The sequence below is a fragment of the Eublepharis macularius genome, chromosome 12 (assembly GCF_028583425.1).
Source record: "Eublepharis macularius isolate TG4126 chromosome 12, MPM_Emac_v1.0, whole genome shotgun sequence".
Classification (NCBI taxonomy): Eukaryota; Metazoa; Chordata; class Lepidosauria; order Squamata; family Eublepharidae; genus Eublepharis; species Eublepharis macularius.
Genome location: NC_072801.1, coordinates 3,430,914 through 3,560,676, shown reverse-complemented (window position 1 = coordinate 3,560,676; position 129,763 = coordinate 3,430,914). Strand labels below are relative to the sequence as shown.

At 46.6% G+C, this 129,763-nt stretch overlaps 5 protein-coding genes and 1 non-coding gene across 8 annotated transcripts; 2 read left to right on the top strand and 4 right to left on the bottom strand.

Moving 5' to 3' along the window:
• The first annotated feature begins 26,991 nt into the window (after positions 1–26,991).
• Positions 26,992–43,867, top strand: CARHSP1 (calcium regulated heat stable protein 1). Its single transcript, XM_054995435.1, has 4 exons — positions 26,992–27,093; positions 37,345–37,521; positions 41,185–41,307; positions 42,722–43,867. The coding sequence occupies exons 2-4, from the start codon at positions 37,364–37,366 to the stop codon at positions 42,882–42,884; spliced, it is 444 nt and encodes a 147-aa protein (XP_054851410.1). The 5' UTR covers positions 26,992–27,093; positions 37,345–37,363; the 3' UTR covers positions 42,885–43,867.
• Positions 43,868–46,739: 2,872 nt separating this feature from the next.
• LOC129338476 (uncharacterized) lies at positions 46,740–60,472 on the bottom strand. The gene is made up of 6 exons (XM_054992750.1): positions 60,467–60,472; positions 58,479–59,145; positions 50,647–50,752; positions 50,135–50,219; positions 48,655–48,728; positions 46,740–48,334 (listed from the first exon to the last, which is right to left on the bottom strand). Exons 1-4 carry the CDS (start codon positions 60,470–60,472, stop codon positions 50,159–50,161), a joined length of 840 nt encoding a protein of 279 aa, XP_054848725.1. The 3' UTR covers positions 46,740–48,334; positions 48,655–48,728; positions 50,135–50,158.
• On the bottom strand, positions 48,852–48,938 carry LOC129340758 (small nucleolar RNA SNORD60). Its single transcript, XR_008598061.1, has one exon. It is a non-coding gene; the product is annotated as a small nucleolar RNA SNORD60 (small nucleolar RNA).
• A 446-nt stretch (positions 60,473–60,918) lies between the features above and the next one.
• Positions 60,919–74,296, bottom strand: LOC129338332 (hydroxyacylglutathione hydrolase, mitochondrial). 3 transcript variants are annotated; one of them, XM_054992462.1, is made up of 9 exons: positions 74,187–74,296; positions 69,760–69,941; positions 68,996–69,060; positions 67,902–68,019; positions 66,155–66,263; positions 65,912–66,015; positions 65,255–65,356; positions 64,166–64,245; positions 60,919–62,659 (listed from the first exon to the last, which is right to left on the bottom strand). In XM_054992462.1, the coding sequence occupies exons 1-9, from the start codon at positions 74,245–74,247 to the stop codon at positions 62,560–62,562; spliced, it is 921 nt and encodes a 306-aa protein (XP_054848437.1). In that variant the 5' UTR covers positions 74,248–74,296; the 3' UTR covers positions 60,919–62,559. The 3 variants fall into 3 exon arrangements, with proteins under 3 accessions (XP_054848437.1, XP_054848438.1, XP_054848439.1); XM_054992463.1 differs by having other exon boundaries at positions 73,766–74,279; XM_054992464.1 differs by lacking the exon at positions 74,187–74,296 and adding an exon at positions 71,890–71,990.
• Positions 74,297–74,409: 113 nt separating this feature from the next.
• FAHD1 (fumarylacetoacetate hydrolase domain containing 1) lies at positions 74,410–76,722 on the top strand. The gene is made up of 2 exons (XM_054995433.1): positions 74,410–74,477; positions 75,406–76,722. The coding sequence occupies exon 2, from the start codon at positions 75,560–75,562 to the stop codon at positions 76,220–76,222; it is 663 nt and encodes a 220-aa protein (XP_054851408.1). The 5' UTR covers positions 74,410–74,477; positions 75,406–75,559; the 3' UTR covers positions 76,223–76,722.
• A 352-nt stretch (positions 76,723–77,074) lies between these two features.
• Positions 77,075–91,654, bottom strand: MEIOB (meiosis specific with OB-fold). The gene is made up of 13 exons (XM_054992749.1): positions 91,445–91,654; positions 88,432–88,489; positions 86,837–86,968; positions 85,187–85,259; positions 84,123–84,318; positions 82,617–82,717; positions 81,659–81,711; positions 81,464–81,559; positions 80,909–81,010; positions 80,110–80,263; positions 78,372–78,558; positions 77,770–77,856; positions 77,075–77,467 (listed from the first exon to the last, which is right to left on the bottom strand). Exons 1-13 carry the CDS (start codon positions 91,652–91,654, stop codon positions 77,330–77,332), a joined length of 1,587 nt encoding a protein of 528 aa, XP_054848724.1. The 3' UTR covers positions 77,075–77,329.
• Positions 91,655–129,763: the final 38,109 nt, after the last annotated feature.

The window sequence follows — 129,763 nt, the reverse complement described above, 5'->3', positions numbered from 1 at the left end:
AGTTTTCACTTCACAGCCGAGGTGAGATGGGTGGCAAACAGGCACAGGCGGTGCTTTTTTTCTGGGAAAAGAGGTGGTGGAACTCAGGGGGTTGCCTTAGAAGAAAATGGTCACATGGCCGGTGGCCCCGCCCCCTGATCTCCAGACAGAGGGGAGTTGAGATTGCCCTCTGCGCCGCTCAGCAGCTCGGAGGGCCATCTCAACTCCCCTCTGCCTGGAGATCGGGGGCGGGGCCACCAGCCATGTGACCATTTTCAAGAGGTTCCGGAACCCAGTTCCCCCGCGTTCCCCCAGAAAAAAAAGCCCTGGCCACAGGGCTTTTCCGGTTGTGTCACCTTGCCATTGGAATGCCCTCTCCCTTGAAGCTAACCTGGTGCCTATTTTGCTTTCCTTTAGGCAGCAGACCACAACGTTCCTTTTTAACCAGGTTTTAAACCCGATGTTCCATCTTTTTCACCTGTTTTATGGTCTGTTCCTAGTTTGAGGACAATTTTGGACTGCTCCGTTTGTTTTATGCTGCATTTTTATGCTCTGGTTTGTTTTTACTGACATGTTATTATGGAGATGCTTTTATTATGAACTTCCTTTTATTTTATTTTTTTCACCTGGTTTGTTTTATTGGCGTAGTTTGTTTTTATTGAAGAGCTTTTTTATCATCTTGATATTTCAGTTTATTGTTTTAGCTGTGAGCTGCCTCAAACAGGGCCGATTCCAGACGGCCCCCTGCCTCGCGAAACGTCGCGTGTCGTCGCGCAGAAAACGCGAAATATCGCGTTTTCTCGCGCGAGTTTTGCGCGACGTCGCGCAAAACTCGCGCGAGAAAACGCGATATTTCGCGTTTTCTGCGCAACGACGCGCGACGTTTCGCGAGGCAGGGGGCCGTCTGGAATCGGCCCAGGTCTGGAGAGGCAGTGTATATATTTTCTCAATAAATAAATTAGAAGAAAGACAGATCTTTTTTTTTTTGAAGAATGCTTTTTATTTTATTGATAAGATTAAAAGCCCAATAAAAAGGGCAGAGAAAAGAGAAAGAAAAGAAGATGGAATTAAAAGAGAGAAAAAGAGAAAAAGGTAAGAACAAAAGTTAAAGAAAAAACAAAGAAAAAATACATATTTCATTTTCCATTTTTCTCTACACCTATCATATCTTTACAAACAGTTTTGATACCTCCAAAATTTACCTTTTCAATACTGCCCCCTTCTATTTCTTTTCCCAAAATTTATCTTCTTAGAAATCAAACCCACAAATCATCATTTCATTTTTTCTTGTCTTACGCAGAAAATCAATAAGAGGTTTCCAATTAACCATGAAAGTAGACAGTGTTATATCTCTAAATCAGAGCTGTAAGTTTAGCCATCTCCGCTAGCTCCATCATTTTCACAATCCAGTCGTCCATTGAAGGCAATACTGTACTTTTCCATTTTTGCACATATAAAAGCCTAGCTACCATTTTCATATATAGAAATAGGACACTATGTTTATTTTCCAAGTGTTTGTTCATTAGTCCCAACAAAAAGGTTTCTGGTTTAAACTGTATATTGATCTTCAAAATTCTCTGTATTATGAGTTTGTGACCAATTTTTTTTCTTGCTTTAGGACAAGTTCCTTCATGTTACTCACATTTCCTACATTTGTTTGATACTCATTTACTCATTTTTGCAAATTTATCAGGAGACGTACACCACCGATACATCATTTTATAAAAGTTTTCTTTAAGCATGGAATTCGAAGTGAATTTGATCCCCTTTATTTTCCCACTAGTCCATTTGTATATTATATCCAAAAATTTTAGCCCATTTTACCATACAGTCTTTCACACATTCTTCATCCATTTCAAATTTCAACAAAAGTTTATACATTTTGGAAATAACATGTTCATCATTTGTACAAAGCTCTTTTTCAAATGTTGTCTTTCCATAGTCAGTCCCATAATTTTTTATCTGATTTAAACTTTTCTAGTAATTGTGCATAGAAAAAACCATCAACCTTTAGCTATTGTCAGTCAGTCAAGCAAGCCTTTATTGGCATATATAAAATATAAATTTTTTAAATACAGAGACTCCATACAAAATGAGATCAAAATACAGATAGGAGCAGGGCAACAGGGCAGCAAAACCAGTACAGAATATTACTTGTCAGGGCGTATAGCCATGGCACTGTAGAGAAATTTAGCTACGATTTCAGTTATTTCCCCATCTGGGTTGTCAAGCAGGAACTGAACCTTAAAATCATCAGAAAACTCTGAAAGTTGGGCTAATATAGGATGTAGAAGATCCCGGCGTGGCGTCAGATAAAAAGAGCACTGGAGAAGAACATGGGAGACAGTTTCAACGCAGTCCATCAAACAAGGACAACACCTGCTATGATAAGGAATCCCATGAAATCTACCAGACAAAATGGCTGAAGGAAGAACATTAAATCTGGCCAGAGAAAAGGCTCTACGTAAATTGGGAGCCAGAAGTTGGTAAAGGTATACGGCTGGGAAGCTCACATTAGGGACAATCCCCAAGTTTAGGGGAGAACAAGTTCTATTAGCAGAACTATAGAGAGTTTGTAACTCTAATCCCAAAAGACTGGATTTTATTTTTGAGAAGGCCTCAGACTCAGACAGCAGGGATAAAGAGTCTATAGACAAGTTCAAGGAACTTAGTTTACCTTCAATACAGGCTGACCAACTAGAGTTGGCAAATTCCGATAATAAATGGTACGTATAACTGGGGAGATCAGAATTAAAATGGAGTTTCAACCAATATTTAATAGTGTGAAGCCATGCCTTGGTGGTCAACAAATTTTGACCGCACTCTAAGCATAAGGCAGCATCTGGAACACACATAGGAACCCCCATGATCTTACGCAGAAAGTTAGATTGAACACGTTCAACTGAATTGTCAATAGCATCAATCCAGAGCGGGGCCTCGTATAATAACTGAGCTCCAATTTTAGCATTGAAGGCTTTAAGAGCAGCAGGCACATATTGGTTACCTCGATCAGAAAAATAAAAGCGAGATATTGCTGCAGCATTAACTTTGGCTGTATTGATAGCCATCCTACGGTGGAAGGTCCACGTAGCATTAGATTGGAAATAGACACCCAGGTATTTAAAGTGCTTAACTTGTTCAAGTCTATTACCATTGACAATCCAGTTATGCAGTTTCCGGGAATTGGGGAGAACCAACACCTTAGATTTTTCATAGTTTAACTCCAGTCTGTTGGTCACACAGTATTCAAGGCAACGGTTCAATAAACGATTCAATCCAACACGGGAAGAAGATAGAAGAACCGCGTCATCCGCATATAATAACAAAGGGATAGAAACGGAGCCAAGTCTAGGACTGTGACCGTCAACCAGTGACAAAAAAGGGGCAAGATCATTTAAAAAAAGATTAAACAAATGGGGGGGGGATAAAATGCACCCCTGCTTAACCCCCTTCTTAATAAGAATCCTGGGTGAGAGTCTCCCAAAGGAAGAACATCTGACCTGGCAAGACGTTGCTGAGTAAAGTCTTTTGATAAGAGATAATAACCTCTTACCTAGTGACATCCCCTCGAGCTTTGCCCAGAGAAGTTCTCTTGAGACAGAGTCAAAGGCTCCCTTAAGGTCCAGAAAGGCAACATACAGTTTAGATCTTTTCCTGCTCATGTATTTATTAATCAAATGAGCGAGGACTAAACAATTATCCAAATCTGACTTCCCCTGGCAAAACCCCACCTGTTCTGGGCCTAATATTTTGCTAGATGACATCCAAGTGCTGAGCTTAATTTGCAAGAATTTAGTGTATAGTTTCCCAATAATGGGTAGAAGGCTGATTGGTCTGAAGTCAGAGGGGTTAAGATGACAACCCTTCTTATAAATGGGAACAATAATCGCATTGGTCCAGGCGCTGGCATCTGGCCAGTCTTATTTACCATAGTGAAGAGAGAAGCAAGCAGAGGGGCCCACCATTCTGGATCAGCTTTCAGCACCTTTAGCTATTAGATCTTCCCTTGTCTTCAATTTACAATCTCCTGGGGAGAACTCTAATAATTCTTTGTAAGTCAACCATCCCTGTTTATTTGTCATTTCATTTCTATAAAATATTTCATGTGTTAAAATCCAAAGCAGTGTCTTCTGTGACAGTATGTATTTGTTCCAAATTCTCAAGATGATTTCCCTAATATAATGATTTTTGAAGTCCACGTTGACTTTTACTTTATCATACCACAAATAAGCATGCCATCCAATGACCTTCCAATGTCAAAAGCATCTCATTTCTCAAAAGCATCCATTCCTTCATCCATATTAGACATGAAGCAGCGAGAGACAACTTCAAATCCAGTAAACCTAGGTCACCTTGAAGAAAGACAGAGATCTTAAAGCAGTGAATCACGGAAGGGGGCAGTCCCAGGTGTGAATGACAAACCAATTTGTGATTGCTGGTGGGCCAAATTTGACCCAGTAAGTGACCATGGGGTGAGAGCCCCAAGGGTGGGTTGCAGGTGGCTGAAGGGCCAGCCCTGTAATTTTCCTCACCATCCTGTAGGATACACAGCCCAGTTGTCTCCCCCCCCCACACACACACACAGACACACACAGTGTTGCAAATCCCAGTGACTCAGCCTACATCAGAGGAGCAGGAAAGGATATTGCAAAGCGTGCTCTGCCTGGCTTTTCATACAAATGCCAACAGACAGGTTTGGTGAGCATCTCTGGTGAAATGACACCGCCTTCCCTGTCCTCGGAGGAAATGACTTCCTCTCTCCCAGTGGTGAGTTCTGGCCCAAATGGAGCCTCATTACAGAAGAAGCTAGCTTATCAGCTGAGGATCACCTGCCCAGCCAGTCATCGGATGCTGAAAGAGGTCATTTCTGTCAGCTAAGCTAGAGAGTGTGTTTGCACAGCAGAATTGCCTTGTTGCTTAGGCATCACGTTCACATGAGCCTGGCTGCTTCAGAATAAAAACAGGAGTCCCTTATTAGAGGGACACCAGAGAGTAAAGCACATATGTGATGTGCTTCCAACTATCTGCCCCACCTCCTCTCCTGGCAGCACATATCTTCAGCCCCCTTTGCCTTCTATCATTCTCAGATCAAAGCATCCCTTCTCCTAACCAGTTCTGCTTCCACTTGCCCCTTTGCACAGTTAGGCGGCCACAACATATCATTCACTGACAGCTATCTGGCCTAGATCTTTACATCAATATTTGGAGGCATCCGCCAAATTAGCTGCATCATCCAGGCCACAGATTGACATGTTCCACATGTGGTGGTGCAGGCCAGTAGGTATGCCAAGGAAGTGAGGACAATTTGGTACCTACAGTGCAAGGTGCATTCTTGCTAGGAATATCCCTGCCCGCTTATTGCACTCATGACAGAAGGACCCCATTTGTTAGGACCCTTAGAGCCTTTTCTGTTGTGGCTCCCACTCTTCAGGATTATCTGTCTGAAGAGATGCAGAAAGTTTTGTTACTTTTTAACCTCCATACTGGAAACTGAATTCACTGCTTATGAACTTTAACACATGGGGATGACTTGATTGTGAGAACAGGCCTTTGCTGATCAAACACCACAGAGGGATGTTCCTGTTTAGAGATGGGCACGAACTGGGAAAATGGTGGTTTGTTGCAGTTCGTGGTTCGTCACGTTTCACGAACCACGAACTGGCATGAAATTGCCCAGTTCGCAAACCGGTTTGCTTGGTTCGTGAAAATGTCACTTCTGGGGCAGCCAGGGCCGGATCGACAGGGGGGCAGGGGGGGTAGTCTGCTCCCAGCGCCACCAAAGAGGGGGCGCCGGGTGCAGTTGCCAGCCCCAGGAGCGTGCTGCCAGCCCCGGGAGTGCGCCTGGGGAAAGGGGAATGGCGTGGGCGGCCTTCCAGCCACCCGCGCTGCCTTTTGCCTTTCCCGCAGGACAAGGGGTGGCTGGCTTGCGGGAAAGGCAAAAGGCAGCGCGGGTGGCTAGGAGGCCGCCCGCGCCGTTTGCCTTTCCCCAGGACAAGGGGGGTGCGGCAAGCCGGCCGCCCCTTGTCCTGCGGGGCAGGTGAACGGCGTGGGCAGCCTCCAAGCCACTCGTGCTGCCATGAGCTCCATGGCGCGCCGGGACAGCTGGCTTCCTGCGGGGGCGGGGGCACCCCAGCCTGATGAAGTCACGGGAGTGACGTCATCACGCAGCGCCAGGAGCACGCACACATTATGCGTGCGCACGTAGAGCCTGACTACGGTTGCCCTGGGTGCTGGCAACCGTAGATCCAGCCCTGAGGGAAGCAGAAGGTCTGCAGAAAGCCCATTCCCACCCACCCACCATTGCCTAGGAAACTAATTGATGGGTGTCAGGCTGTCTGCAGTGACGAATGGAAAAACGAACCAGGCTAAAAATCATAGCAGTTTGTCGTGGGTCGTCAGAAATGCCCTCCGACGAACTGCTGGTTTGTGAACCAAAAACCGGACCGGTTCATGATGAACTTTGGTTCGTATTTCAGTTCATGCCCATCTCTATTCCTGTTGTCTTGGTGTTCAGGTGGAGTTGGTTCATATGTTTGGATGCTGGTTATCCAAGTGCAGGGGTCTTGAACAGTGTGTGAACTGGCCCATGGCCTCAGCTGTGGTCAAGGGAAGCAGAGCCACAATCACCTTATTGCTTGTTTCACCTGGTGCTATTCACACCTCCATAGCTGCAAACTCCTTGTGATTTTATTAAGGAAGACTGAGCTGTACAAATTGTCTCAGCTCTGGGTGTGTCGTGTTGACAGTTGGCACGGGCCTCAGGACTTTGAGTGGCAATGAGGTTTTAAGCACAGGCCCTCTAAAAGATTCAAAAATCACCCTTGTGCGAACCTGCATTTCCTTCCTGTGGGTTTCAGCTCATATTTGTGCTCCGTGGCAGGTGATACTGCTGAGTCACTTCTTTGTCATGGAAGAAGGAGCTGCTGTGGCTGAGGGATGGAGCGCCTGCTTTACGTGCCACAGGTCCCCCTTTCAGTTCCCAGCATCTCCAGTGAAAGGGTCTCATGTTTGAGGAAAGGTCTTTCTCTGCTTGAGACTCTGGAGAGTTGTGCACACGCACTCGTACACATGCTTAAGTCTTGGAGATAGTTCAGTGGATGGGCAAGAAACATCCCAGGTTCTGTCCCGGATGTCTCCAGGTTAAACATCTCAGGAAGCAGCATCTGGGAAAGATCTTGCTCCTGCCAACTTTCCTGGAGAGACCTGAACAAAGCAAGGGAGGGGCTACCCCTGTTACAACGTAATCAACAAAGAGGCACAATTGCCCAGGGGTAAGGAGACTATATGCACAATTATTATCAATGTAATATATATTCACTCTTGTGGTGCAAAAGTGTTCAGTGTAAAGTGCAAATGTCAGGATGTCTCCTGTCATACGCTGCGAGGCCTGTTTTGATTCTGTGTGACTCTGTTGCCAGAAGCTGTTCGCTGGGCTGTGACTGCCTGCTCTTATCTCTTCCTCAGCCAGTGGTTTCTATTTTGCCCGGGAAGGCCTTGGATTTCTCACATCTCATCTCTGCTGTGTTCTGCTGTCCATCAATTAAAGTTAGCTAACTGTTCTCAGAAGGGGGGGGTGAGGCTGGGGCTGGGCTTAGACTCCTATATGCTTTATAGATCCAGAGGACTTAGCCATGTTAGTCTGTAGTAGCAAAATCAAAAAGAGTCCAGTAGCACCTTTAAGACTAACCAATTTTATTATAGCATAAGCTTTCGAGAATCAAGTTCTCTTCATCAGATGCCTGATCAAAACAGTTTTGATCAGGCATCTGATGAAGAGAACTTGATTCTCGAAAGCTTATGCTATAATAAAATTGGTTAGTCTTAAAGGTGCTACTGTATATGCTTTATGTGCTTGCAGAGAAACGCCATTCCTAGCAAAGAATGTAGTAGTGAATGCACTAGTAGCTTATCAAATAAAATGCTTTAGCTCATGCAGTTCCTGGACTCATGCAGTGAAGTTTTTGAGAGTTACGTGGCAGAACCTCACAGCAAACTACAAATATATATGCAGGAACTGCAGAGAGAGAGAGAGAGAGAGAGAGAGAGAGATTCCAATCTAATACTATTTATTTATTTATTTTATTCATTTTATTTATGTCATTTATAGTCTGCCTTTCTCACTGAGACTCAAGGCGGATAACATAGTGTGAGATTAGTACAATCAGTATCAAGGATATTTCCATAAACAATGTCATAGGATTTTACAAAAACATAGCATTAGCAAGGATCCAATACAGAGTTGAAGAACTGCTGAAACAGAATATAATCAATTCTAGGGCTGACATTAGATAAAATGAAGCACAGGTAGTATATAGGTGTACATATGCAAAGCAACAGATAATAGGCAACATAGTGGTGAAGTCTATGGTCCCTAACTCATTAGCGAAGCATCTGAGAGTCCCTCCCTACAATACTGCCCTCCTTTCTGAGTAAAAAAGCCTTTTAGAATAAGTCAGTTCTGCATTGTTTGCAGAAAGTCAAGAGTGTGGGAGCTCTCCTCCTGACCTCCTCAGGCAGGCTGTTCTATAGGGTAGGGGCCACCACAGAGAAGGCCCGTGTACGGGATGCAGTTGATTTTGCCCATGTGCAGGCTGGCACCTGCAAGAGACCCTGTTTGGATGAGCAAAGCTGCCGTGGAGGGACATAGGGAGGGAGGCAGTCCCGTAGGTATGTCAGGCCAAGGCCGTGAAGAGCTTTGTACGTAATAACCAGTACCTTGAATTGAGGACGGTAGCTGATGGGTAGCCAATGGAGTGACTGCAGGATGGGAGTGAGGTTCATGCTTCTGCTCGCTCCAGATAACAGTTGCGCTGCAGCGTTTTGCACCAATTGGAGCCTCCTAGTTAACAAAAGCAGTCATATAGTCCTATATCCTCTATACATCAGAGATACATTTCATTACTATATCTATTGTTGTAAACAATAGGAAATAAATAAATAAACATATCCAACCAGTCCTGAAAGACTTTTCTTCTCAGGCGGTTTGAATGTCCAGCTGGAGAAGACAAACCAGGTAAGTATCAAGTAGGTATCAAAGGCTGAATTGCTGGTGCTTCAATAAAGTTAGTAGTTCTGTTTTGCAGATGATAGACAGACCTCCTCCTGGAACCAGCACAGAGGAATGGAACAGGGAAACCAACATCCAGCCCAACGGGGTTTGCCGGCGTATAAACAAGAGCGGGTATCATATTCCCTCTTTATTTAGCCATCATTGTCACATCCATATCGCCTATGGAGCCTGACTCATTTTTGTGTACTCGCCACCTCGCTCTCCCCTCCCCCAGACAAAGATTGCCTCTGGCCCCCTGGCTGTGACTTCCAGACCCAACTCCATCGTCATATGAAAGCAAGTTCCATAGTGGGCCTACCAGGGCGTCTCTCTTGAAGGTATCCCCCACCTCTCTCACACACCAACACACAGAGTTGTTTTTAACCTGATCGGTTCTACTTTTTTATTTCTGCTTCGTTGTTGTTGGTTTTCAAGGCAGCACTGCTGTGTTTATGCTCTCTGCTCTTGTAGATGGTGATAGAAGGATCACGTTTAATTGAAGGATTATGTTTCTCCGGCTGGGCTGGGATCTATTGTGCTGGCTCTTATTATGACATCATGATCCTGTTTTGTTTTTATGGTTAGTAGTCTCAGAAGCCTTTGGCTGCAAGCAAAGACAAAAAGAACAAAAAACCTTTTCAGTAAACCTGTGCTGTCCGAAGGTGAGATGGAGTGATACCAAGAGATGAGAATCCTTACCTGGTTTAGATCCACTGCACCTGGCGTGGGCTTTCGAGGACCACGGTTCTCTTTGTCAGATGCATCTGGCGGGGAGGACTGTGGTTATCGAGGGCTTGTGCTGCAGTGCTGCTGAACTCTTTTTGATTTTGCGACTACAGACTAACACGGCAAACTCCTTTGAATCTTTACACAAGCAAACTGATCCCCACACCAAAAGGAGCTGTCTGCATCTCCATATCAAAGGAGTTGTTTACATCCCCCCTCTCCTCCTTCCCCCCTCCCCCCCCTCCCCCCTCTATATTTGGCCAGTTTCCTTCTGCCCTCCATGCATCTGACGAAGAGAACGTGATCCTCGAAAGCTTATGCTACAATAAAATTGGTTAGTCTTAAAGGTGCTACTGGACTCTTTTTGATTTTGCTTACCTGGTTTAGGAATCACAGTCTTCCTTGGTTTGGTCCTGTGGATCCAAATGGCATTCAAGAGTTGTGTTTGGAATTGTTTGGGTCCATCACTATCTGGCTGGGAGGTCTCCCAGGGTTTGAGATCCATGCTGGAAAAAAAGTGGGATATAAATATTTGTGTGTAAAATTCCTGGACACGATGCTTACAGTGGTTTAGAGAGATCAAAGACTCATCAAATGGCAGTATAAGACATAGGGATTTTTAGAAAATACTATTTTTCCACAGTTTAATTTGGTGAAACAAAAATGCAGAGTAATGCAGGCCGCCGCCTTCACACTCTCTGTGGCTGTCTGCTGCATAAGACTCCCACTGACCGTTGGGCTCTGCCCCTTTACAGAATGTCTATGATCATTCCACCTGCTGAAGTTAAAATGGCTGGCATGCAAGGCCCAGGGGCGGGGGGACTGTTGACAGGAAAAGCTGGAGCAAAGATGAGAGAATAAGTCAACTGTGTGTATGCAAAGGCTAAATGTACACAGGAGTGGCACGTGAACAGGGTGTGTGAGAGTGAAGGGCAATGGGAAGAGAGAAATTGGTGCTCACGTGAGCATCCACAGCTATGCGTGGAACTTTTTTGTTGTTGCATGAATTGACTGGCTTTGGCAACTGGTGAAGGCAAAAGGGTTCAATTAAGCTCGTGTGAAGCTACTGTGCTCAAGGCTTATCCCTCTGGTTTCGCATCCTCTGGAGGTGCCATCAGGAGTTCCTCCACCCACAGGGCCTGACAATGAAATGACAACCATCTTATTTCATTTTTGTATGTGTAAGTACTAAGCATGTTGTAAGAAGCATATAAAGATCCTTTGGAGTGAATCCAGCTTTGGCCGGGGCACTTTGGTGTAACACTAGCCTAGATTGCACAACCAAACCGCAGAGTGGAAGGTGGCTTGGCTGTAAGTTTCGTTTGCATCCTGCTAGAAATATTTGCAATGCACAGTCAGCGGAAGAGGGCTCTCAAGATCATACGTTCTCAAGAATGTGAGATAATTCCATCCTTGTTAATCCACCAGATGTTTGTTTGCTGCTATGAGTAGGGCAGGGGAGTCCAAAAACCTCTCCAGTTAGAAACAACAGAGTGCAAGGTGCTGTACAGAAGTTATGCAGTCCATGTCCTGCTTTGTCCCTCTTGCACTGGTTTTCTTCTTTCAGAGTCTTCTTTTTTAAAGTTGGGAAACATTCAAAGCAGTATAGGGCATGTTCAACCCAAATTCTTGTGAGACACAAAAATGTGGGAAGCCCTACTGGGCAGGCACAACTCTGCCATGCCGTGTTTAAAAAATGCCAGGAGAACAAAGAAAGAGTATTGGTTGCTCCAATGCCTGAAGGGAGCCTCTGCCTCTGCCTGCAACTATAGACTAACACGGCTAACTCCTCTGGATCTACGGCTTCATTAAACCCTAACGCTTCTCCCCTGCCCCTCTAGCCTCGGCACTGCTTTGCAGCTTCAACAGGACTTCAAACCAGTGGCAACCTTGGAGGTATGCGGAGTTCTCAAGGTGGCGGAGGAGGCTTAAGTATTTAGGGCAGCTTAAATATTTTGTGAGCGCAGTGAGAAAGGAGCTCTTGTGAGAGGATTTAATGGTGCTTAAACTCTTAAGCCTGCCTTGTGTTCAGTGGCACCGACTCGGAAGGCATGCCTGTAATAGACTTCAGGTGAGCTAGTTTCTGGCTGCACTTGCGTTCATCCAGCCGCTTCCTCCAGAAAGAGGCACTGGGGCTCGGCCCAGACAGGAGAAAAGGCATGTTTGTAAAGGATACTTCTTACCTCCTATAAAATGTGAACAGCTTCAAATACTGAAACTAAGCGGTGGTTGAAGGGTTAACCTTGATCTCCCTTCCGTGCACAGCTCCAGGTAAACTGACACTACTTGAGCTGATAGTTTGTACTTTAGGGGCAGATCAAAAAGGTGATCTTTGTCTATTCTATTTGAGCCTTTAGAATCGCAGTTGGCTGTGTGTGCATGAGAGAGAGGCTAACTGATTGACCTATGTGCCTGCATTCATGTGTGTGCAAAGGGAAGAAAGAGGAGCGAGGTGCATATGTGAATCTGGCAAGAAGCTGGCCTTGTGCATAGTTTTCCTTCAGCAGGTTTAAGTGTGAAGTTGCCCATGGCAAACTTAAAAAACTCAACCCTTCCCCCATCCACCTGCTGTCTATGTCAAAGCCGTCCATGACTGTTTTCATGACGTTGGAGTGTCGTGATAGAACATTTGCATGCATCTAGCTAATTTGGCTGTTTTAAGTTGTTGCCTGGATCTGCGCACTGCCCGTTGACAAACACAGGATTGTTTACGAACAGAGATCCTAATTGTGTGTGAAAGAACCGGTTCCAAGCCCTGATGACAAAGCTTTCCAGGTACCGTGGGATGAGTCAGCCCCAGGCAACTGCACCAGGCAAGGAGAGATGCATTCTTTGGAGAATACTCAGGTAGCAAGTTCATGAGGAGTGCATGACTCAGGTTCCCAAGAGAAGTCCATAGACTAGTAGTATTGTTTCGGGAGTGCTGTAATTTCATGTGACTCAGCAAAAAACCCAATGAAAGGCCCTGCGTCCCCCCCCCCGACCCTCCCCCCATCATACAATCCAGAGATCAAACAGCAGATCGGGCCAGTTTGGGTTCTTTCAGAGTCCACCTGTTCCTGTGGCTGTTGGTTCCAGTCTGCGTCAATTCAGTAACACTCAGCGATCCTTTTGAGAGGTTTTTTTTTTGGGGAAAATTATTTTTATTTCAATTATTAACAAAATTGTTTACAATATGAAATACAACATGGGTAAATTGTTGAAAACTACATAACAGAGAAAGGTAAAGCACGGAAAGACAAATTCAAGTTGAATGATCTGATATATTTTGGATTATAGATTCAGGATTGTTTGGTATATTTTATTGGGAGGATATATATTTTCTTTAGAAATGTACTCAAAAAAGGGGAACCATTTTTCCATAAAATGTGTTGTTTGGGGGAAATTTTCAGCTCGATAGATTCTACCGTTCATTTTTTCAAATAAAAAATGGTCCCATATTTTAGAGTACCAACTGGTAATTGTCGGTACAGTACATGATTTCCATTTTAGAGCAACTGAAAGTGTGGGTGCCAGCATCTGTAGAGGCACCTTTTGAGAGTTTTAAAAACATGATAAAAGCAAAAGTAATATTGAAAAATAATGTAAATAGGAAATGCAACATGAGAAAACTGGTGTGAAAAGAGGTTCCTGACTTAGTTTCTCACAAAAGAGACAAAATTAAAAATGGGAGATTTGAAGAGGACCAGGCCGAAATTTGGTCTCCTTCCAAACTGTGGGGGTGACAGGAGAGGATCAGTAAGAATTGGCATCTGTTCTTCCTCTTTGTATATCAGTGAAGTCGGTTTATGACAGTTGTGAGGCTAAAAGAAGTCTGTGTGGAGTATTAGTTAGAGTATCTAAGATTGGGGTGATGGGAGTTCAAACCCTGCTGTGAAGTGTGTTGGGACAGCCACCCTCTCCCAGCCCAACCTACCTGATAGGGCTGTTGTGAGGAGAAAATGAGGAAGTCGAATCCTGCATGTAGCAAGGCAAGGCAGGATAAAAATGGAACTGGAGAACAAATGTATAAATGCTGCTGTTTCTCTGAACACACTCAAAGGAGAGAGCAGAGCTGCCACCAGCCCCTCCTCACGAGGTGGGGCTGACATCTTCAAAGAGGGGTGCCATGCATGCCTCCCGCATATCTGCCATGAATGTAGGTTGTCTCTGACTCTGGTCTCTGAGAGTATGGGAAGTTCTTTATTGCTGCAATGCCAGCAGGTTATCTTGCAAACGTTTACTTCTTTTTCGCGCTCCACTGAGCCAGTGTCCTTGACTGCCAGCTGAAACTGGCTCAAAATGTATCCTTCTTGAGAACCAAAGATAAGTTCATCTTTCTCACTGTCTACTGTAAAACAATGTCCCACTCCACCCACCCACCCCCTTGTTAACGGTCCCTTTCCCAAAGGCGGGAATATTCCCTATAACTAACATTGCTAGCCCCACATACGTCACTTCTGCCAATTCCACTGTCTGAGCACCTTGTACTGAATGGATCTCTAATAAAGTTACTTCAACTGGAACACCTGTGTGTTAACTGTGGGGAACTTGGGGGATCTAACTGCCAGGGACTGACAACTGGAACACCTGTGTGTTAACTGTGGGGAACTTGGGGGATCTAACTGCCAGGGACTGACAAGGTGTCTGGCAAATTTGTAGTTTGGGAGGGAGGAGGGAGTGTGAGGGGAGCAGTGGGGTGAAACCATGTCCTAGGTGGGGAGATGCACTAGTCTCCCCCACCCCCGCACTGTCCAGCAGAGTATGTGTTCAGCTATGGGGTAGCATGAGATTGGATGTTGGGGTTTTTTTCCCCAAGCCTCCCATCCAAATTCTGCCCAGGGCCAACCAACCCTGCTTAGGTTAGGAGATTTGATGGTGATCCTAGGTGTGGACCATCCCAGTCTGCCCATTAACCTATCATTTGCTGCCACCTAGAGATGTGGTTAATTATAGCACCTTAATTCTTTGTTTTCAGCACATTGTTGCATCTCTTTCTCTTTTTAAAAGAAATGCTGCCCTTCCTAAAAGGAGATCTGAGCAGCATAACAACTCCTACAAGGTAGGACAAGCTCAAGATGACTAGCCTAAAGGAGGGATTTGAACCCAATTTGAGCCAAGAAGGGATCTGAACCCGGGTTTCCTCAGTCCCAGTCAGATGCTCTAACCACCATACAACACTGCCTCACCTCCAAACTGTTTTAATCCTCTTAAGTGAGAGGTAGCGGGTTGCCCCCCCACATCTACAACTTGGCAGAAGGGCCAGACAGCATTGCTATGGACTGACTGCGACTCACCCAGAGCTTCAGAGCAGATCTCCGTTCTGCCACATGTTCTCCATGGTAGATGTCTGCCCTGGGCGCAGGGTGAGACCTTCCTTACTGCTTGGCAGGATGGTGAAGGCAGCCAAGGTCCCCTGCAGCCAGACGGCTTTTCACCCTTAGCCTTTCTAGACGGTCTGTGCGGAGCGACCACTTGGGCTTTATGTTTTCCATGTCAGGCTACTTAAAAGGTAGTCCAACAGCCCGTTTCGTGCCATGGGGAACCGTCGGCCAGGACAGCCTATGAGCAGGGCTCAGAGGTCTGTTGTTTCCCCGCCAGGGCCAGCGTGCAAAGGCCTTGGAACAGGAGTCCCATTTTTCACAGGATGTTCCATGTTCAGCCTCTAGGGCCTCCAGTTGCTGCCTGAGTTTCTTTTTTTCCTATTTTTGTAGGCCGCCTTTCCCACTGAGGCTCAAGGTGGATTATGCAGGAATCTGAACAGAAGCATAACTCCAATACAGAAATGAAACACAGCAGAAACAAAACATAACCAAATTGACACGGCACATTAAATGACATGGAAACCCCCAGTCGGAGCATATTTGCACCAACAGTACACAATAGTATATTCTACAGTCCTTGTCCTTCCTCCAAAACATCTGAGCCATTTTTTACAGTATTGTCCTATTACCTGCATAATAATACTGAATACATTAGTTTTGTTTAGTCTGCAGAAAGCCAAGAGAGTAGCAGCCTTCCTAACCTCCTCAGGCAGGCCACTCCACAAAGTGGGTTGCAAAGTGTTCGCTCAGGCATCACAAGCAGGCAAGGTGCAACCTGGCTTCCTAATAAAGAAGTACTCCTTCTAATGCTGTGTCTGCCTCGGGACTTATTGCAGGACCCAGGTACTTAATACTTTGCAAAAAGATTTTCTTTAATAGAGCTTTTGATTTACTGGTGGCTGTAGCAATATGGTGGCAGGTGGATTACCATTGGGTTTAAATGGGCTGTCTCAAACATGTTGTAATTCTCTGTTGGGTTCTCTTGAGCAAAGGAAGTCATTATGGAAATACTGTAGCTAATAGCCACTGATGCATTTATCCTCCATGGATTGGTCTAATCCCCTTTTAACAAGTGACCATTGGAACATCCTGTGGCAGGGAGTTCCACAAGTGGATTCCTCTTTGAGTGATAAACCGACTTCTTTCTCACTGTCCTAGCTTCACTACCCTTGGGCAGAAGGTACAATCGAATATGGCTGCCTGATGCAGGCACAGGTCTGGCAAGCTGAGTGCGGGACCCCTTCGTTCTTACATAAAAGCAGGATGAGAAACAGCCATATGTTATTATGATCAGGCCCCTGTTGTCAAGCGCAGGGCTTGTGGAGGGCTCTGGGCCGCTGTCAGCAAAACGTGTGCAATGTGGGCTCAATAGCAGAAACAACAATATGGAACGCACCAGACAACCCGTCCATCAAAATGCAAGCCAAGCAGTCCCTCCAGGAAAGGCCTTAACACGCCACCTCCGCCGCATGAGGCTTGTGCGGAGAAGGGGGCTTGCAGACATGGAGGACACGTTCAGCAGCCAATCTGAGAAGCACCGGCCTATGCTAGAGCATAGGGCCATTGCAGGGAGGACAAGCTAGGACTGACAGAGCATTTGGCACACTGAATTGCATTTATGCTGCAGTCAGCCATGCTAGTAGAATAGATCTTCCTTGTTCAGTAGCAGCATACATGTAGACATCATACGTAGGGCACTGGCAACGAAGGAGAGGTTTCCCCTTTAGTGTTGTGCTTGTGGATTATCCTGGAGGCATCTGGCAATCTGCTGTCGAAACAAGAACTGGCAGCTGTATTTAATTGGATTAGTATAATTCTCCGGCGATCGGCAACATTTCTCGCTTTCCGCCAGGGGTTTCTTGTCCTGCATGGCTAGGCAAACCAAGTCGTCGATATTTTGAGCAAACCTGATTTCCTGAGGCCAGCTCAACGGCGCACACACATGCGTGCCTGCGTGAGTCTCTCTACCCCTCCCCTTCCTTTCTCTAATCAAGAGAAGCAGGAAATGCATCCTGCAGACCGGCTGAGGACTTACGGAAGAGATTTAACTGGAGAAAAATAGGAAGCCGGCCCTGATATGGTGCCAGGAGCTCTTCCACGACTGGAACTGGGGGCTCTTTGTGTTATGGCGAAGGGACTGGAACCGCATGTGAATTTGACCAGGAGCCCCTTGTGGGAGGGGAGAAGAGATCAAGGCCCAGGTTTGGCTCTCACCTCTGCTGTGGCAAAACCGTATAATCAGAGACCCTCCACTCCCAGGGGAAGGCATCACACCTGGAAGGAATCTTAAAACAGGCCAGCACCATGATTCCTAAGGGCAGGCCCTTGAGTCCTTCCTGCAATGTGGTGGTGGTTAGAGACCCGGATCAGGGCCTCAGGAGGGCTCAAAAGTCCACTCAGCCATGAGGATTTCTGGGGAGGCTGGCCGGTCATTCTCTCCCACTCAGCCTCACATACCTCACGGGGGAATGTTTGTCTCTCTGAGTTCCTCGACTTGGAGGAGGGAAGGGCAGGATGAAAACTGACCAGATAGATAAATTCGCAGAACTCTCTCTTTTGGCGAGCATGGGCTGCTCTGGAGACGCTTCCGTGCTGGCCAAGAGGGAGCTGCTTCCACATTCAGCCTTTTGAGAGATTTTGTTTGTGTCAGTCCTCAACAGAGGCCATGATCCAGACGCCAACCCCTTTGGAATCAAGGAGAGTTGCCAGGAAGAGATGGGCCTCTTCTGCTGAGGCACCATTGCGAAGGAATACCACCCCCCCCCACACACACACATCCCTCCACCCAGGGCTTTTTTTCTGGGGAAAGAGGTGGTGGAACGCAGTGGGTTGCCCTCGGAGAAAATGGTCACATGGCTGGTGGCCCCGCCCCCTGATCTCCAGACAGAGGGGAGTTGAGATTGCCCTCCGCGCCGCTTTAGTCTGGAGATCAGGGGGCAGGGCCACCAGCCATGTGACCATTTTCAAGAGGTTCCGGAACTCCGTTCCACCGTGTTCCAGCTGAAAAAAAGCCCTGCCTCCTCAAACTCCTGCTCTGTTGATTTAAGACTTGGCTGTTTTCTCAGAGCCCCCATGCCTGTCCACGATTTTCTTATTTATACACAATTGTTTGCTGTTCTATTATCCCAGCAACTTGCTTATTTGTGCTGCTGGCTATTTGATACTTAGATAATCACCTTTCATAATCATTTTATTGCTCTGGGATTTGATCTGTTTTTGTAATCTTATGTTGCTATCCCCCCATTTTTATTGAACTGTTTGGTTTTGAAGCTTGTGGGAACCTATGCAGAAATATGGAGGGAGCTTTTGACTGGCAAAAGCTCACACCCTGGAAATCTAGTTGGACCTGAATCCATTTCTTCCACTACAGGCCAGCATGGCCAGCTGCCTGAAACGATCCAGAGGCTGTTTATCTTTGAAAACCAGTTGTTAGTGAGCAGCAACAAGGAGGAGAATTTGGCTGTCCGGCGTGCTGTTGAGTAGGATGGAGCCAGCATTGTATTGTTCAGTAGGGACTGAATATTCTGGGTCTGGTCCTCTCTGCTGCAAAAGCAGCATCATGCGATTAAGAAACAGAGTGCAATAAATGAATTACCATAAGGAGTTATGGGGTGGAGCCCATCACTGGCTGACAGCACCACATGTAAGGGCAGAGAGAGCGCAGAACGGCCCTTCGGAGGTCGAAGGCGCAACTGGAAGCGCTCTGCCTTTGGGTAAGGGCTTCTCCCCCCACCCCCAGGCTTGCCTCAGAAGATCTTTGCTGAAGAAGTGAGAGCGGTGCCCAATCTCCAATTTGTGCTACTTCGCCTTTTTTCTATGGTGGGCCAAGTAACTCCAGTAGTTTACATTACTGCACCTCAGAGAAGGTATTAGGGTGAGACTCCACCTAAACATTCTCACTCCCATAATTTTGCCCCGGTTCCCTCTCATGCTTGTTAATTTTACAGAAGGAACGGTCTCATACAGCCTCGCTTTATTCCACTTTTGCAGATTTTGCCCTGCCAGAGATCTGTCTATTAGTGCTTTCTGGCTCTTTCTGAAATGAAAAGGCCGTTGTTTCCATTGGCATGCTGTGTATGCTTCCCAGAACATGGACTCTGGAGGACAAACTTATCTCTATCTACAAGCAAGGATGTGCTGCCTGCTTCCCAGGAGACCTGAGGCTCTGCAGTCACCGGAACCCCCCCCCCCCCACGCTCCTTCTGGACTTCAAAGACTCCCAACCTTTTCCCACTCCATGTGTCTGACAAAGGCAGGTTTGACTTTTGAAAGCTCACGTTCTGGAAATTTCTAAGGTGCTACTGGACCTGAATCTTGCTCTTTTACTACAGACCAGCACCACTACCCAACAGAAATCTACCAGAACGGGTCAGTTTCCCTGTAGAACCAAAATCTGTATAAAAACATCCAGTTACTGTTGAGAGTGGAACCAACTCCCTCCCTCTCTGTACTACAGTTACACAGGGCTTTTTTTTCCAGCTGGAACGCAGTGGAACGGAGTTCTGGCACCTCTTGAAAATGGTCACATGGCCGGTGGCCCCGCCCCCTGATCTCCAGACAGAGGGGAGTTTAGATTGCCCTCCACGCCGCGGCATGGAGGGTGATCTAAACTCCCCTCTGTCCGGAGATCAGGGGGCGGGGCTACCGGCCATGTGATCATTTTCACTGAGGGCGATTTAAATTTTAAACCCCTCCTTGTTCCAGCTAACCCAAAGTGACATCATTGCACGGTCCTGGAAGCATGTGCTCACTTTGCGCGTGCACACATGGTACCGGGGCACCACTTCCCGCCAGGAGTTGCCCCCTGTGCTGGCAACCCACTGAGTTCCACCACCTCTTTTCCCAGAAAACAAGCCCTGCTGTTACACCTCAGTGTTATTGAACTGATTATTAACATTTGAGTCCAGTAGCACCTTAAATGCTAACATTTGAGTCCAGGGCGCAGGACTTTCATGAGTCAAAGCTCATCCCCTGGGAAACTGTGTTGGTCTTTAAGGCACTGTGCGTATGTGTTATGTGGCATCAAGTTGAATTCGACTTATGGCAATCCTATGAATTAATGACACCAGGCTCTGAATTGTGTTCTGCTGCTACAGGCTAATAGGGCTACCCACTTGAAACTGTTTGTTTACCCTAAAACGTTTTCTTCACACCAGATACGTAGTTTAAAAGAGTAAAGAATTATGCATATGTGCATACTTAGGATGCTAATCTGCATTTTGAGTACGAAATCTTTGGATATAACATCTACACTGGCTATCTACCTGGTTGGGAGCACAATTAAAAGTCCTGGTTCTTGCAAACAAAAGCCTAAATGGCTTGGGGCCAGGGCGTCCAGAAGGACGGCCGCCTTCCATATCGCCCACTTGCCAGGTAAGATCTGCCTCACAAGCTCTGCTCTCTGTGCCCTGCCTTCTGAGGTGAGGCAGGTGGTGACCTGAGACACAGCCTGTTCCATGGTGGCACCTTGCTCGTGGTACGCTGTCCATCTTGAGGCTCCTTTGGTGCCCACCTTATTCTCCATTAGGTGCCAGGCGAAAACATTATCCAAGAGATTATCAAAGGGACTGCATCTTTTGGAGCTGTTTTATGGTCAGTTCCTAGGCTGGAGATTGTTCTCTCCATATCATTTTAGACTGTTCTGTTTGTACTGTGAGCTTTTTGCCTTGGCTTTTTAAAATTTTATTTAATTCACCTTAATTAAACCTCATTCCAATTAACTCTGTCCACGCTCAGTTTAATAAGGGAAGGTGAAGAGTACATGGACAGAACGCATGAAGCACTTTTCAGAGGGCAACAGGAGGAGGAGGAGGGAAAGGTATCTCAGGGTCTGGAGGAGCACCCAATACAAGAGGCGGGCACATGGAAGGAAGTAGCCCACAGGAGCAGGATAACGAGGAGACATTCTGAGCCTCTGATGCTAAGCAATCGGTTCCAGGATCTCCCCATAGATATTGATTCTGGACCACCGGATCAAGAGTCCTAAAACTCCCCAGACTCCTTGAAACTTGAAAGAAATTTCTCAGGCCCCTGCGGATGAAAGGACTCGACCTTCCATTCCTCAAAAGGCGTGCACTGGTAATTGGGGATTCCCTACCGAGAGTGGTAGAGGGCTGACTGGACTTGTTGTCTGGGGAGGCATGCCAGGTGCATGCATCCAGGATGGGACAGAAAGGGTAGGAAGACTCATCAAGCCCACAGATTATTATCCCTTCTTGCTGATCCACGTGGGAACAAATGGTATTGCCCAGCACAGTCCAGAACGCATTAAAAGAGACTATGTGGCTCTGGGGGGAAAGGCTAAGGTCCTGGGAGCACAGGTGGTGTCTTTGTCAGTTCTTCCTGTCATAGGCCGTGGTTTAGGAAGGGAAAGAAGAATGCTACAAATAAATGACTGGCTACGTAGATGATGTCATCAAGAAAGATTTGGATTTTTGGACCCTGGCTTACACTTCCGAGATGAAGCTCTTCTATCGAGAGATGGTTTGCGCCTCACAAGGGTAGGAAAAAATGTGTTTGGTAAGAGCCTTGCAAACCTGATCAGGAGAGCTTTAAGCTAAATCCTATGGGGGAGAGAGACAAAAATTCAAAGCCTATAACTGGAGAAGGGAACACAGAAGACCTGCAGGGAATGGAACATATGCTAGGAAACATGAACTTGCAGGTAAGCACAGAAACAAAAACCTCAGGGCATATAACTCATGGCTTCCAATGTCTCTACACTAATGCACAGAGTATGGGAAACAAGCTGGAGGAACTTGAAGTCCTAATACAGGAAGGGGACTATGACATAATCGGCATTACTGAAACTTGGTGGAATGACACTCACAACTGGAATACTAGGATTGAGGGATACAACTTGTTCAAGAGATAAACAAGTAAGGAAGGGAGGAGGAGTAGCATTATATGTAAAGGACGTATATATTTGTGAGGATATACATGTATCTGAGCATGGAAATTCAGTTGAGAGTCTCTGGGTAAAAATAAAAGGAATAAGAAATAATAGTGGTACTATGGTAGAGGTCTGCTATAGACCACCGAGCCAAGCAGAGGACTTGGATGAGAAACTCCTAGAAAAAATTACAAAGTTCACAAAGGAATGGGATACAGTGGTCATGGGAGATTTCAACTACCGGGATATCTCTTGGAAGTCTAACTCTGCTAAAGAAGAAAGGTCAAATAAATTCCTGACTTGTCTTGCTGACAACTTCATTTCCCAGAAAGTAGAGAGGGGAACAAGGGGTTCTGCTATCTTGGACCTGATTTTCACCAACAAGGAAGAACTGGTGGACAAGGTGAAAGTAGCGGGCACCCTGGGTAGTGGTGGTGACCATGTAACTTTGGAATTTATAGTCGTGGGGAAGAGAAAAGCTGTACGTAGTCAGACATATAGGTTGGACTTCAGGAAAGCAAATTTTAACAAACAATGCATTACGATGAGATAAATCTTAGTAAGCTTGGAAAATTACACTATTATGAGAAAGGGTTTGTTTCCTTTCTGTATCCTCTACAAAAAGTGAAATCTTTCGCTGCATTAGATTTATACTTCGTTTAAAATGGCATTTTTTGTTGCTTCCCAACTCTACCTTACCAATGGCTAAGCTGTTGTGACATTGTGAAATGCTCATAAATATTCCAATGTTCCACACAAACAATATTAATAAAAACTTCCTTAACACCCATATGTCCACTGCAATTTCAGTGTGTTAATCAGCTGAGGGTGGGGAGAACCATTTTAGTTACAGCTATTAAGACATAAGAACACCTATATGCTGATGAAAGCCTTCTGTGACTTGGACACAGCTATCCATTCCTATGGAATAACCATAACTGATATTTTAACTAATACAAATAACCATAACTGATATATTTAACTAACACAGAACCAATCTGCATTCAAAAACCTTGGGAACCATAACAATGTCAACTTCAGTCAACAAAAGAATGAAAACAACACACACACACACGCACAGCCCCACCCACCCCCGAATGAAAATAACACAGAATGAACTCAAAGCAGCTTAACCTCCTCTGCAGAGCCAGCACTGGGCCCCAGTTCTCTCTCACAGAATAACACAGAATGAACACATACACAGAAACCACTGAACGAAATGAAAGCAGAATGAACTCAAATCAGCTTAGCCTCCTCTGGAGAGCTGGCCCCAGCAGCTCTGCTTGCTCTCTCTCTCTCTCTCTCTCTCAAAGAGGAATGAAAAGAAAGCAGAATGAACTCAAAGCAGTTTAACCTTCTCTGCAGAGCCTGCACCAGGCCCCAGCTCTCTCTATCTCTCTCTATCTCACTCACAGAGGAATGAAAAGAAAGCAGAATGAACTCAAAGCAGCTTAACCTCCTCTGCAGAGCCAGCACTGGGCCCCAGTTCTCTCTCTCTCTGTCACTTACAGAGGAATGAAAAGAAAGCAGAATGAACTCAAAGCTGCTTAGCCTCCTCTGCAGAGCCTGTGCCAGGCCCAAGCAGCATCTGCTTGCACTCTCTCTCTCTCTTTCACTCACTCACTCTAGAAAGCAGAATAAACTCAAAGCTGCTTAGCCTCCTCTGCAGAGCCTGCGGGGCCAAAGGAGGAAGGAATCGCATGGTCAGATTCTAGAGCTGCCGGAATGCCGTTCCAGAGCATTCCCCCTCAAAAAAAGCCCTGACTAAAACAAATAAAATGAATTTCAACAGAGATAAATGCAAAGTTCTGCATTTAAGAAGGAAAAGTTAAATGCCTAATTATAGGATCGGGGAGACTTATCTTGGCAGTAACATGTGCAAAAAGGATCTAGGGGTCTTAGTAGAACATACACTGAACATGAGTCAGCAGTGTGACATGTTAGCTAAAAAGGCAAATGTGTTTTTGGGCTGTATCAACAGAAGCATAGTGTCCAGATCACGAGAAGTGATGGTATCGCTCCGCTCTGCTCTGGTTAGACCTCACCTAGAGTATTGTGTTCAGTTTTGGGTACCACAGTTTCAGAAGGATATAGACAAGCTGGAACGTGTCCAGAGGAGGACAACAAAGATGGTGAGGGGTCTGGAGACCAAGTCCTATGAGGAAAGGTTGAAGGAGCTCGGTATGTTTAGCCTGGAGAGGAGACGACTGAGAGGTGATATGATAACCATCTTCAAGTACTTGAAGGGCTGCGATATAGAGGATGGCGTGTAGTTGTTTTCCACTGCCCCAGAAGCTCAGACCAGAACCAATGGCTTGAAATTAAATCAAAAGAGTTTTCAGCTAAACATCAGGAAGAACTTCCTGACAGTTAGAGTGGTCCCCCAGTGGAACAGGCTTCCTCGGGAGGTGGCGGGCTCTCCTTCTTTGGAGGTTTTTAAGCAGAGGCTAGATGGCCATTTGACAGCAGTGCTGATTCTGTGAGTCTGGGCGGGTCATGAGGGGGAGGGCAGAATGGATTACATCAGTGCTTAGTTCTTGTGGCCCTTCTTACATGCTCAGGGCAAGGACAATCATCACCTTGGGATCAGGTAGCAATTTTCCACAGGCCAGTTTGGCTAGGGATCCTGGAGGTGTTTTGCCATTTTCTGGGCATGGAGCAGGGCTCACTGGGGCAGTTGGGGGAGGGGGTAGTTGTGAATTTCCTGCATTGTGCAGAGGGTTGGACTAGATGACCCTAGAGGTCCCTCCCAACCCTATGATTTGTTTTTATTGATTTGCTTTTATTGTCTGGGTCTTCAGTTTATTGTTTTAGGTGTGAACCACCTCAAACAAATCTAGAGAGGAGGCATACATGTTTTCTAAATAAATGAATATGAATCCAGCCAAAAAAATAGGGATTCTTCCATTTATGTCACCCCCTCCACTGGACAATGTTACTTAATTTGGTTTTCATTTACTTTGTACTTAAGGCATCATCTAAAATTAATCTCTAGGTCTGTTAATAGACTCACTACCATGCCCCCCTCCCCAGTCTTCTGCCTTTTAAGGGGATCCCTGTGTTCTGTTTGACGTTACAACTCCTGGTGTTTTATTTTTCCAGCAGGAGGCTGCCATTTGCCCTACTTCTTCCTGGAAAGTTTCACCCGGCCCCACTTTATCTGTTCAGATCTCTTCAAATGCTACACAAAATGCAGGAAAGAGGCCTGAAGGTCAGCAGCTTGACCCTGCTTTTCTCCCCTTCCTCAGCCCTTTTAAATTTTGTTGGCATCTAGCCTGATGAAGAGTTCTGTAGAACCTGAAAGCCTGCATACCACATTCCATTTATTTGGGTTGATCGCAACCAAAATAGCATTGTTGAAAGTTCTGTGGTGTGGTCTGTCCTGCTGTATACCCAAGGCCTTGGGGACAGTCATTCTTTAGGCTGGGGGTATTCTCCAAAGACACAGTGATCGTATGCCAAACTGGTCATTCTCCTAAAGAGCCACTCATTGTCTAATGGCTCATTATCTTTTGAAGAAGCACCAGCTGCTGTGCTCCGGCAATCGCACTTCTAGAAATCCTGGGGAGGGATTTGAATCCTGAGTAATGCCAAGCCAGGCAACTCCCACAAAATCCTTGCAAGGCCTTCTCAGAGCTGGGACTTACCAGGGACCAGAAAATAAGCTCAGAGGAATGGCTTGGGTGGTGTGGTGAGCGTGTGTGTGCAAATCCCTGAAATCGGCCCTTCCTCCAAGGAGCTCAGATAAGTCTCATGAGGTGACTTGGTGGGGCAGGCCAGGCCAGGCCAGGCCAGGGAGGCCAGCCAAGTTGTAGGAAGTAATCTGAGCAGGCGCCTGTGAGCATTATGCAGCAGTTGTGGTCCAAGGGGTGCAGAGCTTCATCCTGGGCAATGCTGCAAAGGATCCTGCTGGTGTGCGATGTCTGAGTTATCACAAGAGCCTTCTTTGGCATCCCTTGTGAAATTGCCAACAGCGGCAAAATGTCCTGGTGCAGAATGCTGCGGCTCGTGTACTCTCAGGAGCTAGACGGAGCAGGCCCGTCACTCCCATTCTGCAGTCACCCCACTGGCTTCCCATCAGCTGCTGGGCTCAACTCAATTCAATTAACTGTTCACCGCCCAGAGCCCCTGGGGATGGGCGGTATATAAATTGAAATATAAATAAAAATAAAGGTCGTGATTATTACATCCAAAGCCCTTCATGGCCTCGGCCCCTCATCTCTGGGAAATCGCCTCGCCCTCTATGTTTTGCCAAGGCAGCTTCGCTCACCTGAACAGGGCTTGCGCAGGCACCACCCTGCAGTCGGGCTAAACCAACCGTTATCCGTGCGTGACTGTCCCTGTGGCAGCCCCCGCCTTGTGGAATGGCCTGTCCGAGGAGGCCAGGAAAGCTGTCTGCAAACTCTGCGAGACTGAATGATCCACGAGGGCTTTCTTGTCAGATGATAGGGCTGTGTCATAAGAAATAGCTCGGATAGAAAACTTGGTAAGGGATGGGGACTATAGGCAAGGCTACTGGGTACTGTCTGCTGATGTAGACATGCTCCTATGGAGCAGCTGGATGTCACCCAAGATGTCATGGTAATTACTTATGCTTTTAATTCAGGAAGGTCCCATCTATGTGTTTGGCTTTCTGCTAGTTTTCAAATTTGCGGCTACCATTCCTTACTGTATCTGTTTTCACTGAATGCCCCAACTGTTGATCATGTTGTGTTTGTGCTCTGTGAATGTTCTAGCTATCGATTACATTGTATTCATTTGCAGTATGTAATCTGCCTCGGATCTCAGTGAGAAAAGCACACCATAAATAAACGAGGACGATTCAGAGGACGGCGCAGAGTTGTTTGCCGCTGCCCCAGAAGGTCGGGCCAGAAGCAACGGGGTGAAATGAATTTCCCGGCGCCTCTTGGCTCGCTTAGCCTTTGATCCCGACGGGCGCGCGTTTCGCAAGGCTGGACGGCGACGCGCCGCCCTCCCGCGCCGGCCTCTTCCCCCGGCCGGGCCCTCCCGCTCGCCTGCGCTCTCCGCTGGAGGCGGGGCTCTCCGGGCGGGCGGGCCCGCGGGCGGGGCGGGGGCCGGGCTGCGCGGCGCCCTTTTGCCGTTGCCGCGGCCGGGAGGAGAGCTTGGCGGCGGGCGCGCAGGCGGTGAGTGGCTCCGGCTCCGGGGCGGCCGTCCGGGGCGCTCCTCCGCGCGTGGCTCCGAGGGGCGCCCCACTTTGCTGCCCGGCGGGGACTCGCGAGGAAGGGCTCGGGCGGGGCGCAGCCGGATCCTGCGGGCGAAGTTTGCAGACCGACGGGAGGGGAGGGGGCGCGCCCGGGGGGGCACGGGGGACGAGGGCGGCGGTCGCCGGGGGGACGGAGGTCCCGGCGGGGGAGTCGGAGGGGAGCCGCCCGGACGCGGGTTGGCTGGGACGGCGCCCCGCAGCGTTGGCCGGGGCTGGCTGGCAGGGCGGCGGCGGCGGCGGCGCTGGGCGTGGACGGGACGGCGCCGCTTCGCCGGTTGCCCTTTGGAAAGGCGCAAACGCGGCGGGCTGGGCTTGGCCCCTCGCCTTGCCCCGGCCCCGGCCCTGAGCCGCGCAGGCGAGGGAGGAGCGCCTCCCGGCCCCGAGGGCGCCCCCGCGGACATCCGGCCGGGGCTGGGGAGCGATTTGGCCGGCTGCCTACGCGAGGCACAGGAAGGGCGGGCGGGCGCGCCGTTGCCTCCGAGGGCGGCTCCCCGGAGGGTCACAGGCTGGGAGCCCCGCCCCGCCCTCCTTGGTCGTTGGCGACAGGCAGACGCGCTTCCCCCAGTACCTCGTGGCTGTTCCAGTTTTATCCTCACAACAGCCCTGCGAGGTAGGTCAAGCGCAGAGCGATCGGCCCAAGGGGATCTGCTGACTGACAGGAGGTTTGAGCCCCGCCCTTCCAGGTCGGCAGTTTAGCCCCTCACGCCCTCCCTCATCCTCGGTCTGCTTTGGGAAACAGGATTCATGTAGATCCGGAGGAGTTAGCCATGTTAGTCTGTAATTGCAGAATAGTAGAGAGTCCCGTAGCGCCTTTAAGACTAACCAACTTTATTGTAGCATCAGCTTTCAAGAAGCACAGCTCTCTTCTTCAGGTGCATACAGCTAATTTCTAATCTTAACAATCCCAGCCGTGTGCTTAGCTCCGCGTGTGGGAACTGCAGATTGCCCAGAATGACAACCGATTTCCAGAGGACGGAGCTCAGTTCCCCTGGAGAAAACGGCTGCTTTGAGTGTTGGTCTCCGTGGCCTCATAGTCTGCTGAAGTCCCTCACTAGGCTCCACCCCCAAATGTCCAGGAATTTCCCTTGCTGGAGTTGGCAACCCTAGCCTTCCTCTGTCCTCTGGCTTTTATTTGCTGCTTTTCTGAAGTGTTTTAATTATCCTGGTTTTCTGCTGGTCCCTGTTTTTTAGGTTTATGTGATAATTATAGTTGTACTACTTTGTTGACTGCTGTCTGGAGAGTCACAGGGGAGAGAGCAGGAGACACAAATTTATTTTGTAAAAACTTGCAATAAGACTTACAAAACACTCATGTAAAGTAGGCTGGTATTTTGTTCCCATATTGCAGCGGAGACTGCTGAGGCCAAGAAAATGAGTTGTTGGCTGAGGCCAGTTTGGGGGTGGAGATTTCAAAATTCAGTATCTCCATGATCATGGGGCAGACCTGGAGGGGTTTAGGGTCTTGTCTCAGCAATCAGATCCCTGCCCCTAGGGAGGCCAGCCTGGCGTTGTCGACCAGGGCCAGGGCTTTTTCGGTCCTGGCCCCAGCCTGGTGGATCGCTCTGTCTTATGAGACCAGGGCCCGGCAAGATTTGTTAGCATTTCCCCAGGCCTGCAAGACGGAGCTGTTCTGCCAGGCGTGTTGTGGTTGATGCTGGGCTGTGCCCCCCCCTCCCTAGTTGGGGGGTTAAACTATCGGCCCTCCCGTCCAATATCACCTTCCATCTCTCACATATTTTCCTGGTAAAAATGCTTTATAGATGGTGGAAGGTGAGCGTCTAAATTACGTGCTGTTATGTTTCCTGTTTTTTATATTTATATAGATGTAGTATTTTTTAAATGATGGTATGCAGTATTTTATGTTTTTTAATGGTAATAATGGTTAATTGTGCAATGTGTTTTTAAGCCTGGTTGTGATCTGCCCTGAGCCCGCTGGTGTGGGGAGGGCGGACTATAAATTGAATAAATTAAATTAAATATCAGAAGGGAAAATCTGTCTAAATGTTGGGTAAGACTGAGGTTTTCTTCCTGCACAAGGTTAATTCCGGAGACAGGAAAAACACGGATGATTGCAGCTCCTCCGTTTTGGCCTCGTTCACACATGCATTGATTCCTCCAGACAGCAGCTGCCTAGAAGGCCCGTTCAGGCGCCTTGATCTTGCAGGCCACCAGTAGACAAACTCCTGCATGGGGAACAGGTGCTCTTGGACAAAGAGGGGGCATGCATTTCCAGAAACGGGAGAAGGGGCATGCAACAAAACAGAGCCCTAATGGCATTTTAATCCCCAGTCTCCCTCCAAGCAGCTCAGGTCAACATGTGTGCTCCCCCCCGATTTTTTCCTCACAGCAACCCTGTGAGGTAGTTTTTGCTGAGAGAGGGCAACTGGCCAAGCAGTACCCACTGATTTTCACAGCTGAGTAGGAATTGGAGGGGCTTATTCCGATGCTTTAACCATTACAACAGAGAGACATGACGGATTTGGAGCACGAATACCTGGGGGGGGGGACAGGAGATGGTTTGGGGGTTCTTTCGTTTTTTTAAATAGCGGAAAAGGCTCCCGTGGGTAGGAAAGAGTGTTTGGTGGAGGCAGCTTCTTTGTCACCAATAATTTTCCTGTTCCGAGGAGGGCCGACTGCCCCTTTGCACCCTTTGCGTGTACAAGTTCATGGCTTTAGACCCTGAAGTTTCCTCAGAGGGCTAAAGGAGAGCCCTGCAGGACGAAAAGTTGCCTGCCTTAATTTAGGTCTGCAGTGAGGCTCACGCTCCTGTCCTTCGATCATGTTACTTGTTAATGAGAGAGGTATGGGCAGTTCACACAGTCAACCATTGGATATGGGTTGTACCATTTCAGACAGCTGGTAGGAGGAGATTGCACATCTGAATACTGTCTGTCCCCCAGTGGGGGCAAAAAAAATCACCCCCTGCACGTAGGCAGGTATCGTGGAGCCCATCCAACCCTAAGGACTAAGGGCATTTTCTTCAGCTTCCACGGCTAAAACCTTGTGCTGCCAGAGGGTCCTGTTGTGGGATGGTCAATCAAAATCGGAATTTGGACCAAGTTTTAGTCCTCTGCTCTGCCACAGACTTCATCTCGTGTCCCTGGCAAGTTCTCCTCCTCGACTCTTGTTCCTTGCCTGTGGGATGGAAGAGTGACTTGCAGAATTGCTGTGAGGAGGGGTAGGGTCAAGGATTGATGTCGGGCTTTGCAGATTTCAATTAATCCGATTTCAATGAACTGAAAATATCTGGGGAGCGTTTTGTGGCTTTCTTGCAGCTGCAGAGGCTCTGCTGGCCTGCTAATTCTGCGTGCCTGAGCAGGTGCTTCGTGTGGAGATTGCTTCACTTATAATGTTGGGTTGTGTAGTTGCACTACAAGATTTGTGGGTTTTGCTGTCGCCTCCTATAAATCTATGGAGCAGCCCTTGAGGCTTGTTAGCAATCCTGCTTGCCCCAAAAAGGGAGTTGTCAGGGTATTTGGACAGTGGGGTGCAAGGAGGCATTCCTTTTCTCATCCCTAAGCTACAGTTTGAATTGCGGCTGCCACTGAAAATGGCATTCTTGTGCTTGCCACTAAAATTGGCGTCTCTGTGTTTTCTGTCTCATAATGTATTCTTGGGGAGGGAAGGCAGCACGGTATAGCCGAGTCTTGTCCGGTCTCAGAAATTAAGCATAGTCGGTGCTTGGATCTCAGAATCCCAGAGTTGGAAGGGGCCATACAGACCTTCTAGTCCAACCCTCTGCCCAATGCAGGATGAGCCTAAAGCATCCCTGACAATATCCAGCCGGTACCTTTCTGCGTGTAACTTAAGCCCGTTGCTTCAGGTCCTGTCCTCTGCTGCCAACTGGAACAGCTCCCTGCCCTCCTCCAAATGACAGCCTTTCAAATATTTAAAGAGAGCAATCCTGTCCCCCCTCAATCTCCTCTTCTCCAAACTAAACATTCCCAAGGCCCTCAGCCTTTCCTCGTAGGGCTCAGTCTCCAGACCCCTGATCATCCTCATCGCTCTCCTCTGCACCCTCTCGATTTTGTCCACATCCTTTTCGAAGTGAGGCCTCCAGAACTGCACACAGTACTTCAGGTGCGGCCTGACCAAGGCAGTATAGAGAGGGACTATGACCCCCCTGTGATTTCGATGCAATGGCCCTTTTGATACAGCCCAAGACTGAGTTTGCCAACCTTTTTTGCCACCGCATCACACTGACTGCTCATATTTAGTTTACAGTCCACTCTTACTCCAAGATCTCTTCCGCATACACTGCTACCCAGAAGTGTATCCCCCATCCTGTATTTGTGCTTCACTTTTTTGTGGCCCAGATGTAATACTGTGCACTTACCTATGTTGAATTGCATCCTGTTCACAACCACCCACTTCCCCAGAGTATTCAGGTCTTGTTGAATTTTAACTCCTGGGTGTTTGCCACTCCTCCCAATTTGGTATCATCAGCAAATTTAATGAGTAGCCCGTTTACCCCTTCATTCAGATCATTGATAAAGATATTGAGAAAAACTCTGCAGAGGAAGGCAATGGCAAACCACCTCTGCTTCTTACTTGCCTTGAAAGCTCCCTGCTGGGGTTGCCGTAAGTCAGTTGTGACTTGACAGCACATATACACACACAATGTGGTCTTCTTGATCTATATGACTGGCCACCACTGGTGAAGGATGAGCAACATTTCATGAAATGGGGGAGGGACAGGATCTAAAAAACCCCATGCTTTTTTGCCCTGTTTGATGACCTTCAGAGCTCCCTGAAGCAGAGTTCAAAAAACCACTTGTGGTAAGAAAGCTGCAGTTAAATGATTCCCTTGGGATTATCTGATGAATAAGGGATGAGTTTCTGTAGAGACATTTGCCTCTGGTTTACCTCCCAGAGTGAGAAAATGAGGATCTGGCTGCTTTCAGGAGGTCCCGAGGGAGACAATTCTTTTGTGCTTGACTCTCCCCTTTCTGGAACAATCCCATGCTGTGTAAAAAAAAAAAAATGGAGTGTCTTTCATGGAATGAACATTTCTGCAACATGGTGGAAGGCTTTACCTATTGGACTAGGAGTGGAGGGACTCAGGTTCAAATCCTTTCTCAGCCACAACGATGCCCAGGTAACCTTGCTTGGTAATGCCATAGTTTTGGATTTCCTGCACTGAGCTGGGGTCTGGAAGGCCTTAAACACCCTTCTTGAGTCTATGGCCTAATTTTATTTAAAAATAAAATAAAACAAACCTCATACACAGTAGAAATAAACATGCAGCATCAATAGTGAGAAATCTACACATAAGCATCCACAAAAGGTTTCCAAATTGCAGTTTTCGTCTATATGCCATACATTCAAATACAGGTAAAGTTGCAAGGTACTCCGCCCATTGAATTATGGGAGATGGGCATTTGTCTCTCCGGTGTTGTAATATAAGTATTTTAGTCACAGTAATGACATATAGGGTCTGTTTTCATTGAACATTGGTTACGTTCCAGTTTACAGATAGGTAGTTTTAAAGTACTTAAACATCCTCAAAAATCAATGGATAGTCTAATACAAAATTAATGTAATAATTTCCTCCCTGAAAGATCAAATAACTAGACATGCACGAAGCACATGCCTGAGAGACTTGTCCTGTGCCCTACAATGCCAGCAATTAGACCCTGGAGCTCACTGTCCAGTATACCCTAAACATAATTATTTGCTGAACATGTCACAGCTTGAAGGCCGTAGAAGTTACAGGCACAGCATTTAAAGCCCATTTCTTTGCAAACCTGGGCAATCTGACTCCTTGTTCGGTTTGTTCCTGGGACTCTGCATATGATATTTAACTGACATCAAACAAGAATAGATTTTTAAAAAGAAAATGGTATTTCCTTGTCTCTATTTCAAGAGCCCACAGAAGACTGTTGTGGGATCGAAACTGGCATGACTGTCAATAGGGTTCCCAAGTCCTTACACCCTCCAGGCAGGGAGGGCAGACCCAGTACCTGCTAGAATCCTCTCCTTGCACAGACACTGTCAGTCTGTGGAAAGCAGGATACTCTGATTTCGTCTCCCACCCCTTGCAGCAAGAAATCCAAGGTCTCTTGAGTCAAAGGTTCTTTATTGAGAGATTATATATTCAGAAAGTACAAGTGTCCATAGGTTATCCAAAGGCCAAAGCAAGCTTCTGGTTGTACATAGATCTCTTATTGAGAATGGCATAGTATGGGCTTGCTACAGTATATCAAACCCTCTAAACCATCCCCCACCCTCGGTGTCTACCCAGCTGGTCCAGAAGGTGGGGAAGTGAATGGAGCTGTCCCAAGGCCGCTGTGGTGAGCCATCTCAGATAAGGCTGTCTCGGGAACCAGGCTGCTCCTGCTAACACACACACAGGAAATATTACTGGAAAAGTACAGCAAGCAAAAACAACATGGAAGGACTGTGGGCAGCAGACCTGACACACACTGCTGGCACCAACACAATGTTGTCCCTTCTGGAAGTGACATTGCCACGCTGGACACGGGAGCACTCCTGCGGCCTGGCGCAACAACGTCCTTTCCGGAAGTGACATCGTCTCCTCTGCCAGGAGCGCATGCGCTGCTCATGTTCTGTGGGTACCAGCTGGTGGCAGGCAGTCTCTAGGCGGCCAGAAACCTCTCCAGCGGTTGGCGGGCAGGCAGGTAAACCGCCAGGAGATTGCCTGCTGCTGCCACTGGTGGGCAGCTCGGATCCCTCACAGTCAGAGGGGCCAGGAATAATGTCCCCCACAAACTGGACTTGAGGGCACAGGGCCTGCTCCAAAGGCTGCTCCTTCTGGGCAGGTGAGACGGGGGCACAGGCTGCCCCAAAATTCTCCAGAAATTTCTCAAGCCAGAGTTGGCATCCTTAATCAGGACTGTACCATTCTGTAGTTTGTATAAGCCGGGCCTTTGTTTAGTTTAGGGTTGCCAGCCTCCAGGTAGTGGCTGGAGATCTCCCGGAATTACAACTGGTCTCCAGGCCACAGAGATCAGTTTACCTGGAGAAGATGGCTACTTTGGGGGTGAACTCTATGGAATTATGCCATGCCAAGGTCCTTTCCCTCCCCAAACCCCTCTTTCTCCAGATTTCTCCAGGTTTCACCCCCCAGATCTCCAGGAATTTCCTAACTTGGAGCTGGCAAACCTAGTTTAGTTACATAAGGTTTTTTCCCTCATAGAGATAGTTTCAGGCGAGTAGCCATGTTGGTCGGTAGTAAAAGAGCACGCTTCACCTCCAGTAGCGCTTTAAAGACCAACCAGTTTTCCAGGGGTTGAGTTTTCAAGAGTCGGAGCTCCCTTTGCCAGGTACGAGGAGTGGGAAGAGGGATCGAAGGAGGGATGTGAGCTCACTGGGGTACAGTGCCATAAAGTTCACCTTCCGAAGGAATGGTTTTTTTCCAGGGAAACTGATCTTTGTTCTCCGGAGATTAGTTGTTATTCCAGGAGCTTTTCAGGTTGGCGACCCTCATCCTGGTATGGTAGAAAGTGTCTCACTTCAGAATGCAAAGGGAGGCCTATGGTTCTGAATGCTGCCCCAGATTTTCAAAAGATGGCCCTGCAAGAAGAAAAATAGCACACCAGGGAGCAGGCTGAATGAAAATTCCTCCCCTCCTTGAGGAGCTAGTTTTCTACTAGCTGATGTGTGTTTTTTAACATGGGGAAGAATTCAAAAATGGGACATCCCTTCTGCAGTCAGAAGCTGTACCATTCTGCCACGTTAGGGCTCTACCATTTCATTCCCACCAAATTGTGTATGTGTGTGTGTGTGTAGATCTTTTACCTGAAAGAAGTAAGTGGGCCAACTTTTCCTGGATGGGTGGGTCCATTACTTGTGGGTTTAAAAGCAGCTTGCCATGCAAAAAATAATCAACTGGAGTTTTTCTTGGCAGGCGAAGCTTTTCTTGAGGAGGGAAGTCATTTTTCAGTTGAAGCATTCTTTGGCAGCAGAAACTGAATTTGCAAGTATAAAGGGCTTCAACTAGCTTTGCCATTTTTGGTCGTCTTTTAACCCCCCACGTGACTGTTCCTTCAGTGTGGCAAGAGGTTTCTGTGCAGTGTAGCCGGCCCCCTGCGCCCTTCTTTTCCTGTGGGGGCAGAGAGAAATCCATGCTTTTATTTCTGGCCTCGGGGACTGGGCTGAAGGGAACAAAGGCTTTCCTTTCCACCTAAGTGTTGGCTGTGTTGAGTTTCACGTTAGCAGGGCAGAGGGCAAGGGAATTGGAGAAGCCGGGGCCAATTGTGTGAGTCAGTGCAGTGTTCACGGTGTTTGCCAAAGCGACCTTGGTGTGCAAACAGCTCCGTGGGCTGTAGCAGTTAAGGAGGTAGAAAAGTCAATGTTTGTCCCCTGGCATGTGTCTCTTCAGGCTCAGACACACTGATCAGATGGCTGTAAACAAACACAATGAGCTGTGGCTTGTTTTGTGCACTGGGGCTGCTTTTGGTTTGCATGAGCCATAAGAGGAGGATGCCAACCACCTGTTGAGAGACAGGTCTTTTCTCACAGTGGGTATCTGTAGCTTTGAGAAATGCTGGTTTGGACTTTGAAACCCTCCAGAAGTTTGAGTGTTCACGGACAGATTTCTCTTACGATGCATGCAGGGGAAGAGGTCTGCATACTTTTCAGTGTGGGCATCTCCACAGCGTTGTGCTCTGTCATCATGCACTCGTCTTTTGAAAGGCAAAGAGCTTTTCTTCAGTGGGAAAATCTGCATCAGTAGCCTGTATGCGCCAATGCAAATTAAACAATCTGCATAATTTTTTGTCTTAATTTATGGTGTTTTGTTTGGCAGCTATATTTCAAGAAGGTTCACACACACCTGAACTCAGTCCAGGCCTTTGGAACTGAAGGGCTGTTTCAATGGAAGGGGTGGCCTCATTCAGGAATCTGTTTGAATATCATACTACTATGATTTTTTTAAACTACTAGCGACTTTTTAAAAAAACGAACAGTGACCTTTTTCTTAACACGAAGTGGGAGAATTCCTAATGTCAAAGAGAAACGCATCTTCGTCTTCTGGGAGGGGACATGGTGAGAGAAATGCACATTCTTCCTTAAGGGGTGTTGGTTCTCTCTCTGTTGATTTTTCAGCCCTTAACATCATGATTCACTAAATTGGGGGGGGGGAGAAGGGACGGGGTGATTCAACTGTCTTTATTGTAAAAAGTTTGCTTTTACTAATGCAAGGAGGAGGGAAATTGCTGCACTTGACAGGTGACACTTCATTACTTGCCAAAATGTCCTACAGAAAGCCCCTGCATAATTCATCAACTGCTCCGTGTGGGAGTTTGATGGGAGGGTTTTTTTAATGTCTTAACCTCAAATCTCCTAAAATCAGATTGTGTTCTGGGGCGGGGGTGGGGGGTTGCATATTCCATGACAAATCAGCACAGAATTGCTAATCGGTCTGTCACTGGTTGACAGTTTCTGGTTCTTACATGTGAGAGGTGCTGAACTGCTGGCAATGGGTGTCAAAAACTAGCAGGAATCAACCAATTCAATCTACAAATCAAACAAAGCTGATCTTGACAAATTGTAGGAGCTCGTTTTAACTAGGGGGGCACATTTTGATAGGCTGTGCTGACTGGCAACAAAGGGTCTCTAATGAAAGTAATTAAATTCCTTGAGCACTGAGTTTGAATTTTTGTGGATTTGGAAGATCTAACGGTGACAATGGATTTCATTCTACGTTAATGAGCATAGAAAAATGGACCTAGTTTCCCAGAGAAGCATAATTTTATCACTAGTTCACACTTTCCCTTGTCAATTGTTTTATTGTGATGCTTGAAGTGTGGCAGAGGGAAGTGGGCATTGTTTAGCCTGGAGAAGAGGTGGCAAACCCACCTGGTTCAAACCCCGGAAGGGCTGCCCCATGGAAGAGGGCCAAGGCTTGCTTGTCAGTGTCTCCAGGGGCAGGGCTAGATGTCCAAGGCTCATGTTCTAGGAGGGGGGGAGTTTAATTGAACATTGGGAGAAACTACCAATCAGCAAGAGCAGTTTGACCATGAACTAATTTCTGAGGAAGGCGGGGGGACTTCTGGACTGGGGACTGTCAGGCAGAGGTTGAAGAACTGCTGAGGATGTTCTAGCCCCGGATAGCCTTGAGGAGGGGCTGGACAACGTGGCCTCTGTAGAACCCCTTCCAGTGTAAAGATTCCAAATTTGTTAAAACACATTGGCCGTCTCTCCTTAGGTTTTCCTTGGGACCGGGAATGTCTTCCGAGCCAGCTTCCCCTTTGGAGCGATCTCCATCACCAAGTGCTCTTAGACTCCCCGAAGGCCGACGGGTGAGGGACCGTTCTCCTTCTCCAATGCGAGGCTATCTCATCCCCAGTCCGCTTCCAACCCGGAGGACTAGGACATATTCCGCGTGAGTATAGAAGGGCTGGTGGCGGCGGCGGCATGTGTCACTCCCCCCCCCCCCCACTTCAAAATTCCGTTTATGTCTTGCAACATCATCTGCCTCGGAGCACACTTTTACAACCTGCTGTAGCCTGATAGTGTGCCACGAGGGAAAGTGGTTGTGGTCCTTGGCCTTGGCGTAGTGAATGTTGACGTGCATGGCTACAAACCTCTCTGCCCGCTGCATGACCTCTTCCATCTATGGTGTCTTGCCATTGTAGGAGAAGCTGCTGCCTGTGCTGACCCTCCGACAGTCAGGCATAGGACAAATTCTCTAGGGTGGGGCCAGCACTTCTCACCGTGACCCCAGTCTCCTCTCCTCCCCTCCTTCTTCCAACACTGGGCATCCATTATCTTGACCCACAAGCTGATGCTGAACTTGTTGAGTGATTTAACTGAGAATCATCTTGAGTGTGTGTATGTTACTGGAAGGCAGGTAGCTCTGTTTGTGGGATACAGCACTGTGAGAGGAGGATCATCAGTGATTGACCACCAGACCAGCTATCGAGAGGGTACAGAGGAGAGCGACAAGGATGATCAGGGGTCTGGAGACTGAGCCCTACAAGGAGAGGCTGAGGGCCTTGGGAATGTTTAGTTTGGAGAAGAGGAGATTGAGGGGAAGGGACGAGGTTGCTCTCTTTAAATATTTGAAAGGCTGTCATTTGGAGGAGGGCAAGGAGCTGTCCCAGTTGGCAGCACAGGATAGAACTTGAAGCAACGGGCTTAAGTTACACGCAGAAAGGTACCATCTGGATATTAGGAAAAACTTTTTCACGGTCAGAGTAGTTCAAAGGTGGAATCAGCTGCCTAGGGAGGTGGTGAGCTCCCTTTCACTGGCAGTTTTCGAGAAGAGGCTGGAGGAATCTTTGTCAGGGATGCTTTAGGCTCATCCTGCATTGGGCAGGGGGTTGGACTAGAAGGCCTGTATGGCCCCTTCCAACTCTGGGATTCTGTGAATTCTGTGAACAGCATCCAGGCAAGAAAGTCAAAAGTTCGTTGGGTGGGAGAGAGGATGGTGGGTGGGTGGGCAGGAAGATGAGAAGACATGGAAGAGAACCAGTGATTGCCTGCAGCGTGGCCTGCAGTAAGGTGTGCCTCCCTTTACTCCACACTGGGCTGGCTCCCTCATGGCATCCGAAGCTCTTTGGACCACAGCAAGATTTGGGTCTGGTAGCATCTTAAAGACTAACTAGATTTCCAGGGTATGAACTTTCAAAAGTCAAAGCTGCCTTCATCAGAAACAAGGAGTGGAAAAAGGAAGGAGTCTTTATAATCCAGGCAGAGGGTGGGAGGGGTATTGAAAATTAGAATGTCAGGATGCTGGCTATGAGATACGTCATAATTAGCTTGATAGAGCAAGGGTCCAAAGTGCAGCATTTGTAGTGTGAGAAAAATCCAATATCCCAGTTCAGCTTGGGCGGGGAGGGTGGTGTCCATTGTTCTGAATTCAAATAAACTCAGTGTCAGCAATTGCATGTTGTAATTTCCCTTAAAGGTTTCTCGGCTTGAGAACTGCTAGTCTTAGGTCAGCGATGGAATGTCCTGGCAGATCGAAACATTCTCCGACTGGTTTTTGAATGTTGTGATCTTTGATACCAGATTTATGTCCATTCACCCTTTCACAAAAGTCTGACTTGTTTGGCCAATGCAGAGAGTTGAAGGGCATTGCGGACACTTGATGGCATCTATAATGCTGGAAGATGAGCAAGCGAATGAGCCCGAGACGCGATCGCCGGTGCTGTCAGGCCCAGTGATTGTGGAGTGAATATGGAGGCCGAGCTGGCATCTTGGTTCCTTGCAGGCCTCGATCTCAGAGCTGGTGTATAGATTTGTTTGGCAATCTGTAATTTTTGAGCAGAAGGTGGTTTTCATGCTTCCATCAGGTCCGTGCAATGGTGTCTAGAAAATGCAGTTCTTGTATGGAGTGATTCATGGTCAGGTTGATGGTGGGGTGGAAGTTGCTGAAAACCTGATGAAATTTCTCCTGTGTTTCTTTCCCTTGTATCTACATGATAAAAATGTCATGGGTGAATCTCAGGTACAGGAGAGGTGTTCGTGGGTGGCAGTTGAGGAAGCGCTGCTCTTAAGTCAGCCATAAAAATGCTGGCAGATTGTGGTGCCCATGGGTGTGCCATTGATCTGAGGAAATATATCATCGCAAAATCTGAAGTAGTGGTAGGTGAGGACAAACTGGCAGAGCGTGGTAGCGTGGTTAGCTGTGGTGTTGTCCGAGATGGTGTGCCCAGTGGCTCGGAGACCATCTGTCTTTGTGTGTGACATTGGTGAATAGAGATTTAACATCCATGGTGGCCAGGGCTTTTTTTCTGGGAAAAGAGGTGGGGGAATGCAGTGGGTTGCCCTTGGAGAAAATGGTCACATGGCTGGTGGCCCCGCCCCCTGATCTCCAGACAGAGGGGAGTTGAGATTGCCCTCCGCGCTGCTCAGCGGTGCATAGGGCAATCTCAACTCCCCTCTGTCTGGAGATCAGGGGGCGGGGCCACCAGCCATGTGACCATTTTCAAGAGGTTCCGGAACTCCGTTCCACCGCGTTTCAGCTGAAAAAAAGCCCTGATGGTGGCTAAAATAGTGTTATCTGGAAGATTGTCAATAGATTGTATTTTTCTGTGGTGTTGTGCACATAACTGAGGATATCGACAGCAGAGGCCTGAGAATGGAGTCCATGTATCCAGACACCTCCACGCTGATGGTGCCTGTGCCCAACACAGTAGGACTGCCTGGGTTGCCAGGCTCGAGTATTTGGGGTAGAAGACAGAAAGTGCCCGGCCGAAGTTCCTGTGGTGTGTCTGTCCATATAGATTTGTTCTTGCAGGGCTGAGGGCAATGTCTTTATAATCCTATTTAGTTCTTTTCAGTATTCCTGAGTGGAGTCTGAGGAGAGTTGTTTATAGAGAGTGATTTTCTTTGGGCCTCCTGAACGTAGTCTGGTTTCTCCATGATGACAACTGCTCCCCCTTTGTCAGCTTCTTTAATTAAGATGTTGGGACTGTTTCTTTTTATTGCACTTCTTTCAGGCTGGGTGAGGTTGTATTGTGAGAGATTGTTTCTTGAACACGGTCAGTTTGGCCTTGGCTGTGAAAACATTCTGTATAGAGATCTAGAGTAGTATTGCAACCATCAGGTGGGGTCCACAGAGTCTTTTTTTCTGTAGTGTTGGATGGGAAGGAGAGATAGAAGTTGTTCAGCAGAAGATCGCACATCATTGCCTTGTGAAGATGCTCTCTGTGATCTGAGGCGTTATGAAAATACTCCTTGAAATGCAGACGGCGTATCTAACCAAGGGAACCTTCACTCTCAAAAGCTCATACCCTGGGAATCTTGTTGGTCTTTAAGATGCAAATGGACCCAAATCTACTGCAGACCAACGTGGCTACCCACCTGAAACTGTCTTCTCTGGAAGACCAGTATATCAGGGTGAGGAAGGCAGGACTGGTCTGAGATGAGCAAGACCAGAACATCTCTTGAAGCTGCATGGAAGAGAACATCTCAGTCTCTTTCTGCAGTGTGATTTTCCCTTTCTTGACTGTGTATCACAACTTGGGTGGCACGCAGCATCCGGCTGTGTGCCAAATCCCCTTTTTGGACATCCTGAACTTTCTTTCCTTCCTTTTAGGACGGCGAGAGCTTCTGAAGGGCCCTCCTTCAAGGGCACGTGCAAATGCTTCTGCCGCTCCAAGGGCCATGGCTTCATCACCCCTGCGGACAGCGGCCCAGACATTTTTGTGCACATTTCTGAGTGAGTCTTCTTCATGGGAGAGAATCAAGTTCAGATCCTGAACAGATGGGGCTGAATGCAAAATACCAGGGGAGGTGTGGACTTTAGTGGCCAATGTTATTTCCATTTGAAAAATCCCAGTCCCTGGCATACATTCTGCCTTCTTGGGACGAAATAGTGCTCTCAGCTGTGTTTCCAAAGCACGCTTATGAAATTCAATAGAATAGAATAGAAACAGGCACCTGTTTTGGTGTCATAAAAATGCAACATTGTGTAAAAAGGTGTTAAAATACCCTAATCCCCCCCACCCCAAATGCCAGCAATGGAAATGAATGGAGAGGCTCACTTTGGAAAACGCGTATTCATGCATCCCTACAAAATATACAAATTGATAAACTCCTTCATTGGCAGGGATCACTTTTCTTTGGTGGGCTTCACTTCCCCCGCCACCCGACCGCCCGATACCCTGTTTATCTATAGGGCGTCCTGTGTGTGTTTCAATGGGGAAGCGTTCAAAGTCGCCCCCCCCCCCCCAGTGCAACTTGAAGTAGGTACAGTCCAGGAGGACAAACGATTAGCACTGGAGTATGCTTCAGGCCCAGGGCCTGCTCCGTCTGGTGAGGAACTGTGGAGTCCACAGGCTCTGCGAAGGACACAGCTGTCAGATTGCCGAGAACCTCAGCTTTGTTTTTTGAAATAAATCATTTTTCTAGTTTGCGGGGGAGATGACAGCAACACTTCCAGAGTCTAGGCCACCCATTCGTTAACCGTGAGGCAGGGGATTAACTAGCCCCCAGCCCATTTTTTTGCCCTGAGTTGAGGTGGGAGAACAAGTGGCTGCCTCTTAATGACTCTCTAGAAACTTCTTATCATACATACCAAGGGAGGCAGCCTAGATTGTCACCTGGAAGAAACATCACATCCTCCCCAGATGCTGCCCCCCCAAATCTCCTGGCATTTGCCAAGGCAGTGTTGTGATTCAACTGGGACCCAGTTTGGTGTAGTGGTTAAGAGTGCGGGACTCTAATCTGGAGAGCCGGGTTTGATTCCCCACTTCTCCACTCGAAGCCAGCTGGGGGACCTTGGGCGAGTCACAGTTCTTGAGCTCTCTCAGCCCCACCCACCTCACAGGGTGTTTTGTTGTGGGGATAATAATGGCATACTTTGTAAACCGCTTTGAGTGGGCATTAAGTTGTCCTGAAGGGCGGTATATAAATTGAATGTTATTATTATTATCATTATCATTATTATTATTATTAAAATGGAAACCCAGCCTTCCACTTTGAAATGCATGTATGCCTCGAACAATAGTGCTTGGTAGCTGATGATCCTAACAGTTTGCAGCCTTAATATAGTGTTTCAGAATCTGTCGTGCAGCCCACATTTGTCCTTCATTCACTGTAGAAATCTTGGGTTTCTCCCTTCTCCCCCGCAGCATTGAAGGGGAATATGTCCCAGTGTCGGGTGACGAGGTCACGTACAAGGTGTGCCCTATCCCACCCAAGAAGGAGAAGCTGCAAGCTGTCGAGGTGGTCATCACTCACCTGGCTCCTGGAACGAAGCATGAGACTTGGTCGGGGCGTGTGATCAGCTCCTAGAGGGTGTCTCCATCAGCTTGATGAAGGTGCTGGTCAACGACAGAGATTGACTTGAGTCTGACCCATGAGATTTCTGTATATTGAGTGAGGTGGAACTTTGTAACAGGGGTCAATGGAGTCCAGATAAATCTTTTTGTTTTTATTTTTACATTAGAACAATGGTATTAGAAAGACGTGACACTAAGATGGCTGTAAGGGTGGAAGAAATGTGTCTTGTCTACCAATAGATGCTGGTGGCCTCTATTTTCACCTAGATAATGGGGCAGAGAAGAAAATGTCTTTAAGCAGTCAACCCATCAGTGTTTTCTGTTTAACGACTCTGCCAGAGAGTGGCTATTAACTGGGTGTGTCATTCCGTGGATAATTTGTTGAGTTTGCCCCCTGCAAGCATAAGCTGCGATAAGAGTTTGTAGAATTTTCCAGTGGCTTGTTAGTCCCAGTAGCGATCTGGCAGAAGGAAGACAGGATTCTTGCTCCAAAGGCTTGTTTGCCAGAAACGGTTTTGCAAAAAAAAAATTCTTGGTGGTTTGTGTGTTCCTGGGCCCTAGCAGCACTTGTGATGCCGAGGAATTTCCTGAGTGGTGCGAACGTTTCACTGCTCTGTTTTGTGCCTGAAACTTTTTGCAAAAGCTCAAACTGCCTACCTTGACTTATCGTATGTAAACATTTTGTAAAAGAGCTTAATGCCTAACATGGTTGGTTGGTTGATGTGAGCTGATGAAATAGCGTTCGGATTGCTTTCTAAAAAGCAGATTTGAGGTCTGTATATAACACAACCATGATTGTCTTCCCCAGTTGGATGGGGCTTTGCATCTTTACTTTCAGCGGACAGAATATACCACCACAGCTAGCATTTCTGTGTGTGTGCTTGCTTCACTTAAATTCCTGCTTCCGAGAACCTTGGTAGAGAAACCCAGTTTACTTTCAATTCAGTGCTGATTTTTGTTGACTTCTTTGGTCCAATAGATACTTTTTAAAGAGTATTTATTCCTGTCTGCCTAAGTTGGACACTTGTGGGGGTGGGCGGGGGGGGGGGGGAGCTAGAAGTTTGGAATCGGTCTCCTCTCTTGGAATTATGTGGAAGTGCCCCTAAACTGTCTTATGTGGATTTTCATATAAAAACGGAGCTTGCCATTTCACATCCTGCTTAGTAAATTGCAATGATGTGATACTGCAAATCGAGCCTCACCGGTTCACTGTGTTTGTGTTCTTTTGAGTCAAGCGCCCTGTACTTTTGAATGGATATGTTTGCAGTGTCTATGACCAGGATTTCAGACAGCTTTGAGTATCTGCAGTGGATGGGCAAGGAATGAGGGTGGCAACACACACTGCATTTTTCCAGACATTTGGCATTTTCACTCATTACACCTGTGGGGTGCCTTCTTGCCTTCCAATCAAAAGGAGCAAACCCGAAACGCAAGGAGGCTCTTCCACCAGAAACCAAACAAAAAGGGGCAAAGCAAACTGCAAGCGGAAGAAAGAAGTATACAAATCAGTCAAAATACCAAAGTCAATGCTGTAATATGTTCAATGAAAATCAATACTACAATATATCCAATAAAACATTAAAGTGCAAGCAAGAAATATTCAGGCAAATGTGAATTAAGCAAACAACCATGCGCAGGCAAGCTGCTCAAAAACACTGAAGTCCAACAGGTAAAGTCCACTGATTTGTATACTTTCTTCTTCCACTTGCAGTTTGCTTTGCCCCTCGTTCAAATCAAAAGGAGCACCTGCAGCAGTTGCCCCAGGAAAGGGCTCGTGTGCTGCTCTGAAACCTTCTTATGCTTGTTCACACAGGTAGCAGCAGCTGGTGGTAGGAGGTGCTGTGCCACTTTGGACTGGAGCTAGAGGATTCCAGCTGACAGAAGCAGAAGGTGGGAGGGGGGCCCTAACCCTCCCCCTTTCCTTGGTGTGCTAGTTTTCTTTGTTCAGAGAGAAATCCCAAAATGCTCTTCCTCTACCTGCAGCCTAGCCTTGACCCACTCATTCTCCGGGACAGGTGAACCCAGGCCTTACTCTGATCAGTAAACCTTTGTGGATGTCTGGGTGACATCAGCCCCCAGTGTGACTCCTGAAGGAAGTGTGCCTCGGCTAGTGATGCTTTGGAGATAACACTGGAGCAGAAAGCCTCTAATGCAAGCTCTCCCGAACAAGAATTGTTTACCCAGAGATTGTTCTCTTCTTGCCTGTTTGTTTCTGCCATAACAGGTGATAAAACGCTGTAGCCCAGGCCAGCTGGGGCTAAGAAAGGAAATTAAATTCTATCCCAGGCCATGGTTACCGCCACAAACACCAAGAGGAGGTCACACATTATCTCTGCAGCTTTTTTCAAATTTTCTTCCCTTGGCTGCTCTGAAATGGCAAATGGTTTTTCTGGAATGGTTTAGATAAATGGTTTTACTCGCGTGGGAGCTGCACTGTCCGGGGCTTTAAGCAGCTGTATTGCTGACACGCAGATCCTTCCTGTTAATCGTTTACCTGAAATCCGGGGGATTGTCCAAACCTCAGTTCAGCTTCACAGGAGGATCTCCTACAGGTCCTAAATAAGGGGCGAGGGAGGCTGCCAGGAGGCCCCGGGGCACACTGTTTGGGGGGCTCGTGCCTGCAGAAACATCACAACTCATCTCCAGTCCCACACTGCTGCAACGTAGAGACTCCTTGCAAGGCTGCAATCCTGTGCTGGCTTGCTTCTGAGGAACTGCGTAGAGCAGCGGTCTGCAGGCTGTGGCTCCAGAGCCAAATGTGGACCCCAGTAAGTCTTTTAAAAAAGAAAATGAAATAAGATCTATAGGAAGAGTAGGTGGGAGGCGAGAATAACCAGGATGTGAAGGGAACGGCAGGCAAAAAATTTGGTATGTCTGAAGGGCTTCTCATAGGTCCTTTCAGAAAGTGAAGTTCACAGCTTCCAGGAATGCAAATGCAAACTGCAGATTCATGCCAGTGCATTAAAACAAAAGTGCGTATTTATCAACAACTTGCCACAAACAGTGTTTGGGCTGCAAAAAACTGTGGATTATGTATCCACATGCAAGCCATGAGTAATGTTAAGCTGTATTTTTAGTTAGGCAACTGGCTGGGTGCTTTATGGCTCTCTTGCTCTTTATAAAAGGTTGCTGGCCCATGGTATGCAGGACTGGCCTGTGGCTCGGTGGAAGAACATCTGCTTGGCTTGCAAGCTCCAGGTTCAAATCCTCCGCAGCATCACCAGTTAAAAGGTTCAGGTCCTAGGTGAGGAGAGAGGCCTCAGCCGGAGACCTGGCACAGCCGCTGCAAGTCTGAGCGGACAGTCCTGACCCTGCTGGACAAAGGATCCGACTCTGGTAAAGGCCGCTTCCTGTGCTCACGTCTGCATAGGATCGCAGTGAAAGCCGTGTTTTATTTACTTTGCATTTCTATTCCGCCCTCCCCACGAAGGGCTCAGGGTGGATTACTTGCTACAACCTCATTTGTAAAATGGCAATTTTTAGGCGATTGACCCCCCCAGTCCTGGCGGTGGAGTCTCGGATGTAAGCAGACTACCTAAGTGTGGGTGTGGCTAAGAGCGGTTCATCATCCTATGCCCCCGCCCCCCCCAGTTAAAATCAAGGCCTTCTGTGTTCAGCCCAGGCAGTGCAGCTCTCTCTAGCAGATGCAGGTAGCTGAGGACGCTTTCCTCCTGTACGTGGGCTGGGATCCGGTTTTCAAGGTGTGCAGTTATACTTTTCCACTAAAGAAACAACACCACATGCATTTTTCTTTCTATTACAACTCAAACTCACAGACAAGATTTGCTGCCATTTTGTTATGCACAAACTTGTGCCTTAGGTGTCCCTCTCGCCAATCACAATAAGAGACACACACCACGGAGTCCTGTAGAATGAAGCAATATATGATTGTTTAATTTAAACAATGGAGGAGCCTATTTTCACAGGAGTAGGTGGTCTCCTTGTGTCCTGAGCTCATCAAAATTGCAATAGAAACACAGGCAATTAATACTTTCAGATAATCATAACAATATTACAGTATTCTAATATTTGATATCTTACTGGCTCGTAACATATCTAGGGTCAGTTCTGATTTGAAGATGCACAATTCTGGGCTGGCCCCTCTATTTGGGGGAATTCCAGTCTTCACAGTTTTTTTTCTCTCTGTCCTCATTTTGGAAGGACACTGTCTAACCTTTTACCTACTTTCTTCTGGGCATAATACTTTCAAGGGCGCCAATGAGTCTCAATCTGGTGGATAGGAAGGGATGTTTTCCTATTCGTGCCCTTTCCCCCCAGTTTCTTATCAGCTTTAAGGAAGATAATACCACAGGTGGCCAAAACCAGCTTGCTGCGTCAAATCAGTTTTCTACAAAAGGCTCTCTGGTACTGATTTCTATTGGAATCTATAGAATAGTATAACATATAATGTAAGTGCAGCCCTAAAAGCAGTATATCAGTTCTTACAGAGTTTCAAGTCTTCTTGTTTCAAGTGTCAAATTCTTACAGGTTACATTACAAGTACTACTTTGGCTCCTAAGCATAGAAAAAGTGCAAAGGATGTAATACTGAAAAAGCATAGGTTTAGTATATAAAAATAAGTATATAAAAACCCTCCAAATCTATATCCATCAATGTTGAGTCCTGTGATGCAAGCGCAGTCTCACCCCTCTCATATCTTGAGTTTCATTTGTCCCAGTCTTCTAATACCATTTCTTGCTGCTGAAGGAAGTGGGTGATGTGAAAAGATGAAAAAATGTTTCAAATGCACACGATCAGGCATGCATACTTCTCTCTCCCGGGAGACAGTCGTCAGATTGTCCTCCTGAAGTTGGAAATCACATCTGCACGTCCAGCTTTCCGAGGGCTCGTGCTTGTTTCATAGCACATACCAGCATTCGCTTCCCTGTATGCTCAGGACACCTGGAGACAGAGTGGCTTGTTAGGTTCTTTCTGGACAAGCTGATCACCATTTTGTCTCAGCACATGTCCACAATCTGACTAGGTTTTATTTCACAGCTCTTATAATCACTACATCAAGACCTTTTGGGAAAAAACCACCCCATTTCTGACAAATAAGCGGCCACTGTTTCTCTTGGATAAACAGATCTCCTTCCAACAGTTGTACAATGCCAAACACTTTAGAAACAGGCCGCCGCACGGTTCGTAAGCTCCCTCTCTTCACACATCCTGAAGTCATGTCTTAACCCCAGTGCACCCATCCTCTCTTTTTCGTTACCCTGGATTCATGGGAAATCACAGTGATGATTCCTCCCTCTGCAGTGCAGGTAGATATTTACTGGCATTATTGTCTACTGGTGCACTCCTAACCAGCATGTCGCCCTTCTAAGTCCATTAGTCCCTTTATATTCTGTTGACAAGGGTAATGTATACCAGCCTCTGCCCTACATCAAAAAAGAACAGCCTTGCCTTACAAGGAGAGAAGGGAAAGTAACGCTTCTGTTGCCAATTCTTGTTTGCCACCTGCAAAGAAGTAAAAACGGCTTCCAGAGTCAGGGTCCTTGTTTCTCTGAGCACATTTGGTGCTCGCCATCAGCACCCTCTACTCTTGACTGGCAGCGGCTCTCCAGGGTCACAGGCAACAAGCATTCACCATCCCACACTACCAGACCACTATAACCCCGAGGCGCTGGGGACTGAACCCAGGACCTCCTGCATGCCAAGCATACACTCTGCTATCGCGCCCGGGTTGACAGGCACATTATTCTACTGCAAAAGGCCCGTCTTTCTGCCATGATAGCTGTGCAACCCCAGCATCGAAACGTTAACATAAAGTAACTTACCATGCCTCCTCAAGGTATCCCAGATTCCTTCCTCTTGGAAGAACACTGTTACTGCTGTTCTGGGTGGCCATTTCCTGGAAGGATAAAAGGAGAGACTCCTGAACACCTAGCTGAGTTTCTTTAGGAGGCGGGCTCTAAGAGTGCAGGTCATCTTGTCCCAGGTTGCCTGGAAGCCAGCGCCTCTTAGGCTCACCCCTGAGCCTCAGCTCACATCAGGAAATCAGCAACTGCAAGCGCAGTTCTCATACGAGGTGTCAGAAATGTTAAAGAGCTCATCATTGGCTGGAGATGGGGATCATATGAGACCAGGAAAGCTCTTGCCCTCGATGAACAAAGTCCCACCTGAGACTCACCTCTTAGCTGAGCTCGTCCTGCCTAGTGGAAGAGCCACCTGGAAGGGACAGGAATGGTTTGCTCAGAGAAAGCACGAGGGCAGGAGGGAGGGAGGGAAACAGGCACTCCAGCACCTGGCTGCGAAAGGCAGTTCTCTGCTGTTTGGGGCTGCTAACCTCCGGGGGGGGGGCCTGGAGACCTCCCAGAATTGCAGCCGATTACCAGACTATGGCAATGAGTTCCCCTGGAGAACAAACTGGTAAGCTGTGGATTATAGGGAAAATCTCCAGGAATTTCCCAGAATGGAGGTGGTAACCTTATTCCAGTTCTTTTCCCCAACTTCTGTTTAGCTTCAACAGACAGCTGACAGACCCCCCTTCCTTGTCACAAAAAGACTTGCCAGTCATCGGTCCTCGCCCCTCAGTGGGCCAGGACCCCCCCCCCCCGGCATGAAGCACAAGTGTCCCTCCTCCTGGACTCTGCCATAATCCCCCCACCAAGAACAACCTTGTTGCCTTACCATGCAGTGTCTGCAAAGGGGTGGCCCCTTTTAGAACTCTGCCCTTTTTATGATTAATAAAGTGTCCTGCCATTCATTACCTGTTCCAGCCAATCACCTCACACAGTGCCCTAGACTTCCTTCCTATTGGTCATCAGATCAGGGCTGCTAGCAGGGTACGTTCTCCCCCAATGGCGGAGGGTCCTACCAGATCTGGCCTTGCTGGTAGCTGAAGGGTGGCACGGCATGGAAGAGGAATGGGGGTGGCCCTGCGCCCTTGGTCATCTGGGGCCAGTCCCCACGGAGCCTTCCTTCTCCTGGCTTCTTTCCAGGCCTGAAGAAGGGCAAGGGGGAGGGAGTCAGGGGAGGAGTCTCCTGAGGCAAGGCAGAGCTCCTCTTCCCATAACGCTGAGGACAGAAGCCCCAGTTGTGCAGAGAAGGGCTGGGGCAGCTGCCTTTGCTTTTTTCTTACAAAAAGCTGCCTAGAACATTGCTTTGCACTCCTTGCTGGAACAACGTTCATACATACAGTCAAGCCCCATGGGAAAGCCTTGAGATTGACTCTGTCCCAAGTTCACAGTGGACAAATCTGGTCAAGGCCACTGTCACAACACGGCCCCATTTCTGCCCTGGAAATGAAATGCATACCTGCCTTTCTCAGGTGGTGTTGCCCTATGGGCCAGAAATCGTCTCATATCTGCAGGGTTGGCCACTCCAGGAAACAGCAGGGGCTCTAAAAAAGAGAACGCATAACTAGAATGAACGCATTATGGCAGACAACACATCACAAGAGAGCCACAACTTCCCATAAACTGCTAACTACTGCACTAAGAAACAGGAAATGGATCAACGAAACACAGATCAGTCACATTTTTGAGGGAGGGTTTTCGCACACATTGCTTCTTGACGCATGCAATCTATTAGCTAACCCATTGCTCTCAGACATGCCCTCCACAGCAGTTTCCACACAGGAGTTGCTACCACAAACTGCACAAAGAAAGATCAAATCCCAAGACAGACACAAGAACAAGAGGTCCTATGGTGAGTTATCTCCAAAGACTAAGGGAGCAGTTGCCATGGTGTCCTTCCCCTGATAGGGACGCGGTCCCTTGTCCAAGTCCAAACCCCATGCCCATCATGGCTCTCCCACTGACACTCACCTGATTTCTCTGGTCAGGGCTACTTTGGAAGTCGAGAGCTTAAGTAACCTCCCTTCTGCCACTGAGACATCCGAGTTGGGGTATGAGGACAACCACACTGGAGAGTCTACATGAGAGAGAGAAAACCAGATGCAATGGAGGAATCCATTTGCCTTTGTCTTCAGTGCTTTCCAGGTATCTGCTCAAGCTGGAACTGCCTGCTGGGCTGGGCCTCTATGCTGACCTCTTGGGAACTCTGCAACTTCAGCTTCCCCTCAGACCGCAGGAAGAGGTCACTTGTCCCAATTCCACCACTGCATGAAACCCACTGGTGGCAGGCCAGGCTACAGGCTGATAAGCTTTTCCTGTCTGATTTTGTTTCTAGCACAACTCCCTCCCTGGCTCCCAGGTCCCCAAAACACTACTTGGATCGCAAATCATTGAAAGTTGTTTCCCACTGACAGCATTACAAAAGCTAAGAACTCGACGCACGGTGCTTCCTTCCAGAGTGAATTCACCAGCTCAGCTGTGCCGGATCTTGCCACTGGACTGCTTAAGACAGAGCAGACTGATAGTAGGACCCCTCTACGTCCGCCAGTTGGAGGAATTCACTGTAACCAGGCCTCCTGACAAGGCCCATCCACACCACATTTGTGAGACTGGCAGGGTTGGTAGGAACACATGGCCCCTTTCTGCGCCAACAAACCTCAGGGATCCCTGAGGCTATCATCTACCATGTGCATGTGCCATTTGACCCACAAAACATACACCCTCTGCAACTGGCCCTACAAAGCCAGATGGGAACAGGTGCAAGCATGCCACCCGACCTGCAGCTGCAAGTGACTGCTGGCTGGTGAAGTGGGAGCCGATGCACACATTAAAAAGGGTGATATATGCATAGGTGCTTGTCCTGCAACTGGGATAAAAAAAAAATTGTTCCTGGTTGCGGGACTGCACTGCATGCAGCAATATACTTTCTGTGGGCAAGCCCTGCCCAGTATATGCAAGCTGTAAAGAAAAAGCAGAAAATTAATAATCTTCCCCACCCCACCCCTAGTCTATGGTGTTTTACACTAGGTCTCTACATTGTATATCAAAGACCTCGTCATTCGGTGCTCCACACTCAGGTGCCTGGTCATATTTGCCTACACTCCTTTGGGTGACTTCCAAGAAAATGAGGAAGAGGTATCTGTGCCCTTCGCGTCAAGGTGACAGGAAAGGGAGCAGCCACATACAACAGGAGGCCATCAGCACCGTGTACAGACTGGTCACGGCGGTATATAAATTGAATAAATAAATAAATAAAATATCACTTCGTCAAACGTATGAAGCAGTCATCCGGATACAGCCAGACTCCAACTTGCAAACATCAGACATGCCAGGGTGGGGGTGTATTCCAGAGAGAGGCCCATTTAGCAGCACTAGGTTTAAACGGGCTTAACAGATTAACAGCAGATTAGGTCCAATTTAGGCAACTGCACACACACAAGTGCAAGTGGCAAACTATAAAGGAATAGCTGAACAACGAACATTTGTAAGGAGTAGGCCACGCTAACTAATGACTCTCTTCAGTGGGTGAGAAAAGGCAGGACAGCCTCACGACCTGCTCCATTTACTTTCTAGATGAATCCTGATGTGGCAAGTAGCTGCCAACACAAATGTCAACCCTCAATCTCTGCCAGGTTTCTCACCTTCTACAAAGCTCACCCCTCAGAGATGCTCATCAGTTCAGCCATCCATCTCCATGTTTCAAGGTATATCTGATTATATTAGACCCATTTTTTTATTAATTCTTTGCTAGGGACGACCCTCACTCACTGAGGGGACCAACATTTCTTTTGACAGCATCCAGTTATAAATGGGCCTCTCTCAAATTATTCTGACAAATAATTTGTGTCCCTTTCAATGTGATGAGAACCAATTGTGGGACCCGTTTGGAACGAACCTGGAGAACTTCATCAGGAGAGCTTTAAACTGATGCTGCAAGGGGAAGGGGACGATCGACATGGTGATTTCAATGACGAAGTGAAAACAGTGGGGGCCCACCTGGGAAGGAAAGGTCAAACAAAGGTACAAGGCTACAAGTGTCTATATACCAATGCCCAAAGTATGGGCGATAAGAAAGAAGAGCTTGAGCTTCTATTGCAAACAGAGGGCTACAATATTGTAGGAAAGGAATTACTGAGACTTGGTGGGATGATTCCCATGACTGGAATGTGCTAGTGGATGGGTATGAGTTGTTCAAAAAAACCCAGAAGGGTAGAAGAAGAGGTGGAGTGGCGTTGTATGTGAGGAGAGGGCTTGATTGTCAAGAAGTTATGGAGAATGGGGCGGACAGCCCGGTGGAAAGCATATGGGTAGAAACAAGGAGAGGAAGGACAAAGGGTATTATTGTTGGAGTCTGCCAGGGTGGATTTGATTTAAATCAAACTGATTTAAATCACGATTTAAATCACTAGTCAGTAAGGCTTGATTTAAATCATAGTTTTCTACATAAAGACTAATTCTTGCTGGTATAACTTTAATTTGCAAGTAGATGCCTGCCTTACCAATAAGTAAAGGAACTTCATTAAAGTATTCCCAAACTGGGTCTCTTTTACGGCCTGCTGCCATTATAGGTTTTTTCCTCCAAGGAAAGAATGTGATAGACCTCAGGTCATACACACAAAAGATCCAAAGACTTGTGCAGTATTGTGCTCAAAAAGTTTCACTTTCATCTTGTACTGCTTGCCCCTCCCTCCTCACACTTAATTTCTTCTTGTGCAGATCTATTCCACTCCAAACAATCAAATATTGTTTCTATTCACTGAACTTCTTGAAACTTAGCACTGAAGGGGTTGATTCTGTCTTCATAGGTTTGTAGAACAATAGGATTAAGGTCTTTTTCTCAACTCTGTTCATGTTATAACATTTTTGCTGTGAAGAAGAGGCATGTGATCTCTGCTGAGCTGACACAAATTCAGTTTTGAGAACTGCAAAACCAAGCATCTGTGATAATGTCTTGTAGGCAGAGAAACTGCCCAATAATCTTACAAAAACCTCTGGAAGAGCATGACATTGTGAATGGATTAATGGAATTTATTTACCAAAAAAATTAAAACATATACAGCCTTATTCTACATAATTAAAAACTAATCTTTATTTCATGATGGAATAACCTTTGGATGGTAATATATTTTCCTCAAAAAGCATTTTATTTAAAAAAATCCAATTTAAATTTAAAAAATACGATTTAAATAAAAAAAATCCGATTTTTATGATTTTTTTAAAAAAATCATTGATTTTTATCCACCCTGGAGTCTGCTACAGACCACCTGACCAGCAAGAAGAAACGGATGCTGCCCTCTTTGAACAGATTGGTAGAGTATCCAGACATCAGAACCTTGTAATTATGGGTGACTTCAACTTCCCTGATGTGCGCTGGGAGACAGGCTCAGCAAAGCGTCATGAATCATGCAATTTCCTGACCTGCCTGGCCAATAACTTCCTTTTTCAAAAGGTGGAGGAAGCTACAAGGGGCTCGGCCATACTAGACTTGATATTAACCAACAGGGAAGAATTGGTGGACGAGATGAAGGTGGTGGGGACCTTAGGGGGAAATGACCATGTCCTCCTTGAATTCCAGTTGCTGTGGGGAGCCAAGGAAGCCAGACTTGTAGGTTAGATTTTTGTAGGGCCAACTTCGATGAACTCAGAGGCTTGATGAGAGTCATTCCGTGGGGGAGTGTGCTGGAAGGGAAAGGAGCGAGTGAAGGGTGGGCCCTTCTCAAACATGAGCTTTTGCAAGCTCAAGCCCTCACTATCCCAGCAAGACGGAAACATGGTAAGGGCTCCAAGAAACCCATGTGGATGTACAGAGAGCTCCAGAATAAGCTAAGGAGAAAAAGGAAATGTTAAGGAAATGGAGAGAAGGACAGACCTCTAAAGAGGAGTATATGAGGGTTACTAGGTACTGCAGATCAGCCATCAGAGAAGCCAAAGCTCAGTATGAGCTGGGTCTGGCCAGGGGGGCTCGCTACAATAAGAAAAACTTCTACAGATATGCGAGAAGCAAACGCAAGGTAAAAGAGGCAATTGGACCACTGTTGGGAGTAAATAGAGAAACTCTGATGCAGGACAGAGAAAAAGCAAATAGGCTTAATGACTTTTTTGCCTCTGTTTTCTCCCTGAAGAACTCAGGCACATCTAGAGATAGTAGAAAATGTGGCAGGACACCTGAGTGACTAATTGACATTGACAGAGAGGTAGTGGAGAGGCACCTGGCTGCACTGGATGAATACAAATCCCCTGGCCCGGATGGGGTGCACCCAAGAGTGCTGAAAGAACTTTCTAGAGAACTTGCAGAACCCCTGTCCATCATCTTCAAGGCCTCCTGGAGGACTGGGGATGTGCCACAAGATTGGAGAAGAGCGAATGTTACCCCAATATTTAAGAAAGGGAAGAAGGATGACCCGGGAAACTACAGGCCGGTCAGTCTGACTTCTGTTGCTGGGAAGATATTAGAACAGATTTTAAAGGGCTCAATCTGTAAGCATCTGAAGGACCGCTCAGTGATCCGGGGAAGTCAGCATGGTTTTGTTCCTAACAGATCTTGCCAGACCAACCTGGTTTCCTTCTTTGATCGAGTGACCAGCTTACTGGATCGGGGGAACTCTGTTGATGTTATTTGGATTTCAGTAAAGCTTTTGATAAGGTTCCCCATGACATTCTGATGGGCAAACTGGAAGACTGTGGACCGGACTATAGGACAGTTCGGTGGATAGGGAACTGGTTAGAGGACCGCACCCAAAGAGTGGTGGTCAACTGCATTTCATCAGATTGGAGGGAGGTTCCAGTGGGGTGCCGCAGGGCTCGGTTTTGGGCCTGGTACTTTTCAATATTTTTATCAAAGATCTGGATGAAGGAGTGGAAGGGCTGCTCATTAAATTTGCTGATGATACCAAACTGGGAGGAGTGGCAAACACCCAAGAAGATAGAATTAAAATTCAACAAGACCTGAATACTCTGTGAATACTCAGTGGGCAGCTGTGAATAGGATGCAATTCAACAAAGACAAGTGCACAGTATTACATCTGGGCCACACAAATGGGAAGCACAAATACTGGATGGGGGATACACTTCTGGGCAGCAATATATGTGAAAGGGATCTTGGGGTAAGAGTGGACTGTAAACTAAATATGAGCAGTCAGTGTGATGCGGTGGCAAAAAAGGCTAATTCAATCTTGGGTTGTATCAAAGGGGCCATTGCGTCGAAATCTCAGGAGGTCATAGCCCCTCTCTATACTGCCTCGGTCAGGCCACACCTGGAGTATTGTGTGCAGTTCTGGAGGCCTCACTTCAAAAAGGATGTGGCCAAAATCGAGAGGGTGCAGAGGAGAGTGACAAGAATGATCAGGGGTCTGGAGACTGAGCCCTATGAGGAAAGGCTGAGGGCCTTGGGAATGTTTAGTTTGGAGAAGAGGAGGTTGAGGGGGGACATTTTTGCTCTCTTTAAGTATTTGAAAGGCTGTCATTTGGAGGAGGGCAAGGAGCTGTTCCAGTTGGCAGCAGAGGGTAGGACCTGAAGCAATGGGCTTTAATTACATGCACAAAGGTACCGGCTGGATATTAGGAAAAACTTTTTCATGGTCAGAGTAGTTCAAAAGTGGAATCAGCTGCCTAGGGAGGTGGTGAGCTCCCCCTCACTGGCAGTTTTCAAGAAGAGGCTGGATGAATACTTGTCAGAGATGCTTTAGGCTGATCCTGCACTGGGCAGGGGGTTGGACTAGATGGTCTGTATGGCCCCTTCCAACTCTATGATTCTATGATTCTACCCACAAAAGATTACCCCCTCACAAAATAGTGTCAGGTTTTATACAAACAGGAAGCCTGAATCAGGTGACAGCTTTCAACACTGAGCAGGGGGGAAAGGAAAAAACTAACCTTTTGAAGTACAATGGGCAACATTTCCATTTTGTAAGCTTGCAGCACTTTATTTAGCTTGGTGTGCTGTCTGCTTCTTCAGGTGCATTAGCAGAAAAAAGCTGGTTCCTGTGAACCAAGCAAATTAAAGAATTCTTAATGAGGCCTGAGAAAACCTGTGCTTAGATTGGCTGTAGTAAGTTGATGGGGATTGCAGATCACACCACAGAGTACAGCTCAATAAAGCCCCCAAAGAACCACTTTGTTAGGTGATGAGCAACTCCTTGTAGGAAAGGCTAAGAGGCACAAATGGCAGTCAGATGAATGCTGTGAGAGCAATGTATCCTCTCAGGGGATCCTGAGAGATGGATAGATTCCTAAACTGCACTGCTGCTGTGACAGATGAAAGAGAACCATGCGGGAGGAGAGGTGTTCACACCTACAGGTCAGCGGCCAAAGTTTCCTGACGGTTGCTGTGCCTGGTCACAAAGCCCATCTATGTGACTTCCTTCCTGTGGGTCATAAAGTGTTCTCTTTTGGACTTCCCTCCTCAGACAAGAATCCTTTTCTACTTTACTTTAAATATGCCATCTTGACAACACACACAGCAGAAACTCAGACCAAGGATCTTCAAGGAGAAGGGCCAGCGCAATATAATGGTTACAATGTTGGACTAGACTCAGAGAGACTCTGGCTGGAATCCCTGCTCTGCCGCAGAACCTTGAGCCGCCACGTGCACTCCCCCCCCCAGCTCACAGGGTGTGGTGAGGGTAAAGTGGAAAGGAGGAGCCATTTGGGGTCCCTATTTGGGTGAGAAGGGAGTATAAGTGAAATAACTTGATCATTTGAACTCGTGTGTACAGGCTCTGTGCTATTGTCATTATCATGGCAGAAACATGCTAGCCAAGATCCAGAAATCTTACACTAGTAATTTTACACTAGTAATATCTCATATTTGTTTCAAGAACAAAAGGGATTGGGGCAGGAATACTATAATGGGGATCCAGACGAGGGGACAGAGAAACTGAGCAAGACAGTCTGCCATTCTGAATCTCAGCCGCCTCTCAACACTTGAGACAAAAAGCAGATGCTGCCAGCTGCAACCAAGATGAAAGGAGCCCGCACAGGCTCAACCAACCAACATGGGGCAGTGCTGAACACAGCTCAGCCCTTCCGAACGCTCAATAACCCCGTATGTCACTAACTGGCCAGGAACGATTCCCCAGTATGATCTCACAGGATTGTGGAAAGGATAAAATGGATAAGGGGAGATGGCTTTGAGCCACCGTGGGACCCGCTGGGCTGAAAAGTAGCTATGCAGAACTTAAAACAAGCTCACCTGTACAGGTGCTGCGCTATCACTTTAGCCCTGGCAGACATGTGCCAGCTGAGCTCTCCCGAACAACGCGAAAGGCAGGGAGAACGGGTGGGCTCCTGCCTAGATTATGAACAGCCAACAGACTTCAAAGGGCCCGTCTGCTTCCGTCTTGCACAAAAGGCAGAGCACTCCCAGGCGGAAGCCGGTCCCCCACAATGTATCCCTCTCTTTCCTCTCAAAGGAGCTGCAGGCAGCAAAGACAGCTCCTCCCTTTCAGTCCCCCCTTTATCCTCCTGACGATGCTGTGAGGCGCATTCAGTTGAGAAATGTGACCACCCAAAGGTGTCTGAGGACCTTCACAGATCAGAACCCAGGTCGGGGTCTGGGGCTCTGCCCACCCATGCAGGCTCTGGCCAACCACACTCACCTCCTCTAGCGACTGCCGTGTCCAGGGTGAGTCCTCAGACTCCCAGTCCATCTAGTCAGGGTTCAGGGATTCTCCAGGGTTATACTTAAGCTGATCCTGGGACACCAACCGATGAGCATTTTCAAGATTTACAGAGAGGCAAAAGCAGCAGTCGGCAATAATCACATTTCTTAGCTCACTTGTAGTGTCACTTCGTTTGCGGCTCACCAGGCGCGCAGCTGACTCGGGCCCCCCTGGGGGAGACTGGCTGGGAGAGGCGAGGCCGCTGCTTTCCCCTCCGGGCCTCGGACTGCGGGCCACCACGCTCGCCTCCTCTGGGGCCGCGGCGTCCTCGGGCTCCCGCCCCACCCGGCCGGGCTTCGAGGCTTCTCCGGGCCACCCTCAAGCCGACCCCGCCGCCGCCGGGGCACCAACCGGCCAGCCACGTTCGAGGCACGCGACAGAAGCGACGCCCAAAGCCCGCCTTCCTTCGCTCCTCCGCGGCTGCCGTGCCTGTGGAGAGCGGCCTGGCTGCGGCCCCGGCGTGGGTGGGAGGGAAGGCGGGCCCGCGGGAGCCCCGCCCGGCTCTGGGAACAGGGAGAGGCCGGCGCCACGGCGGCCCCGCCGCGTTTCCCGCCTCAGGAACAAGCTCGCCCTCGCGAACGGCCCGGGCAGAAACGCGACTGCCTCGCCGACCGTTCCGCCGGAAGGCCGCTGCCTGGCAGGCTCCGCGGTGCGCCTTCCTAAGCGGCCCGTGCAGAAACGATGGACGATGACATCTTGCCAACCTCCAGGTGGTGGCTGGAGACCTCCCGGTACACAGACCAGTTCCCCTAGAGAAAATCGCTGCTTTGGAGAGCGCGTCTATAGAGTTATACCCCCCCTCCAAACCTTCCTTAGGATCCAACCCCCCCCCCCTCAATCTCCAGGAATTTTCCAACTTGGGAGCTGGCAACCCAGACTGCTGCACATGGTGCCAAAGCACGAGGAAGATTCTTTTAGGAGATACACACCTGTGGAGGAAAGACCTGTTCAGCGAGGCTAGGAGAGACGACGCGTCACAAGGTAAAACACACAACAGGCAGTTCCAAACTTTTCCTTGAGTAATGCACAGAAACTCTTCTTGAATATGAGGCTCGAGGCCTTCATCTTGGTATTAAAAACAATGGGGGGGAGGAGAAACATCCCCCCTATCTGGAGATGTTCCACCAGGCGTTTGGCTGAGTGCCAGCCAGTGTCCCCCCCCCCTTCTTCCATCAAAGACCACCACCTTTTCTGGGGCAGCCCTCGGCCATCTACTATGCCCATCTACGGACTCCGAAATATTTATTTAAATAGCCTGCACCTGGACTATTTTAAGGACTTTTAAAATATTATTGATTTTATGGTTTTGTGATTAATTCACTGTTTTATGTAGCCAACTATATCAGGTTTTTGTATATATATAATTTTAATTGCTGAATTTTATTGTAGAATCTGCTACATAATTGTATTTTGTGACTGCTGTACCCCGTCCTGAGCCCACTTGTGGGGAGGGCGGGTTAAACACCGAATAAACTAAACTAAACTTTATGAATGTTGTTAGCCACCCTGAGCCCATTTGTGGGGAGGACAGGGTATAAATCAAATCAATCAATCCTCCTCCTCTGCCAGGCTTAAACTTCCCCAAACAGCACCCTACTACTTTTAAACATCCGTTTCAATCCAATGCGCAGCCACTTCTCGCCTGCAGAGCAGCAAGAAGGCTACACTGCCCCTTCTGACAACTGGCACAGGATCTCTTGCAAAAGGTGCAGAACATTATTATTATTATTTTGTTACACTTCTAGACCGCCCTCCCTGTCAGACAGGCTCAGGGCGGTGTAACAACATATGATTTTTACATAAAGATTAAAACCAATAAAAACATATTATTCCATATACAATTAAAATTGGCAGATATAAATATTAAAATACAGCATTTTAGACACAGGGCTTGGCTCTTGCATCATCCCCTGCGTCACACTTATGAGCTCTTGCATGGGTGGTGGATGGTCTTCAGTGGTATGGCCGGCGAGAGGACAGCCTAGCCCCCACCAAATGCCTGGCGGAACATCTCTGTCTTGCAGGCCCGGCGGAAAGATAACAAATCCCGCCAGGCCCTAATCTCAGACAGAGTTCCACCAGGTCAGAGCCAGGACCAAAAAGGCTCTGGCTCTGGTAGAGACCAGACGGACCTCCATGGGGCCAGGGACCATCAGCAGCTGCTGATTAGCTGATCGAAGCGACCTCCAGGGAACATATGGGGAGAGGCTGTCCTGAAGGTATGCTGGGTCTAGTCCGCATAGGGACTAGGCCCAGGTCAGCACCAGAACCTTGAACTGGACCCGGTACTCAACCAGTAACCAGTGCAGCTGATGGAGGATGGGTGTTATATGTGCCATGATTTGCACATATGGGGGAGGACATGGGGGCACACATGAGGCGGGCATGGGGGCACATATGGGGGAGGATAGCAGAGGAGGGACCTGTTGGCACACACAACCTCTTTTCTACACTCGTGTACAGTCCCAGGATACACACTGGGCATACAGCTAAACGGACTGTGGCCATGGTTCTTTGTGGTGATTGGCCCATCTTTTTCTGGTGGAAATCTTGCCTCAAGAGTTAAATGACAAAATCAGACCACTCAAGTGCAAGAGACATTTATTGAGAACAAAGGTCTTGTCCAAAAGGCCCCGGCTATCTCCCAACACAGAATTCAGGGAGCCACCGCAGCCACACTCGAGGGCAGCCCTTTCACTAAACAGTCCACAGACGGGGGTTTCTCCTCTTGCTTTGGCCAGGCTTACAGATCTACCTGTGGACACACCAAAGAGGCACCCTCCCGCCCCCAAGACAAAACTACTACTTTGTACTCAATTGGTATTTGCACGTAACTCTTCACATGCACGTGTCCAAGGTATAAGCTTCAGCTATTTCCTGGAGCCTTCCTGGCTTCCTTGAGGGAAGCTGCCAATTTTAAAACCTGTCCCAAGTGGGTTCTGGGGACAAAATCCTCCTGCTGCTACACCTGAGCTCTCCTTTATAGCAATTATATATAACATTTTAAGTGCATCTACATGGAACAACAGACAATTCATCTGTGTAGGCTGTTTCTACAGAATAAACTGAGAAACATTAAGTCTAGTCAGCAAAGAATAAGGGGTAATTTTAAAAAAGTGCTCCAGGGTTCCACCAAATGCCAGTGGCCGTTTTGCTAGCAGGTTCTGTTCATTTCTGAGGACAGGAGCTCCCACCATTCCTTGTCTGGAAGCCATGACAGAAAAAATAGGGTTGAAACAAAACAATTTGAATTGGAACCATTTGGCTTCAGCTGCATTCAGACCAATGCTCTTCATTCCAAGAAAACCAACCCGTTGCCTCTGTCTTTCCACACAGTTTACTCCGTGTCGACCAGATGCCATGTACTTTATCAGCTGGAGCAAAACCAAAGCTGGGCTTCGCACCTTTGCACTTGACTTTGCACTTTGCTAGAAGCCTGCTTCTCACTTGCGTGCCAGATCCTCGAGGAAACTGATGTGTGCTGCTCACCATGTGGCTGAATCACAAGCTCCAGTAGAGCTGGTAGGGTCTGCACAGCTGAGCAATCTTTACAGCCCCAACGAAAGATACGCCATTTCTGGGTGTTTCCCAGCGGAGCCAACACACTTGCATGCTCAAGAAGTCGTGGGGGGGGGGGGCTGACCCAAGAGCTTCCAGCACAAAGCCACAAAGATTGTTTTTTCTGAAACCCTTCTGAGTTGCTGCAGAAGGAACACACACACACACACACACACACACACACACACACGGCTATACAGCTGAGAGTTGTACCACAAGGTACCAAATCAGAAGGGTTTGTTCCAGTCCCCACAGGTGGTTTTCTTGCCAAGAAAGAAATAAACAAGAGAAGAAAGCTCAGATAATCCCCCATGCCCAACTTAATCCACATTTTGCCCCGTTACAGAACATCAGTTGCTGGTCTCCCTGTCCAGAATTCATCCATGCTTTTAAAGGGGGGGGGAGGCACAAAGTATTGCTATACACAGGTTAAAATCCCAGAGATAGACAAATAGATAGATTGTAACATCTTTTAAATAGCATATAGAACATCTCCAACCACCACAAAGTGCCTTGAGGGTTTTTTCTTTTTTTTTCTTCCTTTTAACACAAAATTAAAATATTTTCTATACATGAATGATTGCAAATGGAACAGAGCAATTGAACTTCCATAACTAAATTAATATGTATTATTCTTCAGGAGCAGCAGAGCATCAGGGTTGAGATTTCACTCTTTGGGCACTCGGAAACTGTCTTTCTCTTTCCGGATACTTCCCATTGTCCGGATGGGGTCTGTTTCCCGGGCGTGTCGTTGCACGGTTGCCTCTCTGGCAGGAGCGGGGGGGGGGAAATCAAAGACAGATTCACATGTTACTAACAGAGCAATCCTAAGAAAAGTTAAACCAGCCTAAGCCCATTGAAATCAATAGAGTTAGACCGGATTAACTTTTCTTAGGATTGCACTGTAAAATTCAAATACTTCAGTTGAATGCCTTATAATTTGCGCACTCACCCACGCCCCAAAATTCACACAAACACATCATTAAGGCTATTGTATGCTGCAAAGAAGCCCACTGAGGCAGATGATCAATCAACATACGGAATTCAGCCCCATAAAATTATGACTTCTAGTCCTGATGCTTTTAAAAAGCCAAAGCCACACAGAAGGGGAGATGTTAGACAATGGCTGTTTGCCATGACAGTCTCTGTCCAGAGGCTGGGGTGGGGACTGACACTTCCTTGGCCTGCTTGTGAGTTTGCCAGAAGCATTTGACTGGACACCACGGGAAACGGAGACGCGGGACCTTGTTGGTTCAGCAAGACTCTTCTTTCCGCTGTTAAGATGCTTGCAGACTCATGGTAAGCATGAAATTGTGGGCTCCAGGCAATATTGGATGCAGTGATAAAAGAATGCCCGAGCATGTGCAGAGTTCCTTTGCTTCATCCACACAACTACGATGAGGGCCAAGGACCTCCAAGCTCAGGACAGTAAAGAAGCGAAGAACTTGGTTTTTCAAAAAACTGCAATTGATAGTGATTTTGTCGAAGGCTTTCACGGCCGGAGAACGATGGCTGTTGTGGGTTTTCCGGGCTGTATTGCCGTGGTCTTGGCATTGTAGTTCCTGACGTTTCGCCAGCAGCTGTGGCTGGCATCTTCAGAGGTGTAGCACCAAAAGTGCTACACCTCTGCTACACCTCTGAAGTGCTACACCTCTGAAGATGCCAGCCACAGCTGCTGGCGAAACGTTAGGAACTACAATGCCAAGACCACGGCAATACAGCCCGGAAAACCCACAACAACCATCAATAGTGATTTTGGTTATCCATTCAGGTCCAATAGCACCCTAAAGACCAACCTGATTTCCAGTGTATGAGCTTTTGAGAGTCAAAGCTCCCTTCTTTAGTTGGTCTTTAAGGTGCTACTGGACTTGAATCTTGCTCTTCTATTACACCTGAAACAATCTTCAGTTATGTATGTTTCTTTAATTTTTAAACATAAGAGTTCTTAAAATTGGGAGCTAGATTCTAGTTAACACATTTCATCCTGCCTTCTCTCCAGGGAACTCGGAGAAACAAACTTGGTTCTCCTTTCACATTTTATCCTCCTGACCACCCTGTGAGGTAGGTGACACTCATACCACCAAGAGGGGATTTGCAAGAGTCTCGCCTGTCAACCTAACCACTCTACTACACTGGCTATAAAGGGCCCAGGGTCCTCTGGGGTATCGCAAATCCCTTCTCTCTTTCAGACAACTGATCCCCCATTCAGCCCTCCAATAGGCACACCCCTCTCACCATCTGGGGCTCCCTGCTAGAAAGAACACACACATTACCTCACTCTCATGAACGGGTTGTAGGTGAACTCCTCCCCAATGGTCGACGGGATGGTAGGCTCTCCGCTGTCGTATTTGGCCTATGGAAGCAGGAAATGAGGGCTCCAAAAAGTGCTTTGGATGCTGAAAGAGGTCCCAAGGTTTTCTGGAGAGATCCCAGACACCCCCCCACCCCCCTAACATAAGGAAAGGCACCCCTGGCAGCAGTCACCCAAATGCTCTGCTAGGAATCATTCTGCTGCCAACTTCCAGCCAAAGGCATTGGGATGCACATTCTTAAATGATCTTGAAAGTATGTGTTATCTTTCATTTAAACTAAACGATGGCTGTGTAATTTAGTTACATCTCGTATTTAGGATTCTGCTGTGCAATGCCTCCACTCCGGTGGACGAAGAGTACCCCCCATGCAAAAGCCTCGGACCCCTTTCAAGGGAGAAATGCAAAATGTAACTATTTGAATACAAACCTGGGCTCCAGAGGCAAGAACGAATGCCCACTAGAGGAGGGCTTGCTCAGGTGCAGAAATGCTCAGAGACAAGCCCTGCCAAACAGAGCATCACCCCGATGGTTGTTGTGGGTTTTCCGGGCTGTATTGCCGTGGTCTTGGCATTGTAGTTCCTGACGTTTCGCCAGCAGCTGTGGCTGGCATCTTCAGAGGTGTAGCACCAAAAGACAGAGATCTCTCAGTGTCACAGTGTGGAAAAGATGTAGGTCATTTATATCTACTCAGGAGGGGTGGAGTTGAGCTGAGTCATCCTGTAAGAGTCTCCCAGGGTGTGGAGTACTAATGGCGGGAGGCTTCACTGTATCCTGAGGAGGTTCTTTTGCATATGGATTGGTGCTTGATGTGCTAACCTACATCTTTTCCACACTGTGACACTGAGAGATCTCTGTCTTTTGGTGCTACACCTCTGAAGATGCCAGCCACAGCTGCTGGCGAAACGTCAGGAACTACAATGCCAAGACCACGGCAATACAGCCCGGAAAACCCACAACAACCATCGTTCTCCGGCCGTGAAAGCCTTCGACAATACATAGAGCATCACCCCCTTCAGTCCTCCCAAGGAAGGAGGACGACGACCCACTTGCCTTTGCCCAGAAGAGCTTCTGCTGGATGGCAGCGTTGCTGGGCTCCACGTGCCTGGCAAATTTTAAGTTGTTGATCGTATATTCATGACCACAGTAGACTTTCTAGGAGGAATTGGGAGTCAGGTGAGAGAGAGAGAATGAGAATTACAGACCCCTGAAGTTACAAGGCAGCTGTTCCAGCTTCGTTCAGAGAGGCTGCCTGACCCTTTTAGCTGGAGATGCCAGGGACGGAACCAGGGACCTTCTGCCTGCTGAGCAGATGCTCTACCACTGAGCCACAGCGCCTCCTATTTTACTATAGGTAGGCTCGGGGCTTTTTTTCAGCTGGAACGCGGTGGAATAGAGTTCCGGCACCTCTTAAAAATGGTCACATGGCCGGTTGCCCCGCCCCCTGATCTCCAGACAGAGGGGAGTTGAGGTTGCCCTCCATGGCAATCTAAACTCCCTTCTGTCTGGAGATCAGGGGGTGGGGCCACCGGCCATGTGACCATTTTTACGGAGGGCGATTTAAACTTTACAAAACTCCCCCCCTCCCCTGTTCCAGCTGACCCAGATTGACATGATTGTGCGATCTTGAGTTCCACCACCTCTTTTCCCAGAAAAAAAGCCCTGGGTAGGCCCGCCCACCCATAAAAAGAGAAAGCGCCAGCATGGTACCGTTTCCGGTGGGAGGCGTCCCAAAATGTCGAGGAGGGCTCTGTACATTTCCTCAGGGGTTCCTTCAAAGAACTTCCCACAGCCAGCCACAAACAGGGTGTCCCCTGGAGCAGAGAGAGAGAAAGAGAGAGAGGGCTCACACAACCAGGGAGGGCAAGGCTGGAGAAGGGGCCCGAGCCAAGCCACTGCGAGCTGGTCTGAGGGCAGCAGTCAGAGCACGCACAGTCCTACCCAACTCCTCACCTGTGAAAACGGCAGGGGGCTCAGAGCTGCCAGGCGTGGTCACGAAATAACAGATGTGTCCAGATGTATGGCAGGGGGTGGAGAGGCATTTCACACTGAGGGAGCCCACCTTGGAAAGAGAGAAACGCCCCGGTCACTAGCAGCAAGTCAAGCCAGAGCAAGCTAGCAATTCTCAGCTCCAAACACCCTCCAAGGCAGAGAGAAGCAAAGCGAAAGCAGGCACCCCGGAAGCGGCTGAGGAGCAGGCAAACTTCCACTTAGCACAGAACTCTTCCGTAGGCCAAATGGCTGGCAAGATGATCTTTTTTTATACACCCCCCCCCCAAAACAAGGCTTGGATAGCTAATACATACAATTTAACCACACACACACACCCCGAAAAATGTTAAATGGGTGGAAAAGGCTGGATCTACACCCATTCTGAACAGAAAGAACACTTCCAAAGCATGCTCAGGTTTGTACTGCGGCAAGCCTCTCAGTTGCGGGAATCCTTGTCGCAGCACCTTTTGTGTGGCTGTTCTAACGTGGCACAGGGCAAAAATTAAAAAGGAATTGGAAGGAATGGGTTTTGTTTTTTGCAAATGGCCCAGTACATTTTAAGCTTTGTCTTCTTTTTCAAGGGTATTATGATACAACCACCATGCCCAACATACACATTAAGATACAATTGTAGTTTCTTTTACCATTACATACAATACATGCAGCAATACTAAATCTTCTTTTAAGTGTAAAAGTCACCTGTTCACATTGTCCTAAGTTGGCACATACATGAAACATTAAAAGTGCTAGCAGTTGACCTCAGAGAGCACACGTGCTCCCCAATCAAGCAACACACAGGAGACAATTTCTTGGGGATTTGGAAATTTGAGGTCCCGAAGTTTTGCCACCATCTGACACACAATCCTTGCCACGCCAAAGTGTAGATGGAGGACAATAAGCATCCATTCTACTATCTGAAGAGATCTGTAGAAACTCAAAAACTTGCATCCAGCATCATCAAAAAAGAAGAAAAGATACATCTCGCTCATGGTATTATCCTGTGCATGCTGTGCCAGCTGCATGTGTGTGGGTCAGTTAACATGACAGCCTGTCGTCAAGGCCCTACAAGTACAAGAGCCCCCCTCTCTGCTCCTCCTCCCAGAATAGGCACAAGGGCACAATTCTGGAAGAAAGTACTCACCGCATCCTCAGACAGCTGGATGTGGAGGGGTCTCAGGTCAAGAGGGGAAAGCACGAATGAACGAATGCACTTTCATTCGCAGTAAAAGGCTTTGCAGGCAGAAAGAAGTCTTGAAACGTTTGTGCTCTCAAGAATCCTTTTACTGAATTTGGCGGGTGACAGACTTCCTACAGTAGGTGCCTGCAGCCATCTTCAGAAGGGGAACAGGACACGGGACTGCTGCCCTGCTTGGGACAAAAGCCTTTGCCCCCCCCCCCCACCATTTCCCCACAGAAGCTCCACATTTGCAACAAACAGGCCAGCCGATTCATTTGATTCGAGGAGCCACTGTGCCTGCCACTTCACATCAACGAATCTGTCCCTCTTCACTTCAATAAACAAACCACAAAGTCAGTCCAAGCCAACCGGCCCATTCTCTACAAGCCAAACAGGACCGTAAGCAAAGGGAAAAAATACACACCGAGTTGCCATGGTTGGGGCACTCATCATGCACATCAGCGCTCGAGTAGAACATCTGTTTCAAAAGGTGTCTGGCCACACATGGTTTCCCCCTTTAAAAATTGTTACCTGAAATGACATTAGATGAGAGACCTTCTCGGTGAGGGCTCCAACCCTGCTATCTCCCCCGTACACTTGTAACCCCGGTGCCATCTTGACCAGTTTCTCATTGCCACCGGCATGGTCCCTAGAAGGTCAAAATGGCAGACTTTAGAGATGAAGAAAACACAGTAAGTGGTAGTTCTCCAATAATGCGCACATCCGTCCACTTGATTCCTTTCTTTGGACTTAGACATTGCTTGTTTTAGTTATTTTTAAATGTATCTTATAGCCTGATCCAGCAGTTTCTTCTATGAGGCAAGAAGTACCACTCAGAAGGTGAAATCACTTTGTGAACCAAGTACAGCAGCTGATCAGATCTTGGAAGTTCACATCCTCCCTCCTAGAGATGGGCACGAACCGAAATATGAACCAAAATTCGTAACAAACCAGGCCAGTTTATGATTCATGAACCAGAGGTTTGTCAGATCCCATTTCTGGCACCGATCAATCAGTTTCCTAGGCAACAGGGGATGGACTTCCTGAAGACCTTCTGCTGACCCGGAAGTGACCTTCTGCTGACCTGGAAGTGGTGATTTGCTGGCCCTGGAAGTGATATTTTCACGTACCAAAATGAACCGATTTGTGAACCGGGGCAGGGTCGTGAAAGTTTGTGGTTCGTGAAACGTGATGAACCACAAACCGCATGGTTTGGGTTTTTTCTGGTTCCTGCCCATCTCTACTCCCACCACCAAGTTTAAGCTACTTTTAAATCAAATTAAATCTGGCTAACAGCCACAGCCATTCCCAAACAACTTGGGGGGGGGGATTCCGTCTTGCCAAAGGCACAGGCAGTGTTTCCATTGAACTTCCTTTTCCTGCATGGAACTCCCATTTCCAAAGTTCCTTAGATGGACTTGCACTGCAGATATGCCCCAAGTCATCCCAAAAGAAAATTTCATACACTTGACCTCTGTTTCTAGTTGTGCTAAATTATGGCACATCAGAAGACCCAGGGGAGATGAAAGGAAAAATGAGCTGTCAACTTGAACCAAAACATCATGAACATATTGCAGGCTCAAAGCCTTTTTCTTTAAAAAATATCATATAACAAACAAGGTTACCAGTGATGATGGGTGGTTAGAACAGTGGTGAGCTTCACCCCGTGTTTTCTGACTGCATCTACAACCTGTAGACACAGAATGAAAAGGAACTTATTAATGCTCTTACACGTAACCTCCTTCACTTGCAATTAAAGTCCCCTTAGCTTTTCTCTGGGGAAACAAGAGTAGATCATAGACAGGCGCGTACAACTGCACAAGGGACCCAACTGGTTACTTTGCTCAAGTGTGACCCTAGATTCTTTGCTCTGAGAAACATGCCTTAGATTGTGCAATGCCTCTGTGGACGACATTTATCGGATAAGCAAGCACAGCAATCCACATCTTGCACGGAAATGGAAGTCCAGTTAATGGCCCGTCCTCATGATCTTTATCTCCCACTGTCTCGGAAAATTTAGAGGTTATTTTCACCAAAGGAAGTGACCTCACTTTGTAACTTAGAACTGGTCACATCACTATCGACTTAATCTTTGGCAGCATCCAAAAGAACAACACAGAGAGGCAAATACACATGACATGAGTCTACCAAATACTGGTAACTGAATTCCATACTATATTTATAAATATTTCTTATAATACCGCATGTGAACTTATTTTGTATTTTTTAGGGCTGCTTTGGAGTTATTAATCTAAGAAACCATTCCCAATGGATCTTTCATTATCATGGATTCCAAGATCTCCAAAGGTGAATCTGATCAACCCGAAGTGCTCCTGCTGTAGTCCCAAGACTGGAAATGCAGGATGGAGGAGAGCGGCCATGAAGATACCTTCTGGGGTTGCACTGGATCAACAATGGCAGCTTGCTTGGTTTCCTCATCAATGATGAGGTACATGTAGTTGTCCGTGAGGGCTGGGAGGATCTCCACTTTCATTTTGACCTGCGAGACCACCTTGGATGGTCTCTCCTTGAATTCTGTATGTAGGAAGCTGCCCCGAAAGTGTGGCAGACCTTTGGAAGACAAATGAAAAACACCAATATTTAGCCCATGGAAAGCCCTCAGTTGAGTACCAAGAGCCAAACTAGGACCGTGTTTGCCACTATACCCTAGGCTGCGTCTGTGACAGAATGCTCCTTAGAACTAGTGAAGGAGAGAATTTTGGGACGAGACCGTTCAACTGTCAAAACACAGGCAAGATGGCTTTCAAGGGAGCCAAAAGAGTTAAAAGCCAACTGACTGGGAATTCTGATAAATCAGAAAACGGCAGAATAGGTATACTTTCATAAACAAAGCAAACACATGTTTCGTTATCACTCATACAGTCACCACATCTTATTTTGCCAGGTTAATACATCAGCAAACCAAAGATTGGCAACACCCAAGAACAAGCTCCAAACAATACTGCAGGCTCCATTTTGCAAGCTCCCTCTGAACTCAGTTTTGAAATGCTTTGTGAATAAGCTTGTAGATGGTTTCAAGTGGGAAGCCATGCTGGTCTGCAGTTGAAGAGTAAGATCTGGATTCAATAGTACCTTAAAGACCAACTAGATTTCCAAGATATGAGCTTTCAAGCATCAAAGCTTCCTCAGTAAGATATGAGCAGAGGAAAAAGGAAGGAGTTTTTATAATCCAGGCAGAGGGTCGGAGGGGTATTGCAAATCAGAGTGACAGGAAGCTAGCTAGAATACATGCTATCATTAGCTTGATAGCGCAAGGGTGCAAAGTGCATAAAATTAGCAGCTGTAACATCAATAATTGGGATATAGAACTTTTCTTGTACTACAGGTACTAATTTTCTGCACTTTGCATCCCTGCTCAGTCAAGCTAATTAATTCTGCTCAGAAGACAGAAATCTGACCAGGAAAATGGTAGGTGTCATTTCAGGAGTTTTGGTGTCTTTCAGAAGACTTTTCCTTCACATTTGCAATGGACCCAGAAGCATTTCACCTCCAGGGCATATTTCTACATGTGGAACTTACTTTTCAACAGATGGGTAAATTTGGGGATGTGTCAATCTGCACTTGTGTCATTCCATTTCCCATAAGTAGGTTAATTAACAGACGATCTAAAGTTACAAGCTACTGATTCACCATAAAATATTTGGCCTGACACTTCTACAGGTATACAAACAAAGGAAGAGACCCTTCCAAAGAACAAAACCAACAGCCCACTTTTATGTCAGAATGGAGAGAGTTTACTCATTAATTTGTCACTGGCAAGCACACCACTGAATCTGTGCCCTGATGTGCACAGTAAGCTTATTCTCACTCGTAAAAACCCTCTCTCACAAGCTTCATTAATTTAGTTGAAAGACAGCATGTTGGGAAGACAAAAATACTGACATTTTCATCATGCTATACAGAGAGGATATTATGCAAGACCATCTATTTTACCAACGTGCTTCTCTGAAACAGCATTCAAACTTCTCACAAACTTTAAGGAATTCTGGTCACAGCTGTCACAGCATGATAACAGGGTAACACGGCCCGCCTGCTGGCATTTAAATGCCAGCCATGTGGCCGGAACTCCTGTCACCAGTTCCAAGAAGTTACATACATTCTTTTTTCCTATGACGACACACCGAGAGACAATTGATCAAACAGTGTCAAATCCTGCCGTGTGAAGGGTCATTTACTCCCATTTTGTTCTTTCTAGAAAAGAGATCTCCCTCCAAGCCTTCCAGTCAGTCTTGTTCTAAGGGGCGCATCAAACTCCTGTAATGCACCACTCCCGCCAGCAAGTAAAGACTGCCAGTTGCAGGAAAAATCAGATTGCTTCTTCTCTGACCCCTTCCCAACCCTGCATGCCCCTATCACACTCTAAAAGCAAGCAAGTCACTCCATTCCCACTCCAAGGAGCCAGTATTGTGGCATTACACAACACTACTCCAATGCCAGTTAACCCAACAAGATCGCGATTGTGGCACCCCCTCCCCTGCCCCCGGTCATTTTCCATCACCTGTTTGGCAGGTCCCCCTCTAAAGGGCCAGAGCAGAACGAGGCAGTAGCCAGGCAGCAGAAAATGCAAGAATCAGGGGAGCTTCAAAAGATGAGCACTTCCTAGCATAAAGCAGAAGAAAAGGCTGTTTTCAGCCTGTGTGCTAAGCCATCCGGAGTCCCTGCAACCAGCCAAGACTTCTCCGCGCTGCAGTCCAAAATGTGCTGAGTCAGAGAGACGCAACCTCCGTAATGACACTCTGCTGACAGAGGTGGCTCTCCAAACTGAAAAACCTGTTTCGCACCCAAGATGTGTATGGGCGCTCCCTCCCTCCCTCCCCACCCCCAGGGTTGCTCCTCTCCTTACGCCTAATGTGCCCAAGGGACTCTTCCCCATCTCACAGACATTTGGGGAGTGAAACATCACAGGAGGGGCATACTGAGCACCTACCAAGTGCATTTCTCAAAGCACACCACACATATGCTCTCAGTAATATATGCAACACTCCTGAAGGGCACAGCAGCGTTGTAGCCCCCTTAAAGCACACATCTAGGCAGTTTGCAGTGAAGGCAAACATTTGGAAGCAAGGACTTCCTGGATCCGGACAACAGAGGTTCAATTCCTGCCCCCGCTGAGTGAACTTGGGAAGGCGACTCCCCTTTCTCAGCCTCAGGCCCCAATTTGTGTAAGAGGAAAGAGAGCAATCAAGGACGCAGGATCGTGTAACGTGCAACAATACCTTGCAAAACTAAAAATCCTGCGTTAATGGGAAGCTAGAACCCTTTGCCAAGAATCCCAAAAGAATTTTGGCCCATAACTGCATCTAAGGGACCGTGCTGTGCAAGCACTCCCACCTGTGGCCGGGAACCTCCGCTGCCTGGGCTGCCCCACATGCCAGTCAAAAGGGCCGTCTGAAGTTTCTTTTGAACACCATGAAGCTCAAGGGGCAGGACTTCCTTGCGCCATGTAGGCAGCAGAGAGGCCCAGGCAGCAACGCCAGGCCCCCTTGCTGGCAAATGATGTCAGTTTTAGTTACACTTCAAGCACCTGCCGGTCAGGAGCTGGGGAAACTGTTTTGATGCCTGCGATCTCCACGATCCAGCCAGGCCGGGTTGCATCTCCACCCTCTCACGTGCCTCCAGGGTGCCACCAGCGAACCCAGAGTGGCGAACTCCTGGACACTTTGTGGGTGCAGCCTGGGGAGGGGTGGGGAGGGGTCTAATGTCATAGAGCCCACTCTCCAAAGCTGCTGTTTTCTCCGGGGAAACTGATCTCTGGAGATCAGAAAAATTTCAGGAGATCTCCAGGCCCTACCTGGAGGCTGCCAAATCTAGGCCTATCATAAATTGCGGGAGTGGGGGTGGGTGGGCGGGCGGGGAGTCGCTTGCTTCCCCTGGGATTCCCCACCCCCCTGTACAGGCAGAAAGAGGCAGGGGACCTGCTCAGCTAGCTGCATGCCTGGCACTCACAGAGTTGTCTAACACCAGGAAGCTGCAGGATTCGCCCCAAGCAAATCAGCTACTAAATATGAAAGGGAAGGATTCCAGAATACAAAAGACATGGAAGGATTCATATGTTGCAGCTGCACTGGCCATAGGGGGAAGGGAATAAAGAGCGGGGAGGAGAAAATAATACAAATTAGACATTCTTTACAATTAGAAGCAACGCAAGTCCCTCATGTATATATTCGTACTTTCAAAAGAACAAGGAAAAGAAAGAAACACAAGGCCGGGGGGGGGGGGAATGAAAGTTGGCATAAGTCTGTCCACACACTGCACATTCTAAGGTTGCCAACTCCAACCCGGGAAATTCTTGGAGATCTTGCGGGGGGGGGGGGCAGTGCACGTGGAAAGGAGAATTGGGGGGGGGGAGATTTCCCCTAGAATCCATGGCATACCGTCGAGTTTGCCCTCTGAAGCCGCCATTTTCTCCAGGGGACCCCATCTCCGCAGCCTGGAGATCAGCTGTAATTCCGGGAGATCTCCAGGCCCCACCGGGAGGTTGGAAACCCTAATTCACCAGGGCTCTCTCCTCGCTGCAAGTCCCTCCGCAGGCGCTGCGTGGATGTCTCCCGCTAAAAGAGCGAGCCGCCCCGACCCACAGCCGTGCTCCAAGCGCGCTTAAGGGCGCCGGAGATGGGGGGGGGGGTGTTCTCCTGCTTGCTCCGCCCTCGCCTCGCCCCTGCCCGGCAGGAGCGCCGGGAGACCGGGGCCAAGGCTCCCCCGCCCACCCCGGCGGGAGCTAGGAAGCGGAGGGGCCCCCGCGGGAGGCCCCGCCGAGCCGATGCGCACGCCAGGCGGTGCCCGCCGCCCACTCACCCGAGCGGAGCCCCAGGAGCAGCAGCGCGGCGCCCAGCCTCCCGCCTCCCCCGCAGACCATGGTCCGGGCGGCGGCCACCGTGCGCCCCGCGCCGCCCGCCTCGCCTCGCCTCGCCTGACGCAGGCGCCCGCCGGCCCTTCGCCTCTCCTCCCTGACCCGCCCGCGGAGCCAATCGCTTTCGCGGCCCGCGGCACCACCCCGCGCGGCTGGCGGAGGCGGGTCCGCGCCGGGACCGCCGCCTCCTTCGGACGGGCGCCGCAGGGCCGCCGCTCGCTTGCCGCTCCGCCAAGGTAGGCCCGGCTCGCCAACCGGGAGCTTTCCAACGCGAGGGCGGGGCCGCATTTGGACCAGAGTCCCCGGCAGCCTCTCCCCAAAAGAAAGGGAATGCCCTTGGAGCCTTTTGCGCAGAATTAGGCCCCAGCAGCTGCAGAGGGCCCGAAGCAGACAGCCGTGTCCGCCCGCCCGCCCGCCTCCAGCGGATTCCAGGCAGACCTAATCAAAATCCGGCTAAGAACATGTGCAGAGCGCCTCCCTTTAGGAATGCTCTGCAGAGCCTGAGGCTGGCCCCAGTAGCGGGTTTGTTTTTCATAGTGTCTGGAATCGGCCGGGAATTGTTTGTAATTTTTTTTAATAAAAAGTGTCTTTTTGAGCATAGGGAAGCCCCGAGGGGACATCCCCCCGGTTCCTTCTCTCAAAGGCACTGCCACAGAACCTGTAGAGCCTCTTGATGGGGCACTTCCCCTTTTACGGAACAGTTTTGCTATCTGGCATCGACGGCCTTGTGGTGGGAAACAAAAATCCATCACAGCGCTGACCTGCCTTACAGAACTATTGTACGATCTGCAAGAAAAAGTTTCTGCAACCTCAGAACACTTATAAAATGTTAAGAATTATTAGGGCGTTCTCAAATGTGCAACAGCTTCACCAATGGGGGCTCAAGAGTCGGGGTGGGGTGGGGTGGGGATCACCATCTGTTTTGCATGAGAACTTTTCTGTAGCCAGACGCTGAAGCTGTGTGGAGCTTTACACAGAAGCAGACAGCTAAGATCTCGCCCACATTTATGCATCTGCAAACGGATTATGTTTCTGGAAAGGGAAAGGGGGAGGAAGGATGGGCTGGTATAGAATTTCAGGTTGTAAAAGAAATTGGAGGAAGGGTATGGTTGCGTTACAGTGCTCCTCACAGGTCTGCCACTGTTTATTTTTTTCATCAAACAGACTGGTTTATTTTTCATCAGCTGAGAAACAAAGGAACTGGAGAAATTGGCCTGGAGAAATTGTGTCCTTGCTGACTAGCCGTATCTGTCATAAAGTCCTGCTGCTCGGCCCAGACTTCATCCTTTTGTAGAGGGGTGACTGCAGAAGGAGAAAGATGGCTTCTTCTAAACCTCTGGCCAGATTCTGGGAGTGGGGCAAAAATATTGTCTGTGTGGGGCGGAATTACGCAGAGCATGCCCAAGAGATGAAGACAGCTGTCCCCTCTGAGCCCGTCTTCTTCCTCAAGCCCTCCTCCGCCTACGTCCGGGAAGGCTGTCCCATCATCAGGCCCTACTATTGCCGGAATCTGCACCATGAGGTGGAATTGGGGGTGGTGATTGGGAAAAGGGCGCAAGAGGTTCCCAAAGAAGCTGCAATGGATCATGTGGCAGGTTATGCCCTCTGCTTGGACATGACAGCTAGGGACACCCAAGAACAATGCAAGAAGAAAGGGCTTCCTTGGACCTTAGCCAAAGGGTTCAGCACCTCCTGCCCAGTCAGTGATTTCGTGCCCAAGGAGAAAATCCCAGACCCCCATCAGCTGAAGATCTGGCTGAAAGTGAATGGGGAGTTGCGGCAAGAAGGAGACACCTCCGTCATGATCTTCTCCATTCCCTACATTATCAGCTACATCAGCAGAATTATCACACTGGAGGAAGGGGATGTCATATTGACGGGGAGCCCCAAAGGGGTTTCTGCTGTGCAAGGGAATGATGAAATAGAAGCTGGGATCCAGGGAGTGCTGAGCATGCGGTTTAAAGTGGAAGAGCAGAAATGACCGACACGGTCCCCTTTCAGGGACAGAGCTTCGCTACTTCGGACAAAAGGGACACACGCACAGTCCTTTTTCTGGGCGACTGAAGAGGCTGAGCGCCTTCCCTTAGGGCAACTCCCATGGATGGACCTTTGCTTCCTCTTTCCCCCATACACAACAGGGGTGGGGGGATGAGATGAGATTCCCTCTCCCTTTGCCAAACCTTCCTTGTTGTACAAGAGAAGAGAGAACGTAGAAGAAACAACTTTGAAACAGAAACGTTCAAAAGTTTATCTAGTGATTTCAAACCTCGCTGTGGCCTCTCTTAAAAAGTAACTATTTGTTTCTGTTGTGTTAGACTGCACCTGTTGCCTCCTGAAGGAAAATCATATTAAAATATGTGCCAAGAAATGACAGAATTTAATGTATTTTGCTATGGAATTAAATATGTATTTTGCTATGGAATTAAATATGATGGTATTAATGAAAGCTTTTTTCCATCATAATAAATTTTAGACAATTTATACTACCATGTTCCTGTTGGCTCTGAAACAAACGAAACCGAGCATTTTTATACCTGACAAAGCATTTCTCTTGCATTGACACAGTAACCTCTACAATAAAGTAGCAAACTACACCACAGCATTATCGTGCACCACAGATTTGGTGGTTGGGGAGAAGTGCCTGAGCCATTCGTTCAGTGAGTTCGTTGCTGATGTGAGATGTGATACCAAAGCTAATGCTCATCAGCCAACAATTACCGTACTACAAAACCCGCAACTTTCTTACATCCCTGCTTCTTTTAGGAAACATTTTTTTTAAAAAAAGCGTGCTTACAGAGAGAAATAACTTTTATTGTTCACTCATATACATTTTCATGTACATTATTAATGAAATGAAACTTTGCTACCTGTTTTAAGGCCTTAAAGTGAATAGAAAGCATGCCTTGCTGCAATAAAAGAGATTTAAGACAAAAAGTTTCCTTAAATATTTTATACCAGAAAGAGTATAAACATTGAGGGGTTAAAGCAGACTTTTAAGCATTTTAACATATTTCCGCCTACTGCAGTGACAACAAACATCTCTTTTTTCCCCTTTGACAATTTATTTTGAACATAGTATAACACCCTGTTAAAATTTTTCCAACTGTTTGGCAGCTGCCTCTTTTCCTTTACCAATCAAGTTTAAGCTAGACTCTACAGGATCTGCTAGCTTGCACGAAAGTAGACTCAGTCTCAGTCCACTCCTTGAACTAGGAGAAAGAATAACCTACAGAAGAACATTTAAAATTGTTAAGGTATTAAGGAAAGTAAATAAAATCAGAATCCTATCTTAAAAACAAGTAGCAAATTCTTATTTTAACAACATTAGCTTTTATGAGGCCAGTGCAGGCATTCTGCCTGACAGGAGAAGCTGTGCCATGGTAATGGTGCTACTGCAGAAAAGGCCTTGCCTCCTGTTAAATCTCATCTCTTTAATAAGAGGAACTCGGAGACTCCCCAGCAGGTCATAACTGGAAGTGGGAATGTCCTGCCAGGAAAAGTGGTCTCTCGGGCAGCGCGCTTACTTACTCGGAAATATATTTTACTTCGTTCCAGAAGAAGTTGCCATTTTAATGCTGTCTTTTGAGCCTCCGTCAGAGCCAGGAACTCGTGAATCTAAGTAAAGAGACTGCCGTTTAAGTGGTCTGAAATGAAACGGGCTTTTCTAGAAGCGACTAACGGTGAGCAGCAGACCAACACTTTCCCCAAACCAAGTGACAGCTTCTTTGTCTCTTAGTTTTTCCAATGTCATTCCTCCAATCTGGAGGGGGGGAGTAAATGAAAAGGACTGAATACTGGAAAAAAACACATTTTGCATTTATCAGTAAGTCAATAAACAAATGGCTGTTTCAATATAAACACTTAGAATTAGCCCAGTCCTAACGTATTTACAGTGCCTGTTTGGGAAAACACAGGTGTCCAACAAATGCTTGTAGCAATGTAAAGACTTGACAAGCTCATTTCAGGATGAGCTGTTGTAGACAAATGCTTCATTAGAAGCAATTACTGTTAAAAGTTCCAAAAAACTCCCATACTCTGAAGAGGCCATACATTACATGAAGGAAAGAGAATACTCATTGTTTGTAGCTCAATACAATCCAAGGAACATTTCCCTCATGGCTGGTTCTCACCGTGCAACCTAGAGTCTCTTCAGCCACCTTGTCTGAGAGGTTGCAGGAAGGGAGGGTGCCTGTGTGGTCGCTCAGGTCAACTGGCAAATCAAAGCTCAGGTAGGCTGGTGTGTCTGATGAGAAGGGAAAACTACTACAGAAGGAGCACCCCTTGGTTGCTTCGTTGATCACATAGTGACACCTGGTACTGCAAGAGATGGAGAACAGTGTGGATGAATCAGTGTGGATATTACTTAACTGATTTTCAGACTTGTTTGTTACAGCCCATCTAGCTGTCTCTTAAACCCACACCTTTGGCTGCTGCTCCGCCTCCCTTTTTTGTGATCTGCCTTGAATCTCTTGAGAAAGGTGGACTATAAATGCTGTATATAGATTGTATGTAGTGATCTATAGCTACTCTGTGTACTTACTAGTTGTCAGGGCACTGCACAGTCTGCTCCTGACATCAAAGGGGGCACCAGGGATGCTGCAGGACCCTGCTCTGTGGAAGGAGGGGCAGTATACATCACCCAGACTCCCTCTCAATCTACTCGCTGGCCTGCTCAACCTGTGCCACTCACCCTCTTTGGTCTCTGCCATCTTCATCTTCATCTTCATCTTCATCTTCATCATCTTCTTCTCCTCCTCCTCCTCCTCCTCCTCCTCCTCCTCCTCCTCCTTCATCCCCTCTCCTCCTAGCCTTTGCTCTCACACTGCTCTGCTTCCCCCTCCACACCATCACTCCTTACTCACACCTCACCGCCCCAGCCAGCTTTTATAGGGCCTTCTCTCAGCACCCCACCCTCCTTGCAGGTCCTGCCTGCCAGGCCACACCCCTCCTTGGCCTCCCAGCATTGGCCTGGGCTGTCTCAAGCTGCTGCAGCTAGGGTAGCTGGCTGGGCTGCCTGGATCAGCAACAGCTGCGTTATGTTGGCTGGCTGCCAGGCCTCTCTGGCTGAGCTGATTACTGAAGGTAGGCCCAGCTGTGGCCCCTTGGCTGGCTGCCCAGCTCTTCCCACAGAATGCCTTCAGCAGCTCCACCTGGAGGGGCTTGGTTGTGAGCATCTCCTGAGCCAGGCTGCTGTCTTCAAGCTGAGGGGGAGGCTGGGGCGTGGCTCTGAGCTGCTGGGGCTGCTTCTCCTTCCTGCCAGGCAAGAGCTCTGTTTGGGCTGCTGCTGGGCCCCTATTCCCCCTGCTTTGGCCCTTTTCCTCTGGCCTGCTTAGCTCTCTCTTCTCCCCCTGGAGGGTGGGACTAGTTGGTCTCTCCCTGCTCCCTCCAGCCCTCTGAGGCTTTGGCCTTTCGCCCCTTCCCCCTGGAGTAGGCAGGTCCTGGACCTGGTTGCTGGCTGGGGCGGCAGGGCCGCTGCCTCCTGGTTGCCTCCCACTGTTCCCTCCTGGCAAGTCTGGGGGCTGGGGCTCAAACCCCGGACATTAGTCACTTTGCAATATTCTTTTTAAAACTGCATTGTTCCTAAGCAAAATGGCATTTCAGTCTTTCATTTGGAGACTGTTCTTGGAGATCACCTTATAAGCAACCTGTCCCCCATTTCCAATCGTCATTCAGAAACCCGGTCAATTCTCACCGTTGTATCAAAGGAAGCAATTTCTGTTACTCTCTTTTGAGAAGCCCCTGCAGATGCAGGACAGGTGAGGTTAGAGCAGGAAAGGTTGTGATGCAAAAGAGGAAAGTGGTCTGATGATCAGAAGGATGGGGCCTAAAGCTGTTTCCAGCTGATTTGAACAGGGAAGAGATGCTTACCATCTGTTTCGTATTATTTTAGCTGTTTCACTATCAATATTCAGAGTAGAAATATAGGCAAAAATAATGCCATAGAAAGGCTCTGATTTCCCCTCACTTTGCAAAGCTTTCATCTTTAACTGCTCCACTGTGAAAACTTCAGTTATTGTCTGCACTAAAAAATAAAAGGGGAGAAAATTTAAAAACTGTCTAAGAAATAAAGGGGGAGAAAATGTAAAAACTCTCTAAGAAATATAACTTGACTTGATTTATGTTCTGATATATAGTAAGAAAGATTCCCATTACCTTCAGTAGACTTTGAGTTTCAATTAAAAAAATAAATAATTTGACATGGAAATGGGGGGGGGACTCTTAAAATAAGCAGAAAGCATAACATACTTTTATTTCATAAATCAAACTAGAACAAATTTATGTTGCCTTTTGAAACTGGATATATTCAAATATTTGTAGCATGACCAGAAATATCTTTCTTGATCTGGCATCATCTTCCAAACTGAAGTCCAACCCTTTATCTACCAAATCACAATGGCTGAATTCAGCATCTTTAATTATAACATATTCTCCTTTCCACATCCTCAGTTATTATTTCCCAGATTTGGTATGCAGTTTTTATTGATTGCTTATGAGAACTTCCAAGGTACATACCCAACTCTGAAGTACGTAGTAACTTTTTTCCCCAAAGAAACCACTGAATAGGGTCTAAGTGAGCAAACAGTATACATTTTAAAGGAGAATTTTAAAGGAATTTTTAAAGCAACAGACAGATCTTCACCTTATAACTACTTGGAGGAACACTTACAGTTTATGGACTCTCTAAACTGATGTCCTATTTCATCATCCAAAGCTAACATTTCTGCACTCTCTCTTATGAAGTTGAACAAAATATTTGCCTCTGGCGTGTCTTGGGAGGAAAACAGGATTAATTAATGTGGGCGTGCACAATATCCAAACTAGAAGGACAACCCTGGAAATTAAGGTTAATATCTCTGAACATCTTTTCTTAAGTTTAGACATTTGTTCATTGGAGTTTGATACCGTTTCTTCCTGCTGGCCATGGCTCTCCATGGGCTCAAACTGAGTGTGATCTTTCCCTACATCTGCTACCTTTTAAACAAAGATGGAAGGAATGGAACATTAGATATGCAAAAATGTGTGCTGAACCTCCAAACTGCCTGCCCTAAAGAAATTTAATGATATGGATGGGGAAAAATTCTTCTATGGAGTGAAACAAGTAAAAGTTGTTTCAGTTAAGAATAAAATCACCTTTTTCATTAAAAACTGGCACAACATTGATTATAGGACATTGAATGATTACAGGGCATTGAAGGACTAAAGATCTGGAACAGTCTCTTACCAGGATTCGTAGTGATAATGGTTTTAGAGATTATTGTTGCAACCATGCAGTTCCTAAATTTGTCAAAGTTTATTTTCACATCTGCTGCAAAGATTACTGTGAAGAGAAATATACATTCTTGTTATTTAAAAAAAAGCTTTTTAGGTTCATGCTAGCCTCAGCACAAATAGGCTGCAAGAAAGTGAAAGAGGATACCTGTTTCTCGAGGTGCCCAGCTCTGTGCATACTGGATAGATTCATTGTCCCAGCTAGAGGCAAGGCAGAATTCAGTTAATGTTTAAAACTAACATTATACCATATTTTATAATCCTATATAAAATATGTACCTTCTTTGCAAAACGTTGCTATTTAATTCCATAAAACAACAGCATGAAAAGGTAAAAATGATCATAAACAATCCTATGGATCACACAATCAAATCCAGGAAGGAAAGTCAGCCAACACTTGGCTCTCACAGAGGAGAAACATGCATGTGTTGCCTTTGCTTCCTAATCTGAAAGCGAACAAGGCGAACAATTGCAAGAGAGAGAGTAGAATGAGGGTACTAGAGAACAGGAGCCACCACTGTGGGAGCCCTGGTTCTTACACCTCTGCCGATGACTATGATGGGGTGGCACTGGAAGCAGAGCATCATCCCCTGATTACCTTCTTGGGTAAAAGGGATCATATGGGGAGAGGCATTCCCCAAGGCGTGCTGGACAAATTGTCTAAATATTCTAATGAACATGCACATTCACACAAAGGCTGATCTATCGATGATAATCTACAGACGGGCAAGGCAGCGTGTCGCTTTGGAACAAGATCGCCAATGGCCAGATGGACTTAAACAGTGTCTTTTATTTCCTCTTCTCCATGATGACCTTTCATAATTGATTTGCAGCTCTGTTTCACTCTGCTTCTCCTGATGGAAGCATTTGTCAATTACTCATTGAATTAGGCAATACATTCAAGACCATTCCATTGAACAGCTTTGTATGTAATATAATTTAATGGATATTGAGGTCATTTAATGAATGCCTTTATACCCTCAACAAAGCCCACTCAGTTAATAAGGGGCTTCAATTAATGATCACAATATGTACTTATGTTCAGCGCAGTCTCTGACTTTTGTATTAGTGTGTATATTTGAATGGTGATTTAGAATACAGCTTACCATATCATCACAAAGGAAGACAGAGTTTCATCAAACAGCTGCACTTCACATCTATGACCTTTTCGTCTGTCCGAAGTGGTGAAATACTTTGGCTCACCAACCTTTAATAAAGTGAGAAAAATCAGACTTTGCTCTTAATCTTGCATTCTCATCTACCTGGTCAAATAGCAATGGTGTGCTTCCACACTAAAAAGAATGTTACTGTTCAAACCATGACAACTTCAGTGAAGTACAGCAGGGATGGCTGTAATCAATTACCGGCATTCATCTTACATAATGGGGGGGGGGGGGATATAAAGAAACTGTTCTGAAATAATAACAAGGTGTTGTTGCAAAGTTTGAAGAGATGGTGTAGAGTAAAGAATAATTCACTCTGAAGAATGTGTGTGTGCAGAATGCCATCAAGTCAAAACTGATTTATGGCAACCCCATGCAAATGAGAAGCAGAGGCACTCTGAAGAATAGCAATTTTTTAAAAGCCCAGGCTTCTAAGGGTGGAAATGTTTCCTATGTTTTAATTGTTGTTTATATTATTATTATGTGTATTTTAGCTTTGTTTTCATTGTTTAAATGCTGCACTTCTGTTTGGTTTTAATGGTTTTTAAGATATGTTTTTAATTATAGTATGTTTTTAATCTATTAGCCACTTTAGTGGCCCTAATGAGTTCAAAAAGACAGGGGTATAAATTTAGTAAATAAAATTAATTAAATAAGTAAGTTATAAGGAAATGCATTTCTCCCATCCAAGAGCCCTTGTTACAAGGAAACATGTTTACTCATAAGGCGAATGTGGGGAAAGGCCGTTGCGCTGCCGAATTAACAGGAAGGAGGGGCTGTCCTTTCCTTCAGCCACGGATCCTCCTCCGCAATGCCCCCGAATACTCCTATGCACTGTGTCCCCTCAGCAGACAGAACAGACATTTGCAAAGATAGTTCAGCCCTAAAATTGCATTCACTGAATGCGGATGGAGCCTGTGTGTGAGTAAGAAGTGATGTCAAGATGCACTTTCCAGTGGATTCTCATGATAGTCACACAATTATGTTAAACACAGCAGTCACCACAACATGTAGTGCACTTTTACATTGCTCCCATTCATTTCAGTGGGGCTGGTGGGGGAGGACTTCCCAGTGGTAAACAGGTTATGCTGAAGAGAGAGGAGGACAAAGGTAAGATTCTGCTAGACATCAGTATTAAATCAATAAACCAATTTAGCATTAATATGTAACCTTGTAGTTAAGAATTAATGTGTGTGTGCAGTTCAAAAGACTGTAAACAAGCCTCCTCATACCGTTGCACTTTGTTAGGGCACAATCCTAGTTACATGAACATTTGTGTGGAATCCTGTTTACAACTCCCTCATTAAACGTCCTAAGACTAAATCAAGCCAGGACAAAAGATCACGTCAGTCAGCCATGACCTGATAAATCTTTATCTACACAGAAATGTATTACTCATCAGGCTACCGACAGGCACTGCTGAATTTGTTACAGAGTTTTTCAACTTACTGACTTGACAGCTGCAAGAACATTTATGATTTTTCCATCCAAGCTCTGTCCATTGGCCACAATGTCCCCCAGTGAGTAAAAATCTTGAGGTTCCTTCACAGGCACATTCAACAGAGACAGCAGCTTGGTGTCCACTTCACAGCGGGAACAAATCTTGACTGCTGAATGAGTCTCACTTAGCAGAAGCTTGTAACAGCTGCCATACACATGCATCACATATTTATACATGCTTACTAAAAGACAATTAATATGAACTCTCTGAATTCTTACAGCTAACACTAATTTGGGGGGGGGGGGTAATAGGGAGTCCAAATTATCTTATCTTTAGGACACACCATGCTCTTTTAAACTAGCTCAAATTTTAACAGATAATTGCCATGAACATGAATTTCTAGAGGAAGCAAAATGCAAGTCCATGTTCTCAGCTCTTCCCATGATCATATCTGCTGCTCAGATACATCCATCCAATGCCACATTTACCATAAATTGCCCTGTATACATAACTCAGTTATTGAGGCAACAGTAAAATTAGCAAGAATTGCAAGCAACGGATGAATGACTATAAAGGTATCAGGAATTCTATGGTCAGATAACCAGACTTCTGGCATTAGCTTCAGCAATCCACATGCCTGCATAAACGTGACAGTTCAGAATTTCAGTCACAGTGATCCTTTATTAATTTATGGGCATAAGAATCGTTGCCCACCAAGCAGTGACATCATGGCAACCTCTGTCCATTGGTTTGTACAAGAGAAACGCATAAAAGTAGGCACTAGTGTGGCCGTGTTTTTAGCTTCAGAGTAGCCCAATTGAATTTCTGTAGCTTGTGGGTCTCTAACTGAGTTAATGGAGAAACCAGCACTTTGAACAATAATAGTCTGGTGTTGTAATATTGTCTGGGCATTATATCACTGAGCAGTAAATTCCCTATCACAGCAATATCATTTGTCATGAGCAATGACTGCATATAGTGCTCCTGTGAATATGCCAGGAGCAGGCTACATGTAGCTTGCTATTTTAACCTGCTTGAACGGTCCTGCTCCTGAATTCTACTTTGTATTTACCTTGGCGTTGTAGGGTTAAATTTTTCCTCCTTTTCTACTTCCTTGGTCTGTACTAAAGGATTTTCAATGATGACTATAAAGGAGTGAATACCAGAAAATTAATTTGAAAGATTTCCTATAAATCTACACAACACATGGCACTTGCAAATCACTGCTAAAGCTTGTTGGGCAAACACATTAGGGACAGATAACATGTAACACCACTGCAGGTCAAAGAAACAAAACTTAACAATTCAACACTGTAGATGTCAAGTTACAGGGCTGTTTTAACTTATCTCACAAAAATGGGCTTCCATTGCAACTGGTAGGAATTAAAGCTAACCCAACAGTAATGATCCTTGTGGAGGGGTTCTAAGTGGCCTGCCTTCTAATGGTCTTAGTAGCTGGAATCCAGGCAGAAGGGCTCCTTCACAGCTCCTTCACTGGAGCTGAGTCCAGGCATGATGGGGGGTGGGGGGTGGCAGGCTGCTGCCTCCCTTCCCTGATGGTCTACAGCATCGGCTGTTGGAAGCTAAAGGGAGGATGGGCTCCTGACTGCAAGCTGGTTCTCTGGCTAAGCCAAACTAGTGACTGCTTAGGGCATTGTACTGATCAGGGGCACTGGCACACCACAGGGGTTCTACTTGCTCCCAGCCACCAGCAACACAGATGGGGACCGGCATCACCTCCTTGGGGTTCTGCAAGCACGGGCCCAGGACAGGCTATGTGTACCTTACTTAAGGTGATAAAATATTCTGAATTGTACTTGACCAGAGCTGAATCCATTGCAAGTAGATACACTAGTGTAAATGTTTAATGTGGACACGGGGAAACAAAGTTTTGCTTCCCGTTCAAACTATACAAGTGCATAAAATTCTGCATGGCTTTTGGAAATTCCTGTAAAGCTTAGTGGATGCAATCTGGCAGGAACTGCTGCTGTTCTTCGCACTCCAGTTTCCTTGCACAAGTTCATTCCACTTATCTAGGGTGAGCTCAAGGGGTCCTTTTTGCAACTTTTGCTCAAAAGAGTATGGAAAATCAGTAAGGATCCACTTGCCAGTGGTCTGTTTCACACACAACTATACTTATAACTAAAAATTAAGCAAAACTGTGAGCATTTATTCTAAATGTATTTCCTTGAAAGCAAGATCTTAAGGCTGTGGGCAAAGCCACCCTCTTTACCGATTGTACAGCAATCACATTTTATTCAGACTCCTGGGACACAATGCAGCCAAAAGTCCCACTCATTTCAGCAAGGAAAGGGCTAAGCACATTTTTTAAACTCCCGTTTGTTTTAGTGGGAGAGTAATGTGCTCAACTCTGATTGGATTATGCCATTAGTTATTAATTATTATTTCACTTAAACATTGTTGGATGAATGAAACACAGTGTAAACTTGAACATGTAAGGAAGAAAAGTCTGGGAAATGGCTTTTTCAGTCCTAAGTTTCTTGATGACAGCTTTACTACTTTTGAATATGTATATATATATATATTTTAGTTTACTTCTTCTCTTTTCACTCAATCTAACTGAAAAGGATTGGTTCCAGTTAAATATCCACAACTCCTTGGAGAAAAACACACCAAGACCACAAACACATAACAATGATTTAAAACAGGGGACAGCACATACTGAAAAATCGAAATACGTTGAGAATAAATTCCATCTTACCACAGTCACCAACTCTTAAACTTTCTGAAAGTGATTTAACATAGTTCTCTTTTCCCCAAGAATTTACATTTATGAAGTAAGAGGGTGAATCACGAACAGTAAAAACAAAAGTGTATCTCTCCGAACCAATGTCTGCAAAGAGAAAAGGCATTTTTCTTATCAAAAGCTAGAATTTAGCTGTAAACACACGAGAATATAATGTGTGGTTGTTACATTCTGTCATCAAAGTTAGGGGGCAAATTGTTTTACTTCTCTCAATGAAGACTCAGAGAGGTAGTCATCTGCCCCAGGAACCCCCTGGTTATGAGGACCCTGCTGTCTTCCTGAAGTAAATGGCTGGTTTGACAAAAATGGGAGGAAAGGTGGTGGCCTCAGGCAGCAGAATTTGGGGGGTGGGAGTTATCACCTCATCCTCATCCTCACTCCCCACTGTTGTCATGGTCATCTTAAAAGAGTCTGGGAAACCCCATTGGGCACATGTGTTGTTGAAGGCACCTGGGGGAGTGAGGAAGGAAGGAGCATTAGCACTCTGGTGGCAGCAGCCTCAAGTAACACCCTTATGGAGCCATTACTGTTCGTATCCTTGCGGCACATAGTAATGAAACCCAGAAATGGGGCACTAGCAATGAAGCAAAAGGCCAGGGGAATTAAGACGTTACAGAAACAGGACCAAAGGTACAATACATTACACTGAACTGATTGTGTTACCAGCATTGAGCAACCTCATTAAATACCACTAGAGGTCACCAGATTTTCTAAAAATGAACTTTACTTCTCTGCATGGGAGGGAAGGAAAAAGTCATTAAAGCTGGCCCAGTTACAGTTTAGCCATAGCAAGTTGGCAGGCGTCCCACTGCTTTGGCAAAGAACTTCATCTCCTAAACTGAATGGAGTATTCTACTGTCATCAGATGCCCCAGAACTGAGAAAAAGCCCAGTGCTGCATTAAGTAGTTCTAGCAAATCTCACTCCATCCCTGAAATTATTAAGGAAAACATCAGTAAGGGACAGAAATAGCTCTGAGGAGCTGGGGTTCCCTTAGCTTCTTGTACCCCTCCTTACAGCTGAGTAATCTCTCTTGAAATTTCAGTTGTGGAGGGAAATGTTCCCACTGGTTTCCCACTAGGGTTTTCTCTAGCCTCCCAGCAGGGGGCAAGGGCCTGGTGCTTACCTGTCCAGCCTTCCCATGATCCTCATTGTGCACACGCTTTGCATGCGCACATCTCTGTGCCTGCACAATGAAGTCACTTCTGGAAATTGATGTTATCGTGCAGGCACAGGGGCGCACACGTGTTTCACAGTGGGCTGATTTTGGTCTCAAACTGGCCAAAAGGGGCCCATTTGGAACCAAAATCAGCTTGGGGCAACTCAGTGACAACACTCCCAGGAGTGACATCATCGCGCAGCTCCTGGAGTGCACCTGGGAGGCCCATTCTCATGCCTTTCTCTCTTTCTGGTGGCAGGGGGTGGAGAGTGAAAACGGGGATCCCCCATCCCCACCAGGGGAATGGGATCCCTATTTCCCACCCATGCTTTTGAGTTAGTTACAGGCAAAAAGATACAGCCGGAGAAACAGAGGTCTAAAAAGAACCTTACTTTTTCTGTCTGGAAAGCCTTTTGTATCTGTTTTCCCAATCACCACACCAATTACACTCTGGGAAGAAAAAAAGATTACAGAATATAAACATTAAATACAGATGTACAGGATGTATTTGATTTCTCAGATTCTCTATATTCCTTCCATATGAAAAAGCATATTTTTAATATGCTATTTTAAGCACACACATTATATAGTACCATTAATAAATATAAATAGTCCTCTCCATATGAAAAGATGACCAGGGGAAATATTACAAGATTGAAGCTTCTTTGTCTGTTTTTATAAGGGGAACACATATCTAAATTGTACATAGTTTCTCCAGCCAACCAGGACAGAAAGTGTACTCGGTCTGAGGAATGGGATAAGGATATGTGGGCTCCAAACCAGTTTGATAAAATCCTGATTCGCCTAGATCAAGATCTTACAATTTTTCCTAACTTGCTAAGTGACACAGAATTGGATGTGAATGTTTTCCGTGTTCTCTAGTTCTTTATCACATAAACATAGCTTATAGTTTTCTTACGCCTCCATGGATTTTCATTTCAAGTCTCTACTATACACAGAAGCAGTTATAAATGAACCTCCAGTGGCTACTTCTCCTAAACAAACAGTTACAGGAGGGGAAGATTTACTTCTCCAACCAAATTCATCATGGCTTCATTTCATATGTTTGTGCATAATATGTATTTACGGCTGCTCTGGAATGCATTTAGTTAGAATCTCTGATAATGCAGGTTTTGGCTCATGTGTGCTCATGGTAGCCTTTAAAGTCCTGCAAGACCCTCTGTTATTTATTGGGACTTATCCTTTCTTTGAAAAAAAGGGTTTCTTTAATGTTCGGGATTTTTGAAGAGCAATACCCCTGTTTGTTTTTTAAATGAACCTCACCCCAGATTGGTATTCAGAGATATTGAAACCATTCACTTTATTTTGTGGAATTTCCATTAAAAAAAATTTTTTTTAAAAAAAAAACCTCAAGGGATTTGCAGCTTAATCCAGAGGAGGGAGCAGAAAGTGCTCAGGGAGCAGACTAAGGGTTACACTTTCATAATTCAGACTTACACCAGCATAACCATCCCTGTGAGGCTGCCTGTCAGTGACACTGCTCCGCTGCAGCCTCCCAATAGTGCCCAGCCATGGTGGCCAGATGCAGGTGCAACTGCAGCGTAAGTCCCTGTGCCAGCACCAAGAGGGGTGTTCCAGGCCTGGGAACGCCCACCACAGCCGTGGAAAGTTGTGCCGTAAAAAATGGTGGTGTGGCCCGTAAGGGTCCATTCTACAGGAAAAACTCACTTGCCACCCCAATGCCCAGCCCCACACAATCACCTCCGGCCAGGGTGGCCATGGCCCCAAGTAAGTGAGGCCATGGCCAGAGGCCCTACACGAGCATGCACTGTAAGCAGTCGGCCCGGCCTTTGCCATCTTTAATAGCCATTTAATATGGCTACCTGTGATATGAAATCACAAGACCCCTGGATTAAAATGGCAGTTTGGATTGCAGCCAGGGGAATTCCAGCTAGCAGTTGCTGCGTCCTGCCCAGGAGTCCCAGGTATGAATGGAATGCTGCATGTAAATGCGGAGACACCAGCAGTGATTAGTTTACAGGATCCCCAGCCCTGAAAGGAATCCAGAGCAACAAAGGTCTTGCAGAGCAACCTCACTTAACACATTCCTTTCCCTCGTTCCGTGATGAGATCTCCTGCTCATGATTGAGGAGCAAATCAATTGGCATTCAGAAGTAGTTATAATTCATTCCTGGGAAGGTGCATTCCCCAACTAAATTAATCAACTTAGCTCCAGTGGACTCCATTAACAAACTGCCCCTTTTGTGTAGTCCCAGGAGAGACTACCCCCAGCCCTGAAAGGAATCCAGAACAACAAAGGTCTTGCAGAGTCACCCCACTTAACACATTCCTTTCCCTCCTTCTGTGATGAGATCTCCTGCCCTTGATTGAGGAGCAAATCAATTGGCATTCAGAAGTAGTTATAATTCATTCCCCAACTAAATTAATCAACTTAGCTCCAGTGGACTCCATTAACAAACTGCCCCTTTTGTGTAGTCCCAGGAGAGAGTTTGCATTCTCTTTCACACGCCCTGGCAGCTAGCAATCAATGTAATCAAACCTTTTGTTACTCCCAGGAACTGACCATTGGAGTCTTTGTTCCAATGGCTAAGTGGGCTCTCCCACCTTGGGACACGTTTTACCCTATAAGAGTAGTGTCCTGGCCTCATTCAAATTGAACAGTACATGCTTACTGGATCCAAGGCACTGTTTCCTTGAGGTTGCCCTAAGCCTCTTGCTCTCCTGGCCGAGAATGCTGGCATTTGAAGCTACCCTCTTCTCCCATGGACTGGACCACTCTTCAGGATATACTTTCCCCCTTCCTCACTCTATTCCAACTTCTGACTAGCTTCCTAGAACTCTGTGTATGTGTAACCATTTTATAAATTATTCCTATGTATGCGTGTGCTTTTTCTCTTCAATAAAAGTTTGCTCTTTTATCTATCTATCTGTCTGTCTGTCTGTCTGTCTATTTATATTCCACCCTCCCCACATTTCCAGCAGGCTCAGGGCAGATGTGAATTTAAAGCACCATTCTCATCTGCTGTCTGGGAAGAGACCCCGTAAAAATTGGTGGAAAAGATCCTGTAGTTACTGCCTCTCGCATAGCCATCTTCCTCGCTGCTAATTTCCCCCACAATTCTCTTATTGCAAGGAGACCAATTTAGGTAACAGCACAAGGTGGCTGAGCAAAAGTGCTTCAGGGGGACTTTGTTAAATTTGGGGAGCACTGAGCACTTACTCAGGGAAGGAGAGCTGGGTCCAGAATGTCTGTCTACCTACTTTCACTCAAGTTCCCTTAGAGGTTATCCGACTCCTGAATCCTGGCCCTAGGAGGGCTGAGGGTGCTCCAACAGGTAAGGGAGCTGGCTGCTCTGGTTCACTCATTCACACCAGTCCTCCCTTTCTCCTCATAGTAGCCTCACCTCCGTGGAAGAGGCTCACCAGGGAGGGGGAGCGGCTGCTGCCGATGAGCCTGCACAGTTCATGCCTGCCAAGGAGGCAGACACCCAAGGAGCTGTGTTTGTCACAGCTGTTATGGGGTGAATGGATTCCAGAAGCCCATGCCAGGCGTTTGATCGAACACCCTCGGTTGGGCTTCCCCTCAGGCAGGGGAAAAAGCTCGGCCACAAGTTGGGGTGATTGGGTGCCCATGCTTGTAACTCCTTGTCAATGGCGGTTGCACAGCCCCTCAACTGTCTCCCTCACAGGATCAGAGCTGCAAGCAGCCACGGAAGCAGACCATCCAGATGCAGATGAGGAGTACTATCTTGCTGGAGGGGCATGCATCATGTGGTTGCTGACAGTACCTGTCACAATGGAGCAGCTGCTGACGCTGCCTACAGCCATGAACACCCTTCCAGGACGTTGCAGACCAGGCTGGGGCTTGCACAAGACCAGTCATCTTGCCACACATGTATTTGCTTCCCTTCCTGGTAGGCTGTGACCTGTCTGGGAGGCCAAGGAACATGGCTGTCCCTTCCTGGCTGAGGAAGACACACCTCCAGACATCCCATTCACTTTTTGCAGTCCAATAAAGTCTGTGTTGAACAACTCCCTCCCTGTCTGTTTGCTTGTCTGTGCATGATAGTAGGCCCCCCTCCACTTCCCCAACGGGCTGCTATTTCACACTTCAAAGCGAATAGTCTCTGAACCAGGGCTGGGATGGGTGGAGTGGCTCTGAAGAGGCTTCAGGTGCCTCTGTACCTTTGCGTGGCTCCACTGCCCAAAGGAGCAGGTGTCCAGTGACACCTTGGAGGCTCCAGCCAGCTTCTCCCTTCCCCATCTCAAATTCACAGCAGGCAGCGGGGTGAGACTTGGAATGTAGCCTGTGTGTGTGCCATGGAGGATTCTCATTCTTCAACAGCTCTCCTGGCGTCTAATAAGCCAGACAGAAGACCTCTGCATGAGGAGAGCGGAATTGTTGCGGGGGGGGGGGATCTGGAGCAACATCCTGGGATCTCAGGGGTTCCTCCCCCGTGAGACTAAATGACTCTCCTGTTTGCTCTTTGCGGAGGCAGGGGCTGATTCCGCACACGTTGGATAATGCACTTTCAATGCACTTTATCAATCGTTTGAGGTGGATTTTTTGTTCCACACACAACAAAATCCGTTCCAAATGATCTATAAAGAGGATTGGAAGTGCATTATCCAACGTGTGCGGAATCACTCAGGGATGGACTTCAGGAATCTTGCACTGGGGAGTGGGATGGTGGCCTCCGGAACAGGCTCTCTGTTCCCGCAGCTGTCATTCCATGCTGGGGACTGTCATCCTGGGACTGGAACATGGCTCGTGAGGTCCACTCCATGTTCTCCTCTCACTTTTTTGATGTGGTGATGTGTTTCAATGCAAGTCAATGGGAATTTGTTGCTTTCATCACATTTAATGGAATAGGGAACTGGTTAGAGGACCACACCCAAAGAGTGGTGGTCAATGGTGTTTCATCAGGGAGGTGTCCAGTGGGGTGCCGCAGGGCTTGGTTTTAGGCCTGGTACTTTTCAAAATTTTTATCAATGATCTGGATGAAGGGGTAAACGGGCTACTCATTGAATTTGCTGATGATACCAAATTGGGAGGAGTGGCAAACACCCAAGAAGATAGAGTTAAAATTCAGCAAGACCTGAATACTCTGGAGAAGTGGGCGATTGTGAACAGGAAGCAATTCAACATAGATAAGTGCACAGTATTACATCTGGGCCACAAAAATGTGAAGCACAAATACAGGATGGGGGATACACTTCTGGGTAGCAGTATATGAGAAAGAGATCTTGGGGTATGAGTGGACTGTAAACTAAATAAGAGCAGTCAGTGTGATGCAATGGCAAAAAAGGCAAACTTGGTCTTGGGTTGTATCAAAAGGGCCATTGCATCAAAATTGCAGGAGGTCATAGTCCCTCTCTATACTGCCTTATGCCACACCTGGAGTATTGTGTGCAGTTCTGGAGGCCTCACTTCAAAAAGGATGTGGACAAAATTGAGAGGGTGCAGAAGAGAGCAATGAGAACGATCAGGGGTCTGGAGACTGAGCCCTATGAGGAAAGGCTGAGGGCCTTGGGAATGTTTAGTTTGGAAAAAAAGGAGATTGTGGGGGGACATGATTGCTCTCTTTAAATATTTGAAAGGCTGTCATTTGGAGGAGGGCAAGGAGCTGTTCCAGTTGGCAGCAGAGGATAGGACTCGAAACAACAAGCTTAAATTGCATGCTGAAAGGTACTGGCTAGATATTAGGAAAAACCTTTCTCGTGGTCATAGTAGTTCAAAGGTGGAATCAGCTGCTTAGGGAGGTGGTGAGCTCCCCTTCACTGGCAGTTTTCAAGAAGAGGCTAGATGAATATTGTTCAGGGATGCTTTAGGCTCATCCTGCATTGGGCAGGGGGTTGGACTAGAAGGTCTGTATGGCCCCTTCCAACTCTGTGATTCTGTGATGGTCCTCCCAGTCTCTCCTACTGTATCCAATGGGCAGCCCTGTCAATCATTACAGAACCCGCCCGCCCTCGCCTCTAAGGAGCTGCCTCTCTGTGACCTTGGGGTGCTGCTCCTGAGTGCCAGGTCCTGCCACCTTTCTGGTCCCACTTTTCAAGGAGGGGGGGCATGTTTCTCAGAGCAGCAGCAGCAGTAGGGTGGGGGGAGAATTTGCCTGCAAGCAGCACTTCAGCTGCTAGCCTGGCCCTTGTCAGAAATGGGTGTTGGGTGAGTGAGAGGGTGGGTGCCCTGTCTGCACCTTCAGTGTTACCCTCCCTCCATGGGACAGGGCTCCTCTCAGGGCAGGTGACCCTGTTGGGGTGCAGCGGGTCCAATCATGGGGGTCGTTCTGCCCTGTCCACCTACTCTCTGCAGGGTGGGGGAGTACCATTGGTGGCTGGCAGCGGGAGATGAGGTTTGGCCCGTGAACTGGATACGCCTTCCCCTGCCACTCATGGCGTTGTAATCTGCACCTGTACTCCAATTGGCACATTCTGCCAGTGTGGCTGGGACAACTGGGAAGAATTCCAAAAGGATTTGCAGAGTCATCCAGAGTTAGTTGTTAGAAATAACAATGTCTGGTGTACTGCAGCAGCAAGAAGTAAGAAGAGCCTACCATGCAGGGGGCAGCAAGGATCACTTAGTTAGGACAGTGAGAGTAGCACCTCTCTTGTTTCCTGGGGGTCATTTCCTTGTCTTGTCTCCTATTGGGCTAAACAGGGCAATATCCTGCTTCTTCTCTCTCCTGTTCCACACTTCTTCTCTGTCTCTGCAAGATGTAGTCGGATAGCTAGGATCTATCTCTCCCCCTTTCCCTCAAGTATGTAACTTCCTCAAATAAAGCTTTTGCCTCTCTGACCAGCTCGGTGTTTAATTCCGCAGCGTAGTTTAACACTCACTCTAACAGGGTAATGGGCCACAGAGGCAATTAACGCAAGCTGAAGTTAAGAGAGAGCAATAAAAGTTCTGCTGTAGCCGCAGGCTAAAGCACAGAGGACAGACAATAGAGAAAAGATGGCTGACTCCTACAGTGCACAGCAGGGGTTCCAGGTCGACCGACTACAAGACGGGAGGAACTATGATCTTTGGGCAGAAAGAATAAAAACCCATCTTATTCAACTGGACGTCTGGTCTGCAGTAACAGATGAAAAACCGACTGGAGATCCTCAGAAGGAAGCCAAATGGGTCAAGCACGACAATAAGGCAAGATCTATTATCATTAATGCTTTAAGTGATAAACAATTGATAAGAGTAATTCATGAGCCCACTTCTAGACAAATGTGGAAGTCTCTTCTAGAAATAAACCGTCAAGAATCAATTAAAACTAAAATTTTGCTAATGAGGCAATTGTATCGGATTCAGATGAAGCCTCAGGAAAAACTAAAAGATCATATTGCAAATTTCATGGAATTAACACAGAAATTAAGATCCCTTGGAAAGGAGATCCAGTATGAGGATCTAGCTATAATTTTGCTACCTAGCCTTCCTCAATCTTATGCCAGCATAGTACATGTTTTGGAAATGAGAGAAAGTGTAAGCTTAAACTATGTACTTGCAAGACTGCAAGAGGAAAGTTTTAGCAAACTGGATCATATAAGTGAGCCAAGAGAGCTAGCTTTAAGAGTCAGTTCAAGAAATGATTTCTCCTGCAGCATCTGCAGAAAGAAAGGACATTTAAAGGAAGACTGTTGGTTTCGTGATTCACAGAGACTAATCAAGCCGCCACGAGGGACGGGAACAAAGGGCTTTAGGAATGCTAATGCAGCCATTAAGTCACCTAATGCCGATGGTCAAAGGAAAAGCAGATCTGATAAGAATTGTTTAAATGTTGGTAAAAATGATCAAAGCATATGCAAATGGGCAATTGACAGTGCGTGTACTAACCATCTATGCAATCAAGAGAAGTTTTTTAATGAGATGAAAGAAAGCCACGACAAATTGTATACGGCAAATGGAGAGGTTTTAACAGCTCGGGGACAAGGGACCGTATCTGCATGTTGTGCACTACCCAGTGGCCAAACTAGAGAAGTGCAGATCACTGATTGTCTACACGTACCTGAAGTTAAATCTAATTTAATATCGGTTTCTTTGATGGCGAAGAAAGGAATTGAGACTGTATTCAAAGGAGAGAAATGTTTTATTAGCAATGAAGGTGAATTAATTGCACAAGGCACATTAGAGGATGGCCTGTATATGCTGGATTGCTCTGAAGGCGCAGTGAATTTAATTGAAAAGTGCGCTCACAAGAATTGTACTAGTCTTATCCATAGAAGGCTTGGGCATGCTAATATGGATTATATATATCAGCTTGAAAGGCAGAATCTGACTAATGATTTGCAAATGAGAAAATGTCCTGATGCAGAGAAATGTGTTTGCTGTATTCAAGCCAAAGGCACAAGACCTTCTTTCACCAAACAGAGTGAGAAGCAGACGACAAGACCACTGGAGCTGATTCACAGTGATGTCTGTGGACCCATGGGAACAGAAACACCCAGTGGAAGTAAGTACTTTCTGACTTTTACTGATGATTTTTCAAGATTTACTGTGATTTACCTGCTCAAGGAAAAGAGCCAAGTACTGGAAAAATTCAAGGTGTACCTAGCAATGGTGCAGAACAGATTCCAGAGAAAACCAATGGCTATCCGCACAGACAATGGAGGCGAGTACGTGGGGAAGGAGATGACAAGCTTCCTAGCAGATGAAGGAATAGAGCATCACCTGACCGTGCCATACACCCCCGAACTCAACGGGATAGCAGAGAGGAAAAATCGTTCTCTCACAGAGATATGCAGGAGCATGCTGCAAGAAGCACAGCTACCTCAAAAATATTGGGGAGAAGCTATCAACACTGCTGCCTATCTGCAGAACATGCTACCTACAAAGGGTGCAAGCAGCACACCATTTGAACTGTGGTACAACCGCAAGCCCAATGTAAGGCATCTGAGAGTGTTTGGATCAAAGGCCTACACTTATGTTCCGAAGGAAAAGAGGTCTAAGATGGATCTCAGAACAGAAGCAGGCATATTTGTTGGATATGCACTGGGATGCAAGGGATATCGAATCCTCAACCCAGAGACAGACACGGTGAAGATCCGCCATGTGGTGTACATTGATGAAAAAGAGAAGGCAAGCAAGCCTGACACCAGAGAGTCTACACCAAAGGAAGCTGATGCAGCACAGCAGCCAGAGATTGTGCAACTCTGGGACCTGACTGAGACGCAAGAGACACCTGCAGAGCCCACAGAAAGAGAAGGGGAAGCAGAGCCAAGTGTCAGACGCTCAGACAGAACAAACAAAGGAGTTCCACCACTGAAATTCTCCTACCTGGCAAAAACAGAAGCTGTACCAGAACCTTCTAGCTGGGAAGACATAGAAGGAATGCCAGCAAGAGAAGCAGAGAAATGGAGAAAAGCTGCAAAAGAGGAAATTGACTCTCTGATCCAGAACAAGACATGGATTCTCACAGAACTACCACCTGGAAAAAGGACAGTAGGATGCAAATGGATTTTCAAAACCAAACTTGATGCAGATGGAGAAGTACAAAAATACAAAGCAAGACTAGTTGCAAAGGGATATTCCCAGAAGTATGGAGAAGACTATGATGAAACCTTTGCGCCAGTAGTGAAACACACTTCAGTAAGAACACTACTGAGCATAGCAGCCGCAAGGAAGATGCATGTGGAGCATCTGGATGTGAAAACTGCTTTTCTTCATGGAGAGCTGGAAGAAGATGTGTATATGACACAGCCTCCTGGATTTGAACAGTCCAAAGACAGAGGACTTGTATGCAAACTGCAGAAGAGCATTTATGGACTGAAACAGGCTGCAAGGGCCTGGAATCAGAAACTGAACCAAATGCTCATCAAAGAAGGATTCAAGCAAGGCGGGGCAGAACGCTGCCTGTACTCAAGAAAGAAAGACAACAAATGGACTTTTATTCTGATTTATGTAGATGATATTCTTCTTTGTTATGAGGATCAACAAGATTGTGATGAAATAATTCAGCACCTGAACCAAGAGGTTGAAGTAAAGCGTCTTGGAAATGTCAGCTTTTACCTTGGAGTTCAAATAGAGCGAGAGGAAGATGGAAGCTATCTTCTCAATCAAAAGCAAAAGATCATGGATTTCCTAGACTACATGGACATGAAAGATGGAAAACCAACATGTACTCCAATGGAAACAGATTTCCTGAAACAAAGTGGAAACAATGAACCTCTGAGAAACATTAAAGTGTACAGAGAAGCAATTGGAAAATTGCTCTACATAAGTACAGTAACCAGACCTGACATAGCAGCAGCAGTTGGAATACTGTGCAGGAAAAGTGCATCACCAAGTGTGAATGACTGGCAAGCAGTCAAAAGACTGGCAAGATACCTGAGAGGTACTGCACAACTGAAGCTCAAGCTACCAGCAAGCGACAATCCCAGACTAGTGGGATTCATGGACGCTGACTGGGCAGAAGACATCACAGACAGAAAGTCTACCAGTGGACGAGTATTCTTTTATGGTGGAGGAGCAATCAGTTGGACAAGCAGAAAGCAAGACCTAGTAGCGGCATCAACTACAGAAGCTGAATACATATCAGCAGCAGAAGCATGCCAAGAACTCAAGTGGATTCTACAACTATTAGAAGACTTTGGGATAAATGAACCCAAACCTATACAACTCCTTGAAGATAATCAATCTTGCATAAAGCTTGCAAATACAGAAAGAACTGGATCAAGAACCAAGCACATCGACATAAAGAATCACATTGTGAGAAATATGCAAGAAGATGGACTTGTTGAGCTACAGTACTGCCCTACAGAAGAAATGATAGCAGACATCCTCACCAAGCCACTTGCCAAAGAGAAATTTCAAAGTCTACGAGAAAGACTGAACTTTGTGGACTTTGTACACTAGACATTGAGAAGGGGTGTTAGAAATAACAATGTCTGGTGTACTGCAGCAGCAAGAAGTAAGAAGAGCCTACCATGCAGGGGGCAGCAAGGATCACTTAGTTAGGACAGTGAGAGTAGCACCTCTCTTGTTTCCTGGGGGTCATTTCCTTGTCTTGTCTCCTATTGGGCTAAACAGGGCAATATCCTGCTTCTTCTCTCTCCTGCTCCACACTTCTTCTCTGTCTCTGCAAGATGTAGTCAGATAGCTAGGATCTATCTCTCCCCCTTTCCCTCAAGTATGTAACTTCCTCAAATAAAGCTTTTGCCTCTCTGACCAGCTCGGCGTTTAATTCCGCAGCGTAGTTTAACACTCGCTCTAACATTAGTTGCCTGGATGTCCATAGTCAGATAATACAAAAAGTATCTTTTATATTTCTTTCAGTCACTAGATGGGGCAAGTAAACTATGCCTATAGTTATCTTGGAAACTTTGTTCAGAACATGTGTGTAATGAAGTATAATTTCCTCAAGACTCCAAAAGCTCTCCCCGCAAAATCCTTTCTATCAATCCACATTCAAAATGTTCAGTTTCCTAATTCATAGTAATTTAATTAGGTAGCAACATATCCTGTGTATAACTCTGCCAATAATGAAGACCTAGTTCCTGGAATCTAACTTCGTATAATGCCTTCACTCCAGTGTTTAGTCACAACAGTATTTATTTCAAAGTCTTCTGAAAATGTATCTTTACAAAATTATTTAATTTAGACTCCTTTAGCCAAATGAAATTCCACAATGCCAAATTAAAAGCACTAGGTCTATTCTTAAGCCTTCTTGTACATATTTCCCAGTTCTGAAAGATTCATTCCCAACGTATGCCTTTGGAATTGCAACCACACACTGTTCAACTAATCAAAGATGAAAAAGATAAACTTCTGGGTTCCTCATCCTAACATTTTCCAAGTATGTGTTATATCAGCTTACTTCAATCAGAATTTTGGCATTCTCATAGCTTAAAATGGAGATATAATGGCTCAGTTAAATTTCTATCATTTTGTTTAGTAACACTGTAAAATTTGTTTTATTGGAGCAAGCTGTTTACTTTGAACAGTAAACAAAACTATCTGCTACTAAGTTCCTTAAAGATGAATTACTTAATGCCTGGCATTAAGGAAACCATATTTCTCTTCCAAAGTGAAATCTAGATTTGTTTACAAAGTTATAAACTACAATAAATTAACTTCTGGTTCAAGCCTGTTTTCTAATACTTAATCTTCTCTTTTATAGAAGAAACAAAACCCCAATGCCAAATAAACATTGGAATTTTCCTTGTGCTTCCAATTCTGTGTCAACGAAACCAACATCCCTTGAAGAACTCCATGGCCTTATAGCATAGCATTCAGCTCGGGATACAGGAAAACTGTTACTCTTGCTTTACATTGAATCAACAAGGTGACGATATTGTTGTAAGGTTGCCATTTGCACTGAGATAAACAGCTAAACCCCAGGAAATGCATAGTTTGGGTTCAGTTGCATCTGATATTACTGTTTATCTACATCATTGGTAAGTTTCAAAATGTTCAGTTGCGGGTCCCTCAAAATCCTGAATAATCCTAAATAAACAAGACTCTCGTGGCACCTTGGATTGTTATTAAAATTTAAAGATTTGTATTCTGTCCTCTTGCATACTGTAACTAAGTGGTCTCAGAGGGATGCATCAGTAGAGGGACAGGGACTTACTACTATGTGCTACTGGGCTATCTGTTGCTTTGGGTTTGATTCTGCCGAATAGTTCTATGTTGTTTAATGTGTCAGTCTTAGAACTGCTTATGCTCTGTTTCAGCATTTCTTCAGTTATGTATTGGATTTCTCCTGGTTTTAAATCTTTGCAAATTTGCATGTATAGACTCTATTACATTGTTTACTGAAATGTCCTTGAAACTGACTGTACCGACTCACATTGTGTAATCTGCCTTGAATCTCAGTGAGAAAGACAGACTATAAATAATGTAAATAAATAAATAAATAAATAAATAAATAAATAAATAAATAAATAAATAAATAATTGTTAATTTCTACTCAGACAACTACAACCATCCTGTTTCTACCTGTATGCAACTCTTCTTTTTTAAATTATACCTCAAATTAATGAGGAAGAGAGAAGAAACCCAGTAAAGCTAATCCATGAATACATACAATACCAAGAACTAAAGTAACAAGATGTTAAGACTGAAGCTCCATATTTATTTAGTTATTTATTTGCTTTGTGCTGAAGTGGCCTCCCACATCCTGAATAGTCTTGCTCACCTTTTTTGGGATCCAGTAGCCCAAAATGGAGTTATACACTACAGTGACTGTAATGTATTGGGCGAGCTTTGAGTAAAATGGGGCTCCTCAGGTCAACAATCCTATTGGGGAAATAGGGATAGCAGCAGCCAATCATTCCTCCGGGATATGAACCAATTGCTGCCTTGTAAACATGTCACCTTTTGTCAGCACATGCAAATGAAGGATCCTAGTTGTCTGTGTTCTCATTGGGGGGTTACTAAAAGGGGGCGTTGTTTGGTATGTAGATATCTGGCTCCTTCAGGAGTGCGTGTAGGTAGTATTTTTGCAATAAAGTTACTTGCATGAGCTGAAATCACCGCCTGGCTGAAATCGCTATGAGCACAAGGCTCAATACATAATACTGGCGACGAGGATGGGATATAAGGTGGGTATGTAGCCCTGCAGCCAGAGTACTAAGAGCAAAATCACTTCATGCGGGTAGGCAACCCCACGCCACAGAGCTGAAGCATGCACCGGCGAGGAATTGTCGCCTTAGCCAGGTCAGCACTAACTCCCTCCTCCGCCTAGAGCACGTGTGCTATGGCCGCCATGGGCCACTTCGAGTTGTTCGACTCAGCCTCTGAGGACTGGGAGTCCTACATCATGAGGTTCGAGTTCTACCTCGAGGCAAACAAGTCAGAGGATGTGGAGTTGCAGGGAGCTACGTTCTTCAGCATGTGTGGATGGTCCACATTTGATATTGCACAGGCGCTGGTGGCGCCCGCACAGCTTCAGGCAACAGCATTCAGCGTGATTAAAAACAAGCTGCGAGACCACTTCTCGCCACAACCATCTGAAATCACCAGCTGGCATGCGTTCTACAAGAGGGACCAAGCCCAAGGCGAGTCAGTGAACAACTTCGTCACAGCCCTCCAACAAGCAGTGCGACAATGCAACTTCTCAGACCTTGAGATAGCGCTCCGGGACCGATTGGTATACGGCCTGTGAGACGAGAAGCTGCAGCAGCAGCTGTTCGCAAAGGAGAAACTCACGTTTAAAGAGGCTCTTGAGGAGGCACTAGCAGCAAAAGCACCAGACTAGTCCACCAAGGAAGTGCGACAATTGCGAAGCCTGAACCTTCCTAAAAAGGCAGAACAAGTACCTCACAAGAGTCTCGAGAGCAATGTCAAGGAGGATGAGGAGATCCACCAAATGCAAGCTGCCTGGACCAGACACCCCAAGCAGCAACCATATAGGGGTCCCCCATGTGCCAGTTGTGGGGGAACCCATGAGAGAACATACTGTATGTTCCGCGACGCAGAATGCTGGGCGTGGAAGAAAAAGGGCAACATCACTCTAGCCTGTAGAGCATCTAAGAAGGGCAGCTCTCCACCACAGTCCCTGAGACTCCTGTTGTGTTCCTGGCAGCCAGCGGAGAAGGGCTCACGCTGGTCCAACGAGTGCAATACCACAAACAAGTGTTCTGGCAGAACTCTCGTCCTGAACACCAGGGCAGCCGTCAAGCAAAAGATCCACATCACGGTGCACATAGAGGGGATGCCATTCGGGATGGAAATGGACTCCCAGTTAGCACTCTCAATCATCTCCATGGACACCTTCAACCAAGTGTGCCCCAGTGAGAGACGCTGACATGCGACCTCATCCTGATGAATTTCCAGGGGTGGCAGGTTCCAGTGGCTGGGGTTGGCTGAGTCGTGGTCAGCTATAAAGTATTTAATGGGCCCCTCCAGTTGGTCGTAGTCAAGGGGTGCCTTACTAGTCTGCTGGGACTCAATTGGTTTGAGGCATTGGGCATCCAAGTCACCAGGATCCAACTAGTCAACCAATATGACAGACACAGTCTGTGAGGAGTTTCCCGCCGTGTTTGATGCCTCGTTAGGCTGCTATAAGGGTCTGCCCGTCTCCTTTGACCATGATCCAGCAGTACTGCCAATCCACCTTAAAGCACGACGGGTCCCCTTCGCTCTCAAATCACGCGTAGATGAGGAGTTAGAACGCCTGATCACCCAAGGAGTCCTCAAGCCTGTGTCACACACCCACTGGGAGACACCGATTGTCATGCCCATCAAGGCCAACAGGGATGTTCGAATTTGTGCAGACTACAAGTGCACGATCAACAAGGTGCTGCAGCAGCATGTATATCTGGTGCCAGTCATCAGCTACCTCTTGGCGTCCTTAGTGGGAGGACAGACATTTGCGAAAATCAACTTAGCGCAAGCATACCAGCAGCTTCCTGTAGATGATGCTACTGTGGAAGCTCAAACTATCGTGACACACCGCTGGGCGTTCAAGGTCAAGAGACTCCAGTTCGTGGTCAGTGTAGCCCCGGGCATCTTCCAGGGGCTCATGGAGGGGTTGCTGCGGGGAATCCTGGGTGTCATTCCATATTTTGATGATGTCCTGATCATGAGAGCCTCCCCACATAGCCACCTCTGAGAAGTGCTGCAGCGCCTCCAGGACGCCGGGCTCAAAGTGAAGAAGTGCCAGTTCGGCGTTCCGCAAGTGGAGTTCCTCAGTTTCCTCATTGATGCTGACGGCATCCATCCGACAGACAGCAAGGTACATGCTATCGCCAACACACAGCCGCCTTGCACCAATAAGGAGCTACAAGCATTCTTAGGGCCCTGAACTTTTACCATGTGTTCCAGCTGCACAGGGCGTTGCTGGAAGAGCCCCATCACCGACTTCTGGAGTAGAGTGCCAAATGGACTTGGGACCGGCAGCACGCTCGAGTGTTCACGGCAGTCAAAGAGCTGCTGTCCTCTGATGCCATGTTAACACATTTTGATGAACGCAAGCCATTCATCCTCGCCAGCGATGCTTCACCATACGAGATCAGCGCAGTACTAAGCCACCGGATGCCAGATGGGCGGGAGGCCCCTATTGCTTACTTTTCATGATCCCTGTCACGAGCTGAGCGGAACTATGTGCAGATCGACAAAGAGGCCCTTGCACTGGTCACGAGAGTTAAGAAATTCCACGCCTACGCCTACGGGCACCCATTCGAGATTGCGACCAACCACAAGCCTTTCCTCAGCTTCTTCACGGCCGACTGGCAGACGCTGCAGGTAATGTCACGCCGGATGTTGCGCTGGTCAGTATTCCTGTTGGCCTATGACTACCAGCTGTCCTACAGGCCAGGGAAGGCTATCGTGCACGCCGATGCCCTCAGCTGCCTGCCGTTGCTGGATTCCATCACTGACCCCTCCCCTGTGGACGGGGTCATGCAGATAGAAGAGCTGCCCCAACCGCCCCTCCTAGCTTCGGACATCACCGCACTCTAAGCCAAGGATCCCACCATATCCCAGGGCCTCAACTGGGTGTGGAGGGGATGGCCAGCCAGCAGACCAAAACCCGAGTTCCAACTATACAGCTCCTGCCACCATAAACTGTCAGTGCACAAAGGGTGCCTGCTTTGGGGGAGCAGAGTCGTAGTCCCCTCCAAGCTGCACCAGCAGGTGCTCGAAGTGCTGCATGTGGGACACCCAGGAATTGTGAAGATGAAGACCCTGGCCCGCAGCTACGTGTGCTGGCCAGGGATGGACACGGAGGTGGAGAGATGGGTCCGGCCTTGTCAGCCTTGCCAGGAAGCCCGCCCCGACATGCTGCCAGTGCCAGTACAAGCCTGGGAGACAACACATAGGCCATGGTCGCGGCTCCACATAGACTTTGCTGGGCCCTTCCAAGGACACACCTTCCTGGTTGTCATGGACTCACACTCCAAGTGGCTGGAAGCAATCCCATGTCGGCCATGATGACATCAGAGACCGTCATCCATGCTCTGCCCCGCTTAATCACCACACATGGAATACCAGACACTATTGTGTCAGACAACACTGCCCAGTTCACGTTGTGAGAGTTCCAGATGTTCCTGGACAACAATACCATCCAGTGCCTCACATTGGTGCCTTTCCATCCCTCCATTAATGGGCAAGCAGAACGCGTGGTGAGATCTGCGAAGGACTCGCTGCGCAAGCTTGAGCGTGGGGACCTCAGCTAGCAGCTGACGGAATTCCTCCTGCGGCAGCATATCACTTCGCACGCCACAATGGGCTGGAGTCCCGCAGAGTTGCTAATGGGGCGGAGGCTGATCACCCTCTTGGATCGGCTTCATCCAGACTTCGCCCCAGACGCAAAGCGGGAGGCGGGAGCATCAGACCCGCCCAGGGCGTTCCAGCCAGACAACCTTGTCTACACCAAGAACTTCGGGAACGGCCCAGTCTGGTTCCCCACAACCGTTACCAGAACCATGGGGCCTGTTTCCTATGAGGTGGCCGACTCCACCGGCAACGTTTACTGCTGGCACATTGACCAACTGCGTCAACATTGGCCGCCGCAGGAGCAGGGACATGACGGGGACTTTTCCCCTTGCTCTGAGGAGTTGGGGTCAGAACCAGTCATGGCAGCCGGAACGGCCACCTGAGAACAACAGAAGCCCGCCGGCAGCCTCAAGCAGCACGGGCACAGCCACAGCGGACCCTTCCACCCCTGCATCGAAGCCAGCAACGGACATTGGGGGTCCAGTCGCCGGAACCCCTAGCAGAGAAGGTTTGAGCAGATCCCAGAGGGCTCACCAGCTGCCAGCTTATCTCAGGGATTATGTGTGGAGCAGGGTGTCCTGATCATAGAGGGGAAGGGTGTTATGTATTGGGCGAGCTTTGAGTAAAGTGGGGCTCCTCAGGTCTACAATCCTATTGGGGAAGTAGGGTTAGCAGCAGCCAATCATTCCTTTGGGATAGGAACCAATTGCTGCCTTGTAAACATGTTACCTTTTGTCAGCACATGCAAATGAAGGATCCTAGTTGTCTGTGTTCTCATTGGGGGGGGTTACTAAAAGGGGGCATCATTTGGCGTGTATATATCTGGCTCCTTTGGGAGTGTGTGTAGGTAGTATTTTTGCAATAAAGTTACTTGCATGAGCTGAAATCATTGCCTGGCTGAAATCACTATGAGCACAAGGCTGAATACCTAATAGTGACTGTATAACACCAGGCCCAAGGCTAACAGTTGTAGTACACTGCACTATCTGGCAACTGATATTGGTACAAATTGCACCAGTGCCCAGGAGGAACACTTGTGTGACACAGCTGCACTATATCAAAAGCTGTTAGCATCCTAAGTGCCAGCAGAGAACAGAGATTTCTAGAGCCCTTCTATGGCACATAGGACGCAGCAGCAAGGCCTGGACCATTTTAACTATTGTGTCTTAAAAGCCTCAGCTTGCTTCACAGCAGCTAACATAGCTTAGGAGTAGGTGGATCACTTGAGTACATAATAGTCAAGCCCAATGTCTCATTCATTACAATAGAAAAAGATGCAGAGGAGTTAGCCGTGTTAGTCTGTAGTAGCAAAATCAAAAAGAGTCCAGTAGCACCTTTAAGACTAACCAACTTTATTGTAGCATAAGCTTTCGAGAATCACAGTTCTGACGAAGATGCATCTGACGAAGATGCATCTGACGAAGATGCATCTGACGAAGAGAACTGTGATTCTCAAAAGCTTATGCTACAATAAAGTTGGTTAGTCTTAAAGGTGCTACTGGACTCTTTTTGAATAGAAAAAGAGGATCCAGGATGGACTAGGCAGAAAAGAGCTGAATTTTGGAGGGTACAGAAACTCCAGTGCTCCATTTGTGTTAGTCTGTAGTAGCAAAATCAAAAAGAGTCCAGTAGCACCTTTAAGACTAACCAACTTTATTGTAGCATAAGCTTTCAAGAATCACAGTTCTGACGAAGATGCATCTGACGAAGATGCATCTGACGAAGAGAACTGTGATTCTCAAAAGCTTATGCTACAATAAAGTTGGTTAGTCTTAAAGGTGCTACTGGACTCTTTTTGAATAGAAAAAGAGGATCCAGGATGGACTAGGCAGATAAGAGCTGAATTTTGGAGGGTACAGAAACTCCAGTGCTCCATTTGGGGGCACTGATGGAATGAGGCAAAGGTTTTAAGAGCTTAAAGCCTTGAGAAAGGCAAGATGCCTCTGTGTACAAAATACACAAAAAGTACACAAAGGGTCTGTGAAGCACTCACCCCAATGACAACCCTTTCAACAGACAGAAAGAAAAATCATCTAGCAATGGATACTTTTTAAAGTTGTATGTAATGCCAAGCAAGCCGCGTGTGAAAAGTTTCTAATCTGGCATCCAAAAAGATACTAGTTATACATCCCCAATGTATTGTCACAGTATAATGCAATCTCTGAAGAAATTTTCAGCACCTATTTAGGAGAAAACAAAAAGACATCTCGAATACTTCAGTCAATGACCTGTCCAGTTAACATGTACTGTCGTTGTATCCATACTCTGTGGTCAATGCAAGCATCAGTTTTCCCTCTCTGAGAGAACACAAAGGGAAGCTAACATACTTTGTGGCCAATAATTATGACAAGCAGAGAGTCTATAAAGGCAGACCAATTACATAATTTTTGTAGTAATATAATATAGCTTCACCAGAGAAAAATATAGTTTCACCAGAGGAAAAAAATACTTATGCTACCAAGACTTACAGGACGAGCCAGATTTGGGTGAAGATCTGAAATGGCCACAAAGCTTGGTGCTGAAAATGAGTGTGCCATTCTTCTCCCTTGAAACAGTAGGAGAGGGGGGGAAACAACTTCATATCTTGTTAAAAAAAAACAACCCAAAATTACAACAAAGCACATAGAATTTTTCACATAAAAGCTATTTCTAACATGTGTTTTATTTAACAAAGGTGTTTGGACAGATAACAACTGTTTTCTGGTGAAATCTCCAATTTAGCAGCCAAGTGAAATTCATGAAAATGTTTCAAGTCTTCTGAAATAACACATTTTATATTTTATATTCAGGTAATGATTAAAATTATATTTTTAATTTTACATTTTACTCAATTTTAATTTTTATGCAACCCCCCAATTTTAATTTTTATGCAATTTTAATGTTGGCATGTTCAAACATCCACTGCATTTTCCACCTTTTTATTCTAAATGCTGAGGTTAGATCTTAAAATGTTGCTAAATGTGCATTTCATATTTTATATTTATAATTCAAACATGGCTGGTAGTATGCAAACAGGGAATTTTTCTTGGGCAGGGTTAGGGTATTCCTTAAATCTTATTCTAGTTGCATTTCCCATTCCTAACACAACAAAAAGGGATAAGAGCTGGTGGCACCAACTGGTCTAGTTTTGAAACAAAAAGCAGAAACTAACAGAAATAGCAAAATCTTTTTAGGGGTTAATAGAAGCTGGATTATAGAAGGGCTAACTGTAAGGCTGTTCGTACTAAGAAGCCAAGGTCAGAAAGTATTGTGGTACCTTGGAGATTTTCTGGTGTATTGTAAAACATTCCTTTTATAAACTAGATTGTAAAATCAAAAATATCATTTCTGTGGGATGTTCAGAACCTCAAGACTCACATGCAATGGCATCAAAAAGAAGGCACATTAACACATTGGCAGTGTGCCTAAAGCATTTTTCAACTTCAGTGTTTTCAGTTCTTCAAAGCTATTTCCCTTGGACTGCACCAATACTCACTGTGCAGATATCAGATTCCCCTATTACCACTTCTCATCCAACTGGCGCTCTATCTGGCGGGTCTTAGATACATTCTGAGAGAAAATGAATGAACAGTTGTCAGCTTTGAAGAAACTAGCCTTTCAGACACAAGAGATAACACATGGTAAACTGAACTTCAGTTACACTGCAAAAAATTTTTTAACTACACGTAAGAAGAGTCTTGTTTGGTCTTATCCTATCCAATCACTGTATCCTGATTGCATTTCCTTTTCAACAAAAGTTATTTTCCCCCTGTAAAATTCCTTAATAGTCAGGCATCCTATTTCCATATTTTAAAATTCTAACTTGGAAGGAAACAAGGAGCTTAAAAGGCAAAATACAACACAATTATGCCTTCCAGGCATCTATCAATAGTATATTCTTCCCTCAAATATAGTCTTAAATAATTCATTGCCTATTGAAAATGGATTGATGTTTTTTAAAGAGAATTTCAAAGAGGTATTAAAAAGACAATTAAAGATTTAATTTTTTAAAAGTGTAACTAGTTGATATATCTGGTTTGTAATGTTAAACAAGGAAAGTCCCTCCAGGGAGTCTTTCTCCATCTCAAACTGGATATGAGATTTGAAAGAAGTTGTAGGTACAAGTGCCTTGAAGATAATACGCCCAACTGTGATGAGCCTGGAAAAGAGCAGCAGTCCAGTAGCTCTTTTCCACTGCTACAGTCAAACTAACTCACCTACCCATCTTGATTTATCTTGTGATGAGCTTGGCAGCAAAGCTTTATCATAGATGTTAACGGAGAGTTCAGTATTTCTCCAACACGGTCTTTAATCAGTGGCAAAAGCAAATTTCCTTTTTTTTCCTGTTACCCACCTAAGGGGCTTGGTTTATACATGTGGGTGAATGAGGTGAAAGAGACCTAAGAAAGCAGAATGGATTGCACTGCATCACACTGTTAGTGGAGGTTCAGATTCTGGGATGCTTCTCTGAGGGAAAAGACTACTTCCGAGTAGAAAACCAGCACAGTGAGCAAAGAGAGAAAAGAACCTTTCACCTTGCTGTGCTGGTTTTCTCTTGGCAGGGAGATCTGTTTTATGGGAAGGAAGATCTGATGCAGCAATCCAGTACCTGAAATCTGAATCCATTCTATCACCTCATTCTCTAGCATGTGCGATCCAGGCAGGAATGGATTGGGTCAGCAAGCAGACAGAAGATTGCCTGGAAATTCTGAACTCTTGTGAGACTCGTTGGGTATTTCTAGTATAGCTTTAACCACAATGAACTGACAACCTTTGGCTTTCAAATCATTGAAGGCTACTGAAAGTTACTGAAAACAGCAGGGAAAGGAAATCACTCTGCAAAGCTTTGTAAAGGCAGAGTGTCCTGGCCATGGTCCTTATTATGGGCGGTGGGAATGGAGGTTTACAGAAGCAGCCCCCAATTTTTGTACATGGAGGCTACAATTTCATCTACACAGATGCTGTTTTAACTGTAATAGTCAAAACGTGAAGTTAGAGGGATTGTGAGGTTAAAGGCAGAAATTTTCCCTGCATTGTACCAATGAGGAACAAATATAGTAACAACAACAACAATTTGATTTATATACAGCCCTTCAGGACAACTTAATACCCACCCAAAGCAGTTTACAAAGTATGCCATTATTATCCCCACAACAAAACACCCTGTGAGGTGGGTGGGGCTGAGAAAGCTACAGAGAGCCATGACTAGCCCAAGGTCACCCAGCTGGCTTCAAGCGGAGGAGTGGGGACTCAAACCCAGCTCTCCAGATCAGAGTCCCACACTCTTAACCACTACACCAAACTGGCTCTGCACAAATATATGCACCTTGGTGAATAGTCAGCGGCAGGGTGTGAGTGTGACCCATGACCCCTCCAATTATAAAGAATTGGAGAAAAATACAGATACTCCTAACTAAATATAATTTTCGTAGTTACTTTTTAACACTCTTCCAACCCCCTTTATATTCATGAAAATGGAGTTTGTTAAAAGGCAGCATCTCCCTCCCCCAGCTTTCAATGCATACTTTTAGGTAAAATGATTTTTCATTCCAGTGCAAAAGGTAAGGCACCACTATGGAGTAATGGTTAGAGTGAGAGAGTATAAACTGGGAGACCCAAGTTTGAGTCCTTACTTTGCCATGGAAGTTCACTAGCTGACCTTAGACTACTTACACTCAACTAACTTACCTCACAGGGTTGTTGTAAGGATCAAATGGAGATTGATGAAATACTTGGGACTTCACATTCAGAAAGGGGGGGGGGTTACATTAAGTACATAAATAAATATGTATTTTATTATAATTATTAATATTATGCCACGATATTTCACAAGTAAAGATAAATGGGTGTTTTCTATAGATTATTTTGGGTGGCTAAGTAAGTCTTTTTAGGTGCCAGACAAAAACATTTTTTAATCCAGGCTAAAGGGATTTTAAAAGCTGTTTTATCGTCTGCTTCTGATCTCAAGTCCGTTTGATGGATATTTTGTAGGCTGCACAATAGCTGTTTTAATGCTGTTTTTATGCCCCTGGTTTGTTTTTTAAACGCTTTTTAAATCGCTGTATTACGGTTTCATGGTCTTGTTTTTACTCGCAAGTCGCCCCAGCAGGACTTTTCCGTGAAAAAATAAAACCTGGAAGACAATTGCTTGATTTTTTACAAGGCTTAGCTGGGAAGGGAAAGTCGTTTGATCTTCTGAGGTAAAAGGGAGACCCGAAAACCAGTCGCGAGGGGGCATAAAAAGGTCAGGCAGGATAAATGGCCTCAAACAGAAAAGCCTCCCGGCGCTTCTCTCAGGATTATTGCCCCTCAGGAAAGAAGTATGCCTCCGTCGAAACCAAGCCCCTGACGTTTTATTTGTATTTTATGTTTGTTTTTACCCTGCGCGCCGTTTTAAGCAGTAATCGACGCGCTTTATATATGACGAAAGAAACTATTGTGAGGCGTCCCTTCCGCCTCTGAGGGGAGCGAAGCAGCAGCGCTGGAAGAAGCCCCTCAACGCCGCTCCCGCCTTTTCTGCCAGAACTCCAGCAAGCACCGGGAACGCCTCGTTCCTCTCGGTGCGCAGGCGCGCCAGTTCAGCCCGGAAGAGCCGGCTCACGAGCGCTCCTTTCGCCCCCTCCGGATTCCTTAAAGGGCCAGCAGGCAGCTACACGTGGCTGGGGCTCGTCGCAGTGCGAAGACGCAGCGGCGAGGCAAGTCGATACGTGCGAGTTGTCCGTGATCTCCCAGCCACGCCCCTACCTCATTTATGCACAGGGAAAGGCATGCAGATGAACTCTGCACATGCAGAGGCTGCAAAATTTTGGAGCAAAATTCCGAAGGCGGTTTGGCTAGGCAGGGGTTTCTGTTGAAAGCAGCCTCAAGTGGTTCTCTCTGCCCTGAAAGGTAAAAGGTCAGGCAGGCTAAGGTGGCTATTGGGGAACCAATAAGGAATAGATCCAGAGGAGTTAGCCGTGTTAGTCCACAGTAGCAAAATAGTAAAAGAGTCCAGTAGCACCTTTAAGATTAACCAACTTTATTGTAGCATAACCTTTTGAGAACCACAGCTCTCTTCGTCAGATGCATCTGATGAAGAGAGCTGTGGTTCTCGAAAGCTGACTGCATCTGATGAAGAGAGCTGTGAGTCTTGAAAGCTGACAATGCATCTGACAAAGATAGCTGTGGTTCTCAAAAGCTTATGCTACAATAAAGTTGGTTAGTCTTAAAGGTGCTACTGGACTCTTTACTATTTTAATAAGGAATAGCACGTTGTCAGTTCTGTGTGTGTGGAGAACAGTTAGGCACCAACATGTTTTTGACGGACCAGATTTGGGAAAGCATCATGCTCTTATTTCTGCAAACATAGCCACACAATCCCCTTCGCGGGCTGTTTACGGCTTGAGTGTGGTTTTCATTTGAATAAATGAATGTTGTTTAAAGTCGGTATGAAAAGGCTGCCTGGCTCCTGACACATCATCATAACTGATGCTTTTATAAAACCCATTCTGCTTCACCACGCATCATGCTTGGCTCCACAGAGCAGCCGTACAGCAAGACAGACTTTGCCCTCTCCATCACTAAAACCGCATCTCTGACACATGGAGAAAATTGTATTTTGCTGTGTGTGTGTGTGTGTGTGTGACAACAGTAGCATGAAAGAGATTTCCCCTCCCCTTTAAACCATCAACAATAGCATTGACTTGTCAAGACTATCTACCCCTGATGAATATGAACAGCTATGGAGATGAGGCACTGTGCATCTCCTGCACTTGATAAAGAAGTCAAGGGTGAATGCACAAAGGTCATGCCTGGAATGGTTCAAAACACAATGGCAAGAGAAGTGCAATTGGGAAGCACCGGAGCCGCCTCCCCGAAACATGCCAGGTGTCAAACTCTCAGTGCGCAACATGCATGCCAAACTCTTACACAGGTTAACATTTGTATATTTATAAATGCATATTTCACCGTCAGAACCAAGAGAACAGAACAATATTGAGAGTCAGGGATTTAGGTGAACAAAAGCAAATGGGTATTCATGAGAACATATACACAAGCAAGGGTAACAAAAGGTCAAGTTGTGATGAGGAGAAAGTGCTGTGCCCACTCTGGTGCAAAATTGCTGAACCACAGGAAGCAGAACTTGCACAGCTAGAGTACATCCAAACTACCTTTGCAAGCACTCCCACTTGGCAAAAGGCCTGGCTGAAGAAGCTCAGAGCAGCCATGCTGGTTCAGACCAAGAAAAACCACAGAAATCTAGGAGAATCCTAGAATGTCACGCCAATGCAGTGATGTCACTTCCAGTTATTTACTGGAAGTGGTAGTGTGATATCACCCCCCTCTGTCCTCCCTCCCACTGGCTGGCAACATTTTTGCATGGTTAAGACTCTGTATTCAAGATCTCTTCAACCTCTACTGGGGCTGTGCTCTCGACAGATTTATGGCACCCACAGCCTTCCCCATTCCATCAGTCTCACCCAGGGCAGGTACCTCCTTGCAAGTTCAGCATCTATCGTTTTTACCAATCTTTGCTTCTTTATGCAGGCAGGATGAAGCCTGAAGAGTGAAAGTGCATGAAGGGAACAGATCAGGTGGGGGGGGGCTCAGAAAAGCTCAGAGACGATAGAGGAAAGAGGGGAAGCAGCAAAAAACCGAGGTAACTTAAGAGTGTGGGTGAAAAGGCTGCTGTGAATTCTGTGGTCCCTTCAAGGAAACTGATGGGCAAGGGGCAAGGGGCACTGGGGCAGTCAGGGGTGAGGATAGTTGTGAATATCCTGCATTGTGCAGGGGGTGGACTAGATGACTCTAGAGATCCCTTCCAACCCTGTGATTCTATGATTCTACGATGGGAAAGATGAGGCATTGAAGAGACAGTGAAATATCTGTTTGTCCGCAGGCTATACAAATTGGCAAACATGTTCCTCAACGAGATACCAACTGACCCAGACCTAACTTAGATTTGTTTCTCCCTGCTCCAAGAAAGGCAGAGCTTGGAACCAACACAAAGTGTTGGGGAAGTAGCCTTCTCCTGTTACCTAAAACAAAAAGCAAACATGATCTGGAAGCCCCTAATACGGCGGGGAGGTATTACCTCACTCATGCAGTTGTCGCTACTATTGTCTAGAGCTGCCCATGTCGATCTGGTTGTTTCCTGTGTCCTCCACTCCTTGTGCAGAGCTGGTGGGGGCCCCAAACAATTCGCTGCCAGTTGCATGTTGCTCAGGGCTTACGTTTGGGCCCTCTAAAGGCCAAGCTGTACAAGGCATTTTTGCACTGATAAATAGCAAGGAAGGAGCCACAACATTTCCTCACCCATTTCATTCTGCCTTATCTGCCTCACGGAGTTGTTATGAGCAAGAACAGGAAAGGGGAAAGCATGTGTATCCCCTTGAGCTCTTCAGAGAAGCACGGGATGAAAACCTACAAGACCTCACAAGTCCCAGTAGATCTGCCACCTGCCCCATTTTTGCAACAGGCAGCATATCTGTTTCTCTCAACAGAGTAGGAAAGGATTTGAACCCGCTCTCCTGTCCCCCCCGCCCCACTCATTCATGGGCCACAGCTCCTGTTTACCCATAAAAATCTTGGGAAATCCATTCACTCAAGCACCTTGTTTAGGCTGAATACATATGTACCCACATAGCGCTAAACTGTCGGAATGCCAGCATCTTCCTAGCGCCATTTCTGACATCATCGTGCCATGATGCCGCTCTCATGGCGCGATGACGTCAGAAATCGTGCCAGGAAGACACTAGCATTCCAACAGTTTAGCGCTAGGTGGGTACGTGTGGATTCAGCCTTAGCTGGAAATGATTGTGGCCAGGGCTTTTTTTCAGGGGGAACGGGGGGGAACGGAGTCCTGGAACCTCTTGAAAATGGTCACATGGCTGGTGGCCCCGCCCCCTGAGCTCCAGGCAGAGGGGAGTTGAGATTGCCGTCCGCGCCACTGGAGTGGTGCGGAAGGCAATATAACTCCCCTCTGTCTGGAGATCAGGGGGCGGGGCCACCAGCCATGTGACCATTTTCTCCGAGGGCAACCCACTGAGTTCCACCACCTCTTTTCCCAGAAAAAAAGCCCTGATTGTGGCTAAATATTTGTGAAACAGACTTGCCTGTATTTATTTGCCCAAAAGGATAACGAGTAATTGACAGGGCAACATAAGCAAAACAAATCTGTCCATTTTCCAAGGAGCCTCCAGTCTAAATCCAGACAGCCTGGAGGACAGCACCAGGCACACTGCATGCATGCATTTATGCGTACACAGAAATATACTCTGTACCTTTCAGCAACAATAAACCAGCAAGCAACTTTTCTCATACCTTGCACCATGAAGGTCTTACCTTGAGGAGATTTACAGTGCAGTCTTCCGCACAATTACTGCACTCAAAATCCATGAAAAGCAGTGGGGTAGACAGGACTGAATCTGGAGTAAGGCCTCATTATCAGTCTACAATAAGGCAGGTCAGTCTGCTCAAACCAGAGCTGTTTACTTGGGAACGAATGGCTTTCATACATATTTTTTATCTCACTGGGTCTTCTAACTGGTTTCAGTTCATATAACCACCAGGATGTCATAAGAGTCAAGATTTAGGCATACTTAAAGGGAATTAGTTTCCTTAAAGATAATCTCATTTATTTCTGAGTGCATTTAAAAAACACAAGAGGTGTACAGGACCACTGGAGGGGGGGGGGGGTCAGAGGAAGATTCACTTTTATGAAAAGGAGAACGGCCACAGGCCCCCAGGCAAAATCCTTCTTTACACCAAGACCCATGCCAAATGACTTGCCCCACTCCTTGGCTCCTCATTGTCACCAGGTCCCCTGGGAATTCCCCCCCCCCCACAGCTCATCCCGCTCCCCTCTCAGCAGCCCTACCCAGGGCTTTTATTCTGGGAAAAGAGGTGGTGGAACTCAGTGGGTTGCCCTCGGAGAAAATGGTCACATGGCTGGTGGCCCCGCCCCCTGATTTCCAGACAGAGGGGAGTTGAGATTGCCCTCTGTGCTGCCGATCTAAACTCCCCTCTGTCTGGAGATCAGGGGGCGGGGCCACCAGCCATGTGACCATTTCCAAGAGGTTCCGGAACTCCGTTCCCCCGCGTTCCTGCTGAAAAAAAGCCCTGGCCCTACCTATGTGCTGTCTTTCAGACCAAAATTAAAAACTCTCTTTGCATGTCTTCTCGAGAGCACCTCCAGGCCTGGCCCTCCTCAGATTTCCTGAGCTGGCAAGAGAAGATGGCTCATCCTTCCATTCACTTTATGTTCAGAAATAAAGGAAATCAATCGCATTCCACTTCTGTATCATAAAATTTTTCTGCTCCTGATCAGTAATTTTATGACCTGAAGGTCATTGCTATTGAAAGCCAAGGTCTATCCTGATTAATCCGCCATGTCGGCTGCATGCTACAAAGATCTTTCATTGTCTTCAATTAAAGTGCTGAAAATGAATACCACCTGTGCACTCATAGTTACAATGTCAATAAAGTCCATTGTAATTATACACGGCTTGATGACAAATGACGTGCCAGAGGGGTGACGAGCTCGTTTGGGGTTAGGGAGCAGGGAGAGGAGAGGGTGCTGCCCGATGATCTCGGAGCATGCATTTCTGGACCTGTCTTGGCCACAGAAGGAGAAAGAAAGGAATTCTCACTCCACACATCCAATCCGCACATGAACACATGAAGCTGCCACGACTGAAGTCAGAACATGGGTCTGTCGAGCTCAGCATTCTGCATTTGGGCAGGCAGCGGTTCCCCAGGGTCTCGGGTTGTGGTCTTCCACATCACCTACCTTTTCACTAATCCTTTTAACTGGAGATGATGAGGGGGGAACTTCTGCACTTGGGACCTTCTGCAGGCCAAGCAGAAGCTCTGTTAGTCACAGCCACAGACCAGAAGGCAGAGCCAGCCAGCAGTCTGAGCTACTGCTTTCCAGACAGCAACCACTAATTAACAGAAGGGGACTCACAAAGCATGTTACTCTAGACAGCTCAAGCAAGCCAGCCCAGCTACATGCGGTAGGGGAATTCTGGCATCAGTTGTCAGGCATCCCATGGGAGGCTAAGCCTGAATCTAGAACTGAAGGATGTGTTTTCATCTCAGGATCTATCAAACTCATTTTAATCTCGCTTTTCCTTCAAGGAGTATACAAGGTTCTGCATTTTATCCTTAAAACAACCCTGCGAGGTCAAAAATTTATATTGAACTCTTGGTTTTTTCCCTTGCCATATAAATGTTGAAATATCCTTTTGCCACTGTTTAAATGGTACATCTAAAGTTAACAGGTATTGTCTGGAAGAGGAATAACATTCTTGGTAAAACATTCATCTTAACTGATATTCTCCGCAACAAGGACAACTGTACTCCATTCCGTCTTAACATGTTTTTTTAAATTTCTTTCCATGTCTTAACATAATTATTTTGAAATAGCACACAGTTCATCCCCACCGGTGTGATACCTAAATATTTTACCTTTTTTTCAACCTTAAAACCTGTTATTTTCATCAATTCTTTCTGGTTTTTAATATCCATATTTTTTGTTAACGTTTTTGTTTTCTGTTCATTTATTTTGAAACCTGCCAGAGTACCAAATTCTCTCAACTTCTCCATCAATATTACAATTCCCTCTAATGGGTCTTCCAGGATTAAAACTAAATCATCTGCGAAGGCTATTAATTTGTATGACTCTTTTTTAATTTTTATGCTTCGGCTCCTTTCCTCCTGTCTAATGTCTCTATTCAGAAGCTCCAACACCAAAATGAAAAGGAGTGGTGACAATGGACATCCTTGACATGTTCCTTTTTGAATCTCTATTAACAGTAATTTTGGCATTCTGTGAAGTGTAGATTGATTTCAAATCAAATGCAAAACGATTTGTTAGTTTCATGATTTGGCAGAACCTAGGGCATTTCAATGGCCCCCATCATACCCAGAGATGCCAAACTCACAGGGAGACTTCAGCAGGCTCTCCTCCTCCCACCCTCACCCAACAAGCCAGCAAGAACAAATGTTCTAAAATAAGAATATAAGCAAAGAAAATTAAAGAAAAAAAAGTAGGCCTCAGTCAGGCTAGGCCTCAGAGCCAGGCAATGCCCTGAGACTGGGTTGGGCAGGGGTGGGGGGAGAAGGCACCCTCACCCAATGACCTTCCCAGCAAGGCCAAGAGGTGAAAATAAGAAAGAGGCTCTTCAGTCTCTCTTAAAGCAGCGGCAAATCCAGCCAAAAGCTCCCAATTCCACTCTCTCACTCCAAATCCCAGCAACAGGTCCTCCCTCTCCTTCTGTCTACTGGAACTGAAAAGTACGAGGCGGAGAACTGTGCCTTATATAAGAAATGCTCACATAGAGCAGAACAGGAGGTCTGTGGTTAGCAGACAGACCTGCCTAACAGTTTGGAGGGATGAGATTGGTGTTCCCATGGCTACAGAAGGCCCATCTCAGTTGCCTAGGGGATTAACCCCCTGCTCCTTGCTGTATAGGGCAGAAAGGAAGCTCTCCAGTTGGCAGGGAGAGCTGCCTATTAAGGTTATGTGGGCTAAGATTGGGGTTTCCAATGGCAATAAAAGGTCTGCAGACATTCCGGGCCTATGTTGCCCAGGGAATCAATGGATTAGCGCCAGCCTGTCTGGCATCACAAATCATTCACGAATCGAACAAATCGGCCCCAAAAGTCGTGAATTTCGTGAAAACCGCGGCCCCATGAAATGCGTTTCGCAAAACACAAATCAGCCCAATTTGTCACAAAATTGTATTCGTATTTCAATTCGTGCCCATGTCTACTTTCCAAGTCTCTGGCATCTTTCCTCCCAATAAAATTGAATTCGTTGTATTTTGCAAGGGTACTAAAATCTCATCTTCAAAGCATTTATAATATCAGCCAGATAGTCTATCAGGGCCTGGTGATTTCCCCGTTTTCATCTTTTTAATTGCTTCCACCACTTCTTGAATTGTTATTGGGCCGTTCATCACCTGATGTTGTTCCTCTGTAATTTTAGGTAGCTTCTGTTTTGTTAAGTAATCATTCCATTTCTTTAAAGAAATATTCTGTCTTCTGTATAAGTTTGAATAATACTTAAAAAGAGTCCTTTGGATGGCTCCATTTTCTGTTAGCATAGTATTCCCATCTTGCAATTTTAAGATCATTTTTCTCTCTGTGTGTCATGTCTGTGCCCCATCCATGCCATTATTTTCATGCTGAACCAGTAATGCTGTTCTGAACCAATGTTTCATGCTGTAACTTGATGTCATATTACCAATGCCATAACTGTTTTGCATTCACAGGCTTATAGAAGCTGCAGGTGCCTTGTCTAACGGACTGTAGAAACTCTCAGTGCTTTTGACCTTGTACCCTGCTCACTCCCATGCACTGCTATGTTACAACTTTGATCTGCTTTCTCAGTGTCTAGACTTGATAGTACAAATATGTGTGATTTTCTCAGGACACATTCATGCCAAAAGTCCTGTTTGGCTGATGGGAGGGGGAAGGAGTAAATGTGTGAGTTAAGAGGAAGGGTTTTCCCACATGTTGCCATTCCTGTCAAATTGATCCTTACTGTTTAGTAGCTTACCTTGCTTCTGAGTAACCGTATAGACCTATCTGAGGAAATGATTTGATTTCTGAATAAAACCATTTAACCAAGAGCCTGGATTCTTGCTGCAATGGTACAGGGATCTAACTGCCATAGCCTGTCATCCATAGCCTGACATTTTGACAGGAATCCTTCCTTAATTCCTCTGTACCTGTAACCTTTGGAGAATGGCTACCGGCTTCAAGTCGTCAGAGTTAAACCCTGGGATGATGGAGCCAGGAGACCCTACCAATTACCCAGACCCACATCTGGGACCAGGTGCAACTCCTGGAGGACATTCTAGAGAGCTGGTGCCTGTGACTCAATCGAGACTGGACTACCTAATAGACTCTAATATATCTGAGATGAGGGGACTTGGAGCTGCAGGGCCCCTCCTGATGTATCCTGAACTGGGAGCGATCCCCAAGGCTGGGTCTACCTACCAACAGTGGAACTTACCACCCACCCAGGAGTGGGTCCCCCGCAGATCCATAACTGCAGAGGAGAGGATTAAACGTCGTGGAAGGACAACATATTTTCGTCACTCCCTAGAGATGGAGGAGTACATCACTGACCCAAGGAAAACACAGGACCGCTCACGACAGGAGCAATTGTACCTGCACCAAGAGGATATGGATGAGCTGAAACTCTTGAGTGGGGGATGATAGAGAATTTGTTGGAAAAGCTACAAAGACCGGGAAACCCTGGATTACCCCCGGGCAACGCCGAAGAATATTGGGGCTGTACAGTTGCAACAGGGACAGATCCCTTGGACGCATGTGAAATGGGAGCCGTGGCTGAGCTGAGTAACCAGGATTTGGGCCAGACGCTGCAGCTACCCACGCCACAGGAGATGACAGCACAATTGGTGCTTGTGGATGTACAAATACAGGGGGACCCTGGATTACCTCCTGGCAATGGGCAAGACTTTGTGGATCTTACCCTTGAGGATGAAACCGACATCTTGGATATAAGTGAACTAGGAGCTACGGCCAGGCTGGTAAACCCAAATGGGGGCCAGACACCGCAGCCAATAGGGTCAGAAGAGAGACCCACACCAAGTTCCTTTACATGGTACCCTCCGCTGGGCTGCACACAAGTTCTGCAAGCAGTGTATGAGTCAGAGAATTATCGATCCCTAGAAGAACAGGACCAGATAATTAGGATACAGCAAGACTGGGAATGAGATACCCAAAGAGTGCAAGCGATGAGGATCATGCTGGTGGACTCAGGTAGAGAACTGCGCGAGGAGCACCGGAAGTCAGAGCCAACCACTTCCCTGCAGCAGCCACTGCCAGAGGAGTGAGGGAGAGCCCCACAGATTGGCCAGGGACCAATAAACAACATAGGGCTAGTGCCTTCAGGAAGGGGAAGGGTGCTTTTAATGACTCCCGCACAGTTCATGAGAGCTCAAGTAATTCCCCCAACTACCCACTTTCCTACAGTAATGGGAGTGGGGAGATGAATGCCTGTGCAGGCCCCCCATTAGTGACTGGGTTGAATGTGCCACCCCAAGGAGCGGGGGGTCGATCCAGCTGGGGGAGCATGGCCTTTGATCATTCACACAGCTGCAATTGGCACGGGGCGGAACTTGTCATAACGGGAGGGGGAGTGTCAGGAAACTTACAAGTTTGAGCTCCCCCCCACAATAGTCACAGCCCCCATTTTGCCACCCCAGGGAAGAGTGGGGCCCCAGTCAGGGGGGACACAACCAATGAGCACTCCACCTGCTATAACGAGCATAGGGGCAGGGATTACCGCAACAGGGATGAAAGTGCCCCGAAGTGCTCAGCCACAAGGAACCCTGATTGTAGTCCCAATGGGGACAAGACTACAAATGGGCCATACGCTCCCAGGAGGACCCATACTATACTCCCCTTGAAGAGTATCGTGGGGTAAAGCACAAGCCTTTCAAGCACCCTACAGGGGGGTGCCTCAAGCCACCTCTATAGTGTATGGAGCAAACAGGGCACATCAAATACCCTACATGGCACAGGGTCCCTTCCAGCCACCCCCCGAGTGGCCCTGATCCAACAGCCAGCAGGGCATCACGGAGTCGGAGCCCCTGGTGCAGGACTGCCATAGGGATGGTTTAAATTGGAAGCCAGATTTGATGGAAAACCCAAGGACTTGGGGTTTTTCATAGTACAAGCCATGGAATTTTTTCAGGATTGGGGGCATTTGTTTCCAATGGAACATAGTCGAGTGAGTCATTTAGGATCTCGATTAGGGGTCCAGCAGCCACATGGTATGTGACCTTATATACAATGGAAGCACCCGAATTATATGACTTAAATGTTTTTGTGTATGCTTTGAAAGCCCAATTTGAGGACCCGCTGGAAGAAGAAAGGGCTTGAACAAAGCTGAGAACGATAAGGCAGGGGTCTAGACCTGTATGAGAGTACGCTGCCAAATTTAGGCAATTAGCCACAAAAATTCATGACTATCATGAAGGAGTTAAGATTGAACTCTTCCGAAATGGACTAAATGCTGACCTGCTAGATAGAGCACTGATGCAAGATGACCCCCAGACTCTGTTGGGATGGATCCAATTAGGGAAGGAAGGGGATGTACACAACTAGGACCAAGGCACCCCATCCCAGGAGTGCGAAGAGAATTACTATGGAGACAAGGACTATTTTTGAAATGTGGAGGCGTTGGACATTTTGCAGCCCAATGCCCTGTACGGTCAGGACCAGGGGGAAGGGGCCAAGGTGCACCTAAACCCGCACCCCCTGCTAAACTGCCCAGCTGAAGATTGCCTCCAAAACATGGGAGGCCTGAGACCGAGTTGGACACCGAGGAGAATCCCGAAGAAAACCAGGAACCTGCACAGAATGAGGTGGAGGAGAGCCTCTCACCACCGTCAGGAAACAAGACAGACCTGCCATGAAAAGGTCCCGACGACAGGTCCCAAAAAAGTCCAAGCCACCAGAGGTGAGAGAAAAAGGGGCCCTACTGTTTATGCCTGTAACTTTACTTAACCCAAAAAAGGGAACACATGTGCGAGTGCAAGCATTAATAGATTCGGGATGCATTCGGGACTTGATATTACCAGCCCTGGTCACAGGGTTGGGGCTAGAGGTGGTGGAACTCAAAGACCCTATAGTATTTGAACAAATGGACGGGTCCAGTATGACTCCAGCTCCTTTCAGAACTGAACCCACCCCAACGGGCATGGGAAATCACTGGGAGAATAGAACGTATGTGGTTAGTGATATGGCCAAATATCCCCTAGTACTGGGAAGCTGCTGTCTTTGGGACCATGGCCCCAACATCAAGTTGTCCACTGGAGAAGTAATTTTCAAAGGAGATTGTTGTGCAAGGCATGTATAAACTAAAGTGTGGGGATGAGAAGCACCCTCCCCGTTAGAAACTGTATTATTAACCACCGAGGAGGAAAAATCCATTCCCCTCGAATACCGGGATTTAAAACAAGTGTTTGATGAAAAAGAAGCTGATGAGCTTCCTCCTCATAGAGACACGGACTGTGCTATTGAATTAATCCCAGTGGAGAAGTTACCTAAAGGAAAATGGTACTCTATGAGCCCAGCAGAAAGAAAGGAACTAAGGGAGTTCATTGATAAAAACCTGGCGCGGGGATTCATCCGCCCTGCCAGCTCCCCTCATACTGCACCTGTGCTATTCTGCAAAAAGAAGGACGGGGCCCTGAGACTTTGTACTGATTATCGTGGAATAAATGCTGTGTCTATGTCAAATACGTACCCCCTCCCTTTAATCAGAGACTTGCTCAGTGTGGTGGTGCAAGGAAAAAGCTTCTCGAAACTGGACTTAAAAGATGCTTACTTCCAAGTAAGAATAAGGGAGGGGGATGAATGGAAAACTACCTTTAATACCCCCCTGGGATAGTTCAAATACCTTGTAATGCCTTTCAGCCTGCAGGGGGCCCCAGGTGTGTTTATGAATTTGATTAATGAAGCACTACATGAATACCTGTACAAAGGTGTGGTTGTTTATCTAGATGACGTGTTCATTTATTCAGCTGATAAAGAATCCCATGTGGAATTGGTCAGAAAGGTGCTGAATGCTTTAAAGAAGCATAAGATGCCAGTAAAATTGTCTAAATGTGAATTCCATAAAGAGGAACTGGATTTTTGGGGGGTACCGAGTCTCTCATCAAAGACTAAAAATGGACCTGGCAAAAATCCAAGCGGTAGTGGGGTGGGAACCCCCCAAAACAAGAAGGCAGCTGCAGTCGTTCCTAGGGTTCACTAACTTTTACTGACCCTTCATAAAGAACTTTGCTCAAATTGCTCTCCCCTTAATGGACTTACTAAAAACAAAGGGGAGGGAACTGCAAGGGAAAAAACCCAGCGCTAAGTTGAATTGGTGTACAGAATGCCAGGAGGCTTCCAAAAAGCTAAAAAAACTGTTTATTTCTGAACCAGTTCTACAGCACCCTGATGAGAACTGGACATTTGTGGTCCAGGTCGATGCAAGCAACACTGCTGTGTGTGTGTGGTGGGGGGGGTGCTCCTACAACTCAATAAAGAGGGAAAACTATCCCTGCACATCCATTTCTAAAAAATTCTCTGAATCTGAACGCAATTGGAGCGTATGGGAGAAAGAGGCTCTTGTGGTAAAATTTGCACTTACCACCTGGCAGCACTGGTTAGAAGGGGCTAAATTGCCTTTTGAAGTATGGACTGATCATAAAAACTTAGAGGCATTGCTCACACCCCGCAAGCTGAACGCCAAACAATTAAGGTGGCCGGAATTCTTTTCCAAGTTCAACTTCATGTTGAAGTACTTCCCTGGCTGATCAAATTTCCTAGCGGACACACTTTCACATATGCCCCAACACGACAGCCAGAAGGAGGAAATAATTGATACAGTCCTCTCACCAGCTCAACTAGGAGGAGCAGTGAGGACACGCAGCCAGGCTGCAAAAACACAAAGCAGCTCGAAACCTGAGCCCTCAGAATGGGGAGAGAGGATAAAAGCCGAAATGGAAAAGGAGGGGGGAAATGTGCCCAAAGCTGATTTGAAACAGGAGGAAGATGGTCACTGGTACAGAATGAGCAAATTATACATTTCATCCAGCCTGAGAAAAGAAATTTTACAACAGTGCCGTGATGCCAAAACTTCTGGACATTTGGGGTATCTCAAAACCCTACACTTAGTACAAAGACAATTTTTATGGCCAGCTATGAGAAAAGATGTTTCTCAATACGTAAGTTCACGCCCAGTGTACATAAGGGGAAAATCTAGGAGGGGAAAAACCCCTGGATTGTTGCAACCTTTAGAAACCCCTCCTAGACCATGGGCTGTGATCTCAATGGATTTTATCACAGATCTTCCCCCCTCAAAGGGGTATACAGTAATTTTAGTAGTAGTAGATTTATTCTCCAAGCAGGCTCATTTTATTCCCTGCACTACTATTCCTACTGCCAAGAAACTGGCCAGCCTTTTTATGAAGCACATAGTCAAACTGCATTTGTTTCCTACCAAAATAATTTCAGGTCAAGGGGTACAGTTTGTTGCCAACTTCTGGCAGGAGATTCTAAAAGTTGCTGGTATTGAACAAGGTCTTAGCTCCGCTCATCATCCTCAAACCAACAGACAAACTGAATGCACAAATCAAGTACTAGAACAGTTTTTAAGATGCTACATCAATTATCAACAGGATGATTGGACTGATTTTTTTGATTTTGCCGAATATGCATACAACAACTCGCTACACAGCTCTACAGGAGCTACTCCATTTAAAATAGTACATGGATATGAAGGAAATGCCTTACCTTTTGCTACAGTACCTGACTCCCAACAGGCAGGAGATTTAGGAGAATGGTGGACTAACTTAACCTCCCAATGTTGAAGCTCAATTTACAATTTAAAACAGAAGCATTTTTATTGGGATTAATGGATAAACAGTTGGCAAATCAACATGGTATTTTATTTCTATATGTGACCACAGCAGCTAGGCTTTTAGATGCGCAAAAATGGAAAAGTACAGTATTGCCTTCAATCGAGGACTGGATTATGAACATGACAGAGTTAGAGGAGATGGCTAAACTTACAGCTCTGATCAGAGATAAAACATATCAAAACTAAAATTATAATGTTTGTTAAAATATGATAGGTGTAGAGAAAAATGGAAAATGAAACATGTATTATTGTTTTTTGTTATAAATAGACACATGAGAACACACTGCAATATACTCAGAGTAGGCAATATAGAGGGACTGTGAGCAACAGACCTTTGTTTTTCTTTTTTTATATTCTTTTTTCTTTAATTTTTCCTTTTATTTCTTTGCCCTTCTTACTGGGCTTTTAATCTTACTAATAAAATAAAAATCTCTCTCTCAAAAAACAAAACAAAACAAAAAACAACCCTGTGAGGTCGGTTAGGCAGAATGAGATTTACCAGCTCGCTACGTGGCAAAACAGGGATTGGAACCCACATCTCCCAGATCCTAGCCTGGCACCATAACCATACTCCAGATCTGCTTCCTGTTATTAGGGGCTGTTCCTGGAACCTGAAATGCAGCAGCAGAATATTTATTGATCCTGCAGCGTCAATCCACAGACTCCTGGCTGCCTGCCATTTGCAGGAGTGGGTGTTGGATGCTCCTTTTCCCTGAAAAGGGACTGCATGGACACAGTGCAATCCTCAGCAGAGTTATTCCGGTCTAGGTCCAGTGGAGGAACTCTGCCTAGGATTGTTCTGACATCCCTCAACACTTCATTTGCTCATTCTACAGAGATTCATCTGAAGAATTCCTCCTCCAGGATCTACTGCTATTTCTGCTAAAACAAGTGCGGAGCATTGAAAATGGTAATTTGCAGGGGTGAGGGTGGATTGGACGTGCAGCGAGGGACACATTTCTTCACTGGGAACGTGAACAAGCCTGCCGTCTTCAGGACGGCCCCCGCACAAATGGCTAAAGGTGTTCATTGTTTGATAACAGAGCATTAGAGGTCAGCTCTGATTTGGAGTCAAGTTGACCTACTTCCATTATCACCAGAAGACTCGGCTTCCAATTTGCTGTATCGATTAACACCTAAGATCTGTTTCCTTTTTTCACTCCAAGAATGATAAGCCCAGCTAGGCTCCGGTTTGCTTGCCAATCAGATAACAAACCATCTGCAAACCACCCACTCTCTTTTTTCTAAACAAGAGATTATGCAATCCAGGTCTCCAGAAAGCCCTTCCATCTGAGCAACTATTCACCGTTAGGCAGGTGAGTCTGTAGAAGAGAGAATTCTGCTCTTTATATGGTTCTTAGTTAGCTTACTCTCCATAACATTAAAAAAAAATCAGATCGCCAAGGTATGAAATCCTTCCTGCTATGAGTTTTTGTCCCATTATCTGCTTTTGGCTGAATGCATTGTAGGACTTTCAGTGGTCTTTGCTGATAACAACGTGGATCAAATTAAACAGAAGAATGCCTCATTCATAAAGAAGGAGAGGAAGATAAAATTAACTGATGGATTTCACACCATCTCCTGTGTAGCCTCTTTCTCAAAAGCGAGAGAGTCTGATTCCTACATAGCCAAAGAGAACAAGAGACCCTCACTGGACTGAATCAAACATCTGCCTAGCCAACCAATTCCAACCAGAGAGACAGGAGGGGGGAGAACTGGTCCATTCCTTGGATGGATGGGATACTTGTTCCAGATGCTGAGTTTGCAGGGGATGTGAATCCCTGGTAAAAGGGAACAAAGTGAGAGGAACCAGGTTGCAGATTCTGAATGAGAAGGGGCAGGGTCACATACAGGCAGAGTCTGACCTGGGGAATGGAGCAAGTTCCCCCGATTTACATGGCCTTCCACTGCTGCTCAGCATGCCTTGAATACATCCTTCCCACGGCCACAAGCAGCAACACAGTTTCCAAACTTGTGGGTCAGCTTGAGCACCACACTGGAAATGGATTGTGCTTCAGAGATTTTCAACAAGGGGACCTTTTTATAATTACTCTCAGACTCATTGGAATAGTATTTTCTCCTCCTGCTGCTCTCCTCTGAGCCAAGACCTTCCGTAGAGTTACAATATTAAAAGTTTCATTTTAATTCTTCCCTCTAAATTTCTGCCCCCCTCTCTGACTGGGATAAAAGAATACAAAAAGAGTGGAAAGAAACCCAAAGGCAAGCCGTATCATTGGAGTTGACAGGCAGGGGTGTTTCAAGCTGGGAAGCGTCCCCTCTTGGTGACGGACCCTTTTCAGCTCAGGACGCGGACGGGCATTCATCGCTGGGTGCCAGTCATTCTGGTAGCTTTGATCACAGGCTGTTTTGTCGGGGGGGGGGGGGAGGAGGAAGAGGCGTTTTCTGCCTGGGCTAAGTGGGGAATGTTGTCATCCAGAGCAATACACCCTCCATTGGGTACAGCCCGCTGAGGATAAGGCCATTTCCTTGCAGGGGTGGGGTGGGGGGGAAGTCATGGCTTACTTGATTGGTTTTATATAGTTTTCTGTCTTCTACCTCCAGACCAAAAGAAGCAAAGCCAGAAGTAAAAAAAAAAAGGGGGGGAGGGGGTTTGAATTGGACTCCAGGATACCACAAAGACATTCCCGGAAAAGCACTGAACTTTTGCAAAGTGGGCACAAAGATTTTGAACTGAGCAGACATACTTTGTGTGGGAATTATTTCCGTCGGAACTGCTTGTAGGGGAAGGTAATTCTCAGGAGTCAGAATCAGCCCCTGTCCCCTGGCTGTTGTTCCGACTCCTCACCTCCTAATCCCTCCATTCTTCCTTTGATTCCCCGTTGTCCCCCCAAAATCCTTGTTTACAATCTTAGGCTGAATAACTGAGCAACTTACAAGGGCAAAGTAGCCCCAGTTCTCTTCTCTGTACCAGCAGCATGCCAGCCCTTGAAACTTAGAGCCCTTGAAACTTGGAGCGCAAGTGGAGTGCAAGTGAACAGGGAGGAACACATGTCTGTTCACCTGTCGTTCAAGTGTCATTCGTCACTTGTAGCTTGGCTCTTATATGAAAGGCCTGGCAGCCAGGATTTAGCTGAGCCAAACCCCAGCAAGGCTGGTAGCAGTGCCTAGCGCAGACCTGGCCAGTGGGGTCAAGAAGTGTAGGCCATTCGTAGCCCCCTCCAGTCCCAAGGTGAGGAGACTTGTTTTGCTCAAGAGTATTTCAAAAGTCCCAATTGGCCCCTGAATAGGCCAAATAGGCTATTCTTTGCCTCTTCTGATGTCCCTCTATCAACACGTTTTATATAGAGATGGGCGCAAACAGAAAAAAACATGAACATGATGTTTGTTGTTTGTTGCCATCCATGAACAAGGACTCACGAACAACCATGAACATGGCCCTGTTCACGAACATATTCATGGTTGGCTGTTCGTGGGGGCCAGCAGGCTCTCCTCCAGCCATCATCCAAGTCAAGATCCCTACTGCACCACTCCCAGAAACCTGACCTGAGTAGGCACCAGGAAAGGTACCAATAATAAATAATAGCTTGGTCCAGAGCCTGGCAGCAGCCCTGGAACTTGAAGGGGTAGATCCCTATCCCACCACACAGAAAGAAAATTCAAGCTCCAATGCATTCTCTCTATCAAAATGCCAACAGTAACACTCTCCCTATCCACTGTCTGCAAACTAAGCCAGAGCTGGGAGGCCCCTCCCCTCTGCTCTTTGCTCCCTTGTAACAAATTTGGAGCTCCACACTTGAAAGGAAGACCTGCCTATCAAGCTAAATTGGGCTTAGATTGGGGTTTCCTGGGCAACAGCAGGGCCATTTCCGCATGGCTCCCCACTGCTCGTAACAACCAGGAATATCGTGAAAAAAATGCAGAAGATCGCATTTTCTCGCACGAGATTTGCACGATGTCATGTGACGTCGCACAAATGCCACGTGAGAAAACGTGATTTTTTCGTGATATTCCGGGTTGTTACGAGCAGCGGGGAGCCGTGTGGAAACGGCCCAGGAGTTCAGAGTTCAGACAATCCCTGCCTAAGTTGCCAAGGGAATTGAATGCAGGTGCCAGACTGTCTGGCTTGACGAACAGCAATGAACAGTAACGAATGAGGCTTGCAACGACCACCTGTTCGTTTAGAATGGGGCCTCACAAACAGCTTGTTCATGAACAGCAG

Excerpts from the sequence above, each read along its gene's own strand:
- CARHSP1 (XM_054995435.1), top strand. The coding sequence starts at position 37,364 with ATGTCTTCCGAGCCAGCTTCCCCTTTGGAGCGATCTCCATCACCAAGT. Across the intron at positions 37,522-41,184 it reads AGGACTAGGACATATTCCGC|GACGGCGAGAGCTTCTGAAG; the intron begins GTGAGTATAGAA and ends CCTTCCTTTTAG. Across the intron at positions 41,308-42,721 it reads ATTTTTGTGCACATTTCTGA|CATTGAAGGGGAATATGTCC; the intron begins GTGAGTCTTCTT and ends TCTCCCCCGCAG.
- LOC129338476 (XM_054992750.1), bottom strand. Across the intron at positions 50,753-58,478 it reads CCGAGTCAGCTGCGCGCCTG|ACTCTCCAGTGTGGTTGTCC; the intron begins GTGAGCCGCAAA and ends TCTCTCATGTAG. Across the intron at positions 50,220-50,646 it reads GCCCTGACCAGAGAAATCAG|AGCCCCTGCTGTTTCCTGGA; the intron begins GTGAGTGTCAGT and ends TCTCTTTTTTAG.
- LOC129338332 (XM_054992462.1), bottom strand. The coding sequence starts at position 74,247 with ATGGTCTGCGGGGGAGGCGGGAGGCTGGGCGCCGCGCTGCTGCTCCTG. Across the intron at positions 69,942-74,186 it reads GCTCCTGGGGCTCCGCTCGG|GTCTGCCACACTTTCGGGGC; the intron begins GTGAGTGGGCGG and ends TGTCTTCCAAAG. Across the intron at positions 62,660-64,165 it reads AACCCGTTCATGAGAGTGAG|AGAGGCAACCGTGCAACGAC; the intron begins GTAATGTGTGTG and ends CGCTCCTGCCAG.
- FAHD1 (XM_054995433.1), top strand. The coding sequence starts at position 75,560 with ATGGCTTCTTCTAAACCTCTGGCCAGATTCTGGGAGTGGGGCAAAAAT.
- MEIOB (XM_054992749.1), bottom strand. The coding sequence starts at position 91,654 with ATGGGCACCCAATCACCCCAACTTGTGGCCGAGCTTTTTCCCCTGCCT. Across the intron at positions 81,712-82,616 it reads TCTTCCTTTGTGATGATATG|CTGGGACAATGAATCTATCC; the intron begins GTAAGCTGTATT and ends CCTTGCCTCTAG. Across the intron at positions 77,468-77,769 it reads GAAGTAAAATATATTTCCGA|GTTATTCTTTCTCCTAGTTC; the intron begins GTAAGTAAGCGC and ends GTTCTTCTGTAG.